At 43.2% G+C, this 144,179-nt stretch overlaps 1 protein-coding gene across 8 annotated transcripts; it reads right to left on the minus strand.

The window, feature by feature from the left end:
• Positions 1-2,844: 2,844 nt before the first annotated feature.
• Positions 2,845-120,520, minus strand: LOC110506262 (protein strawberry notch homolog 2). 8 transcript variants are annotated; one of them, XM_036966919.2, is made up of 30 exons: positions 120,289-120,520; positions 85,903-86,102; positions 83,907-83,995; positions 67,471-67,573; positions 26,068-26,226; positions 23,920-24,003; positions 22,758-22,863; positions 22,366-22,526; positions 21,906-22,039; positions 21,523-21,613; positions 21,256-21,399; positions 20,850-20,967; positions 20,503-20,608; positions 20,165-20,318; positions 18,924-19,100; positions 18,190-18,287; positions 17,479-17,561; positions 16,974-17,162; positions 16,076-16,197; positions 15,767-15,898; positions 13,520-13,655; positions 10,220-10,332; positions 9,350-9,421; positions 9,086-9,194; positions 8,784-8,999; positions 8,378-8,472; positions 7,016-7,108; positions 6,263-6,394; positions 5,714-5,981; positions 2,845-5,040 (listed from the first exon to the last, which is right to left on the minus strand). In XM_036966919.2, exons 2-30 carry the CDS (start codon positions 86,011-86,013, stop codon positions 3,710-3,712), a joined length of 4,926 nt encoding a protein of 1,641 aa, XP_036822814.2. In that variant the 5' UTR covers positions 86,014-86,102; positions 120,289-120,520; the 3' UTR covers positions 2,845-3,709. The 8 variants fall into 8 exon arrangements, with proteins under 8 accessions (XP_036822814.2, XP_036822772.2, XP_036822899.1 ...); XM_036966877.2 differs by having other exon boundaries at positions 22,758-22,866; XM_036967004.2 differs by lacking the exon at positions 23,920-24,003.
• Between the last annotated feature and the right edge of the window lie 23,659 nt (positions 120,521-144,179).

The raw sequence follows: 144,179 nt of genomic DNA on the forward strand, positions 1-144,179 counted from the left end.
TATTTAGGGAAGAAGCAGTCAGCTGGTATTCTGTCTATAATGGAGTGGCCAGTACAGTCACCGGATCTCAACCCTATTGAGCTGTTGTGGGAGCAGCTTGACCGTTGGTACGGTATGGTACGTAAGAAGTGCCCATCAAGCCAATCCAACTTGTGGGAGGTGCTTCAGGAAGCATGGGGTGAAATCTCTTCAGATTACCTCAACAAATGTACAACTAGAATGCCAAAGGTCTGCAAGGCTGTAATTGCTGCAAATGGAGGATTCTTTGACAAAAGCTAAGTTTGAAGGACACAATTATTATTTAAATTAAAATTCATAATTTATAACCTTGTCAATGTCTTGAGTATATTTCCTATTCATTTTGCAAGTCATTTTATGTATCTTTTCATGGAAAGCAAGGACAATACTAAGTGACCCCTAACTTTTGAACGGTAGTGTATGTATACACATACATACACGATTTAGACAGGGATATATATATATATATATATATATATATATATATAAACACACACACACACAAAAGTGGATTCGCCACACCCGTTGCTGACCGGTGTAGAAATTCCCATGATTTTGTGATGTTTGACGAGCAGGTGTCCACATACTTTTGGTCATGTATGTATGTATTTATATACATACATACGTGTATGTATGTATATACAGTGCCTTCGTTAAGTATTCCAGACCCATTGACTTAACACATTTTGTTAAATTACCTTATTCTAAAATGGATTAAATGAAAAAAAATCCCAAGCAATCTACACACAATACCCATAATGACAAAGCGAAAACAGGTTTAGACAATTATTATTATAAAAAAATAAAACATATTTACATAAGTATTCAGACCCTTTGCTGAGACTCGAAATTGAGCTCAGGTGCATCCTGTTTCCATTGATCATCCTTGAGATGTTTCTACAACTTGATTGGAGTTCACCTGTGATAAATTAAATTGATTGGACATGATTTGGTAAAGGGAAAAAACCTGTCTATATAAGGTCCCACAGTTGACAGTATATGTCAGAGCAAAAACCAAGCCATGAGATCGAAGGAATTTTACGTAGAGCTCTCGAGACAGGATTGTGTCGAGGCACAGATCTGGGGGAAGGGTACCAAAAAAATTCTGCAGCATTGAAGGTCCCCAAGAAGACAATACTATTCCTATTGCTGGCCAACCTGAGCAATTGGGGGAGAAGGGCCTTGGTCAGGGAGGTGACCAAGAACCTGATGGTCACTCTGACAGAGCTCTAGAGTTCCTCTGTGGAGATGGGAGAACCTTCCAGAAGGACAACCATCTCTGCAACACCTAAAGACTCTCATACCATGAGAAACAAGGTTCTCTGGTCTGATAAAACCAAGATTGAACTCTTTGGCCTGAATGCCAAGCGTCACTTCTGGAGGAAACCTGGCACCATCCCTATGGTGAAGCATAGTGGTGGCAGCATCATGCTGTGGGGATGTTTTTCAGCGGGAGGGACTGAGAGACTAGTCAGGATTGAGTGAAAGATGAACGGAGCAAAGTACAGAGAGATCCTTGATGAAACCCTGCTCGAGAGCGCTCCGACTGGGGGCGAAGGTTCACCTTCCAACAGGACAATGACCCGTAGGAGTGGCTTTGGGACAAGTCTCAAAGCTTGAGAGGATCTGCAGAGAAGAATAGGAAAAACTCTCCAAATACAGGTGCATCAAGCTTGTAGCGTCATACCCAAGAAGACTTGAGGCTGTAATCGCTGCCAAAGATGCTTCAACAAAGTACTGAGTAAAGGGTCTGAATACATAAGTAAATGTGTTTTTATTTTTAATAAATTAGCAAACATTTCTATAAACCTGTTTTTGCTTTGCCATTATGGGGTAGTGTGTGTAGATTGATGAGGAAAAAATGTAATACATTTTAGAATAAGGCTGTAACGTAACAAAATGTGGAAAAAGTCAAGGGGTCTGAATACTTTCCAAAGGCACTGTATTATATATATTTATTATTTGTTTTAGCATATATATATGCTAAAGTTATATATATATATATATGAAGCTAAAACAAATGCTCATATCAGTGTTGGTCTGAAAGTTAAACAAAACAACAAATGCACCGAGACATTCCTGAGAACTTCAAATCAAAAGCAACCCAGGAGTCACCGTTTGGATGAATGGTAAGTAGACTAAAAGTAGGATATGACACCATTTTAAATTGCATCACAACAGCAGTGTCCATCCCATCTAACCCCTGCTCTCTGTCTATAACATGGCATGGGAAAGCAGGGTTCCACACAGAACAGACGTGCTGAAGGGACAGCTATAGGGTCCACACACAGACAGACATACACATACTGGGATCGTGGGGACGACCCCTGGCACCTGCCACCAGCATAGAGCCAACAGAGGGCCGAGGAGGGTTAAGTTAAATACAAATATAATAAATTAACATACCTATGCTTCCAGTACAAATCTATACATTAGGCCTATATGGGTTTCAAAGACTGCATTTAAGTAGGTTTCCAAAGGCACTGTTACAACGGCTGACTCCCTTCTTTTTTCACACGGGACACTAGAGAGAGTGATGGTAGAAACAGCAGAGTGAGGGAGAAGAAGGAGCCAAAACTGAAACTTTGTCCATTTTTCCAGTTTTATGTTTTTGAGTCGAGCCCTTGGTTTTAACAAACCAAGTCGATGCAATGGCGATGAAGCGAATTACAGGACAACGCAGAAAAGCATACAGATGTGCATGAAAGGCAGTTTGAATCCAGCGATGTTACCAGTGAAACCCAACATAACCAGTAGCGACTAGCTGTGGTTCTAGAAAAATATTTCTAAATTAAGGTTTCCTCAATAAAAAACAAAAAACAATTGCAACCAGGTTGGATTTTTTTTAAAGCACATGAGCTTTTGATAGTTCTAGAAACATAATCAAACCCTGTTGGAATTGTGTTTCTTCATTGAGTCAAGCCTTGGTGTAGAAACGCCGTATAGACCATTTGCTCTCTCTCTCAGCGAAGTGCCCGGGCCAGTTCCACCTGGGTCGTATGTTTACCATCTCTGAACGGGACCACACATTTGGTCTAGTGAAAGTGACCCTGGCCTGTGGATCCAGTGCCTGGGAGGGTTAAGGAGGAGAAGAGCACAGGACAGGCAGTGATGTGACTAGGTCCTGAGGGGAGAGGGGATGAGGCTTGCTTTCACACTCAGCAGCTAGAGGACACAGACAGCCACACTGACAAGGTGGTTACACAGAGTCCCATTCAGACAGCAACACTGACAAGGTGGTTACACAGAGTCCCATTCAGACAGCCACACTGACAAGGTGGTTACACAGAGTCCCATTCAGACAGCCACACTGACAAGGTGGTTACACAGAGTCCCATTCAGACAGCCACACTGACAAGGTGGTTACACAGAGTCCCATTCAGACAGCCACACTGACAAGGTGGTTACACAGAGTCCCATTCAGACAGCCACACTGACAAGGTGGTTACACAGAGTCCCATTCAGACAGCCACACTGACAAGGTGGTTACACAGAGTCCCATTCAGACAGCCACACTGACAAGGTGGTTACACAGAGTCCCATTCAGACAGCCACACTGACAAGGTGGTTACACAGAGTCCCATTCAGACAGCCACACTGACAAGGTGGTTACACAGAGTCCCATTCAGACAGCCACACTGACAAGGTGGTTACACAGAGTCTCATTCAGACAGCCACACTGATGATGTGGTTACACAGAGTCCCATTCAGGCAGCCGGTAATGGATAACCGTCTGCCGGTCTGCGCTGGTCCGCAGCATGTTGTCCAGCACTTCGCGCACATTAATGAGGGCGTCCGTGCTGCAGTGGCCGTTGGCCAGAGGGAGCGGTTGCTGTTCTGAGGGGGCCAGGGCCGAAGGAGAGAAGAGAGAGGAGGAGGGGGTAGAGGGGGAAGAGAGGAGGCCGGACGAGACTTGAGCCACTGTGTTGGAGGAAGTGGAGGGGTTAGTAGTTGTCTGGCTAGACAGAGAGTAAGGCAGATGGTCTGGATCTTCCAGCAGTTTGAGGATGTCATAGTAGTCCTGGTGGTCGCTGTTGATTAGAGTCGGACTGTCCAACCGTTGCTGTGGTTGTATCTGCTGTGGTGACTGCAGCTGTGGTTGTATCTGCTGTGGCGACTGTAGCTGTGGTTGTATCTGCTGTGGTGACTGTAGCTGTGGTTGTATCTGCTGTGGCAACTGTAGCTGTGGCTGTATCTGCTGTGGCGACTGTAGCTGTGGTTGTATCTGCTGTGGCGACTGTAGCTGTATCTGCTGTGGCGACTGTAGCTGTGTTTGTATCTGCTGTGGCGACTGTAGCTGTGGATGCATCTGCTGTGGCGACTGTAGCTGTGGTTGTATCTGCTGTGGCGACTGTAGCTGTATCTGCTGTGGCGACAGTAGCTGCTGTGGCTTTGTCAGTGGTGGCAGTGGCTGTAGAGGTTGCTGCAGTTTGTGTGCAGTGTTCTGGGCGGCGAGCTCGCTCAGCAATATCAGAGAGTCCAGGCCAAAGCCGTCTCTGTTCAGGCAGTCGAGGACCAGGCCTCTCTCTTTGCTGTCTGGGGAGGGAGAGGGGCTCACCGTCAGGTCTAAGACCTCCTCCCCGGTCCGAGGGGGCATAGAGGAGGAGGAGGGGTCGGGCTGCAGGAGGCGCAGGGAGGGGAAGTGGTGGGGGAAATTGGAGAAGTGGGAGGTGGGGCTGGCCATGCTGGGGAGCTGGTTGACTGGACCGAGCTGGGGTTTGAGCTGTGAAGGCTTGACCTGTAGAGGATTGGCCTGGGCCAGGCTCAGGCGCTGGGTCTTGAGGCCCTGCGACAAGTTCTGGTTGTTGAAGCTGTGGTTCAGGGTCTGTCTCTGGCTGTAAAGCTTGGCCAGCAGGTGTTGGTTCTGAAGCTGCCGCTCCTCGGCTAGCCGCTGCTCCTGGGCGCGCTGCTGCTCCTGGGCACGCTGCTGCTCCTTCTCCTTGCGCCTTCTCTTCACCTCCTCGTCCATTTTGAGAAGTTCCTGCCGCACTCGGGCCACACAGTTCTCTGGGATCTTGATACCTAGGGGAGAAAGAGAGGGTATTATGTTTTAGTTTTTTTTACCCCTTTTTCTCCCCAATTTTGTGGTATCTAATTGGTAGTTACAGTCTTGTCTCATCGCTGCAACTCCCGTACAGACTCGGGAGAGGCAAGGTCGTGAGCCGTGCGTCCTCTGAAACACAACCCAGCCAAGCCGCACTGCTTCTTGACACAATGCCCACTTAACCTGGAAGCCAGCCGCACCAACGTGTCGGAGGAAACACTGTACACCTGGTGACTGTGTCAGCGTCGCCCGGACCGCCACAGGAGTCACTAGTGCGCGATGGGACAAGGACATCCCTGCCGGCCAAACCCTCCCTTAACCCGGACGACGCTGGGCCAATTGTGCGACCGGGAGACCCGCGGCCGGCTGCAACAGAGCCTGGACTCGAACCCAGAATCTCTAGTAGCACAACTAGCACTGCGAAGCAGTGCCTTAGACCACTCGGGAGGCCACGAGAGAATTATGTTTACATTTGTTTATACAAGTCGATAATTTGGCTCAGTTGGTTGGAGCATAATGCTGTTGTGGCGTTTGATTTTGGCAACCGAAAAACTAATTTGTCAAGACATTCCCTCTGATTCCCTTTCACAGAACCACACTTTGGTGATGGTGTGTGTGTGTGTGGGTTGTATGGAGTTGTTTAGTACTCACCGACTTGCTTGTTACTATTTTTGGTTTTGAGGCGTACGATCTGAAGGATGCTGGAGCAGGTGATGTCAGAGACCACGTCAGCCACATACTTCCAGACGCGCAGTAGCGCACCACACAGCATGTGGTACTGGCGCAGACGCATTCCCTGCAGACACTCCTGACCCTCCTCGATCTTCTTACACTTCCCGTTCCAGTTAGCATGGCTACATTTCCCAAAGGAGAAGTTGAACTGGCTCTCCCAGCTGTCCTTGGCTTGGTCTGGAGTCACCTAGGATGGGAACACAACACACAAGTCTTATGTTAAAGTGTTGAGTGCTGGTTTTTATATTGTACCTTAAACAATACGCAGGACTGCTCTTCCTGTTTCACTATTGTTTATTCCACTAGAGGGCAGCATACACCACACAAAAAACATAAAACATTTCCTGCCAAACAACAAAGACAAATCTTGTTGCCATGCGAGTGGAAACCTTCTATTGTGTGCATGTCAGTGTGTCTGTGTGTGTGTCTGTCTGTGTGTGTGTTGGTGCGTGTCAGACTGAGTCATACCTTGCGGTAGCGTAGCTGCAGGTTGTCCAGGCTCTCTGGGTGGGCCTGCTTCCCGATGTTGGGCTTGTAGACGATGAAGTTCCTCCCTCGACCCTGCTCCGCCAGCAGCACACACGGGTGGTTCCCCCGCAACTGAGGAAACCATAGGAGATGGGAATGTCTTTAAAGTTCTGTAAAATACTTTCATGTGTTTTCCTCTGGCCACGATTGAACTCCATCTGTACAATTGTTTTAAACCACAAATAAATCAAATCAAAAAAGAGGCGGAAGATTTATAGTGAGTTCAACTGGGAACCTGGCAGTGTTGAAGTGTTTGCCTGGTGGGACTATAGAAGACTGTCATTTCATTGTTGAATTGTATTATGAACCAAGTGGATTTAACTACAGTATAATTAAGAAAACTCCACATCAGGAAGGAAGAGGCTGTGTATATTGTTCACTCAAGCCACTACAATTAATACTGAACAAAATCCTAGTTAAACTCCTTCTTTAGGTTCATAACATGTATACTTTCATCCTACTCCCTTGATGTGCAATGAAAGAGCCACACTCCAGAGAACAGAACAGAGGCACCTGGACCCTTCTGATGTCATTCACCCCTGGGAAATAGCCAGTCTGAAAGCTGTTCTAGCTCTGCTTGAGCCCTGGGGAGGTACAGGTACTCACAGTATCACACGCTTCCTGGTACGTCTGTGTGCGTGCTGGGACATGCAGAGTGTCTCCCTGTGCTCTACGGTAGCCAGCTAGACTCACCTTGTGTGAGAGGTAGAAGCCCTCGTCAGGACTGTTGAGGTTCTGGACTTTCTCATAGGCCTCCTCCCAGGGCATACCTCTGTCCACGCTGATCTATAGAGGTGACATGCAGAGGATAAGGGTTAAAGGTTAGAGGTCAGAAAAGCTGCCCTATGGGAGAACACTATGCATGAATACCCACTGTGGGCACGATTCAACATTCCCAACACATACGCGGAAATCTGTGCGGGAACACACACACAGCTCTTTGTATCCTCTTTGTATCAGGGGCTCAGAGGCCAGCCAGGGGGGTTGGCATGAGTTGGGAGTCTACATGTGCTTTATCGGTCCTGGCTGTGTTGGCTAAAAATGTACACTCTAGGTTATCCTGCAGTGACGGCCAGGCAAGGCAGGGAGCCGAAGACACCAGTAATGATCATTTTTCAGCATTCTGCTACTCTCCCTCCATCTGGCTAAATATGATGTTCACCATCCAACCACAGGCAGCTGAAATGTCAACATTTTAAATCTCGGTATACCTGCTTGTGCAGAGCAATTCATTCTTTTTGAGGTTGGTTCGGTGTCGGTTCAATTCTGAAAAAATAATTGCTGTTTTCGATTTCAACAATATATATATATTTTTTTATTCATTATTAAATAATCACATAAAAATTATTTTTGAGATTTTTAATGGAAATTCCAGAGCAAGGAAATAGTTAACATTCAATTACCAAAACATAGAAAATTGGAAACATTTTACTTAGTTTCATTTGAATTAATTTTGAATTCCTTAAAGTGATCATCTGCCTGTAGCAGTCAGCCCATCTAATGTTATCTCTGTGCTTCCCATACTGCACTGCAGGGCTGTAAAACTCATTCCATGGAGGGGAGGTTTTTGGTTGCCCTAGACAACCAGGTACGGGGAGTTCCATACTAATTAGTGACCTTAATTCATCAATCAAGTATAAGTAAGGAGCAAAAACCCGCAGACACTCGGCCCTCCGTGCAATGAGTTTGACACCTGTGCTGTACTGTCTTTAGTCATCCTTTTTAGCTAGGCTAGTCTGCCCATGTATGCTGCAGAGCTGTCTGACAAAATAATTTGACTAGTTTGACATTATATCACCTCTCTGGCTGCGTATGCAGGAAACACTGCTTTCTTGTTGTTTCACAGCAATGGTGGGTAGTGTTTAAAAATATATATATCACTAGCTTTAGTCTTATTGAAACTTGACCTATTTTATCTATTTTTCAGACCAGAGAACCAGCAGCACTCATTTAGTTACAAAACAAAGATCAACATGAAAATCTATATGAGGTGCCTGTCAAATATAGCGAGACAATTTGATTGTACAATAATGTACCAGTGTACCACGGGAGTACCTTGTAGAGCACGACCTGTCCGTCCTGGGGGTTTCCAACTGTCATGAAGGTCTCTTGCTTCTCCTCGTAGATTTCATCGTTACCTGGGGCCAGATCTGACAGAACAGGACACATAGTTCTAGTCAGGAGACATACCTAGCATCTCTATACAGATGCTCGGTACCATACCAAACCATCAGCCTCATGCTGCTGTTCATGGAAAGACATTCTAGGAAGGCCAAATGAAGTAGGCAGGTAGATTTATTTTAATATATGGAGGAGTATATACTGTATGGCGTAGTAGTCCCATACAATAGAATGCAGCCTTTTGTTCTAATAGTGTGGAGAGTTATTTAGCTTTACAACCTATGGGAAAGGGCACCATTTTATTCAGTCATGTTTTAAGTGTGAGTGTTGGACTCCATACCTAGGATTCCCATGTCGTATTTGCCCTCCTTTTTGTCCTTCTCGATCAGGTAGTCAAAGTTGTCGGTGAAGTACTGGAACAGAGAGTTCTGCTTGTGGACCTCCAGGCCCAGGATCCTGTTGAGGAACTTGGTGATGCTGCAGTCTTTCTCAGTGCTGAGACCAAACCGTGGCTCCTTGCAGAAGATACCCACGTCCATCATGCCATGCTTCATGTCTGAAACAGGTAATATAACAATTATTTCAATGTAGCTTTGGACTTGCATAATGTTTGGGACAATTTCCTACATGCACTCAACATACCTCTGAAGAACAGAGCATCACCCCCGGGGTAACCTTTGGGAGGAGACACCTTGCTCTCGATGTGGCCCAGGATGGCTTTGGTGATCTTATCCAGAGCCTTGGTACCGTACTGCAGAAACACACGGCAGGAAACCAGGTCATCTAACAGGTCAGCGCTCCCTCCCCCCAGAACCTCCAACACAACCAATTACACTTAATGCCAAATTGGGCTTCTGTACAAGAGGAAGCATGATCTTGCATGTAATAGTTGTAGCCAGCGCTGACCTTGTTTTCAAAGTTGTATTTGCTCAGGTCTCTGGACTCTGTGGCTCTCCTGTCACCGTGGGTCAATGCACCCTGGACACAGAAACAGGAACAAACACGGTTAGCTTTACAGCCTTATGTCACGGACTGATAACACACCAGCTACAAACACACACCTTTCTCTACTGCAGCAGACAGGTAAAGCATAGAGGCAGTGAATTGACATGACTGCCAAGACATTGAGTGTTGTGCACAGATTGTGACTGAAGGTCCACTTGAAACCAGCAGCTGCTTTAGCTGGTGCCCACACAAAGGAATGTTCTGAGATAAAAACAAAGGGATGTTTCTGCCAGATATGAGATCACTGCTGATCTGGAGGGAGCCAAACAAAGGTAGTCAGAGGCTGGGAAGGAGGGAAAGAAGAGAAGCTGGGCCCTGGGCATGATGTATCCCATTCTGAGACTGGATTACCATACAGGCCTAGCAGAGACAACACACCCCACCCCTTCCCTCCAGAGAGACAAGGAAAATAAATGACTGGAGTAAAGAGTTTACAATGAAATATGGAAAACTGTCTCATAGCAGTCTCATAATCACCCAGACATGGGTGCGTTCCAATGTCTGATAACCTTATTATTCAGACCAAAGGAGGATGAGGAATTTCCTGGGTTTGAAATGTTGTGTGAAAGGTGTTTGTGACCTTGAAAGTGTCTGGTCAATGGGACAGTGGTGGGGAAGTAAACGGACTACTGGGAGAAAGACAGCCCCCAAGTAATAAGCTCAGCAGTTCAATCTTCACTCTAATAAAATGAGGACTTATTACACATGTAGTTTTGGGATTCCATAGTAGATAGATCAGACTGTAGTAAAGGAGGCTGCAACAGCACGTACCAGGCTCTCCAGTCTCTTGGCCACAATGGAGGCGAAGCGTCTTTCACCGGCCAGCTCAGAGATGAGGAAGATGTACTCTGGAGCCGTCACCTGGTTAGAGCGATGGGTACGACCTGGAGGACCACACACACAGAGGAGGAAGATCAGTCAGAACAGGCAGACTCTGAGGAACTATACTCAACAAATATAAACGCAACATGTAAAGTGTTGGTCCAAAGTTTCATGAGCTGAAATAAAAGATCCCAGTAATATTCCATACGCACACATTTGTTTACATCCTTGTTAGTGAGCATTTCTCTTTTGCCAAGATAATCCATCCACCTGGCAAGTGTAGCATATCAAGAAGCTGACTAAAGAGCATGATTATTACACAGGTGCACCTTGTGTTGGGGACAATAAAAGCAGTTTTGTCACACAACACAATGCCACAGATGTGTCTAGTTTTGAGGGGCATGCAATTGTCATGCAGACTGCAGGAATGTCCACCAGAGTTGTTGCCAGAGAATTGAATGTTCATTACTCTACCATAGGCCACCTCAAAAGTTATTTCAGAGAATTTGTCAGTACGTCCAACTGGCCTCACAACTGCAGACCACTTGTAATCACGCCAGCCCAGGACATCCACTTCCGGCTTCTTCACTTGCGGGATGGTCTGAGGCCAGCCAACCAGATAGCTGATGAAACGGAGGAGTATTTATGTCTGTAATAATCTGCTTTTGTGGGGAAAAACTCATTCTGATTGGCTGGACCTGGCTCCCAGTGGGTTGGCCCTCCCAGGCACACCCATGGCTACGCCTCAGCCAAGTCATGTGAAATGCATAGATCAGGGCCTAATTAATTAATTTAAATTCACTGTTTCCTTATAAGAACTGTAACTCAGTAATATCGTTGAAATTATTGCATGTTGCGTTTATATTTTTGTTCAGTATCGTAGTGTACAAGAGGGAAAAGCTAGAAAAATAAGATATTGGTTTGTGGGGTAGGTTGATTTTAATGAACAGAGGATGATGTCAGCAAATGTGGATTTCCTGGGTATTCTGTCTCTGAATTGTGTTTCCTCTAGAGGTCTTCACAGATCCACCTGTACCCAAATCACAATCCGGGACACAAGCTGGTCAGATGCAGAATTCTAAAATATGTCACGGGACTGTGTCAGATCTGAGACTATTGTCACAGGTCTCGGGTATGTGTAATTTTAACTGACATGTCCAGGTGGGCCCGTACAGATCTGAAAGTGACTGCTGCAGTAGAGAGAGAGAGAGGGGGATACCTTTCATAATTTATGCTGCTGCTCTTGCTTTTCACGAGAGTGGAGCGTGTAGCTTGCTGTTGGCCAATCATGAGTCATCAAAGCGGCAATAGGTTACAGTCATAGAGCATCACTCCATGTGTGGCAAAAGTGAGGAGATATCTAATCAATGGAAGATGGAATTAAAATGATGGAATTAAAAGTTAAAGGAGAAGGATAGGCTACAACGACCAAGAGCCAAACAGGTAGGCTGCTATTTAATATTCTGAATGGAGTTGTTATTTGTAACTGTAGGATGAGAAAGCGCATGCACTGCAGCCTCTCTCCCTCTCGCACCTCACCAGTTCTGGTGTGCTGCTTCCCTCACTCAGATCGGATCTGGACCTGACCAGGTCTATGTGGAACAGGTCTCTATATTTAAAATAAATAAATGGATGCATATTGTATCCGGGTGTGAAAGCCCCAGGTCCATTTTGGAATGGGTCCAAGTTTCCACTCACCACATCTTTTTCCTGGAACAATCGTACCACACCTAAACCCGTCATTCAAGTTCCAAGTTCTGACTTGGATCTTAAAGTGGAAATCCTAGGCCACCTAAATGTGTGTGTGTGGGTGTTTTGCTGTTGTGAGTGCCCACACATGCCAACCCATGCAGTGAGTTCAGCTCCCCAAGGGAGCGTGGCTAACGGAAAGGAATTACAGGCAGTTAGCTAATTGCAAACAGTTAATTCACGGCCCACGATGTGTGTGTGCACATGCCCGCTTTTCCACTGTTGTTATTGGGTGCAAAATTATATCTAGCAGACGGCAGCAGAGATGAAGAATAATTCTATTATTGTAATTTAGTTCAACACACCTCTCTCCCTGCAGCCAGACAAAACTGCAACACCTCCAAGTAAAGTTTCACAACACCATTATAAAAGTGACTCATTCCAATGATTAGAATCGCATCCTAATACAAAATATATTTTAATTTGATATTCATCAAATGATTAAATCTGTCTTTAGGCAAGGCAATTTGAAGAGGCAGCCAATACTAATGTCATGACATTTTATCAGGCTAGCGTGTAGCCGGGGCGGCTGGGTAGCCTAGTGGTTAGAGTGTTGGACTAGTAACCAAAAGTTTGCAAGTTCAAATCCCCGAGCTGACAAGGTACAGACAAGTCTGTCGTTCTGCCCCTGAACAGGCAGTTAACACACTGTTCCTAGGCCGTCATTGAAAATAAGAATTTGTTCTTAACTGACCTGCCTAGTTAAATAAAGGTAAATAAAAAAACAATAAAAAAAAAAACACTTCTAGCGGGGTGGATTGTGTGAAGAGAGACGTCTGTGTGACAGGGTGTGTAACCTGCATTGAGGAGACTCTGACTCTGACCCCTAAAGGCGTTAGCATGCTTCAGTTCGGCAGTTGCCTAGTCGAACTCCACGAACCGAACAAATGCTCGCATATTCCCGTGAAAAACTAGAAAAAATAAGCAAGTAATGTTTGTCCATTTTGAGATGCCATTGCCAATATACACTTCCTCAAAATAGTTATAATTAATTATGACGTTTTTGCAGAGGAGATCTTAGTCGCGCAATATTACATCCAGGTTGCATCACATCCGGCGGTGATTGAGAATAAGAATTTGCCTGTAATATTGTCCAGGTTTGGCCGGGGTAGGTTGTCATTGTAAGTAAGAATTTGTTCTTAACTGACTTGCCTAGTTAAATAAAGGTTAAATAAAAATAATAAAAAATGTATCTAACTAAGATGTTTGGTGCAGTATTTCTCAATAAAAAAATGTGCATGAAAACGAGTCGTCTCTCATTGAATGACAAATACTTAATTGAAGAATCCCTACAGTTGACCAATCACCAATGAAGGGGCTTCGGCTTGCCTCGAGAAAATGTGTGTTGTGCCCAAACAGCCGAAAAAAAGTCCAAACCATCACTAAATGTTGTCATAATATATGCTCAAACTCTTCCGAACTGTTTTGGCTGGGAATCACGCAGACACCTTAAGCTTAACAAACCCCTGACCTTTAACCCCTGGTAGTCTCCAGACTCACCAAACTGCTGGATGGCTCTGTCTGCACTCCAGGGCAGCTCTAGGGTTATGTGGACCCTCCGACGCTGGTTCTTCACCCGCTTGTCTGCCTGCAAGGAGATGCCTGAGCTGGCTGCCTCTGAGATGATGGCCACCATCTGGGAAGGCAAGAGGGATGGAGGAGAGGAAGATAACAAACCACTGTAACACTGCACACCAAAACATAGAATAATGTCATCATATCGGGTCAGAACAAAGAATAATGCCATCATATCCGGTCAGAACACAGAATAATGCCATCACATCGAGTCAGAAGATAGAATAATGCCATCACATCGGGTCAGAACAAAGAATAATGCCATCATATCCGGTCAGAACACAGAATAATGCCATCATATCCCGTCAGAACATAGAATAATGCCATCATATCCGGTCAGAACATAGAATAATGCCATCATATCCGGTCAGAACATAGAATAATTCCATCATATCCGGTCAGAACATAGAAAAATGACATCATATCCGGTCAGAACATAGAATAATGCCATCACATCGGGTCAGAACAAAGAATAATGCCATCATATCCGGTCAGAACATAGAATAATGCCATCACATCGGGTCAGAACAAAGAATAATGCCATCATATCCGGTCAGAACATAGAATAATGCCATCATATCCGGTCAGAACATAGAATAATGCCATCATATCCGGTCAGAACATAGAATAATGCCATCATATCCGGTCAGAACATAGAAAAATGACATCATATCCGGTCAGAACATAGAATAATGCCATCACATCGGGTCAGAACAAAGAATAATGCCATCATATCCGGTCAGAACATAGAATAATGCCATCACATCGGGTCAGAACAAAGAATAATGCCATCATATCCGGTCAGAACATAGAATAATGCCATCACATTGGGTCAGAACATAGAATAAGCCATCACATTGGGTCAGAACATAGAATAACGCCATCACATTGGGTCAGAACATAGAGTAATGCCATCACATCGGGTCAGAACATAGAATAATGCCATCACGTCGGGTCAGAACAAAGAATAATGACATAATATCCGGTCAGAACATAGAATAATGCCATCATATCCGGTCAGAACATAGAATAATGCCATCATATCCGGTCAGAACATAGAATAATGCCATCATATCCGGTCAGAACATAGAATAAAGCCATCATATCCCGTCAGAACATAGAATAATGCCATCATATCTGGTCAGAACATAGAATAATGCCATCATATCCCTTCAGAACATACAATAATGCCATCATATCCCTTCAGAACATAGAATAATGCCATCATATCCCTTCAGAACATACAATGCCATCACATCGGGTCAGAACATAGAATAATGCCATCACATCGGGTCAGAACATAGAATAATGCCATCACATCGGGTCAGAACATAGAATGCCATCATATCCCTCAGAACATAGAATAATGCCATCATATCCCTTCAGAACATACAATGCCATCACATCGGGTCAGAACATAGAATAATGCCATCATATCCCTTCAGAACATAGAATAATGCCATCACATCGGGTCAGAACATAGAATAATGCCATCATATCCCTTCAGAACATAGAATAATGCCATCACATCGGGTCAGAACATAGAATAATGCCATCATATCCCGTCAGAACATAGAATAATGCCATCATATCCCGTCAGAACATAGAATAATGCCATCACATCGGGTCAGAACATAGAATAATGCCATCATATCCCGTCAGAACATAGAATAAAGCCATCATATCCCGTCAGAACATAGAATAATGCCATCATATCCCGTCAGAACATAGAATAATAACATCACATCGGGTCAGAACATAGAATAATGCCATCACATCGGGTCAGAACATAGAATAATGCCATCATATCCGGTCAGAACATAGAATAATGCCATCATATCCCGTCAGAACATAGAATAATGCCATCACATCGGGTCAGAACATAGAATAATGCCATCACATCGGGTCAGAACATAGAATAATGCCATCAAATCGGGTCAGAACATAGAATAATGCCATCATATCCTGTCAGAACATAGAATAATGCCATCATATCCCGTCAGAATATAGAATAATGCCATCATATCCCGTCAGAACATAGAATAATGCCATCATATCCCGTCAGAACATAGAAAATCATGATCCTGTGACACTAAGCAAGAACAAACAAACACAGTTTGAGTGAGATCCTTCGGCTCACATGTAGAATGGTTCTAGTGTCCAGTGTCTCACCTTCTCTCCACACATGAAGCGGTCCTTCTCCTTGAGGTTGATGTGGTCTATGGTATGGCTCTGCTCTGCACGCGACTCGTAGCGCACGCTTCCGTCAGGACGCCGCACCACGCGACCCTTACGACCCGTCATCTACAACATAGGTCGTCAATGAGTGCCTCAGAGCAAAATTTAACAATCAATCACAAATCTCTAAACAGGAAACATACCGGTTCTCATCTCACATTTGTCTGATAGAGCCCTCACTATGTACTCTCTGACATAAGGTTATGTGGCGCCTGTCCAGCCCGGTAACAGAGGTGTACGTACCTCCGATACCATCTCTGGTCCTCCAAACTGGTCAATGAGCTCGTCCAGAGTGTTCAGAGGTAGTTCCTTTCCCAGGTCAGCGATCTTGTTCAGGAGGCTCTGCTTCATCTTCTCTATACTGGCTTTAGGAACCCAACCAACCCCAGACAGAGGCATGTTAACGACTGTTAACAGAGTCAGCCATAAAGGGAGCGAGTACGGTAAGATGTCCCCAAATGTCTGCTAAGTGCTTTTACCGTCTGTGTGTGTGAGAGAGTACAGTGGATCTAAAATGCTTCCGTTTCTTTATTGTCATTTTCTTTGTCTTAAATTATTGACTAGACTTCAACACAAGGTGTGCATTGCATAACATACAGAGTATACAAAACATTAGGAACACCTTCCTAATATTGATTTGCACCCCATTTTGCCCTCAGAAGAGCCTCAAGGTGTTGAAAGCTTTCAACAGGGTTGCTGGCCCATGTTGACTCCAATGCTTCCCACAGTTGTGTGAAGTTGGCTGGATGTCCTTTGGGTGGTGGACCATTCTTGATACACATGGGAGACCCAGCAGCATTGCAGATCTTGACACACTCAAAAAGGTGCGCATGGCACCTACTACCATATACTGTTCAAAGGCACTTAAATATTTTGTCTTGCCCATTCTCCCTCAATGGCACACATACACAATCCATGTCTAAATGCTTCTTTAACCTGTCTCCTCCCCTTCATCTACACTGAAGTGGATTTAACAGGTGACATCAATAAGGGATCATAGCTTTCAGCTGGTCAGTCTATGTCATGGAAAGAGCACGTGTTCTTAATAGTTTGTACACGCAGTGTATACTTTTACCTGTGGATCATTTTTGGTCTGAACCAATTTAAAAATATTGCTAAAAGGAGAGTCGAAATCTTGTACCTGTGTGACAGCTGGTGTGCTGGACGAAGATGACGTCATCGTTATTGTCCATCAGGGAGTCTGGCGAGGAGTTGGAGTCGGTGTCCATGCCGTCCGTGTCCGTGCTGCTGTCGTCACTGATGTTGATCACGCCCCCCAGATGAACCATGGTGTGCTTTGGGAATTTGGGCTGCCGGCCCCTGGGCTTACCTAGTGGACAGAAAACACACATGAGCTAATTCAGACTGTGGCTCAGTGGCTTTACCTGAATAATACATACTGAGACTGACTGGATTTGAAGTCAATAAAATTTGACATAAGCCCTCATTGAGAAATCTGGTCACAAATAGAGTTGTTATTATTATCATTACAGGGTTCTCCCCTGGATTTGTTAACAAGGCAGTGCTGCTGAGTACAGTGGGGATGGGGGCAGTGCCCACCTTTGGACTCAGTCCAAAGTTTTATTTGGACAGAACAAACACCTCACCAGAGGAACCCAGAGTTTTTACTATTTTAGTTAACGTACGTTTTCTCTTGTTTCCACGTGCCTTCTCTCTCCTCTGCTTCTCGGAGGGAAAGTGTTTCTGTACCAGAGCTTTGAACACACCCCTGAGGAGAAAAGACCAGACATACACATGTTATCTTCTCAATCTGACACCGTGGAAGGCTGACAGAACATAAAGACAGTTCTGACAGGTTATAGAGATGAGTGACACGCTCTGATTGGCCTCATCATATACATTTCATGTCTCCCAGGTTCAGATGGTCCAGGCAGGCAGACACACAGCGTTATTTCCAGTCTGACACAGAGGTATGCTCCCGGTTTAACTTGATTGCAGGAACAGTTCTGGGATCAGCTTACCCTCCCCAAATCCTAGTCCTTAACCATTAGCGGGGAAACAACTTAACTGACTGTGGATCAGTGTCTAAGGGCAGATTCACCATATACCCTCAGATAGTGTATACTGAATAAGAAAATTGAAGGGTTCAGACTGAACCTTTAACTGCAGCTGGAGAGTGACAAATGGAGTGCTTTCTAACCAGGAAGTGGTCATTCACCCGGAAACAAACAAATGATTTGTATGAAAACCACAGGCGCGTCAGGCTGGAAAGCCCCGGTTACACTAGATGGAAGCTGTGGTGGTGTGTGTGAGAGTTGAATCAGGGCTGAGCCAAAAATCTATTTGCTCTAATACTATACTTACCCAGAGAGCCACGGGCACAGAAACACACTTACTCTGCTGCAGATACGAATCTGTCCAGGTGCCCATCGTTCTCATCCAGGACCTCTCTGGTTCGGGCCTCTCCTGTGGACTGTAGACCAATCACGATGCACTGGGAAGGGGAGAAACAAGATACATGAGCAGAGTGTCACACTAAAACATACCAACCTGCAAAAAACATTAAAACATGGCTCTATTTTCTTTGTCCAATCAAATGCTTGGATAATTGTGATAATGCCTCTTGGCCAGAGATTCCCATCTAAATGACACTACGGTGTGGAAAATGCTGAATCACCATGATAAGACATCTATATTTAAAGGTTTAATAGACAAACAATAGACAGATGCATATGGGGAGATAGACACGTTCCTCTGAGAGGTTCATACCAATCTGCCAACCTCCTCAAGGGCAGGCGTAAATACTATTGCTTATCTGTTTGTTCTCCAAGTGTTCCGGGCCTCTGATAAAAACCTTTAATCAACGTTGTCAAGAGCACTAGGGTCAGAGTGAGCCTTATATTAAATGTATTGATCATTTGAAACCATTGATGGCTGAATTTAAAGCCATTGACCCTTGGCCTCAGGGAGGTCACCTAGGATACCAAGTTATGCTTTATGGTGACTCCTAACCTCTTGGAAGTCAACCAAAGGCTGAGTACAGATTTAAAAGGGGCCAAGAATTTTTATCTTAAAAACGAATGACAAAATAAAGGCTGAATAAATGAACATAAATGCTGGTCAGTCTCACCTTGCCAGCTTTCAGTTCTTTCTTGGCCAGCTCCACCAGGCAGCGAACCTTGGCGGCGATGCAGAGGTATTTGAAGAAGCGCTGGTGGGAAGACCAGAACTGACCCCACAGGGACTTCCTGCTGACCAGACACAGCGCGTCCGCTGCACGCATGAACACGGCCAGCGCCTCCGCCCACTGAGAAGGACAAACATATATAGGTCAGTCTCCTTGCTCTTTACAAGCTAGTTATCTTACCCTAACAGGGTAGTATTGCACTCTTGCACTTTACAAAAATCTTGACAACTTTCTACATACACATACAGACAATCTCCTGCATGCCTGACCATGCGGTTGTGCCTGCATGGCCAGGAACGACTCCAACACCATCATTAAGTTTGCAGACGACACAACAGTGGTAGGCCTGATCACCGACAACGACGAGACAGCCTATAGGGAGGTGTTTAGAGACCTTGCCGGGTGGTGCCAGAATAACAACCTATGCCTCAACGTAACCAAGACTAAGGAGATGATTGTGGACTACAGGAAAAGGAGCACTGAGCACGTCCACATTCTCATCGACGGGGCTGTAGTGGAGCAGGTTGAGAGCTTCAAGTTCCTTGGTGTTCACATCAACAACAAACTAGAATGGTCCAAACACCAAGACAGTTTTGAGGAGGGCACGACAAAGCCTATTCCCCCTCAGGAAACTAAAAAGATTTGCCATGGGTCCTGAGATCCTTTAAAGGTTCTACAGCTGCAACATCGAGAGCATCCTGCCTGACTGGTTGCATCACTGTCTGGTACTGCAACTGCTCGGCCTCTGACCGCAAGGCACTACAGAGGGTAGTGCGTACGGCCCAGTACATCACTGGGGCAAAGCTGCCTGCCATCCACCAGTCACACTGATGATGGCTTGATGCCAAAACTTTTCTATTTTGTTTTCACCTCTTATTTATGCACTTTCCTACACAGTATAAATTATTTATGCACCATGTCCTACTAAAACATATTTTTTTGCATTTCAGCCTCAGTTTTGGATTTATCTCTCTTTTTACAACAGTGTGCGGGTCGCCACCTCTTCCAGGTTTCATTTCAATGACTTTTGTGTCATGTCTTGACTTCTGTTTTCAAACGTATCAACGCTGCAATGCATCACTTCTTACTTCTAAGAGTAATGTTTTTGTTCTGCAATGTCGTTATCCAAAAAAACTTAGCAAATAAATGATATCAACACGCACACACTATCAAGTCAGTCTTACCAGTTTGGCAGCTTTGTTGTAGACCAGTTTGAAGTCGTCGTCCAGACCGATCTCCTCGATGCGGAAGGACACCCCTGAGAAGCTCAGCTGCCGGGCGATGTACATCCCACTCACCTTCATGTCCATGGCAACAATCTCCATCGCGCCTACACCCCTGTCAATCAAAAATCAAAGCCACAGTCGGCCTGTCAGCGATGCTGAATCCTGGAAGCCAGGACTGGTCTGGTAACCACAACATTACAAGATGTCATTCTCACAACATAGATAATCATAAACATTTGAATAATATGATACAGGTGACATAAATCAGGTAAATGACGTGTGGAATAAGGTCAGACCTCTTCTCGATGGCGTGCAGGAAGTCGTCAAAGGTCTTGAAGGGCGTGCCCTCGCCCCAGATCCCCAGGCGGCTCATATAGATCATGTTCTTTGGCTCAGAGGCACCTAGAGGGAGACAGAGAAGCAGGGGTGAGATGTTGATACAGAGAGAGAAAGAGCGAGAGCGGGTAAGGGAGAGAGTAGCGAAGAGACAGGGAGAGAGAGGAAGAGGGAAGACAAATACAGTCTGAATAAGATAGAGAAAGGGAAACACAGAGGACAAACAGTCCTAAAGTACAGGTATTGTGAGAAGGAGCGATAGTGAAAGGGAAGACAGAGGTTCAGGTACAGTGTGAGAAAGGCCCACCTGTGGCACTGGCGTAAACCACCCTGGCCAGCGGCAGGTTGTGCTGCAGGTCCAGCACGGCCTTGCCCATCTTGGTGGACGTAGCATTCTTGGCCTTGTGGCATTCGTCAAACACAATCTAGGAACACGGTCAAGGACAAAGTACTGCAGCTACAAAATGAACTGTAAACATTGAGTGATGTATGCTCTCCTATCACTAGTTACTGGGCTTGATGCCATGCTAGAACTGACAGAAGTGGCAATATCATCCAAACTTTTGATCAAGTATGTTCACATTTTAGGGTTTGGGGTTAGTCCGTGTTAGCGGATAACAGATACAGTACTTCCATTCTTCTAAAATGGCCAGCTAGATTTTTCAGGTAATGTTGGTCATTGAGCAAGGTGATAATGTAGTATACAAGGATACAACTCCATCAAAGCCGGGCTTGCACCAGTCCAGGATCTGCTTGAGTCTGGTGCGGTGCTGCCCACCTGCTTGGCTCTCCCCGATCAGTGCAGAGTATGTCGCAAACAGGACTCCTTCTGAGGTAGCTGTGTCTCCATACTTGATCTACAGGGAAATAACATAATCACAGGTTTCGCCAGGGAAAGACATTAGGTAAATCTGATGGATATGAATGATTGAGAGGAAATATTGATCTGGAGTGTGGTTTGCTTTTCCTTAAACACTCACCTTGTTTAAGGCATGCACAGGAATGGTGGGAGCATCTATGTCTTTCAGATCTCTCTCCGCGTCGTATTTCAGGTCATTGGATACACTGAACCTGTGTGGTGAAAGAGGAGAACGAGTGCATCTTTACAAAACAACCGTGGAGCACAACTGAATAGGTTTGTTTTATAGTTTGTAGTAACCAATGGCACTGACTATCAGTGATGGTTTCTAACACAGTTCACAAAGGCCCCTTCCTGAAGCAATATCCATTACAACTAACGTTTTACATCTACATCTGTTAGACAGGGAGACCTGCTCCTACGTACTGGTAGGAGAAACCTATTAGGTTGGGAGAAACAGAGCTAGGCGGGGTAATGCATTGGGTGGAGTGTCTAGTGTCTTACCATAGCGCTTTCTTCCTTCCCTTTAGGTAATTCTCCAGGATGATGCCGGCCACTGTGCGGCCTTTCCCTACTCCGGCCCCGTCTCCTATCAGGAAGCCTGCTCTCTGGTTGTTCTGCAGAATTACCTCGTGTTGCTGGGAGCACACAGGGAGCACAGCGTCCCTCATGTGTCCACGCAAGTAGAAACACTAACTAACACTTCGCATTCTAGTCATCTAGTAGACACTTTTATGAAGACTGGAAATTAATACAACAGCATCCCATCGAACAAACGTCTTACATAGAAAGATATCAAAAGCACAGCTGAAGTAGGTAATACAGCAGAAACAGGTGTTTAAAACCAATGTATACTCTACCCTTTTTTGCATGACCCACATACTGTAGTTCCCAAGAAAAAAATTGTTCCTGTCAGACCAGATGTGTGAGGTCAGGGGTCAGAGGTGATAGAGTGGTGTGTTACCTGGCATGCGTATATGATGGCCTCCAGCTGCAGGGCAGAGAGCAGGCCACAGTTGATGGTGGAGTTAGGAATGGACAGAGTGTAGGTGATGTCAGGTGGAGGGACGCTGGACAGCGTGTTGGTCTCCACCACTATGTCTGGGTGGGAGATCCCTATGGTGGCTGAGGAAGGACAAAATAGTTAAAAGATTGAGTGGACAGACAAAACCTTACTCAGCCCCTCACAGACTAACTACCAGTATCAGATGGTATTATTATTTTATTATGAGGAAACTATGTGTAGTAATACCACAGAAAAATATTACTACTGCAAAATAATAATTCCTTCCACAAAGGAAACCAATAAAAGAGGATAAATAGGTTGTGTCTTGATAGTAGTGTAGGGCAGCGTACATTTGGATGGTTTGTAGTCAGCGTAGGTGTCTACATGTCCCAGCTCCTCTGTCTCTTCCTCCTCCTCCTCTGCCTCCTCTTCTGCCGGAGTCTGGTTTCTCTGAGTCTGCTGAAGCAAGGGGACACAGGTCATTTAGTTAATATCCTGTCCATTACTGGTCTCCTCGCCATCTACACTGGTATGATACAACTGGACAGGTGAAAAGCAAATGCCCCTGTTTTCTTTTCAGATCAGTGCAGATGAGGAAGAGATGTCAGTAAAATATCCTCAACCTACTGGACAAGATACATGTGAGGTGAAATGAACAATCTAAATATTTGTGGATGGTTACAGGTCAAAGGGTGACTGCTAATTGGACATAATTAACCTAATAAGGTTAATTTATTAATGTCAATGGGAGCCTGATTAGACATCAGATCATTAGCCTTCAGTGTTTCGGAAGGACTCTGAAGAACAACGCCTCACAGGAAGATTCATTTCGACAAAGAAGTTACCAAAACCGGCTGCTTTACTCAATATATTATTTCAAAACCTGTTTTTGGAAAGTCCGCAAAAATACAGCAACAATTCACTCCAATTAAAACATTTATGCCGGGGCCTCCCGAGTGGGGCAGCGATCTAAGGCACTGCACTGCATGCCAGATGCGTTACTACAGACCCGGGTTCATTCCAGGGCTGTGCCACAACCGGCCATGGTGGGGAGTGCCATAGGACTGCGCACAATTGGCCCAGCTCCGTCTGGGTTAGGGGAGGGTTTGGCGGGTGGGTCTTTACTTGGCTCATTGCACTCTAGCGACTCCTTGTGGCGGGCCGGGTGCCTGCAGACTGATCTCAGTCGCCAGTTGAACAGTGTTTCCTCCGACACATTGGTGCGGCTGGCTTCCGGGTTAAACTGGCGGGTGTTACTGAGCACAGTTAGGCGGGTCATGCTTTGGAGGACGCATGACTCCACCTTCGACTCCCGAGCCTGTCGGGGAGTTGCAGCGATGAGACATGATCGAAAAAGGGAGTAAAAAAATTACAAATAACATTTATGCCAAACTCATTTTGAATTTAGTGCATCATATTTAAAATGATGCAGTCGTATGCCTGTCAAAACGGGGCCCTCAGTCAGTCACTTGACTAATATAGGTCTGATTAGATTTGAAGCGTTGAGGCTACCTGGTATCCTCCCAAAGGTGGGGTGCTGATAATGGCAGCAATACCCTCCAAACTGTTCAAATCCTGAAACCTGTTGGCATTCAGCTGCAGGGAGAACAAACAAAAAACAAACACAAACTAATGAAAAGATACCAGTCACACTGAGTGGAGAGTGACTGAATGTCATGAACGTCATGTGGGAACGTCTGGAAACACAACATGAGAGAGAGTGATCTTGTCCGTGACAGACAGCTAGATAAAGGATAAAATAATAACAGAACCTATAGGAAAAATACAAAAACTCAAACGTTCCCATTTCTGAGTTCATTTGCTACCATGCTCTCTTTACCAAGATGGGTTGTAAACATATCTGACCCCTAGAGGCAACACTTACCAACTGCACATGATGTGTATTTGAGAATTGCTGTTTAGTGTTAAGAGTGAGTGTGTATGCGTGGGTATGAGCATAGTGGTGTTAGTTATCTAGGTAGTAGTGTGTGGTGAAGCAGGTACAGTGCCGTCAGAAAGTATTCACACCCCTTTACTTTCCCACAATTTGTTGTGCTACAATGGCCTACTACACACAATACCACATGTCAAAGTATGTATTATTATTATATTATTAGTTAAGAACAAATTCTTATTTTACAATGACAGCCTACCCCGGTCAAACCCTCCCCTAATCCGGACTACGCTGGGCCAATTGTGCGCCTCCCTATTGGACTCCCGATCACAGCCGGTTGTGATACAGCCTGGGATCGAACCAGGGTCTGTAGTGCCAACTCTAGCACTGAGATGCAGTGCCTTAGACCTCTGCACCACCCGGGAGTCAGTAAGTAAACAACCCCTTTATTGTGGAAAGCCTAAATAAGGAGTAAACATTTGCTTAACAAGTCCCATAATAAATGGAATGTTTAATATGATTTTTGGATGACTACCTCATCTGTACCCCACACATACAATTATCTGTAAGGTCCCTCAGACGAGCAGTGAATTTCAAACACAGATTCAACCACAAAGACCAGGGAGTTTTTCCAATGCCTCGTAAAGATGGGCACCTATTGGTAGATGGGTAAAAACTGTAAAAGCAGACATTGAACATCCCTTTTGAGCATGGTGAAGTTATTCATTACACTTTGGATGGTGTATCAAAACCCCCAGTCACTACAAAGATACAGGTGTCCTTCCTAACTCAGTTTCCAGAGAGGAAGGAAACGGCTCAGGGATTTCACGAGGACAATGGTGACTTTAAAACAGTTAGAGTTTAATGGCTGTGATAGGAGAACTGAGGATGGATAAACATTGTAGTTACTCCAAAATACTAACCTAATTGACAGAGGGAATAGAAGGAAGCCTGTACAGAATACAAATATTCCATAACAAGCATCCTATTTGCAACAAGGCACTAGAGTAATGCCACAAAAATATGGCAAAGCAATTAACGTAACGGAGCTAAGCATAGGCAAAATCCTAGAGGAAAACCTGGTTCAGTCTGCTTTCCACCAGACACTGGGAGACTAATTACATTTTCAGCAGGTCAATAACATAAAAAGCCAAATCTACACTGGAGTTGCTTAATAAGTAGACAGTGAATGTTCCTGAGTGGCCGAGGTACAGTTTTGACTTAAATCTACTTGAAAATCTATCCCAAGATGTGAACATGGTTGTCTAGCAATGATCAACAACCAATTTGACACCAATTTGAGCTTGAAGAATTTTGAAAATAATAATGGGTGAATGTTGCACAATCCATGTGTGTAAAGTTTCTAGAGACTTACACAGAAAGACTCACAGCTGTAATGCTGCCAAAGGCGCTTTTACAAAGTATTGACTCAGAGTTGTGAATCCTTGTGTAAATTACATATTTCTGTATTTCATTTTCAATTCATTTGAAATGTTTTATTTTTTTTTGTCTAAAAACACGTTTTCACTTTGTCATTAATACATGTTGAATTCAGGCTGTAACAAGAAAATGTGGAATATGTCGAGGGGTGTGAATACTTTCTGAAGGCAGTTATGCATGTTTTCGTTGTTTTGTGTGAGAAAAAGAAAACGGCTTTTGTGTGTTTTCGGACATGTTTATTTCTGTGTTTGAGTGTGTATGAGTGAGAGTGAGTGTGTATGAGTGAGAGTGTGTGTGTGTGTGTGTGCGTAGTCAGGTCCCCTCACCTCCAGCTGGCTCTGTGCTGGTGTGTTTATGTCCCATATCGTGGGCACGTGGGCCAGGTTATCTGTGGGGATGAAGGCCTGGGCATCGGTGTAGTCTGACAGCGAGTCGGCCGGAGAGGAGAACAGAGAGTTGGAGAGGTCATCGATGCAGGACAGGTTCTGGAAACAGAGACAGGACAACAGACAATATATGTTAGTTCATTCTCTCTTTTCTGGATCAAGTTAGTGCTGCTGGCACCTTTTTATACTGCAGCAGATTCTATGGGGTATAACAAGGACAGCTGTTTATCTTTGTACTGTGGGATTATTCCTTGGTTCCTTGGTTCCCTGTTAACCATTGTTATTACAAAAAAATATCCAATGCCAAAGAGCACACACTGTACAATCAAACTGCTTCCAGTATGTTCTGAATATTCATTATGCAATATAGCATATTATGCATGATGATTTTGTGACAACAAATATGACCTAAATCTTATTCTACAAGCATAACAGAGCAGTTGTACTTCTCATACAGAGGTTATGGGAGGGACATGACGACACACTAGGCCTGGTCCTCAGCCAACATACCACTCTCTCTGGAGAGCATAGCCTAATTAGACAGATGTGGATGTGTGTGTGGAGCGTCTGTGTCTCTCATTTCAGGCATGGCTGCCTTCCAGACCCTCTCCATTCATATTGTAGTGGCTCCATTTGCCATGTTCACTAACTACCTCCCACAGGCACCCCCTGAGACATGGACCCAGAGAGAGGGAGAGAGAGACAAGCCCCATGGAGGAGATGCCATGTCTAGTACCCAACTTGGTGTGTGTGTGCGTGAGAGAAAGAGTGTGTGTATGTGGTGATGTAATACACACGTGTGCTCGTAAATGTATTTGTGTGGGTTATGTACTGTATGTGTGAGTGTGTGCTTAAATACAAGAGTTGGTAACTATGTGTATAGTGTTCCCACAGTATGACTGGCTGGTCGGTCATTGGTAAAGGCTCCCACACCCCCACACTTCAATTCAGTGGAACCACCCAGAGGCCAATGCATCAACTTAGCCCAGCGTTGCATAACAGGAGCAGGGGCTCCAACCACAGATGACCCAGCATCCTAAAACAGATATACAGTGCCTTGCGAAAGTATTCGGCCCCCTTGAACTTTGCGACCTTTTGCCACATTTCAGGCTTCAAACATAAAGATATAAAACTGTATTTTTTTGTGAAGAATCAACAACAAGTGGGACACAATCATGAAGTGGAACGACATTTATTGGATATTTCAAACTTTTTTAACAAATCAAAAACTGAAAAATTGGCCGTGCAAAATTATTCAGCCCCTTTACTTTCAGTGCAGCAAACTCTCTCCAGAGGTTCAGTGAGGATCTCTGAATGATCCAATGTTGACCTAAATGACTAATGATGATAAATACAATCCACCTGTGTGTAATCAAGTCTCCGTATAAATGCACCTGCACTGTGATAGTCTCAGAGGTCTGTTAAAAGCGCAGAGAGCATCATGAAGAACAAGGAACACACCAGGCAGGTCCGAGATACTGTTGTGAAGAAGTTTAAAGCCGGATTTGGATACAAAAAGATTTCCCAAGCTTTAAACATCCCAAGGAGCACTGTGCAAGCGATAATATTGAAATGGAAGGAGTATCAGACCACTGCAAATCTACCAAGACCTGGCCGTCCCTCTAAACTTTCAGCTCATACAAGGAGAAGACTGATCAGAGATGCAGCCAAGAGGCCCATGATCACTCTGGATGAACTGCAGAGATCTACAGCTGAGGTGGGAGACTCTGTCCATAGGACAACAATCAGTCGTATATTGCACAAATCTGGCCTTTATGGAAGAGTGGCAAGAAGAAAGCCATTTCTTAAAGATATCCATAAAAAGTGTTGTTTAAAGTTTGCCACCAGCCACCTGGGAGACACACCAAACATGTGGAAGAAGGTGCTCTGGTCAGATGAAACCAAAATTGAACTTTTTGGCAACAATGCAAAATGTTATGTTTGGCGTAAAAGCAACACAGCTGAACACACCATCCCCACTGTCAAACATGGTGGTGGCAGCATCATGGTTTGGGCCTGCTTTTCTTCAGCAGGGACAGGGAAGATGGTTAAAATTGATGGGAAGATGGATGGAGCCAAATACAGGACCATTCTGGAAGAAAACCTGATGGAGTCTGCAAAAGACCTGAGACTGGGACGGAGATTTGTCTTCCAACAAGACAATGATCCAAAACATAAAGCAAAATCTACAATGGAATGGTTCAAAAATAAACATATCCAGGTGTTAGAATGGCCAAGTCAAAGTCCAGGCCTGAATCCAATCGAGAATCTGTGAAAAGAACTGAAAACTGCTGTTCACAAATGCTCTCCATCCAACTTCACTGAGCTCGAGCTGTTTTGCAAGGAGGAATGGGAAAAAATGTCAGTCTCTCGATGTGCAAAACTGATAGAGACATACCCCAAGCTACTTACAGCTGTAATCGCAGCAAAAGGTGGCGCTACAAAGTATTAACTTAAGGGGGCTGAATAATTTTGCACGGACAATTTTTCAGTTTTTGATTTGTTAAAAAAGTTTGAAATATCCAATAAATGTCGTTCCACTTTTGATTGGGTCCCACTTGTTGTTGATTCTTCACAAAAAAATACAGTTTTATATCTTTATGTTTGAAGCCTGAAATGTGGCAAAAGGTCGCAAAGTTCAAGGGGGCCGAATACTTTCGCAAGGCACTGTACACCCTGGAATAAAACATTATCTAATATCAAAGGACTGACTAGGGACAGCAGGTAGGACACCCTGTCCAGCACAGTAAGATCCTACAGCAGAGCAATACACTCAAAATGGAGCCTAATAAAGAATGGAAAACATGCTCGTCGCACAAGCTGTTACTGAAATATTTTCCACGGTCAATACGAGTACAGTTGTGCTGTGTACATTACTAGATTATGTGGGAAGAAGGGGCCTAGCCAGAGTGACTACGCTCTACATACTACAGAACATACACTATATATACAAAACTATGTGGACGCCCCTTCAAATTAGTGGATTTGGCAATTTCGGCCACACCCGTTGCTGACAGGTGTATAAAATCAAGCACAAAGCCATGCAATCTCCATAGACAAACATTGACAGTAGAATGGCCTTACTGAAGAGTTCAGTGACTTTCAACATGGCACCATCACAGGATGCGTCCTTTCCAACAAGTCAGTTTATAACATTTCTGCCCTGCTAGAGCTGCTGCGGTCAACTGTTTCATTTTGTACTTTACCCCCTTTTTCTCCCCAATATCGTGATATCCAATTGCGATCCTGTCTCATCGCTGCAACTCCCCAACGGGCCCAGGAGAGGCGAAAGTCGAGTCATGCGTCCACCAAAATATGACCCACCAAACCACGCTCGTTAACATTTGCTCGCTTAACACAGAAGCCAGCTGCACCAATGTATTGGAGGAAACGCCATTCAATTGACGACCGAAGTCAGCCTGCAGGCGCCTGGCCTGCCAGAAGTGCAAAGAGGTTACACCTTAAGGATGAATTGGAACGCCGACAGTGAACCAGGTCTAAGCGCCCAACATCAGTGCCTGACCTCACTAATGCTCGTGGCTGAATGGAAACAAGTCCCCACAGCAATGTTCCAACTTCTAGTGGAAAGCCTTTCCAGAAGAGTGGAGACTGTTATAGCAGCGAAGGGGGGACCAACTCCATATTAACGGCCATGATTTTAGAGTGAGATGTTCGACGAGCAGGTGTGTCCACATACTTTTGGTCATGTAATGTACATACACACCCCAGGCTGGGGGGTTTCACAACCGACCAGCGAGGACAGGACAGGGACTTTAATAGGCAGGATAGCAGCTCTAGGGGAACCCTAAGGGGGCTAGAAGCCGGCCAACAGGGTCTGTGTGTGTGTTTACAAGGTCAGAGGAGCAGGATAAGTGGTGCGGTTGGTTGTGTGTGTGATATGAATGTGACTTAAGGGTGGTAAAGAGCTCCTAAAGAGAGATTTTGCAAGGGCACAGCACTCAGCTAATCAGTGTTTACTGGAAGCGCTCTGATTAAACTCCTGGTTGTGTGTGTGCACTTGTGCATGTGTTAGCTCTGCTAGGGCAAGATCAGACTTGAGCTCTGAAAGCAGCCTCTTGAAGTTTTGTGCCTGTGGCCAGCTAAAATGGAACAGCTGCATTTTTTGTGCGTGACAGAAGAGAAATGAGGAAGAGAAGCCGAGACGAACCCTGGAAACTCTCCCCCTTCCATCAGTGCCCCTCCCACCACCATTCCAAGAAACGTGGCTGTTCCGGCAGAAGAGTGATTAGTAAACAAGGAGGAACAAAATGTAACCAGAGGCAGACATATACTACACCCTTCCCCCCAACTGCCAGCAGTTCCTACAGTGGAAACACAAGCTTAGTGATGAATTCCGTCCTACAGTGAACATAAGGAAGGGCTTCATACTCTCTTACACTAGAAACTAGGCACCCTTCATTACGGCTCTTACCTACAATTAGACTCACCACAAAAATACCAGACGATGTAACATGCACATACCACTTTATACTTTAGACATTTTGTTTATTGATTAACAAATTGATATTGTCATGAACTGTCAGATATCAGAAATAATGACGTCTTTTTCCCCAGCACTCCAACCCTCTTGCTCTCCAACCCTCTTGCTCTCCAACCCTCTTGCTCTCCAACCCTCTTGCTCTCCAACCCTCTTGCTCTGAGAGGACGAACCTTATCATCAAAGCAAAGATGAGACGGCAGCCTTTCCCTCTCAGAGCCAGGATAAGAGCTTTGATTATGAACAAACAGAAACAGCCCCCTACCCAAACATCAAACATCGTGGCCAAGGTCGTTCTTCTCTAAAATCACCAACCAATTGGACCCCCAGCTCCACTAATCTCCACTCACAGAGAGAGCGAGAGGAGAGGGAGAGAGAATAACCCGAGCAGACTGGAATGTATTTTTCTTAATAAATGTGAAGCAAGGCAAGTGTGACTGGGAAAGCACTATTTGTTCCCGCAGCGATGCGGCTGCTGCTGCAGCTAAGATGATGTTCTGTGAGGCAGAGATAAGGCCTGAATTCCAACTGCACTGATGGTAATCTGGCCAACAACAGCCACAGACTGCCTGGCTCCTAATCCTCACAGGACAAAACATGGAGATGGCAGAATGAGCGATGGGAAACATGGAGAAATCTGTGAATGAGTGAGTGGTGTGTGTCCGTGCATGCACATCTCATGCGTGTGTGTGTGTGAGAGAGTGAGTGGTGGCAGACAGTGTATGGCCTTTGTGAGAGAAAAGTGAAAATCAAAGTGAAAATTCAGGACAAGTTGTGCGTTCATTTATGAAACGGCAGAGCTGCGTGTTGGTCGGCTAGTTCCCAGTTTGTGGGTCAGTCCTCATGTCATCACACAAAGCCAGTCCTTCACAGGTTCCTCTTACACTTCACGTTCTCCTGTTTTAGTGCTTAACCCAGCATTCTCATCATCCTGACCCACACAGAGAGGAAAACCACATTCAAGCCCATATATACAGTACCTGTAGGCCTTATTTCCACAATCCTTCAATCACATGATACAACCCCCTGGGTGTGACCACAGAGAGAGAGAGAGAGACACACACACACACACACAAAAAAAAAATCCCAACATAATTAAAATAATGATAGTAGCTTTACATAGCAGGGTTGTGATAAGACATGAGGCTGGTCATTGTTCAGCAACTGTAGAAGGCATGGCTCTTCTCGGTTCAGCTCTAGAAGGTATGTCTATCTTTTCAGGAAGTCGTAACATACAATAGTGTTTCTCTCTGGCCCATTTCATCTCCCGGATGAAGTTGCCCGTTTTACACTCATCTTAGGTCAGTTTGACATTTTATCCACTAATAGTAAAGGTTTTTATTTGGTGGTGTGGGTAAGCTGATCCTAGGTTTGTATTCCCCCCCACCCAAGGGGGAATAAGCAGACTTCCTGAAGCCCTAACCACCACTTCTTCCTCACCCCCCCACCCCAGGGGGAAAAAGCAGACTTCCTGAAACCCTAACCACCACTTCTTCTTCTTCCTCCTCCTCCTCCCCAGAGGGAATAAGCAAACTTCCTCAAACCCTAACCACAACTTCTTCTTCTTCCTCATCCTTCTCCCCCTCCCCAGAGGGAATAAGCAGACTTCCTGAAACCCTAACCACCACTACTTCTTCTTCTTCCTCCTCCTCCCCAGAGGGAATAAGCAGACTTCCTGAAACCCAAACCACCACTTCATTCTTCCTCCTCCTCCCCAGAGGAAATAAGCAGACTTCCTGAAACCCTAACCACCACTTCTTCTTCCTCCTCCTCCTCCCCAAAGGGAATAAGCAGACTTCCTGAAACCCTAACCATCACCACTTCTTTTTCTTCCTCCTCCTCCAAAGAAGCTGACGAGGCAGCCAGGGAATCCCCCTCTACTCAGCCAGCCCAGGAAGTGGAGAGTCACACAGACATCCAGTACGTCTCAAGACAACAAACTCTCATTATGATGTTTTGTTTGGATGTTTTTCAACCCAACATTTGCTGTAGCTAGTGTTTTTAGCAGACTTCCTTCTTTCCTCTCCACTGCTGTGTGATTTATTAAAAAGTCAATCAACTGTACAGCCTTTCTCCAATCATGGCTCTTTTAAATCCCATGGCATTAGGTCAGGAGCCAAGTAGTTCTGTAAAGTTCCAATGTGCCAGTCCGTGTGGACTCAATTTGATGACATCACTGTCCACAGTGCCGGATGCCAACACAGCTGGTTGAAACACTCCCAACAGCAGTAGCTTGTGTGGAAACAACTTACCCTCCCCCAATCCTAACCTTTCAATTCCAGGTAGGGGATGTAAAACACACCTTAAAATCAGTGTCTGTCTGGGCCCGGGGTCAGCAACTGTTGTGTAGGAGTGACGGCAAGAGGAGGAAGCCCCACCTATCTCCAGGGGCCTGTGTGGGTCACGTGGTCCCTGTATGGAACCCAGTACCTACTGCTGTCACCAGAGCCTGACGGATGGCCTGGGGCCACAGAGCGGTCTGGATGATTTTATCCCAGGCAGTCTGTTACCCACATCACCTAACATGCTGTACAGAGATACCCACAGAGGCCTTTACGTCCTACCCAGCCACAGGAAAGAAGGGAAGCTGGCCTCTGGAACTGTCCAATGCTTGCACACTTTCCAATAATAAAAGGATGCCAAGGAAGGCTATCATATTTGAATGATAAAAAACTTATCCAGTTGGCTATGAGGCCTGCTGTGATGGCTGTGTCTGTTCTGGGTTGGCAGGGAGAGAACGAGACTCTCTCAGGATGTGGAGGGGTAGTAGGGCACAACGATCCTCTTACTCCAACAGCAGCACCACCATAAAATGCAGGTACAACGTTAAGATAAGAGAAATGTAATGTAGAAATGTCTGTTCTACACACCAGAGAATAATGTATGGTGTAAACAGCAAATGTATATCTGAATGTTACGCAATGCTCAATTCTCTTACACGGAACACCTCTCTTCTTCCCCGCAACAATGAGCTCACAGTCAACTTAGTCAGCTTTAATAAGAAATCTGAATAAGCTAGTCACCCGACAGGGAAGAGGGTTAGCCCAATAGGAGGGCAGCAGTCAGGGGCCCCAGTGATCTCTCTGCCAATAGGAAGTACAGAAGGGCTGGGTGGAGAGCAGCTGACACACACTGGGAGCAGGTCAATAGTATAATGTGGCTTCCTCTCCTGCTTTCTTTCTTTATCGAAATCTGCACTGTGAAAGAACTAGACAGGTGATATCACTTTTTTTAATGGTGGATATTCATATCACTTTCACCCATTTTTCTTTCTTTCTTTCTTCAGAACAGTGCAGATGACAGAAAGGAGTATTGAGATGCACCCATTGTCTCTGAAAAACAAAGAGGGTGGGATTCTGAAGCTTACCGTAAACCAGCACCACGTGTGACTCAGGAATCAGAACAAATAAAAGCAACACACACCTAAGAGGAAACAAAACCGGTCAAGTTGATATTGTGTGCGTGCAGTTGTGTGTGTGTGTGTTTTGGGGTGGGGGGCAGATGTGAGCCTGCATTCTCATGGTTTAAGGGAAATGGATTCATCAGGGTGCTGACGTCAGATAACTCAGTTCCCAGGAATTGCCTGGTTATTGTGCAGCCTAAGATTGCATCACACTCCACAACACTTACAATGTCAATATCCATATTATGGACACACTAAATAGGCAAAAATAAATTAAATCCAAAAATATTTTCAGTTTTGACCAGGGTTAGGACCAGTTCAAGGGAACAAATAAAAGAAAACAGAAAAACAAACGCAAATTTTCAAGGAACAGAACCAGAACCGAGAATGAAAGTGATATTCAATGTATTGGAAGAGAACCATTATTTTAAAAGCATGGGAACCGGTTAATAACGTTGTTTTACATTCCGGGCATTTTCTTCCAGTCCCACAAAAAACGGAACAATGCACATACGCAAAGCCCTCACTGTCACTCAAACTACTTCCAGTGGCTGCCTACCTACCAGCTGAACATCTTTGCCACTGTGTGTGTGTAGGCTACCTGCCCCTCCCCTTGAAGCATGCATTGTCTATTGTAGCTACTGACATTACATGCATGATTCAGAAATGAATTAGATTTCTAATTCATTAATGGATTAACTTTTTCAATGCTGGTTAAGTATTCTATAGTTTTCACGTTTGACATTGGATTTATTAAGTCCAAAGGGTAAGACATGTTTTTTATTTTAATTCTGGTGCCGCCCTGCACACACAAGCTTGTTTGCTATCTAGCTAGCTTGTTGCTAGCTCTGGTTTAGCTCTGGACAACTCTAGGCAGCATTATGTGTAATGTAATGGAACTGAGAGTCATGGTCAAGGGCTAGCTCTTGTTCAACGTTAGTTACGCCAACTCAACGTTAGTTACGCCAAGACATTCAAAGTTCCTCCATAGAAGCTGCTCCTCTGTAGGTATAATTTTGTGAGCCTAATTCAGATAATGCATGTCATAACAAAAATACCCAGTGCTTCATGCCCAGCGCTCTCCTCACCTGCAAAATTTCAGTCGCACGTTGCACCCTACTTGTCTGTCCAATGCATGTATATAGCTTACCCGCTCCATAGCAAGCTGCTCTATCCATTGGTGAAGTAATTTAATGTTGAGCTAAATGTAAAAAATCAAATTAATTCAGAGGTTTAAAAAGGAACAGAAAGGAACGATTAACAGTTGTTTGGTTCAAACCGGTTCAGAACTTTATTTTGCTGGTTGGAACAGTGGAATTGAATGCAAAATAATGTGTGGTTCTGTTCAGAATGAAACAATTGGAAAATCATTTTGCTTCCAACCCCTGGTTTTAACCAAATTGCAATGACATATCACTTTTAATGCCAGTTTCTCTTTTGATTTGGAATTGGCTTAAGAAAAAAGGCTCCCTCTAAAATCCCACCCCACACACTGGCACTCCAACACCAGAAGCCCATGAACTCAGTTAACCTTCCTCTCTCCCAGTTCCAGTAAAACATGCCTTGCTGCCACTCCGGGCCTAAAATAGTGCTGACTCCCTTGTATCTGCAGTGGACATGACAAGACGGAGAGAGAGAGAGACAGACAGACACACACACACACACGCACACCACCTCTGGACCGGGAAAGTATTACAGTGGACTCTACATTCACTTGTTGGAAGAAATATCGTCTGTCTGCGTACATTGGACGTCAATGAAAGAGCATGACACAGACCACTGCATGACGCACGGATTCAACTGTAAAAATGGGCATTGTGATGAAAGCACTGAATTTGTTGATATCAACTTTGCAGCCAAATCATGTGATTAGCTGAATGAACATGAATCATATACATTCCAGATTCATTTAGAACAAAAAACATTCAGAGAATGTATGACTGTGTTCTGTCCTCTATACTTGGAATAGAGAGATGAGGAGAGAGCATGGCACTTCTGCTGTATGAATGGTGGTCATGCACAGCTATCAGGTTCTAGGACTTACTGGAAGGCTGTGGTCCAGACAGCGTTTATCGTGATTGGCAGACACCAACAGGGACGAGCAGCATAGGAAGCCCAATGTGAAACAGAACAAACTCCAAAACCACCAATATGCTTGATATAATATTCATTCAATAATCATCTATTTATTTATAATAGCATATTGAATATAACGCAGTCCAATGTCTAAGAGTGAAGAAGAGAATGTGCAGCAGATGTTTTGTTGTTGACATGAACATGTAATTAGTAGTTATTGATAGAGCAGTAGCCTAGCCTATACATGTCTGAACTTAACCCAACGTTAGTTAATTCTACATAGGTCAGAGGAGGCCATAATGCAAGCTAGGCAGAAGAGGTGAGGCCTAGGTGTACTGACGATTTATATTCTACCAAGGAGGTGTAAGGAGAAGGAAGAACATGAAATAATAACCCATTCCAGAAAGCAAACAAATAAATAACCAAATCAGTCCACCAGATAACACCCAACCTACTTATTCTCCATTACCTACGCGACAGTCAGTTTCAAACGAACACATCGCTAAAAATAAATAAATAAATGAAAACAGCCATCCCGCAAACATCTATACATTATTGTTCACCCCAGACACAGAGCTCCTGTTTCACACACTTCAACATAAAGAACTGATGACCAACCTTACCTTGGGAAGAGGTCGTCCCAACTGTGAATGAAGTTTAGTCCAAAGCGGCAGAATAGAAGACATGAGTCCAAAAGCTTTGGGCGGAAAGACCACACACCCCTAATTCACCTTTCCCTTACAACGACAGATCGTTCCATGTGCTGGAGCTGTGGAAACACCTCACAGCTGTAATGTTTCCCAATAGCAGATGGCCCTACCAGCTCCTCAGAACACCCAACACACACATTTGAACAACGCAGACTACAGGTAAGTTCTGGGCAGAAAACACTGCCCTAAAACACACACATTTCCTGCTACGGCTGGACTGACAGGTATTTGCATAGAGGTTTAGTCATATTGATTGTAGTCTAGTTCCTCAATGCTCTAAGGTGCTGGGGAGAGAGCAAAGGGGAGGGGAGCAGGAGGAGGAGCTTTCAGGAAATGATGCTTTTGTTGGTAAGTGACTAGAGTTACTGGCAGTCAAGCTCATTTTACTGTACATGGTGTAACTCAACCGCATTGGTAGTGTAAACAGTGCTGCATGCTGGGTCCTCTTTAGCGGCTCCTGAGCCGCTGCTTACGGCTGTGTTTAATGGTGTGGGATTAGTATTTAATGATTATTATATTTAGAGGTTGGTAGACTTATTTTCAGTCTGCCTGACAGATTAGGCTCCATTTCAAGGCTGCTACTGCTGCTACTTGAAGTGGAAATTATCTGAACTTCTAATGGTTGAGTTTTTGCTGAGCTGAGAAGTCAAACTAATTAAAGAGCTAATGGAATGGGCAGTCACTGATCAGTGTTGTGCTACAGTAGACGGAGAGGTCATTCCAAGCTGTCAAAGCACCTGTTCCACACTGACAGTCCATGTAGCTACATGGTTCAGAAATACTGGGGGAAGTTTTGATATCTCATGCGCAAAGACACAGACAACGAGCGAGTCTATCTAATATATAAGTCACCCTAACTTACACCATAGGCCTATCTGTGATACACTGAAAAAGTGCAGGATCTATATGCAATCCAAAAAAATGTATACGGTAAAGAGATTACAATGAATTACACTGATATGATGGAAGGCCCTTCAACAGCTGATGTCTTCTCCACCTCTGAACCCATCCCGAGTCCTGCACAGATGCACTATGGACACCACTATGGACACTACTTTGCACATTCTTCCACTGCAAATCAACCATTCCAGTGTTTATTTTTATTTTTTTACTTGCTATATTGTATTTACTTTGCCATCATGGCCTTTTTTGCCTTATCTCACCTCATTTGCTCACATTGTATATAGACTCATTTTTCTACTGTATTATTGACTGTATGTTTGTTTTACTCCATGTGTAACTCTGTGTTGTTGTATGTGTCAAACTGCTTTGCTTTATCTTTGCCAGGTCGCACTTGTAAATCAGAACTTGTTCTCAACTAGCCTACCTGGTTAAATAAAGGTGAAATAAAAATACATTTAAAAAATAAACTGACACAATCCATCATAACTGACATCTCTGCTTATGGAAAACAAGGCTGTGATCGGCAAAACACCTGGGGGAAAGGCTACTGATAAATTAGAATAATAAGACAGAGATGAAAGAAATCGGCTCGTACTAAACAGAAAGTGCCTTCAGAAAGTACTCACACCACTACTTTCCCCACATTTTGTTCTGTTACAGCCTGAATTTAAAATTGATTCAATTGAGATTTTGCATAACTAGCTTACACACAATACCCAATAAGGTCAAAGTGGAATTTTGCTTTTAGAAATTTAGACAAATGAATAAAACATTTAAAGTTTAAATGTTTTGAGTCAATAAGTATTCAACCTCTTTGTTATGGCAAGCCTAAATAAGTTCAGGAGTACAAATGTGCTTAATAAGTCACATAAGTTACATGGACTCATTCTGTGTTCAATAGTAGTGGTAAACATGATTTTTGAACGACCACCCCATCTCTGTACCCCACACACACAGATAATTGTAAGGTCCCTCAACAGAGTAGCACATTTTAAACACAGATTCAACCACAAAGACCAGGGAAGTTTTCCAAAGCCTCGTAAAGAAGGGCACCAATTGATAGATGTGTAAAAATGTTTAAAGCAGATGCTGAATATCTCTTTGATCATGGTAGTTAATCATTAGGCTTTGGATGGTGTATAAATACACCCAGTCACTACGAAGATACAGGAGTCCTTCCTAACTCAGTTACCGGAGAAGAAGGAAAATGCTTCTGGATTTCACTAAGAGGCCGATGGTGATTTTATAAAACAGTTACTGAGTTTAATTATTGTGATAGGAGAGAACTGAGAATGGATCATCAACATTGTAGTTACCCAACAATACTAACCTAAATGACAGAGTGAAAAGGAGGAAGACTGTACAGAATCAAATATTCAAAAACATACATCCTGTTTGTAACAAGGCACCTGGTTCAGTCTGCTTGTCAACAGACACTGGGAGACGAATTCACCTTTGAGTAGGACAATAACCTAAAAACACAAGAGGTCTAGCAATAATCAACAACCAACTAGACAGAGCTCGAAAAATAATAATAAAAAAAAAAGGCAAATATTATACAATCCAAGTTGGCAAAACTAATAGACTTACTCCAAAAGACTTTCAGCTGTAATTGCTGCCAAACATGTTTCTAACATGTATTGACTCATGGGGTTGAATACTTATCTAATCAATATATTGATGTTATATTTTTCCATAATTTGTAATAAATGTTAGAATTTTTCTTCCACTTCAACTGTGTATTTTGAGCTGATCATTGACCAAAAATGACAAATCAATTTTAATTCCACTTTAACACAAAATGTGGAAAAAAGTCCAGGCGTGTGAATGCGTTCTGAAGGCACTGTAGCTCCTGATTTCCTTTAAGAAATGATATTTCACCATCACATATTCCTTCCTGGCAGAGGGATGGTGCAGGGCCACTGCCCTCTGCAAACAGGAACAGAGATGGGGCACCGTATTGCCCCCCTCCACTGGGCTAGTCTGGTCCAAAATGGAGACCCACAGACTGAGTGGCGCCTCTGGGTGGTGTCATGAGGGAGATTGTGGGAATCCTCAGGCCTGTAACGGTCACTGAGCTATTGGGACATCGGCAAGGATGAGTCACTGATAGGCTGCCTCTTTCAAGCCGGAAGTGTCATCTCTCCCCTCTGTGTCAAACCCAGGACAATAGAGTAACTGTGGCGGCAGGGGCTGCTGCTGCTGTTGTTGAAAAAAAGAAGCTATATCTGTTGCTGAGACAGAACCAGAGTGTTAAACATTAAAAAGCAACATCAAAAGCACAAAATGTTGGTTTCCCACAAATTGCGAGGCTAGCTGTATGCCCTCAATTGGAGGACTACCTGTAGCAATCAATTTGTTACAATAACTTCCTGGTATAGAAGTAATAATACAAATGTATTGAACTTGTATAGCTCTTTTCATTACAGAAAATTATCTCAAGGCACATAAAAAGCAAAACAAACATTTAAATTGAGATGGTAGAGATAGAGATTTTATGTCTCCATTGGGCTTTTGATAAAAGGCTGGAAGTTGAGGCAGTTTGGATTGGAAAGGCAGTGTAGCTTCAGCAGAGGAGGCATCGATGGTACAGCCAGAGAGAAACAAAAACAGTCTGACAAACAAGCCCGGAGCGCTTCATTAGTGCACCACATCTCCTTCTCCGATGGTCAGTTCCTCCACATGACCAGCTCCTCTGTGGATACTGGTTCTCTATTGCCAAACATGTAGCACCCACCTGGGTGATGCCACAGCTGCTGAAAAGCTCACGAAAATCCACCACATCTTGGCAGTGATTAAGAACAGTCCCTGAGCCTCTTTGCCATCTCTAGACACTACATGCAGTACTTGCAATTCGTCCCGACAGATGAAACAAAGTCGGGGCTGCATTATTTGAATCCAAAACAGCCAGCTACCTAGCAATATGCCAAAAATATACTTGTCATCCCAATTATGCAACTCAGCATAAAGACCTCAAGATGTAAGTGATCAACCCCCAGAGCAGTCAGACACCCACACATTTTTTTAAAGCAACAACAACAAAAAAACACAAAAATATAAAATATAGAATATTTACAGAGCTCTCAGCGTAGGTAACCTCACAGCGCCATTGCAACCACTGAACTTAGTTGGCCATCCAACAGGCAATTTGTGACGTGAATTAGAGAAGAAAGAAAACTGTCTTTGCAAAACAAGTACGGTATAAAACCTGCATTTCAGAACTTATGGACTTAACTATTAAACTAACAGCTCCATTTCTGTAGGGCTTTCTACTGCAACAAAAAACAAGCAGAGACAATAAAACAAGCCGTTTAGCTTGATTCAGTTAGAATAAACACAGAACACGGGGGAAGCTTTCACTTGGTAGTACAGAACCTGAGGGTGTTAAGTCAATGGACATTATCCAGACACTTTCTTTTGCAATCCAGGGCTTCAGAAGAATTGAACATGGCCTTTAAAGCCTTTCATTTTCTATCTCCTTGGAGAATATGGCGGATTACGGTATGGTTGCCGTCTTGCAAGCACCGACCCGACTTTAGCAATTTTTTCTTTTTTACCCTATGGTATTTCTCATGTGTTTCTTATCTATATTATTACTATTATTATTGCATTGTTGGAAAAGAGCACACAAGTAAGCATTACACTATACTGTTTTACACCTGCTGTATCCTGTGCAGGTGACAAATGTGGGAAAAACGAACAGGAGGGGGTGGGGAGGCAGAATGGGTCTGTTGAAACATACAGATGTGTGATCTAACAAAGACAGCCTGACACTCCATGGGACAATCAGGAAGTTGGAAAGGGTATGTGCACCGTGTGTGTGAGTATCAGAGTGTACTCAGCATTGAATATGTGTGCTGCGGATATATTCCTCACTCTAACTGGGGCTTACTGGTGAGAGTGGTTAGAAAAAGTGCTCTCCTATGATTCTTCTTCCAGTAAGCAGGGCAGCATTTCTCTTATTTTCCCTGAATCATGTTACACAGCACAGCAAATCAGATGATCTGTGTGGAGAGATCAGACAGAGCTCGTGACCCAGATCCTCAGTGTGTGCATGCTGCACGCACATTGCCCTGCAAGCCTTCTGTGGCTAAATTTCTAAATGCAGTGACAACATGCTAGAATAACGCCACAGAAACGACTCTCTCTAGCAAGAATGCTAGCCATGGGTTTAGAGTGCATTCGGAAATTATTCAGACCCCTTGACCTTTTCACGTTACAGCCTTATTCTAAAAAATATTTTTTTGTAAATGTATTAACAATAAAAAAAAATATGAAATTAATATTACTTAAGTATTCAAACCCTTTACTCAGTACCTTGTTGAAACACCTTTGGCAGTGATTACAGCCTAGATTCTCCTTGGTTTTGATGCTACAATCTTGGCACGTCTATATTTGGGGAGTTTCTTCCATTCTTCTCTGCAGATCCTCTCAAGCTCTGTCAGGTTGGATGGGGAGCGTTGCTGCACAGCTATCTTCAGGCCTCTCCAGAGGTGTTCAATCGGGTTCAAGTCCAAGCTCTGTCTGGGCCACTTAAGGACATTCAGAGACTAGTCCCGAAGTCACTCCTGCGTTGTCTTGGCTGTGTGCTTAGGGTTATTGTCCCATTGGAAGGTGAACCTTCGCCCCAGTCTGATGTTTTGAGCGCTCTGGAGCAGGTTTTAAATCAAGGAATCTCCCTGTACTTTGCTCCGTTACGTTTCTCTCAATCCTGACTAGTCTCCTCACTCTACGACAACAGTGGTAGGCTTGATTACCAACAACGACGAGACGGCCTACAGGGAGGAGGTGAGGGCCCTCGGAGTGTGGTGTCAGGAAAATAACCTCACACTCAACGTCAACAAAACTAAGGAGATGATTGATGATTGTGGACTTCAGGAAACAGCAGAGGGAACACCCCCTATCCACATCGATGGAACAGTAGTGGAGAGGGTAGTAAGTTTTAAGTTCCTCGGCGTACACATCACAGACAAACTGAATTGGTCCACCCACACAGACAGCATCGTGAAGAAGGCGCAGCAGCGCCTCTTCAACCTCAGGAGGCTGAAGAAATTCGGCTTGTCACCAAAAGCACTCACAAACTTCTACAGATGCACAATCGAGAGCATCCTGTCGGGCTGTATCACCGCCTGGTACGGCAACTGCTCCGCCCACAACCGTAAGGCTCTCCAGAGGGTAGTGAAGTCTGCACAACGCATCACCGGGGGCAAACTACCTGCCCTCCAGGACACCTACACCACCCGATGTCACAGGAAGTCCATAAAGATCATCAAGGACAACAACCACCAGAGCCACTGCCTGTTCACCCCGCTATCATCCAGAAGGCGAGGTCAGTACAGGTGCATCAAAGCTGGGACCGAGAGACTGAAAAACAGCTTCTATCTCAAGGCCATCAGACTGTTAAACAGCCACCACTAACATTGAGTGGCTGCTGCCAACACACTGATTCAACTCCAGCCACTTTAATAATGGGAATTGATGGGAAATGATGTAAAATATATCACTAGCCACTTTAAACAATGCTACCTAATATAATGTTTACATACCCTACATTATTCATCTCATCTCATATGTATATGTATATACTGTACTCTATATCATCTACTGCATCTTTATGTAATACATGTATCACTAGCCACTTTAACTATGCCACTTTGTTTACATACTCATCTCATATGTACAGTGCCTTGCGAAAGTATTCGGCCCCCTTGAACTTTGCGACCCTTTGCCACATTTCAGGCTTCAAACATAAAGATATAAAACTGTATTTTTTTGTGAAGAATCAAGAACAAGTGGGACACAATCATGAAGTGGAACGACATTTATTGGATATTTCAAACTTTTTTAACAAATCAAAAACTGAAAAATTGGGCGTGCAAAATTATTCAGCCCCCTTAAATCTCCGTCCCAGTCTCAGGTCTTTTGCAGACTCCATCAGGTTTTCTTCCAGAATGGTCCTGTATTTGGCTCCATCCATCTTCCCATCAATTTTAACCATCTTCCATGTCCCTGCTGAAGAAAAGCAGGCCCAAACCAGTGGGCAGGCCCAAACCAGTTTGACAGTGGGGATGGTGTGTTCAGTGTGATGAGCTGTGTTGCTTTTACGCCAAACATAACGTTTTGCATTTTTGCCAAAAAGTTCAATTTTGGTTTCATCTGACCAGAGCACCTTCTTCCACATGTTTGGTGTGTCTCCCAGGTGGCTTGTGGCAAACTTTAAACAACACTTTTTATGGATATCTTTAAGAAATGGCTTTCTTCTTGCCACTCTTCCATAAAGGCCAGATTTGTGCAATATACGACTGATTGTTGTCCTATGGACAGAGTCTCCCACCTCAGCTGTAGATCTCTGCAGTTCACCCAGAGTGATCATGGGCCTCTTGGCTGCATCTCTGATCAGTCTTCTCCTTGTATGAGTTGAAAGTTTAGAGGGACGGCCAGGTCTTGGTAGATTTGCAGTGGTCTGATACTCCTTCCATTTCAATATTATCGCTTGCACAGTGCTCCTTGGGATGTTTAAAGCTTGGGAAATCTTTTTGTATCCAAATCCGGTTTTAAACTTCTCCACAACAGTATCTCGGACGTGCCTGGTGTGTTCCTTGTTCTTCATGATGCTCTCTGCGCTTTTAACGGACCTCTGAGACTTATCACAGTGCAGGTGCATTTATACGGAGACTTGATTACACACAGGTGGATTGTATTTATCATCATTAGTAATTTAGGTCAACATTGGATCATTCAGAGATCCTCACTGAACTTCTGGAGAGAGTTTGCTGCACTGAAAGTAAAGAGGCTGAATAATTTTGCACGCCCAATTTTTCAGTTTTTGATTTGTTAAAAAAGTTTGAAATATCCAATAAATGTCGTTCCACTTCATGATTGTGTCCCACTTGTTCACAAAAAAATACAGTTTATATCTTTATGTTTGAAGCCTGAAATGTGGCAAAAGGTCGCAAAGTTCAAGGGGGCCGAATACTTTCGCAAGGCACTGTAAATACTGCAATCAATACCATCTACTGTATCTTGCCTATGCCGCTCTGTACCATCACTCATTCATATATCTTTATGTACATATTCTTTATCCCCTTACACTTGTGTCTATAAGGTAGTAGTTTTGGAATTGTTAGCTAGATTACTTGTTTGTTATTACTGCATTGTCGGAACTAGAAGCACAAGCATTTCGCTACACTCGCATTAACATCTGCTAACCATGTGTATGTGACAAATAACATTTTATTTGATTTGATTCCTAGTCCCTGCCGCTGATAAATATCCTCACAGCATGATGCTGCCACCACCATGCTTCACCGTAGGGATGGTTCCAGGTTTCCTCCAGACTTGACGCTTGGCATTCAGGCCAAAGAGATCAATCTTGGTTTCATCAGACCAGAGAATCTTGTTTCTCATGGTCTGAGAGTCCTTTAGGTGCCTTTCGGCAAACTCCAAACTGGCTGTCATTGTAAATAAGAATTTGTTCTCAACTGACTTGCCTTGTTAAAAAAAAGTTGTTTTTTAAAAATGTAAAACTTTTTTTTAATCAATGGAAACAGGAGCTCAATTTCAAGTCCCATGGCAAAGGGTCTGAATACTTATGTCAATAAGGTATTTTTTAACATTATTAATAGATTTGCAAGCATTTTTAAAACCTATTCTTGCTTTGTCATTATAGGGTACTGTTTGTAGATTGAGGAGGCTGTAAGGTAACAGGTAACAATAAGGCTATAAGGTAACAAAATAAGGTAACAAAATGTGGAAAAGGGAAGGGGTCTGAATATTATCCAAATGCACTGTACATGCATTCTGATTTAAGGTGAACATGCATGTGAGCGAGCATGAATACACAGAGAGAGAGCCACAAACTTTCCACCGCTCAATTCACATCCCCACCTACTGAGTGCAGCACCGTTTGACCGGTCTGAAATGTGAAAAGGTCAAGCCTTTCCACAACAAGCTCATTCTACTGAGCCTGGGTGTACCTCCCATCCTGAGCACACGGAGGCCCAAGGCACTTCACACACACCGCACGCAAGCATACCCACTCCCATTTCATCTGCCTTGACAAAGCCAATCAGTTTCTGCCTGAGTAACAGAAGGGGACTCCTCTGACATTTTAATCTGGCAGCACTCAGGGCAGCAGATGTTAGGAGAACAACTATAACTACACTCAAGAGCACAATTAACATGTGGATAGACAGATATATATGTATAGCCTTCATGTGGATAGACAGATATATATGTATAGCCTTCATGTGGATAGATAGTATTATAGCTATTATGTGGATAGATAGATAGATAGATAGATAGATGATAGTAGAATTGCCTTCATGTGGACAGATAGATAGATAGTAGCACAACCTTCATGTGGATAGGTAGATATTAGTCCAGCCTTCATGTGGAGCAGTATAGCCTTAATGTGGATAGATAGATAGTTGTAGAAAAGCATTGATGTGGATAGATCGATAGTACTATAGCCTTCATGTGGAGAGAGATAGTAGTATAGCCTTCATGTGGAGAGAGATAGTAGTATAGCCTTCATGTGGAGAGAAAGATACTAGTATAGCCTTCATGTGGAGAGAGAGATAGTAGTATAGCCTTCATGTGGAGAGAGAGATAGTAGTATAGCCTTCATGTGGAGAGAGATAGTAGTATAGCCTTCATGTGGAGAGAGATAGTAGTATAGCCTTCATGTGGAGAGAAAGATACTAGTATAGCCTTCATGTGGAGAGAGAGATAGTAGTATAGCCTTCATGTGGAGAGAGAGATAGTAGTATAGCCTTCATGTGGAGAGAGATAGTAGTAAAGCCTTCATGTGGAGAGAAAGATAGTAGTATAGCCTTCATGTGGAGAGAGATAGAAGTATAGCCTTCATGTGGAGAGAGATAGTAGTAACGCCTTCATGTGGAGAGAAAGATACTAGTATAGCCTTCATGTGGAGAGAGAGATAGTAGTATAGCCTTCATGTGGAGAGAGATAGTAGTATAGCCTTCATGTGGAGAGAGATACTAGTATAGCCTTCATGTGGAGAGAAAGATAGTAGTATAGCCTTCATGTGGAGAGAGAGATAGTAGTATAGCCTTCATGTGGAGAGAGAGATAGTAGTATAGCCTTCATGTGGAGAGAGAGATAGTAGTATAGCCTTCATGTGGAGAGAGATAGTAGTAAAGCCTTCATGTGGAGAGAGAGAGATAGTAGTAAATGTGGATAGGTAGATAGTAGTAGTAAATCCTTAATGTGGAGACAGATAGTAGTAAAGACTTCATGTGGAGAGAGATAGTAGTATAGCATTCATGTGGAGAGATAGTAGTAAAGCATTCATGTGGAGAGAGAGAGATAGTAGTAAATGTGGATAGGTAGATAGTAGTAGTAAATCCTTAATGTGGAGACAGATAGTAGTAAAGACTTCATGTGGAGAGAGATAGTAGTAAAGCATTCATGTGGAGAGATAGTAGTATAGCATTCATGTGGAGAGATAGTAGTACTGCCTTCATGTGGAGATGGATAGTACTAGTATAACCTTCATGTTGAAAGATAGATAGTACTAGTATAGCCTTCATGTTGAAAGATAGATAGTACTAGAATAGCCTTTATGTGGATAGATAGATAGTAGTAGTACAGCCTGCATGTGGAAGGACAGACAGTAGAAGAAAAGCCTTCATGTGGAGGGAAAGATAGTAGTAGTATAGCCTTCATGTGGATAGATAGATAGATAGTAGTAGTAAAGCCTTCATGTGGAGGGAAAGATAGTAGTAGTATAGCCTTCATGTGGATAGATAGATAGATAGTAGTAGTAAAGCCTTCATGTGGATAGATAGATAGTAGTAGTATAGCCTGCATGTGGAGGGAAAGATAGTAGTAGTATAGCCTGCATGTGGAGGGAAAGATAGTAGTAGTATAGCCTTCATGTGGATAGATAGATAGATAGTAGTAGTATAGCCTTAATGTGGAGGGAAAGATAGTAGTAGTATAGCCTTCATGTGGATAGATAGATAGATAGTAGTAGTAAAGCCTTCATGTGGATAGATAGATAGTAGTAGTATAGCCTGCATGTGGAGGGAAAGATAGTAGTAGTATAGCCTGCATGTGGAGGGAAAGATAGTAGTAGTATAGCCTTCATGTGGATAGATAGATAGATAGTAGTAGTATAGCCTTCATGTGGAGGGAAAGATAGTAGTAGTATAGCCTTCATGTGGATAGATAGATAGTAGTAGTATAGCCTTCATGTGGAGGGAAAGATAGTAGTAGTATAGCCTTCATGTGGAGGGAAAGAAAGTACTAGTATAGCCTTCATGTGGATAGATAGATAGTAGTAGTATAGCCTGCATGAGGAGGGAAAGATAGTAGTAGTATAGCCTTCATGTGGAGGAAAAGATAGATAGTAGTATAGCCTTCATGTGGATAGATAGATAGTAGTAATAGTAAAGCCTGCATGTGGATAGATAGATAGTAGTAGTATAGCCTGCATGTGGAGGGAAAGATAGTAGTAGTATAGCCTTCATGTGGAGGGAAAGATAGTAGTAGTATAGCCTTCATGTGGAGGGAAAGATAGTAGTAGTATAGCCTTCATGTGGAGGGAAAGATAGTAGTAGTATAGCCTTCATGTGGATAGATAGATAGTAGTAGTATAGCCTGCATGTGGAGGGAAAGATAGTAGTAGTATATCCTTCATGTGGAGGGAAAGATAGTAGTAGTATAGCCTTCATGTGGATAGATAGATAGTAGTACTAGTAAAGCCTGCATGTGGATAGATAGATAGTAGTAGTATAGCCTGCATGTGGAGGGAAAGATAGTAGTAGTATAGCCTTCATGTGGAGGGAAAGATAGTAGTAGTATAGCCTTCATGTGGAGGGAAAGATAGTAGTAGTATAGCCTGCATGTGGAGGGAAAGATAGTAGTAGTATAGCCTTCATGTGGAGGGAAAGATAGTAGTAGTATAGCCTGCATGTGGAGGGAAAGATAGTAGTAGTATAGCCTTCCTGTGGATAGATAGATAGTAGTAGTATAGTCTGCATGTGGAGGGAAAGATAGTAGTAGTATAGCCTTCATGTGGAGGGAAAGATAGTAGTAGTATAGCCTTCATGTGGATAGATAGATAGTAGTACTAGTAAAGCCTGCATGTGGATAGATAGATAGATAGATAGTAGTAGTATAGCCTGCATGTGGATAGATAGATAGATAGTAGTAGTATAGCCTGCATGTGGATAGACAGATAGATAGTAGTAGTATAGCCTGCATGTGGATAGACAGATAGATAGTAGTAGTATAGCCTGCATGTGGAGGGAAAGATAGTAGTAGTATAGCCTTCATGCGGAGGGAAAGATAGTAGTAGTATAGCCTTCATGTGGATAGATAGATAGTAGTAGTATAGCCTTCATGCGGAGGGAAAGATAGTAGTAGTATAGCCTGCATGTGGATAGATAGATAGTAGTACTAGTAAAGTCTGCATGTGGATAGATAGATAGATAGTAGTAGTATAGCCTTCATGTGGATAGATAGATAGATAGATAGTAGTAGTATAGCCTTCATGTGGAGGGAAAGATAGTACTAGTATAGCCTTCATGTGGATAGATAGATAGATAGATAGTAGTAAAGCCTTCATGTGGATAGATAGATAGTAGTAGTATAGCCTTCATGTGGATAGATAGATAGTAGTAGTATAGCCTTCATGTGGATAGATAGATAGTAGTAGTATAGCCTTCATGTGGAATAGATAGATAGTAGTAGTATAGCCTTCATGTGGATAGATAGATAGTAGTAGTATAGCCTTCATGTGGATAGATAGATAGTAGTAGTACAGCCTTCACGTGGATAGATAGATAGTAGTACTAGTAAAGCCTGCATGTGGATAGATAGATAGATAGTAGTAGTATAGCCTGCATGTGGATAGATAGATAGATAGTAGTAGTATAGCCTGCATGTGGATAGACAGATAGATAGTAGTAGTATAGCCTGCATGTGGATAGACAGATAGATAGTAGTAGTATAGCCTGCATGTGGAGGGAAAGATAGTAGTAGTATAGCCTTCATGCGGAGGGAAAGATAGTAGTAGTATAGCCTTCATGTGGATAGATAGATAGTAGTAGTATAGCCTTCATGCGGAGGGAAAGATATTAGTGGTATAGCCTGCATGTGGATAGATAGATAGTAGTACTAGTAAAGTCTGCATGTGGATAGATAGATAGATAGTAGTAGTATAGCCTTCATGTGGATAGATAGATAGATAGTAGTAGTATAGCCTTCATGTGGAGGGAAAGATAGTACTAGTATAGCCTTCATGTGGATAGATAGATAGATAGATAGATAGATAGATAGATAGTAGTAAAGCCTTCATGTGGATAGATAGATAGTAGTAGTATAGCCTTCATGTGGATAGATAGATAGTAGTAGTATAGCCTTCATGTGGATAGATAGATAGTAGTAGTATAGCCTTCATGTGGAATAGATAGATAGTAGTATAGCCTTCATGTGGATAGATAGATAGTAGTAGTATAGCCTTCATGTGGATAGATAGATAGTAGTAGTAAAGTCTTCATGTGGATAGATAGATAGTAGTAGTACAGCCTTCATGTGGAGGGAAAGATAGTAGTAGTATAGCCTTCATGTGGATAGATAGATAGTAGTAGTATAGCCTTCATGTGGAGGGAAAGATAGTAGTAGTATAGCCTTCATGTGGAGGGAAAGATAGTAGTAGTATAGCCTTCATGTGGAGGGAAAGATAGTAGTAGTATAGCCTTCATGTGGATAGATAGATAGTAGTAGTATAGCCTTCATGTGGAGGGAAAGATAGTAGTAGTATAGCCTTCATGTGGATAGATAGATAGTAGTAGTATAGCCTTCATGTGGAGGGAAAGATAGTAGTAGTATAGCCTTCATGTGGAGGGAAAGATAGTGGTAGTATAGCCTTCATGTGGAGGGAAAGATAGTAGGAGTATAGCCTTCATGTGGATAGATAGATAGATAGTAGTAGTATAGCCTTCATGTGGAGGGAAAGATAGTAGTAGTATAGCCTTCATGTGGATAGATAGATAGATAGTAGTAGTATAGCCTTCATGTGGATAGATAGATAGATAGATAGTAGTAGTATAGCCTTCATGTGGACAGAGATAGTAGTAGTACAGCCTTCATGTGGATAGAGATAGTAGTAGTATAGCCTGCATGTGGAGGGAAAGATAGTAGTAGTATAGCCTTCATGTGGAGGGAAAGATAGTAGTAGTATAGCCTTCATGTGGAGGGAAAGATAGTAGTAGTATAGCCTGCATGTGGAGGGAAAGATAGTAGTAGTATAGCCTGCATGTGGAGGGAAAGATAGTAGTAGTATAGCCTTCCTGTGGATAGATAGATAGTAGTAGTATAGTCTGCATGTGGAGGGAAAGATAGTAGTAGTATAGCCTTCATGTGGAGGGAAAGATAGTAGTAGTATAGCCTTCATGTGGATAGATAGATAGTAGTACTAGTAAAGCCTGCATGTGGATAGATAGATAGATAGTAGTAGTATAGCCTGCATGTGGATAGATAGATAGATAGTAGTAGTATAGCCTGCATGTGGATAGACAGATAGATAGTAGTAGTATAGCCTGCATGTGGATAGACAGATAGATAGTAGTAGTATAGCCTGCATGTGGAGGGAAAGATAGTAGTAGTATAGCCTTCATGCGGAGGGAAAGATAGTAGTAGTATAGCCTTCATGTGGATAGATAGATAGTAGTAGTATAGCCTTCATGCGGAGGGAAAGATAGTAGTAGTATAGCCTGCATGTGGATAGATAGATAGTAGTACTAGTAAAGTCTGCATGTGGATAGATAGATAGATAGTAGTAGTATAGCCTTCATGTGGATAGATAGATAGATAGATAGTAGTAGTATAGCCTTCATGTGGAGGGAAAGATAGTACTAGTATAGCCTTCATGTGGATAGATAGATAGATAGATAGTAGTAAAGCCTTCATGTGGATAGATAGATAGTAGTAGTATAGCCTTCATGTGGAGGGAAAGATAGTAGTAGTATAGCCTTCATGTGGAGGGAAAGATAGTGGTAGTATAGCCTTCATGTGGAGGGAAAGATAGTAGGAGTATAGCCTTCATGTGGATAGATAGATAGATAGTAGTAGTATAGCCTTCATGTGGAGGGAAAGATAGTAGTAGTATAGCCTTCATGTGGATAGATAGATAGATAGTAGTAGTATAGCCTTCATGTGGATAGATAGATAGATAGATAGTAGTAGTATAGCCTTCATGTGGACAGAGATAGTAGTAGTACAGCCTTCATGTGGATAGAGATAGTAGTAGTATAGCCTGCATGTGGAGGGAAAGATAGTAGTAGTATAGCCTTCATGTGGAGGGAAAGATAGTAGTAGTATAGCCTTCATGTGGAGGGAAAGATAGTAGTAGTATAGCCTGCATGTGGAGGGAAAGATAGTAGTAGTATAGCCTGCATGTGGAGGGAAAGATAGTAGTAGTATAGCCTTCCTGTGGATAGATAGATAGTAGTAGTATAGTCTGCATGTGGAGGGAAAGATAGTAGTAGTATAGCCTTCATGTGGAGGGAAAGATAGTAGAAGTATAGCCTTCATGTGGATAGATAGATAGTAGTACTAGTAAAGCCTGCATGTGGATAGATAGATAGATAGTAGTAGTATAGCCTGCATGTGGATAGATAGATAGATAGTAGTAGTATAGCCTGCATGTGGATAGACAGATAGATAGTAGTAGTATAGCCTGCATGTGGATAGACAGATAGATAGTAGTAGTATAGCCTGCATGTGGAGGGAAAGATAGTAGTAGTATAGCCTTCATGCGGAGGGAAAGATAGTAGTAGTATAGCCTTCATGTGGATAGATAGATAGTAGTAGTATAGCCTTCATGCGGAGGGAAAGATAGTAGTAGTATAGCCTGCATGTGGATAGATAGATAGTAGTACTAGTAAAGTCTGCATGTGGATAGATAGATAGATAGTAGTAGTATAGCCTTCATGTGGATAGATAGATAGATAGATAGTAGTAGTATAGCCTTCATGTGGAGGGAAAGATAGTACTAGTATAGCCTTCATGTGGATAGATAGATAGATAGATAGTAGTAAAGCCTTCATGTGGATAGATAGATAGTAGTAGTATAGCCTTCATGTGGATAGATAGATAGTAGTAGTATAGCCTTCATGTGGATAGATAGATAGTAGTAGTATAGCCTTCATGTGGAATAGATAGATAGTAGTAGTATAGCCTTCATGTGGATAGATAGATAGTAGTAGTATAGCCTTCATGTGGATAGATAGATAGTAGTAGTACAGCCTTCACGTGGATAGATAGATAGTAGTACTAGTAAAGCCTGCATGTGGATAGATAGATAGATAGTAGTAGTATAGCCTGCATGTGGATAGATAGATAGATAGTAGTAGTATAGCCTGCATGTGGATAGACAGATAGATAGTAGTAGTATAGCCTGCATGTGGATAGACAGATAGATAGTAGTAGTATAGCCTGCATGTGGAGGGAAAGATAGTAGTAGTATAGCCTTCATGCGGAGGGAAAGATAGTAGTAGTATAGCCTTCATGTGGATAGATAGATAGTAGTAGTATAGCCTTCATGCGGAGGGAAAGATATTAGTGGTATAGCCTGCATGTGGATAGATAGATAGTAGTACTAGTAAAGTCTGCATGTGGATAGATAGATAGATAGTAGTAGTATAGCCTTCATGTGGATAGATAGATAGATAGTAGTAGTATAGCCTTCATGTGGAGGGAAAGATAGTACTAGTATAGCCTTCATGTGGATAGATAGATAGATAGATAGTAGTAAAGCCTTCATGTGGATAGATAGATAGTAGTAGTATAGCCTTCATGTGGATAGATAGATAGTAGTAGTATAGCCTTCATGTGGATAGATAGATAGTAGTAGTATAGCCTTCATGTGGAATAGATAGATAGTAGTATAGCCTTCATGTGGATAGATAGATAGTAGTAGTATAGCCTTCATGTGGATAGATAGATAGTAGTAGTAAAGTCTTCATGTGGATAGATAGATAGTAGTAGTACAGCCTTCATGTGGATAGATAGATAGTAGTAGTATAGCCTTCATGTGGATATATAGATAGTTCTAGTACAGCCTTCATGTGGATAGATAGATAGTAGTAGTATAGCCTTCATGTGGAGGGAAAGATAGTAGTAGTATAGCCTTCATGTGGATAGATAGATAGTAGTAGTATAGCCTTCATGTGGAGGGAAAGATAGTAGTAGTATAGCCTTCATGTGGAGGGAAAGATAGTAGTAGTATAGCCTTCATGTGGAGGGAAAGATAGTAGTAGTATAGCCTTCATGTGGATAGATAGATAGTAGTAGTATAGCCTTCATGTGGAGGGAAAGATAGTAGTAGTATAGCCTTCATGTGGATAGATAGATAGTAGTAGTATAGCCTTCATGTGGAGGGAAAGATAGTAGTAGTATAGCCTTCATGTGGAGGGAAAGATAGTGGTAGTATAGCCTTCATGTGGAGGGAAAGATAGTAGGAGTATAGCCTTCATGTGGATAGATAGATAGATAGTAGTAGTATAGCCTTCATGTGGAGGGAAAGATAGTAGTAGTATAGCCTTCATGTGGATAGATAGATAGATAGTAGTAGTATAGCCTTCATGTGGATAGATAGATAGATAGATAGTAGTAGTATAGCCTTCATGTGGACAGAGATAGTAGTAGTACAGCCTTCATGTGGATAGAGATAGTAGTAGTACAGCCTTCATGTGGATAGATAGATAGCAGTAGTATAGCCTTCATGTGGAGGGAAAGATAGTAGTAGTATAGCCTGCATGTGGATAGATAGATAGTAGTAGTATAGCCTTCATGTGGATAGATAGATAGATAGTAGTAGTAAAGCCTTCATGTGGATAGATAGATAGATAGTAGTAGTATAGCCTTCATGTGGAGGGAAAGATAGTAGTAGTATAGCCTTCATGTGGAGGGAAAGATAGTAGTAGTATAGCCTTCATGTGGATAGATAGATAGTAGTAGTATAGCCTTCATGTGGATAGATAGATAGATAGTAGTAGTATAGCCTTCATGTGGATAGATAGATAGATAGTAGTAGTAAAGCCTTCATGTGGATAGATAGATAGATAGTAGTAGTATAGCCTTCATGTGGAGGGAAAGATAGTAGTAGTATAGCCTTCATGTGGAGGGAAAGATAGTAGTAGTATAGCCTTCATGTGGATAGATAGATAGTAGTAGTATAGCCTTCATGTGGATAGATAGATAGATAGTAGTAGTAAAGCCTTCATGTGGAGGGAAAGATAGTAGTAGTATAGCCTGCATGTGGAGGGAAAGATAGTAGTAGTATAGCCTTCATGTGGAGGGAAAGATAGTAGTAGTATAGCCTTCATGTGGAGGGAAAGATAGTAGTAGTATAGCCTTCATGTGGATAGATAGATAGTAGTACTAGTAAAGCCTGCATGTGGATAGATAGATAGTAGTAGTATAGCCTGCATGTGGAGGGAAAGATAGTAGTAGTATAGCCAACATGTGGAGGGAAAGACAGTAGTAGTATAGCCTTCATGTGGAGGGAAAGCTAGTAGTAGTATAGCCTTCATGTGGATAGATAGATAGTAGTAGTATAGCCTGCATGTGGAGGGAAAGATAGTAGTAGTATAGCCTTCATGTGGATAGATAGATAGTAGTAGTATAGCCTTCATGTGGATAGATAGATAGTAGTAGTATAGCCTTCATGTGGAGGGAAAGATAGTAGTAGTATAGCCTTCATGTGGATAGATAGATAGTAGCAGTATAGCCTTCATGTGGAGGGAAAGATAGTAGTAGTATAGCCTTCATGTGGATAGATAGATAGTAGCAGTATAGCCTGCATGTGGAGGGAAAGATAGTACTAGTACAGCCTGTATGTGGATAGACAGATAAATAGTAGTAGTACAGCTTTCATGTGGATAGATAGATAGTAGTAGTAAGGCCTTCATGTGGATATATAGATAGTACTAGTACAGCCTGCATGTGGATATACAGGTGGATAGTAGTAGTATAGCCTTCATGTGGATATGTAGATAGTAGTAGTACAGCCTTGATGTGGATAGATAGATAGTAGTAGTACAGCCTTCATGTGGATAGATAGATAGTAGTAGTACAGCCTTCATGTGGATAGATAGATAGTTGTAGAAAAGCATTGATGTGGATAAATAGTGGTAGTACAGCCTTCATGTGGATATATAGATAGTAGTAGTATAGCCTTCATGTGGATAGATAGTTGTAGAAAAGCATTGATGTGGATAGATAGATAGTAGTAGTAAGGCCTTCATGTGGATATATAGATAGTACTAGTACAGCCTGCATGTGGATATACAGGTGGATAGTAGTAGTATAGCCTTCATGTGGATATGTAGATAGTACTAGTATAGCCTTCATGTGGATAGATAGATAGTAGTAGTACAGTCTTGATGTGGATAGATAGATAGTAGTAGTAAGGCCTTCATGTGGATATATAGATAGTTCTAGTACAGCCTGCATGTGGATAGATAGATAGTACTAGTATAGCCTTCATGTGGATAGATAGATAGTAGTAGTATAGCCTTCATGTGGAATAGATAGATAGTAGTAGTATAGCCTTCATGTGGATAGATAGATAGTAGTAGTATAGCCTTCATGTGGATAGATAGATAGTAGTAGTACAGCCTTCACGTGGATAGATAGATAGTAGGACTAGTAAAGCCTGCATGTGGATAGATAGATAGATAGTAGTAGTATAGCCTGCATGTGGATAGATAGATAGATAGTAGTAGTATAGCCTGCATGTGGATAGACAGATAGATAGTAGTAGTATAGCCTGCATGTGGATAGACAGATAGATAGTAGTAGTATAGCCTGCATGTGGAGGGAAAGATAGTAGTAGTATAGCCTTCATGCGGAGGGAAAGATAGTAGTAGTATAGCCTTCATGTGGATAGATAGATAGTAGTAGTATAGCCTTCATGCGGAGGGAAAGATAGTAGTGGTATAGCCTGCATGTGGATAGATAGATAGTAGTACTAGTAAAGTCTGCATGTGGATAGATAGATAGATAGTAGTAGTATAGCCTTCATGTGGATAGATAGATAGATAGTAGTAGTATAGCCTTCATGTGGAGGGAAAGATAGTACTAGTATAGCCTTCATGTGGATAGATAGATAGATAGATAGATAGTAGTAAAGCCTTCATGTGGATAGATAGATAGTAGTAGTATAGCCTTCATGTGGATAGATAGATAGTAGTAGTATAGCCTTCATGTGGATAGATAGATAGTAGTAGTATAGCCTTCATGTGGAATACATAGATAGTAGTATAGCCTTCATGTGGATAGATAGATAGTAGTAGTATAGCCTTCATGTGGATAGATAGATAGTAGTAGTAAAGTCTTCATGTGGATAGATAGATAGTAGTAGTACAGCCTTCATGTGGATAGATAGATAGTAGTAGTAGTATAGCCTTCATGTGGATATATAGATAGTTCTAGTACAGCCTTCATGTGGATAGATAGATAGTAGTAGTATAGCCTTCATGTGGAGGGAAAGATAGTAGTAGTATAGCCTTCATGTGGATAGATAGATAGTAGTAGTATAGCCTTCATGTGGAGGGAAAGATAGTAGTAGTATAGCCTTCATGTGGAGGGAAAGATAGTAGTAGTATAGCCTTCATGTGGAGGGAAAGATAGTAGTAGTATAGCCTTCATGTGGATAGATAGATAGTAGTAGTATAGCCTTCATGTGGAGGGAAAGATAGTAGTAGTATAGCCTTCATGTGGATAGATAGATAGTAGTAGTATAGCCTTCATGTGGAGGGAAAGATAGTAGTAGTATAGCCTTCATGTGGAGGGAAAGATAGTGGTAGTATAGCCTTCATGTGGAGGGAAAGATAGTAGGAGTATAGCCTTCATGTGGATAGATAGATAGATAGTAGTAGTATAGCCTTCATGTGGAGGGAAAGATAGTAGTAGTATAGCCTTCATGTGGATAGATAGTAGTAGTATAGCCTTCATGTGGATAGATAGATAGATAGATAGTAGTAGTATAGCCTTCATGTGGACAGAGATAGTAGTAGTACAGCCTTCATGTGGATAGAGATAGTAGTAGTACAGCCTTCATGTGGATAGATAGATAGCAGTAGTATAGCCTTCATGTGGAGGGAAAGATAGTAGTAGTATAGCCTGCATGTGGATAGATAGATAGTAGTAGTATAGCCTTCATGTGGATAGATAGATAGATAGTAGTAGTAAAGCCTTCATGTGGATAGATAGATAGATAGTAGTAGTATAGCCTTCATGTGGAGGGAAAGATAGTAGTAGTATAGCCTTCATGTGGAGGGAAAGATAGTAGTAGTATAGCCTTCATGTGGATAGATAGATAGTAGTAGTATAGCCTTCATGTGGATAGATAGATAGATAGTAGTAGTATAGCCTTCATGTGGATAGATAGATAGATAGTAGTAGTAAAGCCTTCATGTGGATAGATAGATAGATAGTAGTAGTATAGCCTTCATGTGGAGGGAAAGATAGTAGTAGTATAGCCTTCATGTGGAGGGAAAGATAGTAGTAGTATAGCCTTCATGTGGATAGATAGATAGTAGTAGTATAGCCTTCATGTGGATAGATAGATAGATAGTAGTAGTAAAGCCTTCATGTGGAGGGAAAGATAGTAGTAGTATAGCCTGCATGTGGAGGGAAAGATAGTAGTAGTATAGCCTTCATGTGGAGGGAAAGATAGTAGTAGTATAGCCTTCATGTGGAGGGAAAGATAGTAGTAGTATAGCCTTCATGTGGATAGATAGATAGTAGTACTAGTAAAGCCTGCATGTGGATAGATAGATAGTAGTAGTATAGCCTGCATGTGGAGGGAAAGATAGTAGTAGTATAGCCAACATGTGGAGGGAAAGACAGTAGTAGTATAGCCTTCATGTGGAGGGAAAGCTAGTAGTAGTATAGCCTTCATGTGGATAGATAGATAGTAGTAGTATAGCCTGCATGTGGAGGGAAAGATAGTAGTAGTATAGCCTTCATGTGGATAGATAGATAGTAGTAGTATAGCCTTCATGTGGATAGATAGATAGTAGTAGTATAGCCTTCATGTGGAGGGAAAGATAGTAGTAGTATAGCCTTCATGTGGATAGATAGATAGTAGCAGTATAGCCTTCATGTGGAGGGAAAGATAGTAGTAGTATAGCCTTCATGTGGATAGATAGATAGTAGCAGTATAGCCTGCATGTGGAGGGAAAGATAGTACTAGTACAGCCTGTATGTGGATAGACAGATAAATAGTAGTAGTACAGCTTTCATGTGGATAGATAGATAGTAGTAGTAAGGCCTTCATGTGGATATATAGATAGTACTAGTACAGCCTGCATGTGGATATACAGGTGGATAGTAGTAGTATAGCCTTCATGTGGATATGTAGATAGTACTAGTATTGCCTTCATGTGGATAGATAGATAGTAGTAGTACAGCCTTGATGTGGATAGATAGATAGTAGTAGTACAGCCTTCATGTGGATAGATAGATAGTTGTAGAAAAGCATTGATGTGGATAAATAGTGGTAGTACAGCCTTCATGTGGATATATAGATAGTAGTAGTATAGCCTTCATGTGGATAGATAGTTGTAGAAAAGCATTGATGTGGATAGATAGATAGTAGTAGTAAGGCCTTCATGTGGATATATAGATAGTACTAGTACAGCCTGCATGTGGATATACAGGTGGATAGTAGTAGTATAGCCTTCATGTGGATATGTAGATAGTACTAGTATAGCCTTCATGTGGATAGATAGATAGTAGTAGTACAGTCTTGATGTGGATAGATAGATAGTAGTAGTAAGGCCTTCATGTGGATATATAGATAGTTCTAGTACAGCCTGCATGTGGATAGATAGATAGTAGTAGTATAGCCTGCATGTGGAGGGAAAGATAGTAGTAGTATAGCCTTCATGTGGAGGGAAAGATAGTAGTAGTATAGCCTTCATGTGGATAGATAGATAGTAGTACTAGTAAAGCCTGCATGTGGATAGACAGATAGATAGTAGTAGTACAGCTTTCATGTGGATAGATAATTGTAGAAAAGCATTGATGTGGAAAGATAGATAGCAGTAGTAAGGCCTTCATGTGGATATATAGATAGTACTAGTACAGCCTGCATGTGGATATACAGGTGGATAGTAGTAGTATAGCCTTCATGTGGATATGTAGATAGTACTAGTATAGCCTTCATGTGGATAGATAGATAGTAGTAGTACAGTCTTGATGTGGATAGATAGATAGTAGTAGTAAGGCCTTCATGTGGATATATAGATAGTTGTAGTACAGCCTGCATGTGGATAGATAGATAGTAGTAGTATAGCCTGCATGTGGAGGGAAAGATAGTAGTAGTATAGCCTTCAATTGGAGGGAAAGATAGTAGTAGTATAGCCTTCATGTGGATAGATAGATAGTAGTACTAGTAAAGCCTGCATGTGGATAGACAGGTGGATAGTAGTAGTATAGCCTTCATGTGGATATGTAGATAGTACTAGTATAGCCTTCATGTGGATAGATAGATAGTAGTAGTACAGCCTTGATGTGGATAGATAGATAGTAGTAGTACAGCCTTGATGTGGATAGATAGATAGTAGTAGTACAGCCTTCATGTGGATAGATAGATAGTAGTAGTATAGCTTTCATGTGGATAGATAGATAGTAGTAGTACAGCCTTCATGTGGATAGATAGATAGTTGTAGAAAAGCATTGATGTGGATAGATAGATAGTAGTAGTAAGGCCTTCATGTGGATATATAGATAGTACTAGTACAGCCTGCAAGTGGATAGACAGATAGATAGTAGTAGTATAGACTTCATGTGGATATGTAGATAGTACTAGTATAGCCTTCATGTGGATAGATATATAGTAGTAGTACAGCCTTCATGTGGATAGATAGTAGTAGTATAGCCTTCATGTGGATAGATAGAAAATTGTAGAAAAGCATTGATGTGGATAGATAGATAGTACTAGTACAGCCTGCAAGTGGATAGACAGATAGATAGTAGTAGTAAGGCCTTCATGTGGATATATAGATAGTACTAGTACAGCCTGCATGTGGATAGATAGTGTCAGTAGTATAGCCTTCATGTGGATATGTAGATAGTACTAGTATAGCCTTCATGTGGATAGGTAGAATTAGTATAGCGTTCATGTGGATAGGTAGAAGTAGTATAGCCTTCATGTGGATAGGTAGATAGTACTAGTATAGCCTTCATGTGGAGAGGTAGACGTAGTATAGCCTTCATGTGGATAGGTAGAATTAGTATAGCGTTCATGTGGATAGGTAGAAGTAGTATAGCCTTCATGTGGATAGGTAGAAGTAGTATAGCATTCATGTGGATAGGTAGAAGTAGTATAGCATCATGTGGATAGGTAGAAGTAGTATAGCCTTCATGTGGATAGGTAGAAGTAGTATAGCATTCATGTGGATAGGTAGAAGTAGTATAGCCTTCATGTGGATAGGTAGAAGTAGTATAGCATTCATGTGGATGGCTGGGTAGTAGTTTAGCCTTCAGATAGATAGATAAAACTTCGAAATAAAAAGAAATGTGGATAGAGCCGTTACATTTTTATTTATTTATTTCACCTTTATTTAACCAGGTAGACTAGTTGAGAACAAGTTCTCATTTGCAACTGCGACCTGGCAAAGATAAAGCGTAGCAATTCGACACATACAACAACACAGAGTTACACATGGAATAAACAAAACATAAAGTCAATAATACAGTAGAACAAAAGAAAACAAAAAGTCTATATACAGTGAGTGCAAATGAGGTAAGTTAAGGAAATAAATAGGCCATGGTGGCGAAGTAATTACAATATAGCAATTAAACACTGGAATGGTAGATCGGCAGAAGATGAATGTGCAGGTAGAGATACTGGGGTGCAAAGGAGCAAAATAAATAAATAAATACCAGTATGGGGATGAGGTAGGTAGATAGATGGGCTGTTTACAGATAGGCTAAGTACAGGTGCAGTGATCTGTAAACTGCTCTGACAGCTGGTGCTTAAAGCTAGTGAGGGAGATGTGAGTCTCCAGCTTCAGAGATTTTTGCAAATCGTTCCAGTCATGGGCAGCAGAGAACTGGAAGGAAAGACGACCAAAGGAGGAATTGGCTTTGGGGGTGACCAGTGAGATATATCTGCTGGGGCGCGTGCTACAAGTGGGTGCTGCTATGGTGACCAGTGAGCTGAGATAAGGCGGGGCTTTACCTAGCAGAGACTTGTAGATAACCTGCAGCCAGTGGGTTTGGCGAGGGCCAACCAACGAGAAAGTACAGGTCGCAATGGTGGGTAGTGTATGGGGCTTTGGTGACAAAACGGATGGCACTGTGATAGACAGCATCCAGTTTGTTGAGTAGAGTGTTGGAGTCTATTTTATAGATGATATCACCGAAGTGGAGGATCGGTAGGATGGTCAGTTTTACGAGGGTATGTTTGGCAGCATGAGTGAAGGATGCTTTGTTGCGATATAGGAAGCCGATTCTAGATTTAATTTTGGATTGGAGATGCTTAATGTGAGTCTGGAAGGAGAGTTTACAGTCTAACCAGACACCCAGGTATTTGTAGTTGTCCACGTATTCTAAGTCAGAGCCGTCCAGAGTAGTGATGCTGGACAGGCGAGCAGGTGCGGGCAGCGATCGATTGAATAGCATGCATTTAGTTTTACTTGCGTTTAAGAGCAGCTGGAGGCCACGGAAGGAGAGTTCTATGGCATTGAAGCTCGTCTGGAGGTTAGTTAACACAGTGTCCAAGGAGGGGCCAGAAGTATACAGAATGGTGTCGTCTGCGTAGAGGTGGATCAGAGAATCACCAGCAGCAAGAGCAACATCATTGATGTATACAGAAAAGAGAGTCGGCCCGAGAAATGAACCCTGTGGCACACCCATAGAGACTGTCAGAGGTCCAGACAACAGGCCCTCCGATTTGACACACTGAACTCTATCAGAGAAATAGTTGGTGAACCAGGCGAGGCAGTCATTTGAGAAACCAAGGCTGTCGAGTCTGCCAATAAGAATGTTGTGATTGACAGAGTCGAAAGCCTTGGCCAGGTCGATGAATACGGCTGCACAGTAATGTCTCTTATCGATGGCGGTTATGATGTCGTTTAGAACTTTGAGCGTGGCTGAGGTGTACCCATGACCAGCTCTGCGGGTTGCTGTGGAGGGTGCCGGGCAGTTGACCGGGGTAGGGGTAGCCATGTAGAAAGCATGGCCAGCGGTAGAGAAATGCTTATTGAAATTCTCAATTATAGTGGATTTATCGGTGGTGACAGTGTTTCCTAGCCTCAGAGCAGTGGGCAGCTGGGAGGAGGTGCTCTTATTCTCCATGGACTTTACAGTGTCCTACAACTTTTTTGAGTTAGTACTACAGGATGCAAATTTCTGCTTGAAAAAGCTTGCCTTAGCTTTTCTAACTGCCTGTGTATATTTGTTCCTAACTTCCCTGAAAAGTTGCATATCACGGGGGCTATTCGATGCTAATGCAGAATGCCACAGGATGTTTTTGTGCTGGTTAAGGGCAGACAGGTCTGGCATGAACCAAGGACTATATCTATTCCTAGTTCTACATTTTTTCGTGAGGGGCATGCTTATTTAAGATGGTGAGGAAGGCACTTTTAAAGAATAGCCATGCAACATCTACTGACGGGATGAGGTCAATGTCATTCCAGGATACCCCGGCCAGGTCGATTAGAAAGGCCTGCTCGCAGAAGTGTTTCAGGGAGCGTTTGACAGTGATGAGGGGTGACATGACCAAACGTATGTAGACACCTGCTCGTCATACATCTAATTCCAAAATCATGTGCATTAATATGGAGTTGGTCCCCTCCTTTGTTGCTATAACAGCCTATACTCTTCTGGGAAAGCTTTCCACTAGATGTTGGAACATTGTTGTGGGGACTTGTTTCCATTTAGCCACAACAGCATTTGTGAGGTAGGGCACTGGTGTTGGCGATTAGGCTTGGCTCGCAGTTGGCATTCCAATTCATCCCAAAGGTATTCGATAGGGTTGAGGTCAGGGCTCTGTGTAGGCCAGTCAAGTTCTTCCAGAAAGATTTTGAAAACCATTTCTGCATGGACCTTGTCATGATGAAAGGAAAAGTACTTCCCCAAACTGTAGGCACAAAGTAGGAAGCACAGAATCGTCTAGAATGTCATTGTACGCTGTGGCGTTAAGATTTCCCTTACCTGGAATTAAGGAGCCTAGACCGAACAATGTATAACAGCCACAGACCATTATTCTTCCTCTAACAAACTTTACAGTTGGCACTATGTATTCAGGCAAGTAGCATTCTCCTGGCATCCGCCAAACCCAGATTTGTCCGTTGGACTGTCGGATGGTGAAGAGTTATTCGTCACTCTTGAGTTTCCACTGCTCCAGAGTCCAATGGCAGCGAGCTTTACACCACTCCAGAAGAAGCTTGGCACTGCACATGGTGATCTTAGGCTTCTATGCGGCTGCTCGGCCATGGAAACCCATGGAACTCGGTAGTGAGTGTTGCAACCGAGGATAGACGATTTTGACACTACGTGTTTCGGAGGTCCCGTTCTGTGAGCTTAGGTGGCCTACCACTTCACAGTGTGGTAGTGTTGTTGCTCCTAGACACTCCCAATTCACAATCATGTCACTTAAAGTTGACACGGGCAGCTCTAGCGGGGCATAAATTACATACTGACCTGTTGGAAAGGTGGCATCCTGGCACGTTGAAAGACACGTTGAAATTCACTGAGCTCTTCAGTGAGGCCATTCTACTGCCAATGTTTTTCTATGGAGACAGCATGGCTGTGTGCTCGATTTTATACACCTGTCAGCAACGGGTGTGGCTGAAATACCTGAATGTCCACATACTTTTGTATATACACTACCGTTGTTTCACTACTTGTTTCTGAATGAAAAGCACATTTTTTGTCCATTAAAATAACATCAAATTGGTCAGAAATACAGTGTAGCCATTGTTAATGTTGTAAATGACTATTGTAGCTGTAAACAGCTGATCTTTTATGGAATATCTACATAGGCGTACAGAGGCCCATTATCAGCAACCATCACTCCTGTGTTCCAATGGCATGCTGTGTTAGCTAATCCAAGTTTATTATTTTAAAGGGTTAATTGATCATTAGAAAGCCCTTTTGAAATTATGTTAGCACAGCTGAAATCTGTTGTTCTGTTTAAAGAAGCAATAAAACTGGCCTTCTTTAGACTAGTTGCGTATCTGGAGCATCAGCATTTGTGGGTTCGATTACAGGCTCAAAATGAAACCAATAACTTTTCTGTAACTCGTCAATCTATTCTTGTTCTGAGAAATGAAGGCTATTTCATGCGAGAAATTTCCAAGAAACTGAAGATCTTGTACAACGCTGTGTACTACTCCCTTCACAGAACAGAGCAAACTGGCTCTAAACAGAATAGAAAGAGGAGTAAGAGGCCCCGGTGCACAACTGAGCAAGAGAACAAGTACATTAAGGTGTCTAGTTTGAGAAACAGATGCCTCACAAGTCCTCAACTGGCAGCTTCATTAAATAGTACCTGCAAAACACCAGTCTCAACGTCAACAGTGAAGAGGCAACTCCGGGATGATGGCATTCTAGGCATTCCTCTGTCCAGTGTCTGTTTGATTTTGCCCATCTTAATCTTTTTATCGGCCAGTCTGAGTTATGGCTTTTTCTTTGCATCCCGGAGTCACTTCTTCACTGTTGATGTTGAGACTGGTGTTTTGCGGTTCCTATTTTATGAAGCTGCCACATAAATTCTTCACAGAGTTCAAGTAACAGACACATCAACATCAACTGTTCAGAGGAGACAGCATGAATCAAGTCTTCATGGTCGAATTGCTGCAAATAAACCACTACTACTAAAAGGACACCAATAAGAAGAGGAGACTTGCTTGGGTCAAAAAACACGAGCAATGGACATAAGACAGGTGGAAATCTGTCCTTTGGTCTGATGATTCCAAATTTGTGATTTTTGGTTCCAACCGCCGTGTCTTTGTGAGACGCAGAGTGTGGTTCCCACCGTGATGCATGGAGGGGGAGGTGTGATGGTGCTTTGATGGTGACAGTCTGATTTATTTAGAATTCAAGGCACACTTCACCAGCATGGCTACCACAGCATTCTGCAGCAATACGCCATCCCTTCGGGATTGTGCTTATTGGGACTATCATTTGTTTTTCAACAGGACAATGACCCAACACACCTCCAATCGCTGTTTTTCAGTCTTTCGGTCCCAGCTTTGATGCATCTGTACTGACCCCACCTCCTGGAGGATAGTGGGTTGAACAGGCTGTGGCTCGGGTGGATGATAACCTTGATGATCCTTGTAGCGTCATACACAAGAAGACTTGAGGCTGTAATCGCTGCCAAAGATGCTTCAACAAAGTACTGAGTAAAGGGTCTGAATACTTATGTAAAAGTTATATTTCAGTTTTACATTTTGTGGAAAAAGTCAAGGGGTCTGAATACTTTCTGAAAGAACTGTATATTATTTGTGGGTTGAGTTGGAGACAGTAATTCAGACAACTAGAAAGGCCAGTCTAAATATCACACTGCTTGTCAAGAAGAAAAAAAGCTACATGAAAAAGTAGGAAAATCCCCTATGAAATACCACACTGAACGCATAACATAACATTGTTCATATAAGACAAAGACAAGCTGCTATCTTTGTTCTCCGAAAATCCCCATCTGAATATCATGCTGTTATCAGAATAAAATCACAGGGCACCTACACTCATTCATGTGTCTACAAAGCAAAACTGACATTTCAGAGGTATGTTTGTGTCATATGACACTGGTGTGTGTGTGTGTGTGTGTGTGTGTGTGTGTGTGTGTGTGGAGCTCTGTACAGTGTGTGCAGCACCCATTTAAGTCTACACCACACAGCTGGGCAGTGCCAGGGAGCTGTAGGGCATTCAGTCCTCCCAGGCATCTGTGCGCACTTGGCATGTGCCACACTTGGGTAAGAGGCTCTTCATAAAGTAAATAGGCATACCCCCAACCACTGAACACTCATTACTCACCAGCCACCTGAAACAGGACAGGCCGGATGTGACAGGTATACTGACTGGCTCTTCATTAACACATCACTGCTCTCCTTTACCCACAGCTACTAGAGCCCAATGAGTTAATACCATAACACACAACCTCCATACAAACAACCCAGATAAGAAGTCAATGGTCTGTGTTGTTAAGGCTAATCTCAGTCACTAGAGGCCAGGGGAGGGATTCATTTTCCATATGAAGAGAAGTGGAATTGCCTGGGTTGACACAAAGTGTGTATAAGTGGGCAATACAAATGAAGATAATAAATATAGCCCATAGGATGCTACATATAAACAGATGGGGGAAATTCCCTGTCCCAAAAGCCCCAGGGTGATCGGTGGTGCATAAACTCAACAAGCAAATATGAGGAAGAAAGCAAGAGATACAATTCCTCCATGCAAAAACTCCCCGAAAAAACACACACTTTCAAGTGTTTCTCAAAAGTGCAATGAGACCAACCATTTTCCTCAGAGTGACAGAGTGAATAGAACCTGATGGCAACAACTAAAGCCCTGATAAATGACAGTGGCTTATTAATAACAAGCCTTCACAGGAAAAGGAGCAGGTAGCGTAGACAGTGTCAGACACAACGTTTTAATCAGTTTCTACAGCCAGGAATAACCAACCATGCATCATTGAAGACAGGATCAGAGAGCGAGACAGACGGGGACAGAGGGAGTGTGATATAGGGAGCTCTTACCTGAGGGAAGTCTCCGTTCCTGGGGAGGTTGAGGAAATCGTCATGGAACCCTGAATGGCTGAACATGTCCAAATCGGGCATGGGAGCATTCAAGTGGTATTGCCTGAAAAAGGTCAGAGGTAAGGCAGCTTTAGAGATGTACTGAGAGGTTGAGAGCAGAGCGCTGTGGATAGCAGGTTTCACAAGGGAACTCCCTAGTCATCATTTGGTGGGCAGAAGTTGAATCAGAAGGGGTTTGGAATGAATTTAAACAAAGGAAACTAGAACGCAGTGAGAATTTTGCATGGCATGGTTGGAAAAACATCCGTCTCATACTAACCCAACAAAGACATAACTAAGAGCAAGAATAGTGAGAGGATAAAAGGAATAAATAAAGTAAACATGCACAAAGTGGAATACGTCAACCCGTACAAACTGTGGAGTCATAACACAAGCTATTCAACCAAATGAGTCATTATCCTAAAGGAGATCTCTTTTTTTACAACCAAATCTCTATTTGTGATGTAAAGGGCATGTTATAGAAGGGTCCAGACACCTTAACAGAAGTGCTTTGCTATTTGGCTGGCAGACACACAAGTCAATTAGTTTACAATGAAAAAGCAAAGCACTTTTTGCAAAAATTATGCATGGCCATCATATTTATAATGTTTATCATAGAAAGAATGTAGCCAGCTACAATTCCTGAATTTTCGCTTGAAGTTAATCTGTCATTTTACTGGAGAAAATAGGCTACCCCGAAAAGTACCAAATTAAAGTAGCTATACATCAGTCAGAGCACGGTCTCCTGATGAATTCTGATCCGAGTGGAGAAGTGCAACTGAAATTACAATAAGAAGCATTTTAGATCTGGGTTTACAAAACGCAAAGATATTTCTGGTGCATTTTTTTTTCTTTGTGAAAAACTGAATTCTGCATTAACGCGATCCCTAAGTTTAACTATAGTGTTCGCTTTCTGCCGTGTTTGAGAAATTAGTACAACTGCCACTGCTATTTTGATTTCCTTCTGTGTTTTTGTGTGTGTGTGTGTGTGTGGCATGTACACATGCTGCTCCAGAGCCAGTGCGGTTCTTCCTTCAGACAAGCATGCATCAAAACTTTGTTAATTTGAACAATGTCTCTCGTTCACATTTTTTATTTTTAATTTCACCTTTATTTAACAAGGTAGGCTAGTTGAGAACAAGTTCTCATTTACAACTGCGACCTGGTCAAGATAAAACAAAGCAGTGCGACACAAACATGGAAAAAACAAACATACAGTCAATAACACAATAGAAAATGTCTATATATAGTGTGTGCAAATGTAGTAAGATTAGGGAGGTAAGGCAATAAATAGGCCATAGTGGCAAAATAATTACAATTTAGCAATTAAACGTGATAGATGTGCAGAAGATGAATGTGCAAGTAGAGATACTGGGGTGCAAGATGGGCTATGTACAGGTGCAGTGATCTGAAAGCTGCTCTGACAGCAATATGATTCTCCAGCTTCAGTGATTTTTGCCATTCGTTACAGTCATTGGCAGCAGAGAACTGGAAGGAAAGGTGGCAAAGGAGGTGCGGGCTTCGGGGATGACCAGTGAAAAATACCTGCTGGAGCACTTGCTATGGGTGGGTGTTGTTATGGTGACCAGTGAGCTAAGGCAGGGTTTACCTAGCAAAGACTTTTTGATGACCTGGAGCCAGTGGGTTTGGCGACGAATATGAAGTGAGGGCCAGCCAACGAGAGCATATAGGTCGCAGTGGTGGGTAGAATATGGGGCTTTGGTGACAAAACGGATGGCACTGTGATAGACAACATCCAATTTGCTGAGTAGAGTGTTGGGGGCTATTTTGTAAATTACATAGCCGAAGTCAAGGATCGGCAGGATAGTCAGTTTTACGAGGGTGTTTGGCAGCATGAGTGAAGGATGCTTTGTTGCAAAATAGGACACCGATTCTAGATTTAATGTTGGATTGGATATGCTTAATATGAGTCTAGAAAGAGAGTTTACAGTCTAACCAGACACCTAGGTATTTGTCCACATATGGTCTTCAACCGATTGCTGCCCGCACCTGCCCGCCCGTCCAGCATCATTACTCTGGACGGGCGGGCAGGTGCAGGCAGCAATCGGTTGAAGATCATGCATTTAGTTTTACTTGCATTTAAGAGCAGTTGGAGGCCACAGAAGGAGAATTGTATGGCATTGAAGCTCACCTGGAGGGTTGTTAACACATTGTCCAAAGAAGATCCAGATGTATACAGAAGGGTGTCGTCTGCGTAGAGGTGGATCAGAGAATCACCAGCAGCAAGAACAACATCATTGATGTATACAGAGAAGAGAGTCGGTCCAAGAATTTAACCCTGTGGTACCGGGCGGTGATCTGTTTGTTCACTTGGCTTTCGAAGAGCTTAGAAAGGCAGGGTAGGATAGATATAGGTCTGTAACAGTTTGGGTCTGTAGTGACTCGCCCTTTGAAGACGGGGATGACAGCGGCAGCTTTCCAATCTTTGAGAATCTCAGGCAATACGAAAGAGAGGTTGAATAGGCTAGTAATAGGGGTTGCAACAATTCATTTTAGAAAGAGAGGGTCCGGATAGTCTAGCCCGGCTCATTTGTAGGGGTCCAGATTTTGCAGCTCTTTCAGAACATCAGCTATCTGGATTTGGGTGAAGGAGAAATGGGGAGGCTTGGGCAAGTTGCTGTGGGGGGTGCAGGGCTGTTGACCGGGGTAGGGGTAGCCAGGGGGAAAGCATGTATACAGAGAAGAAAAATGCTCATTGAAATTCTCTAATTATCTTGGATTTATCGATGGTGACAGAGTTTCCTAGCCTCAGTGCATTGGGCAGCTGGGAGGAGGTGCTCTTATTCTCCATGGACTTTAGTGTCCCAAAACCCTTTGGAGTTTGTGCTACAGGATGCAAATTTCTGTTTGAAAAAGCTAGCTTTTGCTTTCCTAACTGCCTGTGTATATTGGTTCCTAACTTCCCTGAAAAGTTGTATATCACGGGGGCTATTCGATGATAATGCAGTACGCCACAGGATGTTTTTGTGCTGGCCAAGGGCAGTCAGGTCTGGACTGAACCAAGGACTATAACTGTTCCTGGATCTACATTCACTTGTAAATGTCCAAACTCACCAAAAATGATATTTTGGTAGCACCTACCTACAGTGGGGCAAAAAAGTATTTAGTCAGCAACCAATTGTGGAAGTTCTCCCACTTCAAAAGATGAGGCCTGTAATTTTCATCATAGGTACACTTCAACTATGAGACAAAATGAGGAAAAAAAATCCAGAAAATCACATTGTAGGATTTTAAATGAATTTATTTGCAAATGATGGTGGAAAATAAGTATTTGGTCAATAACAAAAGTTTATCGCAATACTTTGTTATATACCCTTGGTTGGCAATGACAGAGGTCAAACGTTTTCTGTAAGTCTTCACAAGGTTTTCACACACTGTTGCTGGTATTTTGGCCCATTCCTCCATGCATATCTCCTATAGAGCAGTGATGTTTTGGGGCTGTTGCTGGGCAACAGACTTTCAACTCCCTCCAAAGATTTTTTATGGGGTTGAGATCTGGAGACTGGCTAGGCCACTCCAGGACCTTGAAATGCTTCTTACGAAGCCACTCCTTCGTTGCCCGGGCGGTGTGTTGGGATCATTGTCATGCTGAAAGACCCAGCCACGTTTCATCTTCAATGCCCTTGCTGATGGGAGGTTTTCACTCAAAATCTCATGATACATGGCCCTATTCATTCTTTCCTTTACACGGATCAGTCGTCCTGGTCCCTTTGCAGAAAAACAGCCCCAAAGCATGATGTTTCCACCCCCATGCTTCACAGTAGGTATGGTGTTCTTTGGATGCAACTCAGCATTCTTTGTCCTCCAAACACGACGAGTTGAGTTTTTACCAAAAAGTTATATTTTGGTTTCATCTGACCATATGACATTCTCCCAATCTTCTTCTGGATCATACAAATGCTCTCTAGCAAACTTCAGACGGGCCTGGACATGTACTGGCTTAAGCAGGGGGACACGTCTGGCACTGCAGGATTTGAGTCCCTGGCGGCGTAGTGTGTTACTGATGGTAGGCTTTGTTACTTTGGTCCCAGTAGGTCATTCACTAGATCCCCCCGTGTGGTTCTGGGATTTTTGCTCACCGTTCTTGTGATCATTTTGACCCCACGGGGTGAGATCTTGCGTGGAGCCCCAGATCAAGGGAGATTATCAGTGGTCTTGCATGTCTTCCATTTCCTAATAATTGCTCCCACAGTTGATTTCTTCAAACCAAGCTGCTTACCTATTGCAGATTCAGTCTTCCCAGCCTGGTGCAGGTCTACAATTTTGTTTCTGGTGTCCTTTGACAGCTCTTTGGTCTTGGCCATAGTGGAGTTTGGAGTGTGACTGTTTGAGGTTGTGGACAGGTGTCTTTTATACTGATAACAAGTTCAAACAGGTGCTATTAATACGGGTAACGAGTGGAGGACAGAGGAGCCTCTTAAAGAAGAAGTTGCATGTCTGTGAGAGCCAGACATCTTGCTTGTTTGTAGGTGACCAAATACTTATTTTCCACCATAATTTGCAAATAAATTCATTAAAAATCCTACAATGTGATTTTCTGGATTTTTTTTCTCTCATGTTGTCTGTCATAGTTGAAGTGTACCTATGATGAAAATTACAGGCCTCATCTTTTGAAGTGGGAGAACTTGCACAATTGGTGGCTGACTAAATACTTTTTTGCCCCACTGTATGTAGGTGCTGGATTGCCTGTCTTTGCAATTTTTTCCCCCGTTTGTGCTGGTTAGCATATTTGACAATATGAAAATTGGGATCTCACCCAACTCTATATGGGGTCCCCGAAAAAACATGAACAAAGGCTCCAAAATGTCCTTTTAGAAATTGCAACGCTCTCAGTAGAGTGACACGTCTTTATGTTGTACACATGAAATTGTGTCATACCGAACTTTATCCGCAACATTACATTACATTTTTTCGCAACTCAAGCGATATCTCTCAGTCCATTCTACAGGTAACTGTTAAAATAAAAAAAACAGTTGAGTAAATTAGGGACACAAAATATATTGAAAGCATGGGGTGCTTGAACAGGAAGTTCAAGACACTTGTAGAATCTATGCCACGGTGCATTGATACTGTTTTGGAAGCTCGTGGTGGCCCAACACCCTATTAACTTCTTATGGCTGGGGGGCAGTATTGAGTAGCTTGGATGAATAAGTTGCCCAGAGTAAACGGCCTGCTCCTTGGTCTCAGTTGCTAATATATGCATATTATTATTAGTATTGGATAGAAAACTCGAAAGTTTCCAAAACTGTCAAAATATTGTCTGAGTATAACAGAACTGATATTGCAGGCGAAACCCTGAGGAAAATCAAACCAGGAAGTGGCTTCTATTTTGAAAACTCCATGTTCCATAGCCTGCCTTTGCTCCATTTAAAGGGATATCAACCAGATTCCTTTTCCTATAGCTTCCTCAAGGTGTCAGTCTTTAGACATAGTTTCAGGATTTTATTTTGAAAAATGAGCGATAAAGATAACATTGCGTCATTGTATGGCTGGGTGCCAGCAGCGTTTTGTATGTGCAACAGAGTTTGGGCAGCAATTGCCTTTCCCTCTCCTACTGAAAAAGACAGTTGCGGTTGATATATTATCGATATATTATTATATATTATTATATATTTTAAAAACAACCTGAGGATTGATTATAAAAAACATTTGACATGTTTCTGAGGACATTACGGATACTATTTGGAATTTTCGTCTGCGTTGTCATGACCGCTCTTTCCTGTGGATTCTGAACATAACGCGCCAAACAAACGGAGGTATTTTGGATATAAAAATAATCTTTATGGAACAAAAGGAACATTTATTGTGTAACTGGGAGTCTAGTGAGTGAAAACATCCGAAGATCAAAGGTAAACGATTCATTTGATTGCTTTTCTGATTTTCGTGACCAAGCTACTTTGATGCTAGGTGTTCATAATGTTTTGTCGAGCGATCGATAAACTTACAAACGCTTGGATTGCTTTCGCTGTAAAGCATATTTTCAAAATCTGACACGACAGGTGGATTAACAAAAGGCTAAACTGTGTTTTGCTATATTGCACATGTGATTTCATGAATATAAATATTTTTAGTAATATTATTTGAATGTGGCACTCGGCAAATCAGCGGTTGTTGATTAAAATTATCCCGTTAACGGGATTGCAGCCATAAGAAGTTAAGACACTTGCTGGCATTTCCTTTATTTTGTCAGTTACCTGTAGCAGCAGGCTACAACAGTTCGCACCTGTTGTTTACAAAGCATAAGACAAATAACATTTGATTTGAACGAGTTCTGTATGAACAGAAGAGGACTGGCCACCCCACATAGCCTGGTTCCTCTCTAGGTTTTGGCCTTTCTAGGGAGTTTTTCCTAGCCACCGTGCTTCTACACCTGCATTGCTTGCTGTTTGGGGTTTAAGGCTGGGTTTCTGTACAGCAGTTTGAGATATCAGCTGATGTACGAAGGGCTATATAAATACATTTGATTTGATGGCGAGAACGATAAACCAGGAGGATTCTCCGTCATCGTTTAAATCTCCAGTTTGGGAACATTTTGGCTTTCCTGTAGATTACACTGGCGATGGACAGATAGAGTATGTTGCCACTGCTTAACGAGATTAGCATATGCAGCTGCCAACACCTCAAACATGTTGACACATTTACGCCGATATCACCCCGGTATTCCTACCACCTCTTCATTCAAGCAGCCCTTCGCAGCCAATTCTGACTGGGCCAAATAAATTACAAGAGCGATAGGTATGTTTATAGCCGTGGATATGCACCCATTCTCAGTTGATGACAAGAATAGGTGGTTTCAGCAACTGGTGAAAGTGCTCGTGCAACATTACGAACTTCGCCCTGTCGCACCCATTTCAGCAAACAGATAAGCCAGCTCTATATAAAGCAAGCTAAAGCCTTAAGTTATCAATGAATTGGCCAATGCATCCTATGTTGCGCCTACATCAGATGGTTGGACCGCCAGGGCAAAACAGAGATGCTTGTTCTAGGTCCCAAGAAACAAAGAGATCTTCTGTTGAATCTGACAATTAATCTTAATGGTTGTACAGTCGTCTCAAATAAAACTGTGAAGGACCTCGGCGTTACTCTGGACCCTGATCTCTCTTTTGAAGAACATACAGTGCCTTGCGAAAGTATTCGGCCCCCTTGAACTTTGCGACCTTTTGCCACATTTCAGGCTTCAAACATCAAGATATAAAACTGTATTTTTTTGTGAAGAATCAACAACAAGTGGGACACAATCATGAAGTGGAACGACATTTATTGGATATTTCAAACTTCTTTAACAAATCAAAAACTGAAAAATTGGGCGTGCAAAATTATTCAGCCCCCTTAAGTTAATACTTTGTAGCGCCACCTTTTGCTGCGATTACAGCTGTAAGTCGCTTGGGGTATGTCTCTATCAGTTTTGCACATCGAGAGACTGAAATTTTTTCCCATTCCTCCTTGCAAAACAGCTCAAGCTCAGTGAGGTTGGATGGAGAGCATTTGTGAACAGCAGTTTTCAGTTCTTTCCACAGATTCTCGATTGGATTCAGGTCTGGACTTTGACTTGGCCATTCTAACACCTGGATATGTTTATTTTTGAACCATTCCATTGTAGATTTTGCTTTATGTTTTGGATCATTGTCTTGTTGGAAGACAAATCTCCGTCCCAGTCTCAGGTCTTTTGCAGACTCCATCAGGTTTTCTTCCAGAATGGTCCTGTATTTGGCTCCATCCATCTTCCCATCAATTTTAACCATCTTCCCTGTCCCTGCTGAAGAAAAGCAGGCCCAAACCATGATGCTGCCACCACCATGTTTGACAGTGGGGATGGTGTGTTCAGCTGTGTTGCTTTTACGCCAAACATAACGTTTTGCATTGTTGCCAAAAAGTTCAATTTTGGTTTCATCTGACCAGAGCACCTTCTTCCACATGTTTGGTGTGTCTCCCAGGTGGCTTGTGGCAAACTTTAAACAACACTTTTTATGGATATCTTTAAGAAATGGCTTTCTTCTTGCCACTCTTCCATAAAGGCCAGATTTGTGCAATATACAACTGATTGTTGTCCTATGGACAGAGTCTCCCACCTCAGCTGTAGATCTCTGCAGTTCATCCAGAGTGATCATGGGCCTCTTGGCTGCATCTCTGATCAGTCTTCTCCTTGTATGAGCTGAAAGTTTAGAGGGACGGCCAGGTCTTGGTAGATTTGCAGTGGTCTGATACTCCTTCCATTTCAATATTATCGCTTGCACAGTGCTCCTTGGGATGTTTAAAGCTTGGGAAATATTTTTGTATCCAAATCCGGCTTTAAACTTCTTCACAACAGTATCTCGGACCTGCCTGGTGTGTTCCTTGTTCTTCATGATGCTCTCTGCGCTTTTAACGAACCTCTGAGACTATCACAGTGCAGGTGCATTTATACGGAGACTTGATTACACACAGGTGGATTGTATTTATCATCATTAGTCATTTAGGTCAACATTGGATCATTCAGAGATCCTCACTGAACTTCTGGAGAGAGTTTGCTGCACTGAAAGTAAAGGGGCTGAATAATTTTGCACGCCCAATTTTTCAGTTTTTGATTTGTTAAAAAAGTTTGAAATATCCAATAAATGTCGTTCCACTTCATGATTGTGTCCCACTTGTTGTTGATTCTTCACAAAAAAATACAGTTTTATATCTTTATGTTTGAAGCCTGAAATGTGGCAAAAGGTCGCAAAGTTCAAGGGGGCCGAATACTTTCAAAAGGCACTGTATCAAGACCATTTCAAGGACAGCTTTTTTCCATCTACGTAACATTGCAAAAATCAGAAACTTTCTGTCCAAAAATGATGCAGAAAAATTAATCCATGCTTTTGTCACTTCTAGGTTAGACTACTGCAAAGCTCTACTTTCCGGCTACCCGGATAAAGCACTAAATAAACTTCAGTTAGTGCTAAATACGGCTGCTAGAATCCTGACTAGAACAAAAAAAAAATATCATATTACTCCAGTGCTAGCCTCCCTACACTGGCTTCCTGTCAAGGCAACTGCTGATTTCAAGGTTTTACTGCTAACCTACAAAGCATTACATGGGCTTGCTCCTACCCATCTCTCTGATTTGGTCCTGCCGTACATACCTACACGTACGCTACGGTCACAAGACGCAGGCCTCCTAATTGTCCCTAGAATTTCTAAGCAAACAGCTGGAGGCAGGGCTTTCTCCTATAGAGCTCCATTCTTATGGAATGGTCTGCCTACCCATGTAAGAGACGTAAACTCGGTCTCAACCTTTAAGTCTTTACTGAAGACTCATCTCTTCAGTGGGTCATATGATTGAGTGTAATCTGGCCCAGGAGTGGGAAGGTGAACGGAAAGGCTCTGGAGCAACGAACCGCCCTTGCTGTCTCTGCCTGGTCGGTTCCCCTCTTTCCACTGGGATTCTCTGCCTCTAACCCTATTACAGGGGCTGAGTCACTGGCTTACTGGGGCTCTTTCATACCTTCCCTGGGAGCGGTGCGTCACTTGAGTGGGTTGAGTCACTGATGTGATCTTTCTGTCTGGGTTGGCACCCCCCCCCCCCTTGGGTTGTGCCGTGGCGGAGATCTTTGTGGGCTATACTCGGCCTTGTCTCAGGATGGTAAGTTGGTGGTTGAAGATATCCCTCTAGTGGTGTGGGGGCTGTGCTTTGGCAAAGTGGGTGGGGTTATATCCTTCCTGTTTGGCCCTCGGATGGGGCCACAGTGTCTCCTGACCCCTCCTGTCTCAGCCTCCAGTATTTATGCTGCAGTAGTTTGTGTGTCGGGGGGCTAGGGTCAGTTTGTTATATCTGGAGTACTTCTCCTGTCCTATTCGGTGTCCTGTGTGAATTTAAGTGTGCTCTCTCTAATTCTCTCTTTCTCTCGGAGGAGGACCTGAGCCCTAGGACCATGCCTCAGGACTACCTGACATGATGACTCCTTGCTGTCCCCAGTCCACCTGGCCGTGCTGCTGCTCCAGTTTCAACTGTTCTGTCTCATTATTATTGGACCATGCTGGTCACTTATGAACATTTGAACATCTTGGCCATGTTCTGTTATAATCTCCACCCGGCACAGCCAGAAGAGGACTGGCCACCCCACATAGCCTGGTTCCTCTCTAGCTTTCTTCCTAGGTTTTGGCCTTTCTAGAGAGTTTTTCCTAGCCACCGTGCTTCTACACCTGCATTGATTGCTGTTTGGGGTTTTAGGCTGGGTTTCTGTACAGCACTTTGAGATATCAGCTGATGTACGAAGGGCTATATAAATACATTTGATTTGATTTTGATTTGGCTACAGAGAGTAACTTAACAGTGACAGCACATCATATTATCGCAGACTTGAAAATTAGAAGTACCATGCTAGGAAACACAGTGCTTTTATGAGTCACACAAGCGCTAATTTTTCTCTTTGTAAGAAAACATAGCATCGGCCTAGACAATGTCTGAGCCATGTTTACATATTGATTTCACATGTTGCACTTTATTTTTGTGTTGTTGATGAGTAATTGTGTGTTTACATTTAAGAAGTGTTGGTATTCCTGATTGTGCTCTCATCAGGCATTATTTGACTCATGATCATATATGAAATCAGGAATACCAACACTTTGTATTTTCTTAAATAAACACAAATGAACTACAGTAACTGTTGGCATTGAATTTTCCAGCTGTGCCGAAACCTGACCCCAAAACGTACCGAACCGTAGGTTTGGTGAACCATTACACCCCCATTGACAAACTCCTGTATCTATTAGGCAAAATACCAGTGTGCGATCACAGCAGCAAGATTTGTGACCTGTTTCCACAAGAGAAACCAGTGGAGCACAAACACCACACATGCAACCAATATTTATTATCTGTTTATGTATTTTCCTATGCCAATCATACTACAACTACTTGCACACTGTTACAACTTTGTACGTAGCTAATAATATAACATCTGAGATGCCCCTTTGAATTGAGTTGAGAGAGAAAGAGTCAGAGACAGAGAGAGAACAGCCCCTACCCGTCATCGGGTTCCATGATCCACAAAGGCCATGCTGACCATACTGCCTTTGGCCAGTCAGACTCGCACAGACATACACAGACAACACACACTGGAGATGTACCAAGTCGACTCACACACCATCACAAAGACACTGGAGTGGCACAGCTGTGTGGAGTTGTGTCTCTCTACACTCAGGGCTTCATGCGACTCCCCTCTGACCTTAAGCGAATGGAGGCACTCCACTCTTTCACTTTTGCTCCTTGGAATCACAACCCAGTTCAGTGGAAAAACACCGCTTCACTTCTGCTGCCTGTTGGATATTTTCACTTTCTCACTGAGTCACGGCAGGCAGGGCATGACGGTGACAAAATGAGGAGCGCAACATAGAATGAAATCCTGTGTGAGTTAATGTATACAATGGGGGGATTGAGGGACAAAACTGTCCTCCAACCCAGGCCACAGACAAGCTGGAAGATCGTTGATGGACTTGAGGTTGTTATTTAAAGAGAATGGGAGAGATAAGCAATTGGGAGAGTTGCTGGTGGTCTAAACTTTATGTTTGTCGGTTTCATATGTATATCAAAGCAGGGTGTGAGGGGAATTTAACATGGAGATTCAGGGATGTGATTGGCATAAGATGTGTGGTAAACCTAAAAAAAAAAGCAAGCCAGATATTCTAGGATCAGAAGTCCGGTTTTCCTGATTGGTGTGGAAAATTCACACCTGTAATCGAACATCTTTATTTTAAAGGGTCACCGTCAGCCACAAAGCTGGGGTCACAGTGCAGCATCCTAAAGCTTCCAATTGGCTCGTTCATTCTCCTTCCGCTCCCCTGTAACTATTCCCCAGGTCGTTGCTGTAAATTACAATGGGTTCTCAGTCAATTTACCTGGTAAAATAAGGGTTAAATAAAAATGACAGTGATAATTGCTACCTTGCCAGAAGGTGTCAGCACTAGCAGCATTCCAATAACACAAAGTCAGCCTTTCCCGGATGAGTCAGCTTTATGTAGTGTTACAAAACCCCTCAAATATTTCTATAACCAACTGTGACAAAGGCTATTCCATGTATCGGACTGGTTCAAGCTGGTGTTGCACAATTTAATGTACGTAGGGCAGGCCAAACAGAAAGTGACCCATCTTCCAGTAAATGCTTTATTGACTACCGAGTATCACTTCTGATGCATAACTGTTATTGAATTCTGAGGAGATAAATCGAGTTAAAGTGACAACCTCCGAGTTGTAATAGTTTGGTCAGGACAGTAGGACGTGATAACCAAAAGTGGAATGCAATAATATTCAGAGAAGTCAAACCTACATTGCTCGTCTCGAATTACAGGCTTGTCCAGACAACTATGGATTACAGAGACCCAGATGAAAGGCGTGTTTGATCATCTATAGAATACTAGCATAGAAAGGTTCAGAACATTTGTGAAACATCACAGCAGAAAAATATATGGCAGATAGAAATCAAAACTGGAAGGGCTTCAGAGAAAGATGGGAGAGGTTGACAGTAGCTGACGGCTGGGACTAAAATAAATAAAGTAACTATTGTAAAATATACTGCGTCTGTAAAATGTATATACTATGCATAAACTGGAAGCCTAAGTATTGTTGTCCATTATTTTACTCCAATTAGGGCAGTGGTGGTATAGTTAGGGGTAAATAAAAAATATAAAAAATAAAAAAAACTAACTTTATTATTTTATTTTTAAATGTGTATATATATGTATTTTACAACAAAAATATTGGGAATTGGAAAAGATGCAGACATTACATTGATAGAATCCACAATTTATCTACAATATTAAAGCTGATCTACCCCCTAAAAACATTGAAAAAAATTAAAAATACTAGCATGGGCAGGAAGGGCAAAATAAACCCACTCAAACCACTAACAGGAAGAGTGGGGGGGGGGGGGGGGGGGGGGTAATAACAATATCTTGTTTTCCTAGAAGAGGTTTAATATTTCCTTGTGTGACAAGCCAGCAGAATGTACCAAAAGACATGTGACACAATGATCCTTCCCTGGCCTAACCCTAACCCTCTACTTACCACATCAGGAGCTTTCATTCTGACTTCCAGACAAACCTGACATTCATTTAGCTACTTCAGATTATCAGCTCGTGTCAATCTCCCACTCTGAGTTAACCAGTATGTGCGTCAGTTTGGTTTCAGTTCCATTTACATGAAGGATTACTTTTTAAATAGGTAGCCTGTTTCAATTCACTATGGAATTAACTGAATTGAAACAGAATTAATTCACCACTACTGTACTGCAGACTAGGGCATTAGTCTGAAAGACTGCCAACAATGCAGATACAGTAGACAGAGGAACAGTTTGCATTTAAAATGACCCATACATGTTCCAATACAGCTGCAGGCCTACACCCTAGATATCTACTGCTTTTGAAGTACTGCTGTAAACAGAAGCTCAAGCTGGTGGGTGGCCTGTTTGTCAAAGCATTGATACATGAGATACACTGTGAGACAAAACCACATGGTGACGAAACTGAGGGGGCATGTACAGCCATTTGTTGGATAGCAACCCTTGAATACACACACACACAACCCTGGCTGGATCTCACGCTCATTCAGTGAGCTCTGTATTGTCTACCCAGTCAGCATCTCAATGACATCTTAAAATAGTGTGTGTGTGTGTGTTTTTTTTTTATTTTACCTTTATTTAACTAGGCAAGTCGGTTAAGAAAAAAATCGTATTTTCAATAACGGCCTAGGAACAGTGGGTTAACTGCCATGTTCAGGGGCAGAACGACAGATTTGTACCTTGTCAGCTCGGGGATTCAATCTTGCAACCTTTCGGTTACTAGTCCAACGCTCTAACCACTAGGCTACGCTCAGTGTGTGAGTGAGTGAGAGAGTGGTGAGTAAACAGAGTGTTGGAGACCGACCCATTCACATTTCTGCACAAGACTCTGCTCACACTGAACAGGGATGTGAGGATGAGGCTGAGACTAATTTAATCACTTGTCTTCCAGTGTACCACAGGACTTGATCAACTGTGTGGTAACTAGCAAATCCATTTTAGCTACAGTAAAAAACATCAAATGATATGTCAGTGAGATCAACTCTCTGCACTTAATGACGGCTACAAGGCATCATTCTGATCAGCAGAGCTGAAGACGATACAGTAGATTACATTCCCATTTAGGGTCATTGCAGGTCCACAAATCTGTTATGTCTGACATTGTTATTTGCCTTGTTCTCATGCTATTCATTGGACGTCTGGCTACAATTACAGCAAGAATGACAATGTAATTAGGAGGCAAGCAGGACTAATACAGCTGATAAGTATAGTTGTAGAATCAAATCAACTTTCATTAGCCTAATATTTTATCTAAGTAGGCTACTTCATTAAACCACTCAGGGAAAGGGGGGGGTGATCTGCAACAGAGATGACAGATTAAAGAAGCCACTACCAATGAACTAAAGTCTGAGGAAATGTGAAAACCACAGGTTTTGCAAAGAGGTAGAGCAAACTACATCAACAGTTAACCCACTACAGTCTATTTTATAACAGATTCACTATATGGAACAACAGATCAGCCACCCCAAAAACAATCTCAAGGAAGTTTGTTCTGAAGTATGTGCCCCATGTCTGAGAGATAAGAAAGATCAGGATTTATTTTAACGTGTATTTAACCCCTTATTTGTGGCACTAAACAGTCTCCATATATTTGTTCAATTTTATGATAAGACCACTTTAGCTGTCACCTTTCACCGCAGATGCGGAAGTGCGGATGCAGGGGATTGAGACGAATCCAATGCAAAAACTGATCTCTAGCTTAAACTGACGGATTTTATTGTGGGTTATTTATTTATTTTTTCCTTCGGGGGCTCGGATATCGACTCTACAGGGTTAAATCAAAAGTTGGTAGGGATTTGAGGTTTGGGTTACATATAGTCTCTTTGCCATGTGCTACATGGGAAAACTGAATGGAGAAAATGCTTTAAAAAGCATTGAACTAACTAACCTGACCCTGTTAAACCAGATGAAAACATGTGTACACAACAGGTACATAGATAGGCCTTTCTGGGCATACAATTGCCAGTGTGTGCGAGATGGAGGTAAGAGTTAGAAGCTCTTATGTGTGTGTGCGCATGTGCTGTGGTGTGCGTCTGAGAGGTGAGGGTTAGGGGGCAGTGTGAGAAACACATCTCAGTTGACTGGGAGGCCAGGGAACAGCCCCAGCTGCCAGATGCAGAGATAACCTCCACCCTCTACAGCGAGTGTGACGCCAGCCAGCCAGCCAGGCATGCAACGTTCCACGGGAAATTAAGGAGACGTAATAAGGAACTGAAGCCCACCCCCACATTTTAAGACTGGCACTTACAGGACAACCTACATAAGACTCATTACACACTAGTACCTTGACTGGTGCTTTATTGTCATGGTACTTTTGAATTATTATTTGCATTTAATAAACCAGAGTCCAACGTAAACTTTGCTTTCTCACTGGCCCAGTTGGCCAAAAATCTACTGGCCCAAACAGGATTTCTACTGGCCTGGACATGGTGTAGTTTTTAAATGCATTGGGGTCGTGCAGGGCTTATAGGTTGGCATGACCTCGCTCTATACATTCAGCTATTAATAGGGAAAAAAAGTTGTAGTTGTTGTTTTGGCTCTGTACTCCAGAAATGTACTCCAGGAATGATACAATGACTATGATGTTAAAGTGCAGACTGTCAGCTTTAATTTGAGGGTATTTTTATCCATATCGGGTGAAACGTTTAGTAATTACAGATTTTTTGGGTACATAATCCCCCCATTTTAGGACACCAAAAGTATTGGCACAAATTAACTTGTGTAATAAAAGTAGTCAAGTTTAGTATTTTGTCCTAGCACACAATGACTACATCAAGCTTGTGACTCTACACACCTGTTGAAAGCATTTGATGTTTGTTTTAGTTGTGTTTCAGACTATTTTGTGCCCAATAGAAATGAATGGTAAATAATGTAGTGTGTCATTTGAGTCCCCTATATTGTAAATGAAAATATAATGTTTCTAAACACATACATTAATATAGATGCTACCATGATTATGAATAATCCTGAATAAATTGTGAGTGAGAAAGTTACTCACAAATATCATACCCCCCAACTTTCTCACTCATCATCATTCACGATTAATTCAGGATTATGCGTATTCATAGTAGAATCCACAATGTAGTAGTGTCATTTTATGTAATTCTGTCCTTCGGCTGTAATTATCTATTAATGTTATATATTATGTCATGTTTTATATTTAGTTTGGACCTCAGGAAGAGTAGCTGCAGCTTTGGCTGTAGCTAATGGGGATCTGAGTAAAATTCATTAAAAAAATACTAAATACACATCACAAGTAAAACAGCAGAGGGGAGGGTGAGGTATGAGAAGTGATTGGTTACTTACTGGTTTCCAGATTGCATAGGGCAGTGTGCGTTGTAGCCTCCTGACTGCTGTGAAAATGATGCCCAGGAACCAGAGGGATACAGATAACTCTGAAACAGAGTAGATAAAAGGTTCATTAGTATACCATGCCTAACAAGACTCAAACACTATATGTGACTGGATATCATATGGTCAAAAATGCTTTGTATTTATATTGTCAAATTACTTGGGCAGGAATCATATAACAAAAGATCTCTGCATTCATGAAGAGGGGGGGTACACTTTTCCCCAAAATGACATTTGTGAAAACTTGTGCACAAATTATATTTAAAAAAAATCACCAGCCATTTCACAGGTAACCATTTAGGTTGTCTTTGTTCCTCTGGGTCATTCCTCATGAGGGGCCACATACCCAATTGTATAACTCATTTCATGCCATTCTAATTTTGCCATGGGGCGGATATTTTTTGGAAGAGTTTTACACATAATTTCCTACAATTCTATTAATTTTCCATTAGGTGGAAAACAATGTTTGCAGATTTGAAAATGATATGAGTGAGAGTGACTAACAAAATTGGTTGGTAATTTGACAATGATTACTGCTAGAATAACTTACCAAACTTAAATATGTTAGCTGGCATGGGCTAATTGAGTGACTGCAAGGGGCTGACATAATAGAACAACTGCTGATACAAACTACATTTGAAATTGCACCTTGTGTATTCTACTATCCCAAATCTCAACTTAATGTTGGTACTAGTTAATACATGAACGAGTATCAGCCTGGGAAATGTTGACCCTCATCAGACCCAGTATCGGTCGAGATAACTGTGTCAGCACAAAGACGTCACCGTCCCACCACAGATGTCAAGTCTAACGCATGACTGCCATTGTTAGTGTTCCAGGTCCTTCTCAAATTGCAGGGGTCACATTAGCCTTCAGAAATGGAGACCATAAAAAACATTTCACCTGTGATTTATATTAAAAGTCAGTGTTTTTTTGCTTCAATAGAGTGATCAGGCCCATGTAATTACAGTTTTCCTTCACACAAAATACATTATTGCAACACATTAGTCAAAAAATAGCTTAATTTTCATCAGAGGACAACATAAGTGCAACGCTATTTGGCTAGCAGCCAAACGTAAATTAGCTTATAATGGAAAGGCAAGGTCTTTCTTGCGAAAATGATGCATGCCGATGTTTATCATATTATTATTATTTTTTACCAGCTACATTTTCTAATGTCTTACATTTTACAGGAAAAACTTACACAGAAAATTACTGAAGAAAAGTACAGAAGAAAAAGTACACATAGAATGCCGTTCGCGAATGCGGGAATTTTATTGGTCTGACGAACAAAGATTTCTCATCCGAATGGAGAAGTGCAACTGAAGCACAACATTTGTCAGAACGCGAGCAGAAATGACAATAAGAAGCATTTCAGATCTGTGTTTACAAAACACAGCAAGATATTTATGTTTTATTAAAAATGTTCTGTGTGAAAAATGCAGAATTCTGCATTAACGTGACCCCTGAGTTGAAGTGTCCTTAACCACCATGAGTTATTATCAGGCTAGGGGAGAGAAGCACCTGATCTGTTTAACTAGTTGCGGGTCTTTGTTGACTCTTTGCTGAGTACTTCTTGCTTAGATAGGGAGGGAGATTCAATAGACTGAGGGCACATCCTGCATGTAAATATAACCGACGTAACATTCCCTTCCCTAACCTTTAACATTAGTGGCTAGGGAGGAAATGTAACCTGGCCCCTTGGTTTCTGACAGTCAGCCCCCCCTGTAGGCCAGCCCAGAGGCCCGGAGGTAGAGGGGCCAGTGGAGATCCAGAGATAGAGTTCTGCATGCCGTTAGCCATGCTAACAAAATGTTTGATGACAATAAACATTATTATTTGCATATGTAGCCTTTTAATATTAGCATATTATGTAGCCACATTTTCCTGGAAATTTGAGTTGACCAAAATGGGTGGATGTGTAAATGTGTGTAGTGTGCAACCGACATACCTCCATATTGGAAGAGGCAACTTCGAAAATGCTGCTGTCCAGCTGTGGCCCCTCTGGGTGCAGGTAGTTCTCCCCGTCCATGGCCGGTGAGGGTGATGGGAGGCTGGGCATCAGGTTGCAGGCTGACACATGACCTTTGACCTTCACGTACGTATGCTGGCTGTGTCCTACAGAGCTTATACCAAGGCCCACTCCATCCCCTGGAGAGCGAGAGAAAGAGACATAGAATTTGAATAGCTTGAATTAAACCCCTAACTATTCACGTGGTAGCGCGTCATGTTATTCATCCAGTAGTGTAGTCTAATATAACTGTGTAAAACCTGTACTGTTGTTTTGAAGCAGTAGAATATACATACCGTTTTACCTAAAGTAAAATAACCTAATTGCATAATGGTTTTGGGTGCTGTAACACCAAGTAGACTAAAGCAAATGGGTCCTGTCAATCAGGAATGATGAGCTAAGACAAGTCTGTACAAAGGCTGCAGTTTTTAAACAAAGATAATGCATGAACGTCACTATGACAGGTTTGATTACGTCGGACTAAAATGCGTAACAGGGTTTGTAGTGAAACCAGCATGGTGAAACTGTGTGGGATGGCAACAACGTCATCTGGGGAATATCACTCAAATTACATCCAGATTGACAAACAATCACTTACTTGAAGTTCCAAACAAAATAAATGTCAGATCAATCAAATAACAGCCTACTGCTTATTATGCATTGAAACATCTTAACGTTGCAAATCATAGGATAGCCCAATTTAAATCATGAGTTTGTCTGTAAATGTAGTGGGATGTCAGTCTTCTTCGCACACTGCTACATTCATTTGCTGCATTCACAGCTCAATTGTAATTGGAAGTAGCTCATTGTTCCTGATTGACAGGACCCATTTGCTTTATGCCTTCTGACATCACAGCAAATTCCACATGCAATGCTATTAAATTCACAGCTCTCAATGAGCTAGGAAGAGAAGCGGAAGAGTTGCTGCTGCCTTGGCAACAGCTAATGGGGATCCTAATAAAATAGTAAATACTAGCTGTAGACAGAGGGGGTTGAGAGAAGATGGCAGGTGCTGTATGTTCCTGGACAGCTAGTTAGTGAGCCTACTGGAGAGGAAGCTTAGAGGACTCCCAGTCCCACCACCTACATCTCCACCAAGTTTGATCAGATGATCAAAAGAGGCTCCACACACCACCATGACCGATTGGCTGAATAACCTCAATCGCACTCCCTCCTGAAGGAGAAACAGTCAGATATGCATATCAAATAGGCACATAAAAGCCTGCACGCCAGGCTACATTGCTTCTATACCACTATCTGGAGCAATAGAAAGCTAGTGTGAGGGCTTGTTGTTTCTTTAACATGCTCTTTCCCCCACCTCTCTCACTAATCAAACTCTTCCCTCCCTCCCTCCTCACCAGCACACAAAGAACAGACCTGTCCACCTGCACCAGGGGGCATAGCCAAAAGTCTAATGGAGTTCATATGAGGGTTTCAATAAGCAGTCCTTTGTACTACAGCATGACCTAGAATGGCAGGCTCCTCCCCAGGGTGTGTGGATGCTGACACTTAAGTCGTTTTTCTAACCACAGGACCTGACCAGGTAAAACTGTACTCACGGTCATAGTTGTAGGCTATAGCTCCATCTATGGTCCAGAAAAACAGCTGGCCCTACTAACAATTTGGAAACCATATTAGGTGTAGGCGTAGTCAAACCTGGTAAAGAACAGATACATGAGAGGAGTGTGCATGTGTTTGTGTGAGAGTGGTGTGAAGGAGATATGCGGCTGTGAATCCCACAATCACAGGCAGGTGATGACCTAATCAGTGTGACAAACACAACAGTCCATCTCTCTTCATTAATCCCCAATTCGCTCTCTCTCTCTCCTTCATTCTCTCTCACCATCTCAGGAGCGTTGAGATTTATTCCCAGCATCCCTGGGCCTTTTCCCGCTTTCCCTCCAGTCGATCAACCATCCCCCATATCACCGGCAGCAGTTCATGTCTCCTAGCAACCAAGAAAGTCTCCCTCTTTAGCAGCCCAGTGTCTGAGGACAATAAATACTGATAATTATTGGGTTCCCAGATGTTCTCTTCCTGTAAGGCCTATTATCAATACAGGAAAACAGGAAAAACTTCCTGCCACTGAGGGAGGGAGAGAGAAGGGCGGGAGGCTAACAATGTAACTAGTGTTTCATTCACTCAGCAAAACACACACAAGGAAAGCATTTACTATACCTCCATGGATTATTTAAAAGCTTCTGGCCTATTTTGAAATATATAATGCTTTTCACAAGTACAGGGGGATGGGTTCTAGGGTGAGGAGGGGGTCCCATTTGTAAGACAGTAACGCAAAAACCCAGATGTTTTGTATTAAACAGTTTAAACTTAAAGCCTATTGTAGAGTAGTAGATAGGGAGGGGGTTCATTTCACAGTCACAGGAGTGAGAATACAGTGTAATATTGTCATTGCTTCAGAGTAGGGATGTTAACCTTTAAATCGGTTAGCTGGTTCGAAAAAAAATACACTTGACCAGTCATGCTTAAAAATCGTTAATTTGCATAATTTAGTGGAATTAAATTGGCGCGTGTGTATTTTGGTAGTCGTGCATCTTATTTATCCCACGGGCACAGCATACAAAGTCTAGTTTGTGGAGCGGAATAGCCCATCACCTGTCACACAGCGCGAGAGCAGCGCCTCAAAAAACTGGTACTGGAGTGAAACGCTTTCTGTAAACCCAGTCATCGCGCAACAAATAACGATTAAAAAGAGCCATTTTTATTTGTCAATCTCAACTCGTAATTAAAGCACACCTCCCATTCGCCATTCGAGTGCATAACCGATAGTCAACCGTAGGTAGGCTATCAGCGTGTCACCCACCTCTTTACAATGTGAGCTTGAGGCGGTATAAATTGTTTGAAACCTGAACGTTTTACTTGACTTCAAATAATGAGATACGTTTTACCTTGCTTCAAAGAAGCAAAAATCCACCCATAGAAAATAGGTAATTATTGTATTATTTTATTGGTTTTCATATGAACTTTCTTTCGTTGTCCAGAAGCCAAAAGGCACAATCATAGTCATATTAGAAACCAATCCTAGTTGTTGCTATTAGATTCCCTCTCCTAAATGTATATTGTATCTCAAACCCATGGAATCGCTCACATTAGGTGTGCTGTTTTAGAACTGTTTTCCCGTGAATTGCATTTTGGAAAATGTTTGAAAAATGTGTTTTATTTGCTGCTTCATTACAGGAGTTGCATGTTCAATAATATAGCCTTTTGACATGAAAACGATAGGCTTGCTAATGTTGCATGTTTCCATTAAGCTCTTGATGAAAAAGGTATGTTCCTTGTATGCTTGCATAGTATCAGAGAGGAAGAGGCAAAGCGAGAGTTTCACAATCGCTAATAAATGTGTATATATATATATGTATATATATATTATTTTAAAAATACAGTTTGTTGACCTGTTGATGAGGGTTGGTTAGTCGGCAACAAATTGACCGATGTCCATCCCTACTTCAGAGACTGGTGCTGGTTGGTCTTGCGACCCCCTCTCTTAGCCTCCCGACTGGGTGGCCTGACATATTATAATCCAAGGGGGTGAGGTGCAGATTATTTCATGCCCCTGCATTTTATAAATCTAGCCTTGATGAAATAATTCAAGACCTTTAAGAGGGCTGAAGTACAAGTTATGACCTACATTACAACATATTAGGTATTGATTATGAACAAACATCACATTTTGTTGTAACATTGTATTTTCCACAGCCGTTTCCCCATTTTGCTGAGTGCCAGCTAGCCAAACCACCAGTCTTCCTGTCGTCTCTCATTCTAAATAGGCACTCAGCCTGCCAGCTGAAACACATGGAAGTCATCCAGGGAAGTGTGACTCCCTTAATCTGCTAAATCACAGCTAAGCGCTCACGAGGACCACCATCCTTCCACACAGGAGGGGAACAACAGCCTCTTCCTCTGTGGCAGTGCTAGCTCAGCCTGGGTCAGGGGCCGGGCAGAGCTGAGTCCACACAGCCAGGAGGGAGGGGAGAGAGCCAGGCAAGGCTGACTATGGAGCGTTATGGCAGGGTATTTTCTTACCATCTATAATGCTAAAGTTGCCTAATTAAATGCCAATCTAAGGTCATTCAGTTTTGCATTCATGTGTTAAGGTTACGATTTGTAAAGGGTAAACTGATAGTTGGTCTGGCCTGTGCCCAAGGGCAACTACTGCCCGGAGTGGTATGGGAACATGCCCCAGGTTAGTGGTGTCATCTCTACCACCCTGTTCGCAGGCCTCCACCTCTTCACCCCTCGTGTGATCCATCACTCTTTAAAAACACTTGTCTTTTCTTCCCTTGCTCCTCAAGCCTGGCATTAATCCTACTTAAGGCAGAGAGTAAATCCCTTAATGAAGATGAAGTGGGGCTGTCCATTAACTACGCTCTCAAGTTCAGGGTATCCTGGCAGCAAGGGTGACACACACACAGGGTTGCAAGAGGTTTCATATGAATGAAAGGCAGACCAAACCTTTTACATCTGTTCCCGTTGAACAGAGATACCATCTCAGACCTCACGATTGACAACACTTCTTCCCACCTTTATGTGGATCCCAGGAAGAGTAGCTGCTGCATGCCCAGTAGCTAATGGGGATCCTAATAAACAAAGTCACTCACTTATGTCCTCACCTATTAAATGTCTGATTTCAATAAGATTATAGAGCCATGCTACATTACATTAAACCAGTGGGTTGGTGGTTATGACAGTTTGGCATACCATGCTGGATTAATTAGCCAAATGATTTTGAAAAATGCCTAAAAAGGAACAGGTTACTTCCCTCAGAAACACTCTTGTCATTCAAAACAGTGAATTATTAAATCAGGTATTTTTCAACACGCCATTATCCATTGAGCGGCACTGACGCACAGAGAGGATGTGTGGACAGTTCGGTGACAAGGGAGGAAATGACAAAGAAAAATGATCAAATGACTGAGTAACCAAATCTGCAGTGCTATCAAACAGGAGGGAGATAGAAACAGTGTTTTAAGAGCTTGCTGTATTGTTAGAGTTTCTGAATCCATTCATATATTATTCATGCTGCACATGATTAGAAGCAACATTGGAATTAGTCTGAACACCAAAAACCAACAGAGGAAGTGACAATGCTTTTGTAACCAATTTACATTCAAGGGACATTATATCCATAATGAAGCATTTTCACACTTTGTTCCAAATTGGACAGAATCATCACATATTGCCATGCACAATGTTAGAATTGCTGCAGCAAAATATCACAAGGGATTGAGTGAGTCACATAAGTCACATTAAAATGAAACCCAGAAAGGCCAATTCGCCATATGAGAGCTCATGATGAATATTATTAGCCTAATGACAATCTCCAGCTGTATGAGACATGTGATTTATCAACATGAGGGTGAATATTACAGGGAAGAAATGACTCAGAATGAGTCTTTTGTTGTGTTGAAAAGGAGAGGGGGAGAATGAGAACCACCAACAGTGGCTTGCTGACACCAGAGCCCCACTATCCACCAGTTCAACAGATCTAGATCAAAGCCAGGTAACATCAGAGGAAATGGATCCACTTATCTGGTCTCTTCTAGGTGGCCTATATATGTAGTGGGAAATTGGGACTAGGGTGTCATTTGAGATTACACCCGATTCACTCTGATTAGTCTCTAAAATGGTTCACTCACACTGCATTCAATAAACCTAGATAATAAAATGTAAGCTAACACCCATGCCCTCTGTCCTGCAATACAACAGAAAACTGACATAACTTACTCAAACATGATTGTAGCCAACTGTGTGTCAGGTGGTTTATTCCTCTTCAATGTGTCTGTTTTATAATTCGAGCACAAGCAGCATCATTCTAGGGATGAATCCTGGCTCTCGGTCTGATCAAGAGTAAGCCTGGCCGGGTGAGTGTGTTCAGGCTGTAGTGTCAAGTGCTGCTTGCCTCTCACCCAGCCTGACCCTGCCTGATGCTGTGGATTTGATGCTGAAGACTGGCTCCCAAAACCCAAACAAACGCCAGCCAATCCCTTCTCGTTGTGTGAATAAGTGAGCATGGGGCAGAGCAGAACAAAATGGGCTCGGCTGGAGGCATTAGACCATATACTCAGCGGACCTGCAGGCTGGCGGAGATGATTCATACAAACTGACCCAGTTCTAAGTATATGTGTACAGTGGGCTTGTGCCAGCTCAGCTGTGGACTTCCACAGCAGAGACTCCTATTACACACCTGATCATCAACAGGACCAGACTACCGCATCAAGCCAGTGAATGAGGCTGGCTCCATTGTGTGTGGTTTAGACTGGAGGGAGAGTGTATAATGGTTGGGTAACCAGGGAACAGGCTTGTGGACTCCTGTGTGGGAAACCGAGTCTAACCCCCAGTGCTAGAACACCTAACCATTAGGAAAGGAATGCAATGTCAGGGTTTTTTCTGCATAAAAGTTTTTTTTCCTTCTTTTTTTCAACCGCCTAAGACAAAATACGTTTTCTGGATTGAAAAACGCTTAGTATAAACTTAAACGACTAAAATCAGACAAAATATGTAGAAAAGATAATGGGCCGATACATTTGTAGTCGGAAATTTACATACACCTTAGCCAAATACATTTATACTCAGTTTTCACAATTCCTAACATTTAATCCTAGTAAAAATTAACTGTCTCACGTCAGTTAAGATCACCACTTTATTTTAAGAATGTGAAATGTCAGAATAATAGTAGAGAGAATTATTTATTTCAGCTTTAATTTCTTTCATCTCATTCCTAGTGGATCAGAAGTTGACATACCCTCAATTAGTATTCGGTATGATTGCCTTCAAAATGTTTAACTTGGGTAAAGTGTTATGGGTAGCCTTCCACAAGATTCCCACAAAAAGTTGGGTGAATTTTGGCCCATTCCTCCTGACAGAGCTGGTCTAACTGGGTCAGGTTTGTAGGCCTCCTTGCTCGCACACGTTTCTCAGTTCTGCCCACAAATTTTTGATAGGATTGGAGGTCAGGGCTTTGTGATGGCCACTCAAATACCTCGACTTTGTTGTCCTTAAGCCATTTTGCCACAACTGTGGAAGTATGCTTGGGGTCATTGTCCATTTGGAAGACCCATTTGCGACTAAGCTTTAACTTCCTGACTAATGTCTCGAGATGTTGCTTCAATATATCCACGTAATTTTCCATCCTCATGAAGCCATCTATTTTGTGAAGTGCACCAGTTCCTCCTGCAACAAAGCAACCCCACAACATAATGCTGCCACCCCCGTGCTTCACGGTTGGGATGGTGTTCTTCAGCTTGCAAGCTTGTTTTGTTTTCCTCCAAACATAACAATGGTCATTATAGCCAAACAGTTCTATTTTAGTTTCATCAGACCATAGGACATTTCTCCAAAAAGTACGATCTTTGTCCCCATGTGCAGTTGCAAACCGTAGTCTGGCTTTTTTATGTTGGTTTTGGAGCAGTGGCTTCTTCCTTGCTGAGCGGCCTTTCAGGTTATGTGGATATAGACACTTTTGTACCCGTTTCCAGCAGCATCTTCACAAGGCCCTTTGCTGTTGTTCACCAAAGTACGTTCATCTCTAGGAGACAGAACGCATCTCCTTCCTGAGCAGTATGATGGCTGAGTGGTCCCATGGTGTTTATACTTGCGTTCTATTGTTTGTACAGATGAACGTGGTACCTTCAGGCATTTGGAAATTGCTCCTTGTGGAGGTTTACAATTGTTTTTCTGAGGTCTTAGCTGATTTTTTTTATTTTCCCATGATGTCAAGCAAAGAGGCACTAAGTTTGAAGGTAGGCCTTGAAATACATCCACAGGTACTCCTCCAATTGACTCAAATTATGTCTATTAGCCTATCAGAAGCTTCTAAAGCCATTACATAATTTTCTGGATTTTTCAAGCTGTTTAAAGGCACAGTCAACTTAGTGTATGTAAACTTCTGACCCACTGGAATTGTGATACAGTGAATTATAAGTTAAATAATCTGTCTGTAAACAATTGTTGGAAAAATTACTTGTGTCATGCACACAGTAGATGTCCTAACCGACTTGTAAAAACTATAGTTTGTTAACAAGAAATGTGTGGAGTGGTCGAAAAACAAGTTTTAATGACTCCAACCTAAAGTGTATGTAAACTTACGACTTCAACTGTATGTTAACAATTCTGAGTAATGAATTCAAGAGCATTGATTTTGTTTTGTTTGAGCAGAAGAACGTAGTATTAGGAAATTTGCTTTAAAACTACAACATTTTCTCTCTGCTCCATGATGAGCTGCCAAGATGGGGGCCTCAAATTCTCTTGCCCGGGGCCTGAACCAAATCCAGCCGTGCAGACGATCCTGCCACGCCCCTGCCACACTCACCACCTAAAGCCCATTTTTATCCAGAAAAAAACCTGTGTGTTTCAACCAGCCCAGAACTCTCTCCCCCCCCCCAGGCTTCAACACCTCCCCCTCTACAACCCCACTGCCTGTCTAAGATTCTAAAATGGTGCTTCTCTTTTATGAATAATGTTGCACGGTATGCCGAAACGTCTGTACCTTTTAAATTATAGAACAAGAAAAAACTGTTTGGTACTAGAATTGTTAATACTTTTGGTACTTCTGTCAAATGTGTCTTACGGATCAAGGCTATCATCACAGCCGATGTGCGAGTGCACCGTGCCTACTCAACTTAGCCAGCGCTAGGAGTCTGGACTAAATCATGTTAGCTTCACTTAGCCTGCACTAGGAGTTTGGGATGCATCATGTTAGCTCCACTTAGCCAGCGCTAGGAGTCTGGGATGCATCATGTTAGCTTCACTTAGCCTGCACTAGGAGTTTGGGATGCATCATGTTAGCTCCACTTAGCCAGCGCTAGTAGTCTGGGCTGCATTATGTTAGCTCCACTTCGCTAGCTCTAGGAGTCTGGGATGCATCATGTTAGCTCTACTTAGCCTGCGCTAGGAGTCTGGGCTGCATTATGTTAGCTCCACATAGCCAGCGCTAGGAGTCTAGGCTGCATCATGTTAGCTCCCCATTCAAGCTGCACATTAGTTGACACACTTGAATAATAAAACATGGCATGTAGAAATGTTGAAACTGTTCGCAAAACAATGTCCATTCAGGCTAGAACACTTTACAATGCAAGAAGATACCGGTAACTTCCAGCTTTGTAGCTCAACTTTCCTTGCTATGCTAGCTGACAGTGAAAGCTAACATCAATTGACTACCCTAGTACTTTGTTTGTGATAATATGCAAACCATAACACAAAATAGGCTGATATCAAATCTGATTGTCACCAAAACATTATTAATTCACTTAAATCTGTCTCTCTCACATCTTTCCCAAAGATGACCTAATGCTCAGCGATCAGAAGGTGTGAGTAAGGGCTCCTGACGGGCCACTCCCCTCCTGCCTCATGAATGATGTCATTACTGGTTAAAGAGACAGTGCACACTTTCACAAAATAAGCTACTTCTATGCAAATGTTGGATCAGTACAATAAAATAAGTACAAAATGTTAGGGAAACAGATTGTCTTAATTATTATCCACATAATATTTCACATTTCCAGTTGCTGCAGGATTATATTCCTGGTATAGCAAACTGACGCAAATTAAAGATCCTACATCTGTATCATAGGCCTGCGGGTATAATAAGCTAATACCTACACCTTAACTAAAGTTTTTAAACTTCATTAGAGTAAAATCAAAAGTCAGTCAAGCCATTGATAATAGGGAAAATACAAGAAGGATATTATATTGTGGCAAACATTACAGTTGGAACTTAATTTGGCTCCCCAAAAAATGGCTTAACAGAATGAAACAAAACACTTACGAACTGGTTCAAACTTTCCCAAAACTTTTGAACAGGCTGCAGCAATTGCAGCAATTACCAAGAAAGGCTACTGCCTACCGTACCCAACTAATGATAGCAATTAGCTAATGATATACAAGACCAGTCGAAAGTTGACACAGACTCATTTAAGGGTTTTTCTATATTTTTACTATTTTCTACATTGTAGACTAATAGTGAAGACATCAACACTATGAAATAACGCGTACAGAATCATATAGTAACCAAAAAAGTGTTAAACAAATCAAACTATATTTTATATTTGAGATTCTTCAACGTAGCCATTATTTGCCTTAACAGCGTTGCACACTCTTGGCCTTCTCTCGACCAGCTTCATGAAGTAGTCATCTGGAATGCATTTCAATTAACTGGTGTTAATTTGTTAAAAGCTCATTTGTGGAATTGCTTTCCTTCTTAACACGTTTGAGCCAATCAGTTGTGTTGTGACAAGGTAGAGGTGGTATACAAAAGATGGCCCTATTTTGTATAAGACCAAGTCCATATTATGGCAAGAACAGCTCAAATAAGCAAAGACAAATGACAGTCCATCATTACTTTAAGACATGAAGGTCAGACAACTTTGAAAGTTTCTTCAAATGCAGTCGCAAAAACCACCAAGCGCTATGATTAAACTGGCTCTCATGAGGACCGCCACAGGAAAGGAAAGACCCAGAGTTACCTCTGCTACAGAGGACAAGGTCATTAGAGTTACCAGCCTCAGAAATTGCAGCCCAAATAAACGCTTCACAGAGTTCAAGTAACAGGCACATCTCAGCATCAACTGTTCAGAGGAGACTGTGTGAATCAGGCCTTCATGGTCGAATTGCTGCAAAGAAACCACTACTAAAGGACACCAATAAGGAGAAGAGACTTGCTTGGGCCAAGAAACACGAGCAATGGACATTAGACTGGTGGAAATCTGTCCAAATTTGAGATTTTTTGTTTACAACCGCCATGTCTTTGTGAGACGCAGACTAGGTGAAAGGATGATCTTTGCATCTGTGGTTCCCACTGTGAAGCATGGAGGTGGTGGTGTGATGGTGCTTTGCTGGTGACACGGTCTGTGATTTATTTAGAATTCAAGGCACACTTACACAGCATTCCGCAGCGATACGCCATCCCATCTGGTTTGCGCTTTTTGGGACACCTCCAGGCGGTGTAAGGGCTATTTGACCTATCACTATTTGAGTGATGAGTGCTGCATCAGAATATCTGGCCTCCACAATCACCCGACATCAACCCAATTGAGATGGTTTGGGATGAGTTGGACAGCAGAGTGAAGGAAAAGCAGTTAACAAGTGCTCAGCATATGTGGGAACTCCTTCAAGACTGTTGGAAAAGCAATCCAGGTGAAGCTGTTTGAGAAAATCCCAAGTGTGCCAAGTAGAAGTCGACCGATTAATCGGAATGGCCGATTTCAAGTTTTCATAACAATCGGAAAATCTGTATTTTTGGTCTCCAATTTGGACGTTTTTTTTTTTTACACCTTTATTTAACTAGGCAAGTCAGTTAAAAACACATTCTTATTTTCAATGACGGCCTAGGAACAGTGGGTTAACTGCCTCGTTCAGGGGCAGAATGACAGATTTGTACCTTGTCACCACGGGGATTCAATCTTGCAACCTTACAGTTAACTAGTCCAATGCTCTAACCACCGGATTACATTGCACTCCACGAGGAGCCTGCCTGTTACGCGAATGCAGTAGAAGCCAAGGTAAGTTGCTAGCTAGCATTAAACTTACCTTATAAAAAACAATCAATCACTAGTTAACTACACATGGTTGATGATATTACTAGTTTATCTAGCGTGTCCTGCATTGCATATAATCGATGCGGTGCGTATCGTTGCACTTAAAGTCCTTAAAATCAACATACAGAAGTAAATATTTTTAAACCTGCATATTTAGCTAAAAGAAATCCAGGTTAGCAGGCAATATTAACCAGGTGAAATTGTGTCACTTCTTTTGCGTTCATGCACGCAGAGTCAGTGTATTTGCAACAGTTTGGGCCACCTAATTTGCCAGAATTGTACGTAATTATGACATAACATTGAAGGTTGCGCAATGTAACAGGAATATGTAGACTTATGGATACCACCCGTTAGATAAAATACAGAACGGTTCCGTATTTCACTGAAAGAATAAACGTCTTGTTTTCGATATGACAGTTTCCGGTTTCGACCATATTAATGACCTAAGGCTCGTATTTCTGTGTGTTATGTTATAACTAAGTCTATGAATTGATAGAGCAGTCTGAGCGATGGTAGTCACCAGCAGGCTCGTAAGCATTCATTCAAACAGCACTTTCGTGCGTTTTGCCAGCAGCTCTTCGCAATGCTTCAAGCATTTATGACTTCAAGCCTATCAACTCCCGAGATTAGGCTGGTGTAACCGATGTGAAATGGCTAGCTAGTTAGCGGGGTGCGTGCTAATAGCGTTTCAAACGTCACTCGCTCTGAGACTTGGAGTGGTTGTTCCCCTTGCTCTGCTTGGGTAACGCTGCTTCGAGGGTGGCTGTTGTCGATGTGTTCCTGGTTCGAGCCCAGGTAGGAGCGAGGAGAGGGACGGAAGCTATACTGTTACACTGGCAATACTAAAGTGCCTATAAGAACATCCAATAGTCAAAGGTTAATGAAATACAAACGGTATAGAGAGAAATAGTCCTATAATTCCTATAATAACTACAACCTAAAACTTCTTACCTGGGAATATTGAATACTCATGTTAAAAGGAACCACCAGCTTCCATATGTTCTCATGTTCTGAGCAAGGAACTTACTTAAACGTTAGCTTTCTTACATGGCACATATTGCACTTTTACTTTCTTTTCCAACACTTTGTTTTTGCATTATTTAAACCAAATTGAACGTTTCATTATTTATTTGAATCGAAATAGATTTTATTGATTCATTATATTAAGTTAAAATAAGTGTTCATTCAGTATTGTTGTAATTGTCATCATTACAAATAAATAAAATAAAAAAATTGGCCGATTAATCGGTATCGGCTTTTCTGGTCCTTCCGATAATTGGTCGGTGTTGAAAAATCATAATCGGTCAACTACTAAAGCTTTTTTTTACCCCTTTTTCGTGGTATCCAATTGTTTAGTAGCTACTATCTTGTCTCATCGCTACAACTCCCGTACGGGCTGGGGAGAGACGAAGGTTGAAAGCCTCCGATACACAACCCAACCAAGCCGCCCGAACTTCTTCTTAACACAGCGCCATCCAACCCGGAAGCCAGCCGCACCAATGTGTCGGAGGAAACACCGTGCACCTGGCAACCTTGGTTAGCGCGCACTGCGCCACAGGAGTCGCTGGTGCGCGATGAGACAAGGATTTCCCTACCGGCCAAACCCTCCCTAACCCGGACGACCTCCCGGTCGTGGCCGGTTACGATAGAGCCTGGGCGCGAACCCAGAGTCTCTGGTGGCACAGGTGGCGCTGCAGTACAGCACCCTTAACCCCTGCGCCACCCGGGAGGCCCCAATATAAGATATATTTTGATTTTTTAAACACTTTTTTGGTTACTACATGATTCCATGTGTTATTTAATCGTTTTGATGTCTTCACTATTATTTTACAATGTAGTAAATAAAAAATAAAGACAAACTTTAAAAAATAATACCCACTCACATTACATTGTCCAAACAAACATTGCAGTTGTAGCCTACGTCCAATGAGGTCTATGCACTCACAATGGCCAACGCACATTTCATGCGTTCTGTATCTCAAAGCCATATTAAATATATTTGTAAAATAGTTTCTATTTAACTGATAATTGAGAAATATACTATACCTACAGAAAGCTTAGAACATCCTCTCTCCATCTGTGACAACACAATCGCTGTGTTATACCAGCAATTGGATTTGACAATGTTACACAATCAGAACAATTTTCTTTTGCTTAGGGCATTTGTTTTCTCCAGACACAGAGCGAGAGACACAGAGCGAGAGACACAGAGCGAGAGACACAGAGCGAGAGACACACTTGCTAGACACAGAAGTAGGCCAAATCAAAGGGTCGCAAAATGGTCACAGTCTGAAGCCTTTTCACCAGAGCCACTAACTTTTGTTTAACTTCATTGAAAAAGGACTTCGCAATCAACAGTAACTTAGGCCAAGGCTCCTCAATTGCGTTCTCCCTCTCCTCAGTAGCAAGGCAGCCCTGGAGAATTTGTCCGGCTACAATTTTATTACTGGCAAAGTAAACTGTGGAGTGTACTCTGAATCTGAATAGGCTGGTGTTAACAATGAGTGGGTGATTCTGATCTAAGCCATAGGGGACTGGACTATTGGTCAAGGCAGGATACAGAGTAGCCTACTGTGTGGAAACACTAGCAGATAGCAGGATAGTCTTTTCCGTCAAACCCAAGCAGGGGGAAAGGAGAGATTACATTAGCCTACATTAGAACAGCAAAGCTGTTGAAAGCTTTTTAACTCTTTGCATAAGGTACTATCCGCTTCCTTCAACAAGCTCAGCTCCAAGTGAAACAGAAATCAGCCTAAATGACAATGCAATACAGGTTTTATTTGACGTACACCTAACCTACAGTGCCTTGCGAAAGTATTCGGCCCCCTTGAACTTTGCGACCTTTTGCCACATTTCAGGCTTCAAACATAAAGATATAAAACTGTATTTTTTTGTGAAGAATCAACAACAAGTGGGACACAATCATGAAGTGGAACGACATTTATTGGATATTTCAAACTTCTTTAACAAATCAAAAACTGAAAAATTGGGCGTGCAAAATTATTCAGCCCCCTTAAGTTAATACTTTGTAGCGCCACCTTTTGCTGCGATTACAGCTGTAAGTCGCTTGGGGTATGTCTCTCAGTTTTGCACATCGAGAGACTGAAATTTTTTCCCATTCCTCCTTGCAAAACAGCTCGAGCTCAGTGAGGTTGGATGGAGAGCATTTGTGAACAGCAGTTTTCAGTTCTTTCCACAGATTCTCGATTGGATTCAGGTCTGGACTTTGACTTGGCCATTCTAACACCTGGATATGTTTATTTTTGAACCATTCCATTGTAGATTTTGCTTTATGTTTTGGATCATTGTCTTGTTGGAAGACAAATCTCCGTCCCAGTCTCAGGTCTTTTGCAGACTCCATCAGGTTTTCTTCCAGAATGGTCCTGTATTTGGCTCCATCCATCTTCCCATCAATTTTAACCATCTTCCCTGTCCCTGCTGAAGAAAAGCAGGCCCAAACCATGATGCTGCCAACACCATGTTTGACAGTGGGGATGGTATGTTCAGCTGTGTTGCTTTTACGCCAAACAGGGCGTAAAAAGTTCAATTTTGGTTTCATCTGACCAGAGCACCTTCTTCCACATGTTTGGTGTGTCTCCCAGGTGGCTTGTGGCAAACTTTAAACAACACTTTTTATGGATATCTTTAAGAAATGGCTTTCTTCTTGCCACTCTTCCATAAAGGCCAGATTTGTGCAATTTACGACTGATTGTTGTCCTATGGACAGAGTCTCCCACCTCTGTAGATCTCTGCAGTTCATCCAGAGTGATCATGGGCCTCTTGGCTGCATCTCTGATCAGTCTTCTCCTTGTATGAGCTGAAAGTTTAGAGGGACGGCCAGGTCTTGGTAGATTTGCAGTGGTCTGATACTCCTTCCATTTCAATATTATCGCTTGCACAGTGCTCCTTGGGATGTTTAAAGCTTGGGAAATCTTTTTGTATCCAAATCCGGCTTTAAACTTCTTCACAACAGTATCTCGGACCTGCCTGGTGTGTTCCTTGTTCTTCATGATGCTTCTTCTCTGCGCTTTTAACGGACCTCTGAGACTATCACAGTGCAGGTGCATTTATACGGAGACTTGATTACACACAGGTGGATTGTATTTATCATCATTAGTCATTTAGGTCAACATTGGATCATTCAGAGATCCTCACTGCTTCTGGAGAGAGTTTGCTGCACTGAAAGTAAAGGGGCTGAATAATTTTGCACGGCCAATTTTTCAGTTTTTGATTTGTTAAAAAAGTTTGAAATATCCAATAAATGTCGTTCCACTTCATGATTGTGTCCCACTTGTTGTTGATTCTTCACAAAAAAATACAGTTTTATATCTTTATGTTTGAAGCCTGAAATGTGGCAAAAGGTCGCAAAGTTCAAGGGGGCCGAATACTTTCGCAAGGCACTGTATATAAAACATTCAACAATGAAATTAGCAGCAATAAAGCTACTGCTTTGCATTGAAGCTTGACAAGGTGAGGCACGGGTTTTAAGGAATCAGTCACCACCTATGATATTTTAAGTGCTCTGAGGACCTGGCTTGGCTGTAGACAGAGTCTGAGTGGCTGGAATGACAAACTACTGAAAAAGATGGGAAAGCTGGGGGTGGACTAAATGCTGCACAGTGGCTGCAAAGTCAAGCGCCATCCCCCAGACCACTGGGTGCATTCTGTATGCCATTTTATATTCTGTTTTGTTATGGCCTATCTTGCATGTCCAGTGCCAGCCTAACAGTAGCTTTTTGCTTTCTAGATAACTGCTTCCTACAGTGGGCTAAAGGGACTGATCTGGTTTCTGTTCCATTCTCTCTGGAGACTCAGGTGGAACCCGACCTGTGACATTCTCAGGTGGAGCCGGACCTGTTTCTCACCACTGGGGCCCACATAGCGATCCCTTTCCTTCTCAAACACAGACACGCAGCTACATGTCACCACAGACAGGACAGTATGTTAAGATTTCTTGGTGTAATATTTTCATCATCATCAAGATTTCAGCTCTAAAAATGTTTTTCTCTGCGACTGTAATTCATCCTCTAAAAATGAGGGATTGTTGAAGCTTTCAACACAAGGCTAAATATGATATTGTATCTTACATACAGTGCCTTCAGAAGGTATTCATACCCCTCACCTTAATGAACGTTTGTGTTACAGCCCGATATAAAAATGGATTAAATATATTTTTTCCTCACCTATCTACACACATACCCCATAATGGCAAAGTGAAAACATGTTTTTTTAAATGTTGGCAAATTTATTGAAAATTAAATAAAGAAAGCACTAATGTACATAAGTATGCACACCACTGAGTCAATAAATGTTAGAATCACCTTTGGTAGCAATTACAACTGTGAGTCTTTCTGGTTAAGTCTAAGAGCTTTGCACAACTGGATTTTCAAAACGCTTCAACCTCTGCCAAATTGGTTGCTGAACAATGCTAGACAGCCATTCAAGTCATGCCATAGATTTTCAAGCAGATTTAAGTCAAAACTAACTCGGTCAGAAACATTCGCTGTCTTCTTGGTAAGCAACTTGTGTAGATTTGGCCTTATGTTTTAGGTGATTGTCCTGATGAAAAGGTGAATTCATCTCAGTGTCTGGTGGAAAGCAGACAACCAGGTTGTCCCTCTAGCATTTTGCCTGTGCTTAGCTCCATTCTGTTTACTTTTATTGTAAAAAAAACGCCCTAGTCCTTAACGATAACAAGCATACCCATAATGATGAAGCCGCCACTATTCTTCAACATATAGAGGAGAATGGTACTCCGTAATGTGTTGGATTTGCCCCAAACATAATTTTTTGTCCTGAATACAAAGCGTGAATTGCTTTGCCACATTTTTTGCAGTATTACTTTAGTGTCTTGTTGTAAACAGGATGTATGTTTTGGAATATTTTTTTTTTCTGTACAGGCTTCCTTCTATTCCCTCTGTCAATTAGGTTAGTATTGTGGAGTAACTACAATGTTTATCCATCCTCAGTTCTCCCATCACAGCCATTAAACTCTGTAACTGTTTTAAAGTCACCATTAGCCTCATGTGAAATCCCTGAGTGGTTTCCTTCCTCTCTGACAACTGAGTTAGGAAGGACACCTGTATCTTTGTAGTGACTGGGTGTATTGATACACCATCCAAAGTGTAATTAATAATTTCACCATGCTCAAAGGGATATATTCAAAGTATTTTTTTACCCATCTACCAATAGGTGTCCTTCTTCACGAGGCATTGGAAAACCTCCCTGGTCTTTGTGGTTGGATCTGTGTTTGAAATTCACTACTCGACTGAGGGACCTTATAGATAATTGTGTGTGTGGGGTACAGAGATGAGGTAGTCATTAAACAATCATGTTAAATGCTATTATTGAGTGCATCCATGCAACTTGTGTGACTTGTTAATCACATTTTTACATCTGAACTTATTTACGCTTGTCATAACAAATGGATTGAATACTTAGACAACACATTTCAGCTTTCATTTGTAAACATTGCCAAAAACATAATTCCACTTTGACGTTATGGGGTATTGTGTGTAGGCCAGTGACAAAAAAAATCTTAATTTAATAAATTTTAAATTCAGGCTGTAAGACAACAGGTGAGGCACTGTAGGTGAGCTCAACCTGAGGTGGGGTTAAAAGGGAGTTGGAGGGAATCCTCCTAAATCAAACATGAGATCTACTGACAATGATCATTCCAATTGACCCTGAGAGGTCCAGCATTAGGGGGAGGAGTCCTAGAGAGATCAGCTCCTCTTTCACCAGGTCAGAGAGAAGAGAGAACACTAGCCTGGTCCCTGATCTGTATGTGATTAATAGCACGGACAGACCAGTAGGATTGTCGAGTGTCTGCCGGCCGAGAGTACGCTGCACCCCTGAGCAAAGTGCAGGACGTAATTTACAAACCAATTGTACATGGGCGAAAAATGGCAGCTGTCAGTCGCCCACCGGCAGGTGGTGCTTATAACACACAGCAAAGTCAGCAAGTGAACGGTGAACAATTACACAATCTATTGAACCTAACAACCTGAACTCAATAAAAACCTTTGACGGTGAAATTAGCAGAAAGAACACTACTGCTTTACATTAAAGATTGACATAGAGTCCGAGGCAAGAGTTAAGAGGACGCGGTCACCAGTCGCCAGTGTTGTAGTCGTCACTAAACCTAGAGTCCGAGTCGAGTCCCAAGTCTCCTGTCCTCGGGTCACGAGTCCCTACGGCTAAGTTCGATTCAAATCCGACTCAGAGTCACCAATGGTCAAGTCACAAGTCCCTATGGCTAAAGTCATTACTAATACTACCGGATTGATGCTCTTCTGAAGCTAGATTCACACCTCTATTGATTTGGCTCAGATTTGGCTGAAGAAAACTAATGGCGGGCTGGCGGGAAGATTTTTATTTGAGCATTGAAGTAACGCAACGATTTCCTTCCTATTGTCCAATGGTCATAATTGCCTGCAATATGCAATAGCCTATGAAACAAATAAGTCCTTTATACACATATTTTAAAATAATGTTAATAATAACAAAAAAGGCATTTTACTGAACTTGTGCACGTGACCTTAAAACAAGAAACCATCAGCAATTGAACAAAACATTGTTAACCCCCTGCTATTGTCTGTGATAAGGGTTCCTGTCTCTCTGACTGGTGAAAGAAGAGCTGATCGCTCTAGGATTCCTCTCCTTAATGCTGGATCACTCAGGGTCAACTGGAATGAACATTCTCAGGAGATGATCTCATGTATTTGACTTAGGAGGATTACATCCAACTCCATTTTAACACCACCTCGGGTTGAGCTCACCCATGTATGATAAGAGCAAATATTTAGCTTTGTGGTGACAGCTTCTACAATCCTATATTTTTAGAGGATGAATTACAGTCACAGAGAATTGTTTTATTTTTTTTAGTTAGAATCTTGAAGATAATATTACCCAAGAAATCTTGACGTACTGTCTCGTCTGTGGTGTCGTATAGCTCCGTGCCTGTCAGTGTGTGTTTGAGAAGGGATTGCCCTGTGGGCCCCAGTGGTGAGAAGTAAAGAGAATGTCACAGGTCGGGCTCCAGAAGGCAGAACAGAAACCAGATCAGTCCCCTTAGCACCTGTCCACTCTAGCTACCTACAAAGTGAAAAGACAAACGTATTTGTATTTTGTATTCTTTAAGGATCCCCATTAACTGTTGCCAAAGCAGCAGCTACTCCTCCTGGGGTCCAGTAACATTAAGGCAGTTATCTACAATTTAAATTATTACATAACACATTAAGTGTGTGCCCTCAGGCTACTACACACTGTGTAGAGTGCGTGTCTTATCACTTGTATATGTAAGCATGTCTGTGCATGTCTCTTCACAGTCCCCACTGTTCCATAAGGTGTATTTTAATGTTTTTTTATATATCTGATTCTACTGCTTGCATCAATTACTTGATGTGAAATAAGAGTTCCATGTAGCTATGGCTCTATGTAGTACTGTGCGCCTCTCATAGTCTGTTCTGGACTGTGAAGAGACCTCTGGTGGCATGTCTTGTGGGGTATGCATGGGTGTCCGAGCTGTGTGCTAGTATACTGAACAAATATATAAACGATTTTACTGAGTTAAAGTTCAAATAAGGAAACTAGTCAATTGAAATAAATGAATTAGCCCCGAATTGATGGATTTCACATGACTGGCCATAGGCCCGCCCACTGGGGAGCCATAGGCCCGCCCACTGGGGAGCCATAGGCCCGCCCACTGGGGAGCCATAGGCCCGCCCACTGGGGAGCCATAGGCCCGCCCACTGGGGAGCCATAGGCCCGCCCACTGGGGAGCCATAGGCCCGCCCACTGGGGAGCCATAGGCCCGCCCACTGGGGAGCCATAGGCCCGCCCACTGGGGAGCCATAGGCCCGCCCACTGGGGAGCCATAGGCCCGCCCACTGGGGAGCCATAGGCCCGCCCACTGGGGAGCCATGCCCAGCTAATCAGAAATAGTTTCCCTCCACAAAAAGGGCATTATTACAGCTGTCCAGGTAGCTGGTCTCAGATGATCCCGCAGGTGAAGAAGCTGGATGTGGAGGTCCTGTGCTGGCGTGGTTACACATGTTCTGCTTTTCTGAGGCCGGTTGGACGCTTGGCAAAATGTTCTAAAACAGCGGCTTAAAGTAGAGAAATATAAATTAAATTCTCTGGTAACAGCCTGGGTGGACATTTCTGCTGTCAGCATGCCAACTGTGGCATTGTGTCAGGTTACAAAACTGCACATTTCAGAGTGGCCGTTTGTCCCCCAGCACAAGGTGCACCTGTGTAATGATCATGCTGTTTAATCAGCTTCTTAATATGCCACACCTGTTAGGTGGATGGATTATCACGCAACGGTGAAATACTCTAACAGGGATGTAAAATTTGTGCACAAAATGTTATAGAAATAAGCTTTTTGTGAGCATGGAACATATCAAAATCTTTTATTTCAGCCCATGAAACCAACCTTTTACATGTTGCGTTTATATTTTTGTTCAGTATAGTTTAAAAAACAGACAGCTCGGTGCATTCAGCATGTCAAAACTTAATATTGATGAAGTCAATCTCTCCTCTACTTTGAGCCAATGTTAGTTCTCCGTGTACATTTAAGTGCCAGCCGTGCTTCCAATTGTAATTTTTCTAAGTCCCTCTGTGTGGCACCTTACCACACGACTGGACAGTAGTCCAGGTGCGACAAAACTAGGGCTTGTAGGACCTGCCTTGTTAAGAAGGCAGAGCAGCGTTTTATTATGAGCAGACTTCTCCCCATCTTAGCTACTGGGTTAGGGGAGGGTTTGGCCATCTGGGATGTCCTTATCCCCTCGCGCTCTAGCATCTCCTGTGGCAAAGCCTACTAATCATTACCTATTATGATGATAATAATAATAACAATAAGGAGATCAAGAAAAAGAGAGTATAGGAGCGAGAGCTACGTGCATGACACAAACAGGTGCTGTTAGATTACAATATTATTTTTCTGCCTGTTTGGAACAGTGTAAACACTAAATACATTAAGTAATATCAGCCTGTTCTAATGCAAAAATATTTATTACAGCATAGCAAAAGATTTTAAAAAGCATTATCTATGAAATTGCTTTCTCTTACATTTTGCCATTGCATTAGGCTAGGTGCTCACGGAATCAGTAGGCTATTAAACAAACACTCAAACAGGCAACAGATGCAAGATCGGTCTTATTTCATTAAATATACAGTACCAGTCAAAAGTTCGGAAACACCTACTCATTCAAGGGTTTTTAATTTTTTACTATTTTGAAATAATACACATGTAGAAACCAAAGAAGTGATAAACAAATCTAAATATTTTATATTTAAGATTCTTCAAAGTAGCCACCCTTTGCCTTGTTGACAGCGTTGCACACTCTTAGCATTCTCTCGACCAGCTTCACGAGGTAGTCATCTGGAATGCATTTCAATTAACTGGTGTGCCTTGTTAACAGTTCATTTGTGCAATTTCTTTCCATCTTAACACGTTTGAGCCAATCAGCTGTATTGTGACAAGGTAGGGGTGATACACAGAAGATAACCCTATTTGGTAAAATAACAAGTCCATATTATGGCAAGAACAGCTCAAATTGGCAAAGAGAAACAGTCCATGATTACTTTAAGACATGAAGGTCAGTCAATCCGGAAAATGTCAAGAACTTTGAAAGTTTCTTCAAATGCAGTTGCAAAAACCATCAAGTGCTATGATGAAACTGGCTCTCATGAGGACCACCACAGGAAAGGAAGACCCAGAATTACCTCTGCTGCAGAGGATAAGGTCATTAGAGTTACCAGCCTCAGAAATTGCAGCCCAAATAAACGCTTCAGAGAGTTCGAGTAACACACATCTCAACATCAGCTGTTCATGGGAGAATGTGTTTGAGTCAGGCCTTCATGGTCAAATTGCAAAGAACTGCAAAGAAACCAATACTAAAGGACACCAATATAAAGAAGAGACTTGCTTGGGCAAAGAAACATGAGCAATGGACAGACCAGTGGAAATCTGTCCTTCGGTCTGATGAGTTCAAATTTGACGCAGAGTAGGTGAACGGATGAGCTCCGCATGTGTGGTTCCCACTGTGAAGCATGGAGGAGGTGTGATGGTGTGGGGGTGCTTTGCTGGTGATACTGTCAGTGATTTATTTTGAATTCAAGGCACACTTAACCAGCATGGCTACCATAGCATTCAGCAGCAATACGCCATCCCATAAGGTTTGCGCTTAGTGGGACTATCATTTGTTTTTCAACAGGACAATGACCCAACAACTCCAGGCTGTGTAGGGGCTATTTTACCGAGAAGGAGAGTGATGGAGTGCTGCATCAGATGATCTGGCCTCCACAATCACCCAACCTCAACCCAATTGAGAAGGTTTGGGAAGAGTTGGACAGCAGAGTGAAGGAAAAGCAGCCAACAAGTGCTTTGCATATGTGGGAACTCCTTCAAGACTGTTGGAAAATAATTTCAGGTCAAATCAAATCTTATTGGTCACATACACATGTTTAGCAGATGTTAATGTGAGTGTAGCGAAATGCTTGTGCTTCTAGTGCCGACCATGCAGTAATATCTAACAAATAGTCTAACAATTTCACAACTACCTTATACACACACAAGTGTAAAGGAATGAATAAGAATAAGTACATATAAATATACGGATAAGCAATGGCCGAACGGCATAGGCAAGATGCAGTAGATGGTATAGAGTACAGTATATACAGTGGGGAGAACAAGTATTTGATAACCTGCAAAATGGGCAGTTTCCTACTTACAAAGCATGTAGAGGTCTGTAATCATAGGTACACTTCAACTGTGAGAGACGGAATCTAAAACAAAAATCCAGAAAATCACATTGTATGATTTTTAAGTAATTAATTTGCATTTTATTGCATAACGTACGTATTTGATACATCAGAAAAGCACAACTTAATATTTGGTACAGAAATCTTTGTTTGCAATTACAGAGATCATACGTTTCCTGTAGTTCTTGACCAGGTTTGCACATACTGCAGCAGGGATTTTGGCCCACTCCTCCATACAGACCTTCTCCAGATCCTTCAGGTTTCGGGGCTGTTCGCTGGGGGGAAAAAAAACTGACTTTCAGCTCCCTCCAAAGATTTTCTACTGGGTTCAGGTCTGGAGACTGGCTATGCCACTCCAGGACCTTGAGATGCATCTTACGGAGCCACTCCTTAGTTGCCCTGGCTGTGTGTTTCGTTGTCATGCTGGTAGACCCAGCCACGACCCATCTTCAATGCTCTTACTGAGGGAAGGAGGTTGTTGGCCAAGATCTCGCGATACACGGCCCCATCCATCCTCCCCTCAATACGGTGCAGACGTCCTGTCCCCTTTGCAGAAAAGCATCCCCAAAGAATGATGTTTCCACCTCCATGCTTCACGGTTGGGATGGTGTTCTTGGGGTTGTACTCATCCTTCTTCCTCCAAACACGGCGAGTGGAGTTTAGACCAAAAAGCTCTATTTTTTTCTCATCAGACCACATGACCTTCTCCCATTCCTCCTCTGGATCATCCAGATGGTCATTGGCAAACTTCAGACGGGCCTGGACATGCACTGGCTTGAGCACGGGGACCTTGCGTGCGCTGCAGGATTTTAATCCATGACAGCGTAGTGTGTTACTAATGGTTTTCTTTGAGACTGTGGTCCCAGCTCTCTTCGGGTCATTGACCAGGTCCTGCCGTGTAGTTCTGGGCTGATCCCTCACCTTCCTCATGATCATTGATGCCCCACGAGGTGAGATCTTGCATGGAGCCCCAGACCGAGGGTGATTGACCGTCATCTTGAACTTCTTCCATTTTCTAATAATTGCGCCAACAGTTGTTGCCTTCTCACCAAGCTGCTCGCCTATTGTCCTGTAGCCCATCCCAGCCTTGTGCAGGTCTACAATTTAACCCTGATGTCCTTACACAGCTCTCTGGTCTTGGCCATTGTGGAGAGGTTGGAGTCTGTTTGATTGAGTGTGTGGACAAGTGTCTTTTATACAGGTAACGAGTTCAAATAGGTGCAGTTAATACAGGTAATGAGTGGAGAACAGGAGGGCTTCTTAAAGAAAAACTAACAGGTCTGTGAGAGCTGGAATTATTAATGGTTGGTAGGTGATTAAATATTTATGTCATGCAATAAAATGCAAATTAATTACTTAAAAATCATACAATGTGATTCTGGATTTTTGTTTTAGATTCCGTCTCTCACAGTTGAAGTATACCTATGATAAAAATTACAGACCTTTACATGCTTTGTAAGTAGGAAAACCTGCAAAATTGGCAGTGTATCAAATACTTGTTCTCCAACCTGAACATATGAGATGAATAATGTAGGGTATGTAAACATTATATAAAGTGGAATAGTTTAAGTGACTAGTGATAAATTTATTACATCCAATTATTAAAGTGGCTAGAGAATGAGTCTGTATGTTGGCAGCAGCCACTCAATGTTAGTGATGGCTGTTTAACAGTCTGATGGCCTTGAGACAGAAGCACTTTTTCAGTCTCTCAGTCCCAGCTTTGATGCACCTGTACTGACCTCGCCTTCTGGATGATAGCGGGGTGAACAGGCAGTGGCTCGGGTGGTTGTTGTCCTTGATGATCTTTTTGGCCTTCCTGTGACACCGGGTGGTGTAGGTGTCCTGGAGGGCAGGTAGTTTTCCCCCGGTGATACGCTGTGCAGACCTCACTACCCTCTGGAGAGCCTTACGGTTGTGGACGGAGCAGTTGCTGTACCAGGCGGTGATACAGTCCGACAGGATGCTCTCGATTATGCATCTGTAAAAGTTTGTGAGTGTTTTTTGTGACAAGTCAAATTTCTTCAGCCTCCTGAGGTTGAAGAGGCGCTCTTGCGCCTTTTTCACCATGCTGTCTGTGTGGGTGGACCATTTCAGTTTTTGACACACTTCAAATGGCCCTCACCTCCTCCCTGTAGGCCGTCTCGCTGTTGTTGGTAATCAAGCCTACCACTGTAGTGTTGTCTGCAAACTTGATGATTGAGTTGGAGGCGTGCATGGCCACGCAGTAATGGGTGAATAGGGAGTACAGGAGAGGACTGAGAACGCACCCGTATGGGTCCCCAGTGTTGAGGATCTGGGGGGTGGAGATATTTTCCAACCCTCACCACCTGGGGGGCGGCCCGTCAGAAAGTCCAGGGCCCAGATGCACAGGGCGGGGTTGAGACCCAGGGTCTCGAGCTTAATGACGAATTTGGAGGGTACTATTACTATAATGCTGAGCTGTAAACGATGAACAGCATTCTTACATAGGTATTCCTCTTGTCCAGATGGGTTAGGGCAGTGTGATTGCGTCGTCTGTGGACCTATTGGGGTGGTAAGCAAATTGGAGTGGATCTAGGGTGTCAGGTAGGGTGGAGGTAATATGATCCTTGACTGGTCTCTCAAAGCACTTCATGATGACGGAAGTGAGTGCTACAGGGCGATAGTCGTTTATTTCAGTTACCTTCGCTATCTTGGGAACCGGAACAACGGTGGCCCTCTTGAAGCATGCGGGAACAGCAAACTGGGATAGGGATTGATTGAATATGTCCGTAAACACACCAGCCAGCTGGTCTGCGCAAGCTCTGAGTACACTGCTAGGGATGCCATCTAGGAGCGGCAGCCTGCGAGGGTTAACACGTTTAAATGTTTTACTCACATTGGCTGCAGCGAAGGAGAGCCTGCAGGTTTTGGTAGGGGACCTTGTCAGTGGCACTGTATTGTCCTCAAAGTGGGCAAAGAAGTTATTTAGTTGGTCTGGGAGCAAGACATCGGTGTCCGCGACGGGGCTGGTTTTCTTTTTGTAGTCCGTGATTGACTGTAGACCCTGCCACATGTGTCTCGTGTCTGAGCTGTTGAATTGCGACTCTACTTTGTCTCTATACTGATGCTTAGCTTGTTTGATTGTCTTGCTGAGGGAATAGCTACACTGTTTGTATTCGGTTATGTTTCAGGTTGCTTTTACCATGATTAAAAGCAGTGGTTCGCGCTGCTTGATTTGTTTAACACTTCTTTGGTTTCTACATGAATCCATGTGTTATTTCATAGTTTTGATGTCTTCACTATTATTCTACAATGTAGACAATATAAAGACAAACTTTTGACTGGTACTGTATATTGAAAGCCAGGCACATTTAACAGTTAGGCTATTGATTATAGACCTAATTAAGTTGGGGTTTCGTCTCTCCTCAATTTTCTTAGAAAATTAAGCTAAGGCAAGGGCGTTTTCCTCCTCATTGCTGCTGCTCAATCTTAATATGCTGGTTAACTTTGCTATTATGCACATAGCAACATAGGGAAAGGCACCTATTCTACAGGGCACTAGAGATTGTTTCAGAACAGCGTTATCCAACGCGGGAGAAAGCTCATTTGTTATAAAATAATATTTAGAGTTACCATTATTTTTACATAATATAACCACATACAAGTTCAGTATCACATGTCTTAGAGTGATGGACTGTGCCATCCCCGCGGTCTCCACAGAGACAGGTGCAAATCACAGGTGTCTTGTGCAACACGGGGAGAAAAAAATATAAATATGCAACTCCTCGACTAAATAAAATCTCAGTCTACCAACAGCTTATTGACCAGTCGATATATAGTGTATTATCCAGATACAGATTTAGCACTTGGTGGTTTATAGCAGCTTCCCACAAGAATGGGCTTTATGTGGGGCAGGTGAACCTGTAGCCATTTTACTTCAGCAGTATTTAGCATGAGATCATCTCTAAGCTTTACAGGAATTTGGCTCTGTATAAAGGCCGCAACACTGCCACGAAGGGCATTTCTGTCTTTTCTGTAGATGTTATAGCCATGCATCGCTACCACTGTATCAAAAGGTATTTTCTAAGTAAGTTTCAGAGATCAGAATAGGAATATGTCTGAATATGAATCATCTGTTATTAGTAATTTATTGATTTAATTAACCTTTTTTCTTATGCTAAATATGTTAATGTGGGCTATTTTTAGCACTTTTTTGGGATGCTTAGCAGAAGTAGACGTAACAATGTTAATTATGTTTGAGCTGATAGTGCAGGGTGAGGTGACCACAGTTGAATTCCTACTAGGGCACACAGTCTCAGTGCTAACAGTATAATTATGGTTCAGTGTATACAATAGCTGTAGAGGCATTCAGGAGAGTTTGAGGGGACGCAAATTAGGTTACTTACATTGTGACTGCCAACGCCCCTAGGAGAATTTACATTTGATGCAGGATTACTACCACTCAGCAACACAATGGTAGGGATTACTGATCTGGGCTTGGGTCATTGATAAGTCAGTAACGCAGCCTTCAAAATGTGTGGACAGAGTCCAGGAGACAAGATGATTTGGATGGACTCCATTTCTGTAGAGCATATTCGGTTTCCAGAAGGTGTCAAAGTTACCTATAAAAGTTATTCCAACTGAGCTACAGTAATATTTTAGCCAGGTGTGTAATGCCAGAAGCCTACTGAATCTTTCACACCGATGGTACCGGACATGAAATAATTGGCCGCTTTTTGGAATCTTTGAAAGCAAAAATCCATGATTTAAAATCATTTTTCAGCAGTTCCGAGCTAGCCCTCTTAATGACATTTGACCTCACATGGACTACAACAGCGTCAGCTCCCGGCAGCGGTCGCAAAACGGTCGGAAGAAGCCTTGTGATGTCCTGTACTTGTGCTTCAAGTTAACACAGGGTTTTTGTCCAGGGAACAGAGGTGTCTTTTACCTTAGAAGCTGCCAATGACAACAGCTGGTGCAATGGTCGAAGAGGTCCGGCTATTCTTCGTCTCGAGTGGTTTCGCAAACCCCTTGAGGAACAAAGGCCGGTGGGGCCCGATGGACCAGAGCCAGCTGTAGTATCCATCGTGGATGATGAATGAACAGGAGAACCCGAGGTAGAAGCCACTGGAGGGAGACAGAACAGAGGACGAAGGCGCAGGTACCTCCGGGTCCGATCTAGAATCTGAAGCCCCCAGGGAAGAAGGCACCGCAAAGCAGTTTCTCACCTGGGTCCGGGCTTACGTTCGCCAAGGAGGTAAGGTTTGTAACGCAGGCTAGTAAAACACGTTTTGTCAACAACGGAAGCTGGCACCGGACGTGCAGAGCGTAACTTTGTGATTGGTGTGTGTTCGGATTTGGGAGGAGGATGTGAGGAATAGACTGAGGTGTTGATTGCAAAATCTACCCATGCAAGGCAAGCAAAACAAAATAATATAAACAAAAATCAGTCTGGTGAGTTCTCCTTAAGACAACTCGAGTGTCTGTCGTTGTCACGCAGAGGACAAAGATAAGGCCCAGAGATCCGGGACCAGGTTATACTTCCAAACGAGTTGACTGAAACCATGCACACAATAAATACCATCCTCTCAACCAGCAACACTACACTCGATACCTCAGTGTCTAATCTTTCTCCATTAATGAACTACTAATGAAACAGCCAAGCTCTGCAGTTTTTACACACATAATTGATAAGAAATTCAGAAATGGCAGCTAATCATCAATTTCTGTAGTTACTCGTGGGAATGCTCTGAGTAGATGCAAAACAAACTTTTTATTATTTAGGAATACAAATATTACTTATGCTATGAATACATTTCCAGGTAGCCTACTTCATAAGTACCAGATTTGCAGCTTGGTATGTTTTAAAATATAAATCTTACATTTCACTACCCACAACCTAGGCTAGCTTGGAGAATGACAGAATCATCTTCATCCATTAATGTGGTTGTTAATATTGCCCTAATATTTCCTTGCTGGATTAGTTCCATGTTGAAATTACAACGTTTGCCTTTCCAGAGAAGGATGTTGACACTCCTCAGACTACTGAAAGGCACAGCATTGAGCACCCTCTTCTGCATTTTAATCATCTTCAGAATGGCTCATGTGGCCGAGACACACATAGAGCCTTTTATGGTTGGCATGGTTCTATGTGTCGCCTCAGACTGTGTAGTTGGAACAGTATGCCCTTTTTTCCTGCAAGAACCATGGCTCTACCAGCTCATGTTTAATACATGAACCATAAGTCTACCTAATGAAGGCCAGAGTCCAGGAAAGACAGGAACAGTCAAACCCATTACCCATTCCTGACTCCCCCCACCTCTCTCTGCTCCTCCTCCACTCTACATTTTCACTCTTGCTCCAATCGGCCCAGAAGCTATAAATTAGATTTATCACTAGCTCTGGGATGAGGGGAAAGAGTGGTGGTAGCACAGCACAAAAAGTCCATGTCAGGGGAAGCAGTGAGCTGACAGTAAAAAAGAGAGCGCTGTTTGGGTGCATTAAATCACACGCCCTGCTCCTTGTCCCTGCTGCGTTCAACAACAGAGCCTTGTGCCCTTCAGAGCTCTGGCAGAAAGGGTAGCGCTGGAGTGCACTTGCTGACGCAGGGGAGGGGGAGCAGTAGAGTAGCACCCCCACACTGAGGCACAGTGAAAGGAAGCAAGGCTGTGGATCAACTCACTCAGCCTAGCAGCAACACATTAATTAGCATTGGTATTTTGGTTATAATACATTTATAAACATAAGATTATCTAGAACTACATCCTATGGAAGCCTAAATGTTAGTTTGTACAGTGGGGCAAAAAAGTATTGTCAGCCACCAATTGTGCAAGTTCTCCCACTTAAAAAGATGAGAGAGGCCTGTAATTTTCATCATAGGTACACTTCAACTATGACAGACAAAATGGGAAAACAAAAATACAGAAAGTCACATTGTAAGATTTTTAATGAATTTATTTGCAAATTATGGAAAATAAGTATTTGGCCACCTACAAACAAGCAAGATTTCTGGCTCTCACAGACCTGTGACTTTAAGAGTCTCCTCTGTCCTCCACTCGTTACCTGTATTAATGGCACCTGTTTGAACTTGTTATCAGTATAAAAAGACACCTGTCCACAACCTCAAACAGTCACACTCCAAACTCCACTATGGCCAAGACCAAAGAGCTGTCAAAGGACACCAGAAACAAAATTGTAGACCTGCACCAGGCTGGGAAGACTGAATCTGCAATAGGTAAGCAGCTTGGTTTGAAGAAATCAACTGTGGGAGCAATTATTAGGAAATGGAAGACACACAAGACCACTGATAATCTCCCTCGATCTGGGGCTCCACGCAAGATCTCACCCCGTGGGGTCAAAATGATCACAAGAACGGTGAGCAAAAATCCCAGAACCACACGGGGGGACCTAGTGAATGACCTGCAGAGAGCGGGGACCAAAGTAACAAAGCCTACCATCAGTAACACACTACGCCGCCAGGGACTCAAATCCTGCAGTGCCAGACGTGTCCCCTGCTTAAGCCAGTACATGTCCAGGTCCGTCTGAAGTTTGCTAGAGAGCATTTGGATGATCCAGAAGAAGATTGGGAGAATGTCATATGGTCAGATGAAACCAAAATATAACTTTTTGGTAAAAACTCAACTCGTCGTATTTGGAGGACAAAGAATGCTGAGTTGCATCCAAAGAACACCATACCTACTGTGAAGCATGGGGGTGGAAACATCATGCTTTGGGGCTGTTTTTCTGCAAAGGGACCAGGACGACTGATCCGTGTAAAGGAAAGAATGAATAGGTCCATGTATCGTGAGATTTTGAGTGAAAACCTCCTTCCATCAGCAAGGGCATTGAAGATGAAACATGGCTGGGTCTTTCAGCATGACAATGATCCCAAACACACCGCCCGGGCAACGAAGGGGTGGCTTCGTAAGAAGCATTTCAAGGTCCTGGAGTGGCCTAGCCAGTCTCCAGATCTCAACCCCATAGAAAATCTTTGGAGGGAGTTGAAAGTCCGTGTTGCCCAGCAACAGCCCCATAACATCACTGCTCTAGAGGAGATTTGCATGGAGGAATGGGCCAAAATACCAGCAACAGTGTGTGAAAACCTTGTGAAGACAGAAAACGTTTGACCTCTGTCATTGCCAACAAAGGGTATATAACAAAGTATTGAGATTAAGTATTTGGTCAATAACATTTTCCACCATAATTTGCAAATAAATTCATTAAAAATCCTACAATGTGATTTTCTGGATTTTTTCCCCTCATTTTGTCTGTCATAGTTGACGTGTACCTATGATGAAAATTACAGGCCTCTCATCTTTTTAAGTGGGAGAACTTGCACAATTCGTGGCTGACTAAATACTTTTTTGCCCCACTGTATGTTCAATACAAAGAAGTCAACTTTTAGCATTTATTATTTATGTAAGATCCATTTTCTTTTGTCAATACCTATTTTTCACCGGATGTGACAAAATAAGAACAGTGGAGTAGAGTTTTTTTCATTTTTTTATTACACTCCTGACTTTATGTCAACTCATGTCAGGAAGTGAACAGCTGTCTATTGATCGAGCTCTGGGGTGCACTGCCGCTAGCAAGGAGAGGGGGGAAGCTTGTGGTTTTCATTCAGTAGACATATTCCTGCATGATAGTTAAAGAGCCTGTGTGTTGCCATTAAGCTCCAGTAGCCGTGGAGAGCGAGAGAGGTGGTCATTGGCCTTGATGTCATGAATTTCTAACCCTTCTCTATCTCGCTCCCCTCGGCCATGGTGGATAAACAGGAAGCTCAGTAACACAGCATATTCAACTGGCAATCAGCAAATAGCATCCCTCACTAGGGGAAATGACCATGGAAAAACTACCATGGCAACCTGTGCCAACGTTAGCATTTTCCCTGACTAGCCTGCAGGCATCGAAGGCAATTGTACTCTGCTGGGAAGAAATTGTGAAGTGGCTACAGATTTGTAAGAGAACGGTCATTTGATTTCTTCATGAGCAATTATCCTTACTTGTGCCTACAAGGAATCAAGAGAATCTCAACTGCCAGCCATAAAAAACACTTGTGGTATCATGCCAGGCAGACACAAGAGCTAACATTTCTACAGCTAGGCCTATAAAGTTACACTGCAGTTGCACATAATACTCAGACAAGCAGGACTAAAGTTTAAGGGGTCAATGCCTCCTCACAGCTGTCAGTGATCTACAATCCAGGCAAGCTACAATGACACATGCATCGCCTCCTGCTCTTCCCCACTCCCCTCTCATAACACACATAAAGCTTCAGCACAATGCATGTGTCAACATTTCCCCTCTTCACAAGTCCAAACAGGGTAAAAATGTTTTATCAAAATTAGGGATGGAAAAATGCTTTCAGTATAAACTTAAACGACTAAAGCCAGATAGAGAGTATGTAGATGATAATGAGATCTTTATATATTTTTTTATAATATGATCTTTGAGAACTAACAATCACAAATAAAAGCTACAGTCAGGGAGAATTGAAAATCCCCAAAACAATGAATTTAGCAGATTTTGTTACTATGTTAGAGCAAAAGAAAACAGCATTAGCCAAAGCAAAATGCATAGAATTGCAGGAAATGTTCTTTAAAACAGCAACATTTTCTTTCAGCTCCATGGTAGAATATGTAGAATGGCAGGGAATGAGCTTAAAACGGCAACATTTTCCCTCAGCTCCACAAATGTTCAATGTGTTACCAAGATGGGGGCCTCTAAAATTCAGCTGCTCTGACCACACCCATTACTTAAGCCCCCTTTTGAGCCAGAAAAACCCCTGCAGACAGGTCTGGAACTGCATTGTGACTAGAGTCCATATGCCTGCTAGTGCCTATGTCCCTAAACATGCCACATTCACATAGAAAGGTATTTCAGCCAAACAAGAGATGTGCTGCCTTGCCTTTGACTGCCAGTGACTTATCATGCACCTCACAACTCCATAATTATGTGTGGGTTTGCATGTAACAAATTGAAATAAATTCTAAAACGTCTGTTTTCCATCTGAGCCTTATCCATCTATATTCTATTGGGATATGGTTGACTACTTTATATCCAACCTATCAAAAGTACTAGCTATGAAAAGAGAGATGTTAAATGTAATGTGAATTAGAGTTCCAAAGTTTACATTAAAAGAAAAGATGGTCACACTGTCCACTGATTCAGAAAGGATTAGGAAAGAAAGCGGGGATGTGAGGGCTATCAATATCACTATGAGAAAAAGGTATACTTTCAATGTGGAAAACCTGTTGTGTATTCTGTTAACTACATAACGAAAGGTTCAACCGACGATCATTCAAATACGCAATACCTAGCTAGCCACTTAATTTAAAAAAACGAACGCAGTTCTTTAGTAAAGTAAAGGCTTTACATGTATGGTTAGCGTAATAGCCAACAATACCATAGACTTCGTGTAAACACAAGCCTTAACGTTCGCTTTCTAGCTACTATAGTTATTTCAAATACTTTCCAGATATCTAGCAAATATAGTTAAGGTTGTCTTTAAATGCATGTCCGATAAATAAAATAAAGTTGCTTTGATGACAAATCATGTCGCTACAATGCCGGGAACTAGCTATGCTAGCTAACTAAGCAGTACAAAAATATTTAGGGGAAATCTTTGGTACAAAGGCAGAGATAGCTAGCTAGCTACCACTAGCCAAGCCAAGGTGCTCTCTGAGATAACTAGTTAGTACTAAAAGCGTAGCGGCTGGCTAGCGGCTGGCTAGACATAACGATAGTTAAACGAAGATTGAAAACTACAAAACAAAAACATACATTTGACAGCAATCTTTCAGTAGCATTCAAAATAACGTTAAATACCACTTAGCTACACGTTCACCAACGTTAGCTAGCTAAACAAATAGATGCTATCGAAGTGCGACGACTATTAGCTTGCCTGGCTACCAAGCTAACTATGTTGCTCAAGCTGCTTGAGAAGTCTTGAGTCGATCGAGCAGGGGATTGATAGCTAAGGTTAGCTGACGATGTGTCGTTCGCGCCGTGTTTACGTTTTACGAAAAGCTGAAATTAAACTTACCACGAATGTGTTTCTTATTCTGAATACAAGATCCGTTCGCAGTTATGTTTTCAATCGAATTATTGCTTTAAATGGACCAAAACAAGGAATTTGGTCCAACTTTTATTTTCAGTTGTTTCCTTCACTTCCTGATAGACGCCGCCATCTTGCAAGCAGATATTTCCTCTGCTGTCGTCACTCCGTATGTCACACAGTGGGATACTCCTGCCGCGTTCAATTGCTAGTCGGAACTAGGAAACTCGGAAACTTTACGACCTGCTAATTGGTTGAATGCGGCACGTGTATAACTAAAACCAGTTAGCGAGTCGTACATTTCCGAGTTGCCTTGTTCCGACTAGTATATTAACGCAGCATCAGAGATGTCGCTCATTCATGGTGCACTCAAGAAACTGGGAACTCGGAAAATACGCGGTCAAATAATGACGTCGTCGATCTTCAGATCGGAAAGTCGGAGCTCTAAGAGGTCCGAGCTCCGGAGTTGGATGAACACAATTAGACCCAACCAAATCACGAGAAAACAAAACTATAATTACTTGACACATTGGAAAGAATTAACAAAACAACTGAGCAAACTAGAATTATATTTGGCCCTAAACAGAGACTACACATTGACAGAATACCTGACCACTGTGACTGACCAAAACTTAAGAAAGCTTTGACTCTGTACAGACTCAGTGAGCATATCCTTGCTATTGAGCAAGGCTGCAGTAGGCAGACCTGGATCTCAAGAGAAGACAGGCAATGTGCACACTGCCCACCAAATGAGGTGGACTTCCTAACCTCCTGCCAAATGTATGACCATATTAGAGACACATATTTCCCCCCGATTACACAGATCCACAAAGAATTTGAAAACAAATCCGATTTTGATAAACTCCCATATCTACTGGTTGAAATACCACAGTGTGCCATCACAACAGCAAGATTTGTGACCTGTTGCCATTTTCTAGTGAAGAACAAACACCATTGTAAATACAACCCATATTTATGTTTATTTATTTTCCCTTTTGTACTTTAACAATCTGCACATCGTTACAACACTGTATATATACATAATATGACATGTGTAATGTCTTTATTCTTTTGGAACTTCTGTGAGTGTAATGTTTACTGTTCATTTTTATTGTTTATTTAACTTTTATATATTATCTACTTCCCTTGCTTTGGCAATGTTAACATATATTTCCCATGCAAATAAAGCCCATTGAATTGAATTGAACGTTCTCCAGTCGGAGCATTCCCCCCCCCCCCCCCCCCTGATTTCCCAGTCTTCTTGAACGCACTGAAGTCGGAAGTTGGAGATTTCTGAATTCCGAGTTCCCAGTTGTTTTGAACGCGGCAATAGTGGCTTGAAGCTCGTGGATTGCAAACAGTTAATACAATTTAGTCAACTGAACCACAGTCTATCGCCCACCTTCGTAACATTCTCAGCTATTTTGAATAGGCCTATAGCTACATGAGTAAAACAAGGCTGGGACCAAGGTTTGTTTGACTAGGCTGGGACCAAGGCTTGTTTGACTAGGCTGGGACCAAGGCTTGTTTGACTAGGCTGGGACCAAGGCTTGTTTGACTAGGCTGGGACCAAGGCTTGTTTGACTAGGCTGGGACCAAGGCTTGTTTGACTAGGCTGGGACCAAGGCTTGTTTGACTAGGCTGAGACCAAGGCTTGTTTGACTATGCTGGGACCAAGGCTTGGGTGTTGTCAGACATGGCTCTCACATCCTCTCCTTTGGTTTCAAAATAGGCTACAGACAAATAAAATGTTACGTGTCGCATGCGCCTTACCGTGAAATGTTTATTTACAAGCCCTTAACCAACAATGCAGTTTTAAGAAAATAGAGTTTAGAAAATATTTACTATAAACACAAAAAAAGTGTTACACCATTACACCTTATTCAGCTTCCTTAAAGCAATAACAGAGCCACACAAAAAAGTAATCTCTGTACCAAATAATAATCTTGTACAAAGTAGCCTCATATTCTTATACTGTACATTGAACAAAATTAAATGTTAATTCAGCATCAATACAGGCATGGAAACCATAATTAGCCCATAATATTAATACATTTATATTCCCATTAAGGTAAACTAAGAAGCAGATTTCGATGAACAGAGGAGCTGTGTGTGTATCATTTTCTGGTTTCTGTCATTTTGGCTGCTGAGTTATTGAATGATGCAACTGGAAGAGGTCCAATTGTTTCCAGTAAACACAGCCTTCCTTGAACAAAGTACCCATTTTCCCAACAAAGGGGTAGAATGAATTACAGGGTGAGGTTAATAGAGACCAATTAACAAGGGACAGACAAGGTGCACATTGCTTTGTCTGGACAGAGGTGTATCACCTCTTACTTTTGTAGTTGCTTCTGCTTCAGCAATTATAATAACGTGGGCCTGGATTGGGGTATAAAGTTTAGATTGCACATAAAAACAGATGCCAGTAAGTCCTTTACAAACCAAATGAAAGATTATCCAACAATGATAACAAACAGGATGGAACAGGGACGGACATTTTGTAGCTCAAATTATTTCTGGCTCACTTCTGGGTATTGTGTTATGTAATACTGTTTTGATAGATCAACAATGCATATCTCCATTTTCCAGGTCCAATGACATTTCCTAAAGATCACAATCCAAATTTGATGGTTATGATCTCTCCTCATTTCCCTCGTGTACACTTGAAGTCAGACGTTTACATACATTTTAGCCAAATACATTTAAACTCAGTTTTTCACAATTCCTGACATTTAATCGTAGTAAAAATTCCCTGTCTTAGGTCAGTTAGGATCACCACTTTATTTTAAGAATCTGAAATGTCAGAATAATAGTAGAGAGAATTATTTATTTCAGCTTTTATTTCTTTCATTGCATTCCCAGTGGGTCAAAAGTTTACATACACTCATTTAGTATTTGGTATGATTGCCTTCAAATTGTTTAACTTGGGTCAAACTTTTTGGGTAGCCTTCCACAAGCTTCCCACAATAAGTTGGGTGAATTTTGGCCCATTCCTCCTGACAGAGCTGGTCTAACTGGGTCAGGTTTGTAGGCCTCCTTGCTCACACACACTTTTTCAGTTCTGCTCACACATTTTTCTATAGGATTGAGGTCAGGGCTTTGTGATGGCCACTCCAATACCTTGACCTTGTTATCCTTAAGCCATTTTGCCGCAACTTTGGAAGTATGCTTGGGGACATCGTCCATTTGGAAGACTCATTTGCGACCAGGCTTTAACTTCCTGACTGATGTCTTGAGATGTTGCTTCAATATATCCACGTAATTGTCCCTCCTCATGATGCCATCTATGTTGTGAAGTGCACCAGTCCTTCCTGCAGCAAAGCACCCCCACAACATGATGTTGCCACCCCCGTGCTTCATGGTTGGGATGGTGTTCTTCGGCTTGCAAGCCTCCCCATTTTTCCTCCAAACATAACGATGGCCATTATAGCCAAACAGTTTTACTTTTGTTTCATCAGACCAGAGGACATTTCTCCAAATAGTACAATCTTTGTCCCCATGTGCAGTTGCAAACCTTAGTCTGGCTTTTTTATGGCGGTTTTGGAGCAGTGGCTTCTTCCTTCCTTTCAGGTTATGTCGATATAGGACTTGTTTTACTGTGGATATAGATACTTTTGTACCTGTTTCCTCCAGCATCTTCACAAGGTCCTTTGCTGTTGTTCTGGGATTGATTTGCACTTTTTGCACCAAAGTACGTTCATCTCTAGGAGACAGAACGCGTCTCCTTCCTGAGCGGTATGACGGCTGCGTGGTCCCATGGTGTTTATACTTGCGTACTATTGTTTGTACAGATGAACGTGGTACCTTCAGGCGTTTGGAAATTTCTCCCAAGGATGAACCAGACTTGTGGGGGTCTACAATTTTTCTTCTGAGGTCTTGGCTGATTTCTTTAGATTTTTCCATGATGTCAAGCACGGGACTGAGTTTGAAGGTAGGCCTTGACTCAATTGACTCAAATGATATCAATTAGCCCATCAGAAGCTTCTAAAGCCATGACATAATTTTCTGGAATTTTCCAAGCTGTTTAAAGGCACAGTCAACTTAGTGTATGTAAACTTCTGACACACTGGAATTGTGATACAAATAATCTGTCTTTAAACAATTGTTGGATAAATTACTTGTGTCATGCACAAAGTAGATGTCCTAACCGACTTGCCAAATCTGTGGTTTGTTAACAAGAAATTTGTGGAGTGGTTGATAAACGAGTTTTAATGACTCCAACCTAAGTGTTTGTAAACTTCCGACTTCAACTGTATGTATACAGAGACCTCAATCCCAATGGTTTATAATATTACGGTATGTGTTTATTTGCCTGTTCTTGTTCACAGCTGCCAAAGTTGAATTTCTGCTGTGATTTCCTTATTACACCAATACCCTTTCTCTGTGCGCATTGAGTGACTTCCCATTCATTAAATATTAAAGCCACCCTATCAAGTGCAATGATACAAACCGAATATAAGCAAGGAAACTACTTTTCCTGACATATTTGAATAGTTTGTAATCAAATAGATCATGTGTTGTCCCCACACATAACCTATCTTGCATCATTGTAGCACAGCCTATAAACTACACTGAAAATTATAGTTTGTTGTTTGCATACTGTAAATTTGAATTTGGCCCTCTCTGCTGGAAGAAATGTGCAAGCACATGTAATGCCCATTAATCAATTTTTATTTTTTTTATATAGCCCTTCGTACATCAGCTGATATCTCAAAGTGCTGTACAGAAACCCAGCCTAAAACCCCAAACAGCAAGCAATGCAGGTGAAGAAGCACGGTGGCTAGGAAAAACTCCCTAGAAAGGCCAAAACCTAGGAAGAAACCTAGAGAGGAACCAGGCTATGTGGGGTGGCCAGTCCTCTTCTGGCTGTGCCGGGTGGAGATTATAACAAAACATGGTCAAGATGTTCAAATGTTCATAAATGACCAGCATGGTCGAATAATAATAAGGCAGAATAGTTGAAACTGGAGCAGCAGCACAGTCAGGTGGACTGGGGACAGCAAGGAGTCATCATGTCAGGTATTCCTGGGGCATGGTCCTAGGGCTCAGGTCCTCCGAGAGAGAGAAAGAAAGAGAGAATTAGAGAGAGCATATGTGGGATGGCCAGTCCTCTTCTGGCTGTGCCGGGTGGAGATTATAACAGAACATGGCCAAGATGTTCAAATGTTCATAAATGATCAGCATGGTCGAATAATAATAAGGCAGAACAGTTGAAACTGGAGCAGCAGCACAGCCAGGTGGACTGGGGACAGCAAGGAGTCATCATGTCAGGTAGTCCTGGGGCATGGTCCTAGGGCTCAGGTCCTCCGAGAGAGAGAAAGAGAGAAGGAGAGAATTAGGCCTGTAGGCCTGTTTGATGATTGGCACAGTTAATAATTTATTTAAGACATGCAACTTCTTCTTACAACAAAAAAAAACACACATAATTTATAGCCTAGGTATATAATGTGTTCAATCTGAAATTAGGTCAAACAAAATAGAGAGTAGGCCTATCCTGTATGTGCAATAATGTAGCCTACATTGTATAAACCATATTGGCCCACACATTACTTAACACACGAATGTGACTTGAGAAGCACTTCGTAAATGACCCCATTTTATGCAACCTATGTAAATCCCTGATGAACCCAAATTGCGTAATTTACCCCAAAGTCTCATTTGTCTCTAGTTCATTATTTCCTTGTACATATACTGTGTTTGCCAAATAGTTCAATTATGAATGTTTTTTTTCTTAAGACAGGTAATTAGATCATATAGTAGATAATTGATTCAAATGGCAGTTGTATTCCACTTTTGTTTTTCTTTACAGTGGTCAGTGCTATTGATTCTCCAGGGACCCTTCGTATGTTTCATCTGCAGTTGAAGAGATGGAGAGATGTTCTTGTTTTCTCTGACTGCCCTTGTTGTCCTTCACTGCATGAACACCACTCCAGAGTTCCAAGAGTAAGTCAATGATTTCATGTCTTATTGTCTACCTATCGGGTCATTTAAATGTCTTATAAAGTTATACAATTATACATTTTTTTTAGGGTAGTAGACTTCAATCAATAGCTTTAAAGCATTGTTTTTGTTCCTTATGCACCATAATAAAATCAACGTATGAGATTTGAATCAAAAGCCATTCTTCCCAAATGTGCTCTTTTTACATGTGTTTTGAAACTTTTTTTATTAATAAATAGTAATATTCACAAGTTGTAGTCTATGTGGAACTATGAGCAAATATTTTGCAGACTAAACCCTCTAGACTGAGTTATGGCAGTCATTCATTCTAATGTAGGCTCCATACTCAACGATCCAGTTGAACAGTGTTTACAATCTTTGCTACAGCTTGAGGGCACTATCAGCTCATGTGACTTAGATCTATGAATTCATACACATGGCTTTCTGACACATTGACATCTTGTGGAAACAAGTAATACCCTGGCTTGTGTGAATTCCAATTGTCTGAAGATTGGCCAACTCTGACTTTCCACGCCTGAAACCCACGCATGTAGATTGTGAAATTCAGATTATATGGTGATAGGTAAAAAATACTTTGTTAATAAACGGGAGGTCAAAAGAGGCTTGTGAATTCAGACAGACCATATAAGAACATGTCTTTGACACCAAACGCATTTGCAGATTTTCTCTCACCTCTCTGGAATATATACAGTACCAGTCAAAAGTTTGGGCACACCTACTCATTCAAGGGTTTTTCTTTATTTTTACTATTTTCTACATTGTAGAGAAAGAAATCAAAACTATGAAATAACATGTATGGAATCATGTAGTAACCAAAAAATTGTTAAACAAATCAAAATATATTTTATATTTGAGATTCTTCAAATCATCCACCCTTTGCCTTGATGACAGCTTTGCATACTCTTGGCGTTATCTCAACTAGCTTCATGAGGTAGTAACCTGGAATGCATTTCAATTAACATGTGTGCTTTGATAAAAGTTAATTTGTGGAATTTCTTTCCTTAATGTGTTTGAGCCAATCCGTTGTGTTGTGACAAGGTAGAGGTGGTATACAGAAGATAGCCCTATTTGGTAAAAGACCAAGTCCATATTATGGCAAGAACCACTCAAATAAGCTAAGAGAAACAACAGTCCATCATTACTGTATGACATGAAGGTCAGTCAATCCAGAAAGTTTCTTCACAAAAACCATCAGCGCTATGATGAAAATGGCTCTCATGAGGACCGCCACAGGAAAGGAAAGACCCTCTGCTGCAGAGAATACATACATTAGAGTGAACTGCACCTCAGATTGCAGCCCAAATAAATGCTTCACAGAGTCCAAGTAACAGACACATCTCAACATCGACTGTTCAGAGGAGTACTCCCTGTTCACTTATGACTGCATGGCCAGGCATGACTCCAACACCATCATTAAGTTTGCTGATGACACAACAGTGGTAGACCTGATCACCGACAATGATGAGACAGCCTATAGGGAGGAGGTCAGAGACCTGGCCGTGTGGTGCCAGGACAACAAACGCTCTCTCAACATGATCAAGACAAAGGAGATGATTGTGGAATACAGGAAAAGTAGGACCGAGCACGCCCCCATTCTCATCGTCGGGATTGTAGTGGAGCAGGTTGAGAGCTTCAAGTTCCTTGGTGTCCACATCACCAACAAACCTATCATGGTCTAAACACACCAAGACAGTCGTGAAGAGGGCACGACAAAGCCTATTCCTCCCTCAGGAGACTGAAAAGATTTGTCATGGGTCCTAAGATCCTCAAAAAGTTCTATAACGGCACTGCCTGGTATGGTAACTGCTCAGCCTCCGACCACAAGGCACTACAGAGGGTAGCGCGTACGGCCCAGTACATCATTGGGGCCAAGCTTCCTGCCATCCAGGACCTCTATATCAGGTGGTGTCAGAGGAAGGCCCTAAAAATGGTCAAATACTCCAGCCACCCTAATCATAGACTGTTTTCTCTGCTACCGCACGGCGAGCGGTACCGGAGCGCCAAGTCTAGGTCCAAAAGACTTCTAAACAGCTTTAACCCCCAATCCATAAGGCTCCTGAACAGCTGAATCAAAGGGCTACCCAGAATATTGATTACTCTGCCGCAGCTACTCTCTGTTATTATCTATACATAGTCACTGTAACTCTACCTACATATACATATTACCTCAATTACCTCGACTAACCAGTGCCCCCTGCATATTGACTCTGTACCAGTACCTCCTGTATATAGCCTCACTTTTGTTATTTTACTGCTGCTCTTTAATTATTTGTTACTTCTATTTTTTACTTAACACTTCTTTTTCTTAAAACTGCATTGTTGGTTAAGGGCTTGTAAGTAAGCATTTCACTGTAAGGTAGTCAGCACATGCAAGGTTTTCACTTGTTGTATTCGGCGCATGTGACAAATAACATTTGATTTAATTTGATTTGATGGTGTGGGGGTGCTTTGCAAGTGACACTGTTGGTGATTTATTTAGAATTCAAGGCACACTTAACCAGCATGGCTACAACAGCATTCTGCAGCAATACGCCATCCCATGTGGTATGCACTTAGTGGGACTATCATATATTTTTCAACAGGACAATGACTCAAACCCGCCTCCAGGATGTGTATGTGCTATTTGACCAAGGAGAGTGATGGAGTGCTGCATCAGATGACCTGGCCTCCCCAATCACCCGACCTCAACCCAATTGAGTTAGTTTAGGATGAGTGGGACCGCAGAGTGAAGGAAAAGCAACCAAGAAGTGCTCAGGAAAAGCAGCCAACAAGTGCTTCAAGACTGTTGGAAAAGCATTCCTCATGAAGCTGGTTGAGAGAATGCCAAGAGTGTGCAATGCTGTCATCAAGGCAAAGGGTGGCTACTTTGAAGAAGTTGTTTAACACTTTTTTGGTTGCTGCATGATTCCATATGTTTTATTTCATAGTTTTGACATTTTCACTATTAATCTACAATGTAGAAAATAGTAAAAATAAAGAAAAACCCTTGAATGAGTAGGTGTTTCCAAACTTTTGACTGGTACTGGTACTGAGCAAGGTACTCAGCCACGCTCAAGGTACTAAACAATATCATAACCGCCATTGATAAAAGACAGTACTGTGCAGCCGTCTTCATCGACCTGGCCAAGGCTTTCGACTCTGTCAATCACCGTATTCTTATCAGCAGACTGAATAGCCTTGGTTTCTCAAATGACTGCCTAGCCTGATTCACCAACTACTTCTCTGATAGAGTTCAGTGTGTTAAATCGGAGGGCCTGTTTTCCGGAACTCTGGCGCAGTCTATGGGGGTACCACAGGGTTCAATTCTCGGGGCGAGTCTTTTCTCTGTATATATCAATGATGTCGCTCTTGCTGCGGGTGATTCCTTGATCCACCTCTATGCAGACGACACCATTCTGTATACATCTGGCCCTTCTTTGGACACTGTGTTAACTAACCTCCAAACAATATTGAATGCCATGCAACACTTCTTCCATGGCCTCCAACTGCTCTTAAACGCTAGTAAAACCAAAGGCATGCTTTTCAACCGTTTGCTGCCCGCATCTGCCCGCCCAACTAGCATCACTACCCTGGACGGTTTTGACCTAGAATACGTGTTCAACTACAAATACCTAGGTGTCTGGCTAGACTGTAAACTCTCCTTCCAGACTCATATCATATCTCCAATCCAAATAAAATCTAGAATCGGCTTTCTATTTCACAAAACAAAGCCTCCTTCACTCATGCCGCCAAACTTACCCTAGTAAAACTGTCTATGCTACCAATCCTCGACTTCGGCAATGTCATCTACAAAATAGCTTCCAATACTCTACTCAGCAAATTGGATGTAGTCTATCACAGTGCCATCCGTTTTGTCACGTCGTTGCCTCTCCTTGTTCGGGCGGTGCTCGGCGGTCGACGTCACCGGCCTTCTAGCCATCATCGATCCATTTTTCATTTTCCATTGGTTTTGTCTTGTCTTCCCACACAAGATCATTGACCCTGTCCCCTGGACATTTAAAGTCCTGAGGAGAGTGAACGAGGTATGTTATAGATTACAACTGCCCACTCATTACCGTATTAACCCCTCGTTCCATGTGTCTCTCCTCAGGCCGGTGGTGGCTGAAGTACGTGATGTTCCTCCGCTTCCTCTAGACATCGAGGGCATCCCGGTGTGCTCTGTTCGATCCATTTTGGATTCGAGACGTCGGGCGAGGGGCCTTCAGTATTTCGCGGACTGGGAGTGGGTTATAGGCCGGAGGAGAAATTCTGGGTTCCGGTGGAGGACGTGTTTGATCCTTCCATGTTAAAAGAATTCCACCGTCTCCATCCAGATCGCCCTGCACCTCGCCCTTCGGGTCGTACTGTCACGACTTCTGCCGAAGTTGTTGCCCCTCCTTGTTCGGGCGGTGCTCGGCGGGCGGCCTTACCGGCCTTCTAGCCATCATTGATCCATTTTTCATTTTCCGTTGGTTTTGTCTTGTCTTCCCACACACCTGTTTTCAATCCCATTCATTACCTGTTGTGTATTTAACCCTCTGTTTCCCCTCATGTCTTTGTCAGAGATTGTTTTATGTCAAGTGTTGTATAGGTGCGTGACGGGTCCTCGTACCCATGTTCGTTTATGTCTGTACGTATTTAGTGTTTGGAGCATGTTAAGTGGACTTATATTAAAAGACTCCATTTACACTCCGTTTGACTCTCCTGAGGCTGACTTCCCTGCCACCTATACACACGACTCTGATACCAAAGCCCCTTATACCACCCACCATTGCGACCTGTATGCTCTAGTCGGCTGGCCCTCGCTACATATTCATCCAGGTCATCTATAAGTCTATGCTAGGTAAAGCTCTGCCTTATCTCAGCTCACTGGTCACGATAACAACACCCACCCATAGCACGCGCTCCAGCAGGTATATCTCACTGGTCAACTCCAAAGCCAACACCCCCTTTGGCCGCCTTTCCTTCCAGTTCTCTGCTGCCAGTGACTGGAACGAATTGAAAAATCGCTGAAGCTGGAGATTTACATTTCCCTCACTAACTTTAAACATCAGCTATCTGAGCAGCTAACCAATCGCTGCAGCTGTACATAGTCCATCTGTAAATTGCCCACCCAATCTACCTACCTCATCCCCATATTGTTTTCATTTACTTTGCTGCTCTTTTGTACACCAGTATTTCTACTTACACACCATCATCTGCTCATCTATCACTCCAGTGTTAATCTGCTAAATTGTAATTACTTTGCTACTATGGCCTATTTATTGCCTTACCACCTCATGCCATTAGCACACACTGTATATAGACTTTATTTTTTTCTTTTGTGTTATTGACTGTATGCTTGTTTATTCCATGTGTAACTCTGTGTTGTTATTTCTGTCGCATTGCTTTGCTTTGTCTTGGCCAAGTCTCAGTTGTAAATGAGAACTTGTTCTCAACTAGCCTACCTGGTTAAATAAAGGTGTTCTCAACTAGCCTACCTGGTTAAATAAAGGTGTTCTCAACTAGCCTACCTGGTTAAATAAAGGTGTTCTCAACTAGCCTACCTGGTTAAATAAAGGTGAAATAAAAAAATATATAATAAAACTGTATATTTTTTATTTATTTTCCTATTTCAATATTTAGTCAATTCACAGCCTACCTATGTTGTCAGTAGACACTTGGGTTAAACTATGCTGTCTCCAGTGATGACAGTTACTGTTTATCTCTGTTTAGTAGTAGAGTATATGTTTACTTCAGGGAAGTCAGGAACCAATACACACAGTCAGTCAGGAAAGCTAAAGCCAACTTCTTCAGGCAGAAGTTTGCATCCTGTAGCTCCAACTCCAAAAAGTTCTGGGACACTGTGAAGTCCATGGAGAACAAGAGCACCTCCTCCCAGCTGCCCACTGCACTGAGGCTAGGTAACACGGTCACCACCGATAAATCCATGATTATCGAAAACTTCAACAAGCATTTCTCAACGGCTGGCCATGCCTTCCGCCTGGCTACTCCAACCTCGGCCAACAGCCCCCCCCCCCCCCGCAGCTACTCGCCCAAGCCTCTCCAGGTTCTCCTTTACCCAAATCCAGATAGCAGATGTTCTGAAAGAGCTGCAAAACCTGGACCCGTACAAATCAGCTGGGCTTGACAATCTATCAAAACTATCCGCCGCCATTGTCGCAACCCCTATTACCAGCCTGTTCAACCTCTCTTTCATATCGTCTGAGATCCCCAAGGATTGGAAAGCTGCCGCAGTCATCCCAATCTTCAAAGGGGGCGACACCCTGGACCCAAACTGTTACAGACCTATATCCATCCTGCCCTGCCTATCTAAGGTCTTCGAAAGCCAAGTCAACAAACAGGTCACTGACCATCTTGAATCCCACCGTACCTTCTCCGCTGTGCAATCTGGTTTCCGAGCCGGTCACGGGTGTACCTCAGCCACGCTCAAGGTACTAAACGATATCATAACCGCCATCGATAAAAGACAGTACTGTGCATGTCAGGTGCGTGAATGAGGACCCAAAAGCGAATTAACAAAACAGAGTTTCTTTAATGACGAAACACACGTAGGCTCAGATGGACAGGCAGATTCCGACAGGACAGGACAAGGTTAGATGAACAGGCAGATTCCGACAGGACAAGGTTGCAGCAAACACGACGATAGACTGGTTCAGGCATGAGTAACACAAACGAGAATCCGACAAAGACAGAAGCAGAAACAGAGAGAGATATAGGGACCTAATCAGAGGGAAAAAGGGAACAGGTGGGAAAAGGGGTGAACGAGGTAGTTAGAGAAGACAAGGAACAGCTGGGGGAAAGAGGGGAAGAAAAGGTAACCTAATACGACCAGCAGAGGGAGACAGGGTGAAGAGAAAGAACAGGAACAGGACACAACATGACAATACATGACAGTACCCCCCCACTCACCGAGCGCCTCCTGGCGCACTCGAGGAGGAAACCTGGCGGCAACGGAGGAAATCATCGATCAGCGAACGGTCCAGCACGTCCCGAGAGGGAACCCAACTCCTCTCCTCAGGACCGTACCCCTCCCAATCCACTAGGTACTGGTGACCACGGCCCCGAGGACGCATGTCCAAAATCTTACGGACCCTGTAGATAGGTGCGCCCTCGACAAGGATGGGGGGGGGGGGGGGAAGACGAGCGGGGGCGCGAAGAACGGGCTTAACACAGGAGACATGGAAGACCGGGTGGACGCGACGAAGATATCGCGGAAGAAGAAGTCGCACTGCGACAGGATTAATGATCTGAGAAATACGGAACGGACCAATGAACCGCGGGGTCAACTTGCGAGAAGCTGTCTTAAGGGGAAGGTTCTGAGTGGAGAGCCAAACTCTCTGACCGCGACAATATCTAGGACTCTTAGTTCTACGCTTATTAGCAGCTCTCACAGTCTGCGCCCTATAACGGCAAAGTGCAGACCTGACCCTCTTCCAGGTGCGCTCGCAACGTTGGACAAAAGCCTGAGCGGAGGGGACGCTGGACTCGGCGAACTGAGATGAGAACAGCGGAGGCTGGTACCCGAGGCTACTCTGAAAAGGAGATAGCCCGGTCGCAGACGAAGGAAGCGAGTTGTGGGCGTATTCTGCCCAGGGGAGCTGTTCTGACCAAGACGCAGGGTTGCGAAAAGAAAGACTGCGTAAGATGCGACCAATAGTCTGATTGGCCCGTTCTGCTTGACCGTTAGACTGGGGGTGAAAGCCGGAAGAGAGACTGACGGAAGCCCCAATCAAACGGCAAAACTCCCTCCAAAATTGAGACGTGAATTGCGGACCTCTGTCCGAAACGACGTCTGACGGAAGGCCATGAATTCTGAAAACATTCTCGATGATGATTTGTGCCGTCTCTTTAGCAGAAGGAAGCTTAGCAAGGGGAATAAAATGAGCCGCCTTAGAGAACCTATCGACAACCGTAAGAATAACAGTCTTCCCCGCTGACGAAGGCAGTCCGGTGACAAAATCTAAGGCGATGTGAGACCACGGTCGAGAGGGAATGGGAAGCGGCCTGAGACGGCCGGCAGGAGGGGAGTTACCGGACTTAGTCTGCGCGCAGACCGAACAAGCAGCCACGAAACGACGCGTGTCATGCTCCCGGGTGGGCCACCAAAAACGCTGGCGAATGGAAGCAAGCGTACCCCGAACGCCAGGGTGGCCGGCTAACTTGGCAGAGTGAGCCCACTGAAGAACGGCCAGACGAGTAGGAACGGGAACGAAAAGAAGGTTCCTAGGACAAGCGCGCGGCGACGGAGTGTGAGTGAGTGCTTGCTTTACCTGCCTCTCAATTCCCCAGACAGTCAACCCGACAACACACCCCTCAGGGAGAATCCCCTCGGGGTCAGTGGAGGCTACTGAAGAACTGAAGAGACGAGATAAAGCATCAGGCTTGGTGTTCTTAGAGCCCGGACGATAAGAAATCACGAACTCGAAACGAGCGAAAAACAGCGCCCAGCGCGCCTGACGCGCATTAAGTCGTTTGGCAGAACGGATGTACTCAAGGTTCCTATGGTCAGTCCAAACGACAAAAGGAACGGTCACCCCCTCCAACCACTGTCGCCATTCGCCTAGGGCTAAGCGGATGGCGAGCAGTTCGCGGTTTCCCACATCATAGTTACGTTCCGACGGCGACAGGCGATGAGAAAAATACGCGCAAGGGTGGACCTTGTCGTCAGAGAGGGAGCGCTGAGAAAGAATGGCTCCCACGCCCACCTCTGACGCGTCAACCTCGACAACGAACTGTCTAGAGACGTCAGGTGTAACAAGGATAGGTGCGGATGTAAAACGATTCTTGAGGAGATCAAAAGCTCCCTGGGCGGAAACGGACCACTTAAAGCACGTCTTGACAGAAGTAAGGGCTGTGAGAGGAGCTGCCACCTGACCGAAATTACGGATGAAACGACGATAGAAGTTCGCGAAGCCGAGAAAGCGCTGCAGCTCGACGCGTGACTTAGGGACGGGCCAATCAATGACAGCTTGGACCTTAGCGGGATCCATCTTAATGCCTTCAGCGGAAATAACAGAACCGAGAAATGTGACGGAGGAGGCATGAAAAGTGCACTTCTCAGCCTTCACAAAAAGACAATTCTCTAAAAGGCGCTGGAGGACACGTCGAACGTGCTGAACATGAATCTGGAGTGACGGTGAAAAAATCAGGATATCGTCAAGGTAAACGAAAACAAAGATGTTCAGCATGTCTCTCAGGACATCATTGACTAATGCCTGAAAGACAGCTGGAGCGTTAGCGAGGCCGAAAGGAAGAACCCGGTATTCAAAGTGCCCTAACGGAGTGTTAAACGCCGTCTTCCACTCGTCCCCCTCCCTGATGCGCACGAGATGGTAAGCGTTACGAAGGTCCAACTTAGTGAAAAACCTGGCTCCCTGCAGGATCTCGAAGGCTGAAGACATAAGAGGAAGCGGATAACGATTCTTCACTGTTATGTCATTCAGCCCTCGATAATCTATGCAGGGGCGCAGGGACCCGTCCTTCTTCTTAACAAAAAAAAACCCCGCTCCGGCGGGAGAGGAGGAGGGGACTATGGTACCGGCGGCAAGAGCTACAGACAAATAATCTTCGAGAGCCTTACGTTCGGGAGCCGACAGAGAGTATAGTCTACCCCGGGTGTCATGTACTGTCATGTTGTCTTGTCTCTGTCCTTTCCCTTCACCCTGTCTCCCTCTGCTGGTCGTGTTAGGTTACCTTTTCTCCCCCGCTTTCCCCCAGCTGTCCCTTGTCTCCTCTAACTACCCATTCACCCCGTTCCCCACCTGTTCCCTTTTTCCCTCTGATTAGGTCCCTATATCTCTCTCTGTTTCTGCTCCTGTCCTTGTCGGATTCTTGTTTGTTGTGTTTCATGCCTGAGCCAGACTATCGTCATGTTTGCTGTAACCTTGTCCTGTCCTGTCGGAATCTGCCGGTCTATCTGAGCCTACCTATGTTTGGTTATTAAAGAAGCTCTGTTTAAGTTAGTTCGCTTTTGGGTCCTCATTCACTCACCGTAACAGAAGAATCCGACCAAGAATGGACCCAGCGACTTCGGATCCTCTCCACTCAGCCGTCGAGATCCAGGGAGCGATGCTAGGCAGACACAAGCAGGAATTGTCTGCTGCTCGACATGCCGTTGAGACCCTGGCCACCCAAGTCTCCAACCTCACAGAACAGGTTCACCATCTCCGCCTCGATCCACCGGCCACTTCCAGGGCTTTCGAATCTCCGGAGCCCAGAATCAATAACCCGCCGTGTTACTCTGGGGAGCCCACTGAATGCCGCTCGTTCCTCACCCAGTGTGATATTGTGTTTTCTCTCCAGCCCAACACTTACTCCAGGAGCACTGCTCGTGTCGCCTACGTCATATCTCTCCTTATTGGACGGGCTCGTGAGTGGGGCACGGCAATCTGGGAGGCAAGGGCTGAGTGTACTAACCAGTATCAAGACTTTAAGGAGGAGATGATACGGGTTTTTGATCGATCTGTTTTTGGGGAGGAGGCTTCCAGGGCCCTGTCTTCCCTATGTCAAGGCAATCGATCCATAACAGACTACTCTATTGAGTTTCGCACTCTTGCTGTCTCCAGTGGCTGGAACGAGCCGGCCTTGCTCGCTCGTCTTCTGGAGGGTTTCCGCGCAGAGGTAAAGGATGAGATTCTCTCCCGGGAGGTTCCTTCCAGCGTGGATTCCTTGATTGAACTCGCTATTCGCATTGAGCGACGGGTTGATCTTCGTCACCGAGCTCGTGGAAAGGAGCTCGCGCTCTCCGTCGCCTCCCTCTCCGCATCACTACCATCTTCCTCTGCCGGCTCGGGTGCTGAGCCCATGCAGCTGGGAGGTATCCGCATCTCGACTAAGGAGAGGGAACGGAGAATCACCAACCGCCTCTGTCTCTATTGCGGTTCCGCTGGTCATTTTGTCACTTCATGTCCAGTAAAAGGCCAGAGCTCGTCAGTAAGCGGAGGGCTACTGGTGAGCGCTACTACTCCTGTCTCTCCTTCAAGATCCTGCACTACCTTGTCGGTCCATCTACGCTGGACCGGTTCGTCAGCTTCCTGCAGTGCCTTAATAGACTCTGGGGCGGAGGGCTGTTTTATGGACGAGACCTGGGCTCGGGAACATGACATTCCTCTCAGACAGTTAAAGGAGCCCACGGCCTTGTTCGCCCTGGATGGTAGTCCTCTCCCCAGGATTCAGCGTGAGACGCTACCTTTAACCCTCACTGTTTCTGGTAATCATAGTGAAACCATTTCTTTTTTAATTTTTCGTTCACCTTTTACACCTGTTGTTTTGGGCCATCCCTGGCTAGTTTGTCATAATCCTTCCATTAATTGGTCTAGTAATTCTATCCTCTCCTGGAACGTCTCTTGTCATGTGAAATGTTTAATGTCTGCTATCCCTCCTGTTTCCTCTGTCTCTTCTTCACAGGAGGAGCCTGGTGATTTGACAGGGGTGCCGGAGGAATATCACGATCTGCGCACGGTGTTCAGTCGGTCCAGGGCCACCTCTCTTCCTCCACACCGGTCGGTACCATAGTCCCCTCCTCCTCTCCCGCCGGAGCGGGGTTTTTTTTTGTCAAGAAGAAGGACGGGTCTCTGCGCCCCTGCATAGATTATCGAGGGCTGAATGACATAACAGTGAAGAATCGTTATCCGCTTCCTCTTATGTCTTCAGCCTTCGAGATCCTGCAGGGAGCCAGGTTTTTCACTAAGTTGGACCTTCGTAACGCTTACCATCTCGTGCGCATCAGGGAGGGGGACGAGTGGAAGACGGCGTTTAACACTCCGTTAGGGCACTTTGAATACCGGGTTCTTCCTTTCGGCCTCGCTAACGCTCCAGCTGTCTTTCAGGCATTAGTCAATGATGTCCTGAGAGACATGCTGAACATCTTTGTTTTCGTTTACCTTGACGATATCCTGATTTTTTCACCGTCACTCCAGATTCATGTTCAGCACGTTCGACGTGTCCTCCAGCGCCTTTTAGAGAATTGTCTTTTTGTGAAGGCTGAGAAGTGCACTTTTCATGCCTCCTCCGTCACATTTCTCGGTTCTGTTATTTCCGCTGAAGGCATTAAGATGGATCCCGCTAAGGTCCAAGCTGTCATTGATTGGCCCGTCCCTAAGTCACGCGTCGAGCTGCAGCGCTTTCTCGGCTTCGCGAACTTCTATCGTCGTTTCATCCGTAATTTCGGTCAGGTGGCAGCTCCTCTCACAGCCCTTACTTCTGTCAAGACGTGCTTTAAGTGGTCCGTTTCCGCCCAGGGAGCTTTTGATCTCCTCAAGAATCGTTTTACATCCGCTCCTATCCTTGTTACACCTGACGTCTCTAGACAGTTCGTTGTCGAGGTTGACGCGTCAGAGGTGGGAGTGGGAGCCATCCTTTCTCAGCGCTCCCTCTCTGACGACAAGGTCCACCCATGCGCGTATTTTTCTCATCGCCTGTCGCCGTCGGAACGTAACTATGATGTGGGTAACCGCGAACTGCTCGCCATCCGGTTAGCCCTAGGCGAATGGCGACAGTGGTTGGAGGGGGCGACCGTTCCTTTTGTCGTTTGGACTGACCATAGGAACCTTGAGTACATCCGTTCTGCCAAACGACTTAATGCGCGTCAGGCGCGTTGGGCGCTGTTTTTCGCTCGTTTCGAGTTCGTGATTTCTTATCGTCCGGGCTCTAAGAACACCAAGCCTGATGCTTTGTCTCGTCTCTTCAGTTCTTCAGTAGCCTCCACTGACCCCGAGGGGATTCTCCCTGAGGGGCGTGTTGTCGGGTTGACTGTCTGGGGAATTGAGAGGCAGGTAAAGCAAGCACTCACTCAAACTCCGTCGCCGCGCGCTTGTCCTAGGAACCTTCTTTTCGTTCCCGTTCCTACTCGTCTGGCCGTTCTTCAGTGGGCTCACTCTGCCAAGTTAGCCGGCCACCCTGGCGTTCGGGGTACGCTTGCTTCCATTCGCCAGCGTTTCTGGTGGCCCACCCGGGAGCATGACACGCGTCGTTTCGTGGCTGCTTGTTCGGTCTGCGCGCAGACTAAGTCCGGTAACTCTCCTCCTGCCGGCCGTCTCAGGCCGCTTCCTATTCCCTCTCGACCGTGGTCTCACATCGCCTTAGATTTTGTCACCGGACTGCCTTCGTCAGCGGGGAAGACTGTTATTCTTACGGTTGTCGATAGGTTCTCTAAGGCGGCTCATTTCATTCCCCTTGCTAAGCTTCCTTCTGCTAAAGAGACGGCACAAATCATCATCGAGAATGTTTTCAGAATTCATGGCCTTCCGTCAGACGTCGTTTCGGACAGAGGTCCGCAATTCACGTCTCAATTTTGGAGGGAGTTTTGCCGTTTGATTGGGGCTTCCGTCAGTCTCTCTTCCGGCTTTCACCCCCAGTCTAACGGTCAAGCAGAACGGGCCAATCAGACTATTGGTCGCATCTTACGCAGTCTTTCTTTTCGCAACCCTGCGTCTTGGTCAGAACAGCTCCCCTGGGCAGAATACGCCCACAACTCGCTTCCTTCGTCTGCGACCGGGCTATCTCCTTTTCAGAGTAGCCTCGGGTACCAGCCTCCGTTGTTCTCATCTCAGTTCGCCGAGTCCAGCGTCCCCTCCGCTCAGGCTTTTGTCCAACGTTGCGAGCGCACCTGGAAGAGGGTCAGGTCTGCACTTTGCCGTTATAGGGCGCAGACTGTGAGAGCTGCTAATAAGCGTAGAACGAAGAGCCCTAGATATTGTCGCGGTCAGAGAGTTTGGCTCTCCACTCAGAACCTTCCCCTTAAGACGGCTTCTCGCAAGTTGACCCCGCGGTTCATTGGTCCATTCCGTATCTCTCAGGTCATTAATCCTGTCGCAGTGCGACTTCTTCTTCCGCGATATCTTCGTCGCGTCCACCCGGTCTTCCATGTCTCCTGTGTTAAGCCCGTTCTTCGCGCCCCCGCTCGTCTTCCCCCCCCCCCCCCATCCTTGTCGAGGGCGCACCTATCTACAGGGTCCGTAAAATCTTGGACATGCGTCCTCGGGGCCGTGGTCATCAGTACCTAGTTGACTGGGAGGGGTACGGTCCTGAGGAGAGGAGTTGGGTTCCCTCTCGGGACGTGCTGGACCGTGCGCTGATTGATGATTTCCTCCGTTGCCGCCAGGTTTCCTCCTCGAGTGCGCCAGGAGGCGCTCGGTGAGTGGGGGGGTACTGTCATGTACTGTCATGTTGTCTTGTCTCTGTCCTTTCCCTTCACCCTGTCTCCCTCTGCTGGTCGTGTTAGGTTACCTTTTCTCCCCCGCTTTCCCCCAGCTGTCCCTTGTCTCCTCTAACTACCCATTCACCCCGTTCCCCACCTGTTCCCTTTTTCCCTCTGATTAGGTCCCTATATCTCTCTCTGTTTCTGCTCCTGTCCTTGTCGGATTCTTGTTTGTTGTGTTTCATGCCTGAGCCAGACTATCGTCATGTTTGCTGTAACCTTGTCCTGTCCTGTCGGAATCTGCCGGTCTATCTGAGCCTACCTATGTTTGGTTATTAAAGAAGCTCTGTTTAAGTTAGTTCGCTTTTGGGTCCTCATTCACTCACCGTAACACCGGGGGGATCATACGACCGGTGTGGAGGAAGAGAGGTGGCCCTGGACCGACTGAACACCGTGCGCAGATCGTGATATTCCTCCGGCACCCCTGTCAAATCACCAGGCTCCTCCTGTGAAGAAGAGACAGAGGAAACAGGAGGGACAGCAGACATTAAACATTTCACATGACAAGAGACGTTCCAGGAGAGGATAGAATTACTAGACCAATTAATAGAAGGATTATGACAAACTAGCCAGGGATGGCCCAAAACAACAGGTGTAAAAGGTGAACGAAAAATTAAAAAAGAAATGGTTTCGCTATGATTACCAGAGACAGTGAGGGTTAAAGGTAGCGTCTCACGCTGAATCCTGGGGAGAGGACTACCATCCAAGGCGAACAAGGCCGTGGGCTCCCTTAACTGTCTGAGAGGAATGTCATGTTCCCGAGCCCAGGTCTCGTCCATAAAACAGCCCTCCGCCCCAGAGTCTATCAAGGCACTGCAGGAAGCTGACGAACCGGTCCAGCGTAGATGGACCGACAAGGTAGTGCAGGATCTTGAAGGAGAGACAGGAGTAGTAGCGCTCACCAGTAGCCCTCCGCTTACTGATGAGCTCTGGCTTTTACTGGACATGAAGTGACAAAATGACCAGCGGAACCGCAATAGAGACAGAGGCGGTTGGTGATTCTCCGTTCCCTCTCTTTAGTCGAGATGCGGATACCTCCCAGCTGCATAGGCTCAGCACCCGAGCCGGCAGAGGAAGATGGTAGTGATGCGGAGAGGGGGGCAACGGAGAACGCGAGCTCCTTTCCACGAGCTCGGTGACGAAGATCAACCCGTCGCTCAATGCGAATAGCGAGTTCAATCAAGGAATCCACGCTGGAAGGAACCTCCCGGGAGAGAATCTCATCCTTTACCTCTGCGCGGAGACCCTCCAGAAAACGAGCGAGCAAAGCCGGCTCGTTCCAGCCACTGGAGGCAGCAAGAGTGCGAAACTCAATAGAGTAGTCTGTTATGGATCGATTACCTTGACATAGGGAAGACAGGACCCTGGAAGCCTCCTCCCCAAAAACAGATTGATCAAAAACCCGTATCATCTCCTCCTTAAAGTCCTGATACTGGTTAGTACACTCAGCCCTTGCCTCCCAGATTGCCGTGCCCCACTCACGAGCCCGTCCAGTAAGGAGAGATATGACGTAGGCGATACGAGCAGTGCTCCTGGAGTAAGTGTTGGGCTGGAGAGAAAACACAATATCACACTGGGTGAGGAACGAGCGGCATTCAGTGGGCTCCCCAGAGTAACACGGCGGGTTATTGATTCTGGGCTCCGGAGATTCGAAAGCCCTGGAAGTGGCCGGTGGATCGAGGCGGAGATGGTGAACCTGTTCTGTGAGGTTGGAGACTTGGGTGGCCAGGGTCTCAACGGCATGTCGAGCAGCAGACAATTCCTGCTCGTGTCTGCCTAGCATCGCTCCCTGGATCTCGACGGCTGAGTGGAGAGGATCCGAAGTCGCTGGGTCCATTCTTGGTCGGATTCTTCTGTCAGGTGCGTGAATGAGGACCCAAAAGCGAATTAACAAAACAGAGTTTCTTTAATGACGAAACACACGTAGGCTCAGATGGACAGGCAGATTCCGACAGGACAGGACAAGGTTAGATGAACAGGCAGATTCCGACAGGACAAGGTTGCAGCAAACACGACGATAGACTGGTTCTGTCATGAGTAACACAAACGAGAATCCGACAAAGACAGAAGCAGAAACAGAGAGAGATATAGGGACCTAATCAGAGGGAAAAAGGGAACAGGTGGGAAAAGGGGTGAACGAGGTAGTTAGAGAAGACAAGGAACAGCTGGGGGAAAGAGGGGAAGAAAAGGTAACCTAATACGACCAGCAGAGGGAGACAGGGTGAAGAGAAAGAACAGGAACAGGACACAACATGACAATACATGACAGTGCAGCCGTCTTCATAGACCTTGCCAAGGCTTTTGACTCTGTCAATCACTGTATTCTTATCGGCAGACTCAGTAGCCTCGGTTTTTCGGATGACTGCCTTGCCTGGTTCACCAATTACTTTGCAGACAGAGTTCAGTGTGTCAAATCGGAGGGCATGCTGTCCGGTCCTCTGGCAGTCTCTATGGGGGTGCCACAGGGTTCAATTCTCGGGCCGACTCTTTTCTCTGTATATATCAATGATGTTTCTCATGCTGCGGGCGATTCCCTGATCCACCTCTACGCAGACGACACCATTCTATATACTTCCGGCCCGTCCTTGGACACTGTGCTATCTAACCTCCAAACGAGCTTCAATGCCATACAGCACTCCTTCCGTGGCCTCCAACTGCTCTTAAACGCTAGTAAAACCAAATGCATGCTTTTCAACCGTTCGCTGCCTGCACCCGCACGCCTGACCAGCATCACCACCCTGGATGGTTCCGACCTTGAATATGTGGACATCTATAAGTACCTAGGTGTCTGGCTAGACTCTAAACTCTCCTTCCAGACCCATATCAAACATCTCCAATCGAAAATCAAATCAAGAGTCGCATTCTATTCCGCAACAAAGCCTCCTTCACTCACGCCGCCAAACTTACCCTAGTAAAACTGACTATCCTACCGATCCTCGACTTCGGCGATGTCATCTACAAAATTGCTTCCAACACTCTACTCAGCAAACTGGATGCAGTTTATCACAGTGCCATCCGTTTTGTCACTAAAGCACCTTATACCACCCACCACTGCGACTTGTATGCTCTAGTCGGCTGGCCCTCGCTACATATTCGTCGCCAGACCCACTGGCTCCAGGTCATCTACAAGTCCATGCTAGGTAAAGCTCCGCCTTATCTCAGTTCACTGGTTACGATGGCAACACCCATCCGTAGCACGCGCTCCAGCAGGTGTATCTCACTGATCATCCCTAAAGCCAACACCTCATTTGGCCGCCTTTCGTTCCAGTTCTCTGCTGCCTGTGACTGGAACGAATTGCAAAAATCGCTGAAGTTGGAGACTTTTATCTCCCTCACCAACTTCAAACATCTGCTATCTGAGCAGCTAACTGATCGCTGCAGCTGTACATAGTCTATTGGTAAATAGCCCACCCATTTTCACCTACCTCATCCCCATACTGTTTTTATTTATTTATTTTTCTGCTCTTTTGCACACCAATATCTCTACCTGTACATAACCATCTGATCATTTATCACTCCAGTGTTAATCTGCATAATTGTAATTATTTGCCTACCTTCTCATGCCTTTTGCACACAATGTATATATAGACTCCCCTTTTTTCTACTGTGTTATTGACTTGTTAATTGTTTACTCCATGTGTAACTCTGTGTTGTCTGTTCACACTGCTATGCCTTATCTTGGCCAGGTCGCAGTTGCAAATGAGAACTTGTTCTCAACTAGCCTACCTGGTTAAATAAA

The sequence above is a fragment of the Oncorhynchus mykiss genome, chromosome 1, assembly GCF_057628025.1.
Source record: "Oncorhynchus mykiss isolate SJ-2025 chromosome 1, ASM5762802v1, whole genome shotgun sequence".
In the NCBI taxonomy this organism is placed as follows: domain Eukaryota; kingdom Metazoa; phylum Chordata; class Actinopteri; order Salmoniformes; family Salmonidae; genus Oncorhynchus; species Oncorhynchus mykiss.

Excerpts from the sequence above, each read along its gene's own strand:
- LOC110506262 (XM_036966877.2), bottom strand. The coding sequence starts at position 86,013 with ATGCCCAGCCTCCCATCACCCTCACCGGCCATGGACGGGGAGAACTAC. Across the intron at positions 24,004-26,067 it reads CAGCACAGAGCCAGCTGGAG|CTGAATGCCAACAGGTTTCA; the intron begins GTGAGGGGACCT and ends TTCTCCCTGCAG. Across the intron at positions 22,867-23,919 it reads CACCTTTGGGAGGATACCAG|CAGACTCAGAGAAACCAGAC; the intron begins GTAGCCTCAACG and ends CCCTTGCTTCAG.